This window comes from Herpailurus yagouaroundi, unplaced genomic scaffold (genome assembly GCF_014898765.1).
Source record: "Herpailurus yagouaroundi ecotype Mexico unplaced genomic scaffold, PumYag 188, whole genome shotgun sequence".
In the NCBI taxonomy this organism is placed as follows: Eukaryota; Metazoa; Chordata; class Mammalia; order Carnivora; family Felidae; genus Herpailurus; species Herpailurus yagouaroundi.
The window spans coordinates 26,449,957-26,592,358 of NW_024412419.1; the positions used below are offsets into that span (position 1 = coordinate 26,449,957).

The 142,402-nt window shown below is 38.3% G+C and overlaps 3 protein-coding genes and 2 long non-coding RNA genes across 7 annotated transcripts in view; 4 read left to right on the plus strand and 1 right to left on the minus strand.

Moving 5' to 3' along the window:
* Positions 1 to 33,522, plus strand: part of SLC30A6 (solute carrier family 30 member 6) — a 43,529-nt gene extending 10,007 nt beyond the window's left edge. Inside the window, exons 4-14 of one of the 3 annotated variants that reach the window (XM_040496455.1) lie at positions 1,029 to 1,071; positions 2,065 to 2,130; positions 14,452 to 14,532; positions 15,121 to 15,156; positions 16,306 to 16,400; positions 18,578 to 18,626; positions 18,931 to 19,050; positions 24,404 to 24,506; positions 25,373 to 25,420; positions 26,401 to 26,469; positions 32,565 to 33,522. In XM_040496455.1, the coding sequence (XP_040352389.1) occupies positions 1,029 to 1,071; positions 2,065 to 2,130; positions 14,452 to 14,532; positions 15,121 to 15,156; positions 16,306 to 16,400; positions 18,578 to 18,626; positions 18,931 to 19,050; positions 24,404 to 24,506; positions 25,373 to 25,420; positions 26,401 to 26,469; positions 32,565 to 33,068 (1,214 nt within the window). In that variant the 3' untranslated portion in view covers positions 33,069 to 33,522. Of the gene's footprint in view, positions 1 to 1,028; positions 1,072 to 2,064; positions 2,131 to 14,451; positions 14,533 to 15,120; positions 15,157 to 16,305; positions 16,401 to 18,577; positions 18,627 to 18,930; positions 19,051 to 24,403; positions 24,507 to 25,372; positions 25,421 to 26,400; positions 26,470 to 32,564 lie in introns of those variants that run through there. The other 2 variants (XM_040496456.1, XM_040496457.1) reach the window with 2 other exon arrangements.
* Positions 33,523 to 37,065: 3,543 nt separating this feature from the next.
* NLRC4 (NLR family CARD domain containing 4) lies at positions 37,066 to 64,125 on the minus strand. Its single transcript, XM_040496459.1, has 7 exons — positions 63,811 to 64,125; positions 61,102 to 63,093; positions 55,718 to 55,810; positions 53,682 to 53,852; positions 51,354 to 51,446; positions 50,048 to 50,215; positions 37,066 to 37,355 (listed from the first exon to the last, which is right to left on the minus strand). The coding sequence occupies exons 1-7, from the start codon at positions 64,097 to 64,099 to the stop codon at positions 37,066 to 37,068; spliced, it is 3,096 nt and encodes a 1,031-aa protein (XP_040352393.1). The 5' UTR covers positions 64,100 to 64,125.
* On the plus strand, positions 47,648 to 61,309 carry LOC121044322 (uncharacterized). Its single transcript, XR_005797248.1, has 3 exons — positions 47,648 to 48,757; positions 60,019 to 60,185; positions 61,230 to 61,309. It is a non-coding gene; the product is annotated as an uncharacterized LOC121044322 (long non-coding RNA).
* Positions 64,126 to 77,588: 13,463 nt separating the features above from the next.
* On the plus strand, positions 77,589 to 106,826 carry YIPF4 (Yip1 domain family member 4). Its single transcript, XM_040496458.1, has 6 exons — positions 77,589 to 77,894; positions 92,381 to 92,534; positions 94,651 to 94,822; positions 98,039 to 98,116; positions 102,319 to 102,432; positions 106,432 to 106,826. The coding sequence occupies exons 1-6, from the start codon at positions 77,816 to 77,818 to the stop codon at positions 106,567 to 106,569; spliced, it is 735 nt and encodes a 244-aa protein (XP_040352392.1). The 5' UTR covers positions 77,589 to 77,815; the 3' UTR covers positions 106,570 to 106,826.
* Positions 106,827 to 109,640: 2,814 nt separating this feature from the next.
* On the plus strand, positions 109,641 to 111,522 carry LOC121044323 (uncharacterized). Its single transcript, XR_005797249.1, has 2 exons — positions 109,641 to 111,359; positions 111,431 to 111,522. It is a non-coding gene; the product is annotated as an uncharacterized LOC121044323 (long non-coding RNA).
* The last annotated feature ends 30,880 nt before the right edge of the window (positions 111,523 to 142,402 follow it).

A 142,402-nucleotide genomic window follows, 5' to 3' on the forward strand; every position in this document is an offset into this window, starting at 1 on the left:
TTTGTTGTTGTTTATTTATTTTTGAGAGAAACAGAATATGGGTGAGGGAGGGGCAGAGAGAGAGGGAGACAGGCTCCAGGCTCCGAGCTGTCAGCACAGAGCCCAAAGCGGGGCTCGAACTAATGAACCCTGAAATCATGACTTGAGCCAAAATCAGATGCTTAACTAAGCCACCCAGGTACCCCTGTAAGTTTTAAATCTATTTGAAAAACTTAGATTCCTATTTAACGTGATAGACTATCCCTTCAGTTTATACGGTTTCTCCATAAGATTTTGACATTTATGTTTATTGGACTTTCCTTGTAAAGGGAAATCTGTAATATTTTGTTTCTTGACCTCGTATATTTTTAAAAAAATTTTTTTTAATGTTTATTTCTGAGACAGAGAGGGGCAGAGAGAGAGGAAGACACAGAATCAGAAGCAGGCTCCAGGCTCTGAGCTATCAGCACAGACCCCAACGCGGGGGTCGAACTCACGAACCACGAGATCATGACCCGAGCCGAAGTCGGACACTCAACCGACTGAGCCACCCAGGCGCCCCTTGACCTCGTATATTTTTATGTATCCTTATTTTCATCCTGCTATTTAAAGAATATATTTAAAATAGTATTCAGATGACAGAAAACGGCAAAAAACCAAAAACGATTACAGCACTTTTGGGTATATGCTGCTTCATTTTTCCTGATGGAGAAATCAGGTTCTGAAAGTAAACTATTAAATTTACCTTCTTTGTTTTTTGTTTTTTAAACTCTTTTTCTTCTTTAAATTAAGTAGTCCCATGCCCAGCATGAGACTTGAACTCATGACCCTGAGATCAAGAGTCACATCCTCTAGCCATTCAGGCGCCTCTGTACTTATCAACTTTAGCTACATATATATTAGTCTAAGTAATTGCCAACATATGAGGTTAATTAGTGACTCCATTTTTTTTTTTTTGTAATGGATACTTCTGGTGTGAACAATCCTAATGATGAGCTATATTTCCTAACAGCAACATTTTAATCATTTGTTTTGTTGTTGTTTTGCAGCTTTAACTGCCTATACTTACTTGACCATATTTGACCTTTTTAGGTAAGTTTTAGAAGATCTCTTCAGTGTTTTGAAACTAATAAGGAATTTTTGCACTGAATTTATGAAGCTTTCTCTGCTTAAAGCAATGTGTGTAACAAGTAAAATTCTCAACAATATATATACAAACAATAACAATTAGGAGATATATTGGAAGAAATTATCTCATTTATAGAGGAACAGAAAAGGTAATACTAAGGCATTAGACCAGGTGCTTGAGGTGCCTACCTGTAGTTGAGTCAGCTGTGGCCAGGGAGCAGGGTCAAGTAAGAACATACCAGTTTCTTCTGTAACCATGTAGATGGGCATTAATAACTAAAGTGAGTAATTGTGAACTAGGGATACACCTTTTTGGCTCCCTGCTTTGTAAGACCTTTCATATTACTGTGTAAGGGTTGTAAAATACTTGATGTTTTCAAGAGCGATGCCTTAGGAGTATTACAATGTCTTTTCATCAGTCATCTAACTAAATCTACTTGACTGGTCTAAAACAGATAGTTACCACCTGAATTTCACACTGTAGTAATCTCCACTGTACTTGGAAAATGAACATCCAGAACATTCAGAATGTTGTTAAGGTGTTATTAATATTTAGTTTAACTTTTAACGAAGATTAAAGTTAATCAGAGTCAAGATTTATTGTCTGTGGCTAAAATAAAATATATTATTTATTTTTTATTATTACCTTATTATTACTGTCTCATTTTTGCATGCTCAGTTATGGAAGCCATTTAGCATGGGTAACTTACTGAGTAGAGAAAGAATGGATTTAGGTTCTTTTTATTGACTTGATGTATCCTAATTTTTTTCAGTTTCTTCACATGTTAAAGCTGAGGTATTAGGATTTTTGTGATTAGATTTGGGATTATTTGAATAATTTATTTAGTCTTCAAACACTGATAACTTTCACCAAACTTAGGAATTCTGGAAACTTAATTTATTTCTGTGTGTTCTCGCTCTAGTTCTAAAGCAAAATTTATTTTCCTTTTTACTTAGTTTAATAACATGTTTGATAAGTTACTGGGTAATGATGAGGAAACCTAGCCCTGTCTATTCATTTGGGTAAGTTCACGTCCTTTTATTTTCTGGTAACTTATTGCTATTAAAATGGTAGGTGTATCAGGAAGTAAAGAGCTAGTTAGAATATTTGTAGAGAATAAATGCTGCCTGCTTAGTGGAATGGGGATCCCAAATAGTGAAATAGATTTAAAAAAGTATCTTCCAAGAGGATTTTAGATAAGAAACATGAATATTTACATTTAAATAGTATTAAAATAAAATGTTCACATTAAGTTTTTTTTTTCTATTTTATAAAACAAATATTAACATGAAATGTTCACATTAAGTTCTTGAGTATTTTGGTAATTTCTTAAATTTTAGTTAAAGGGAGTACAAAGGATCTTCCTATGTATGTGTTAGAAAAATGTGATATACTTTAACATTAATGCAGTGATAGAGATATATTTTTATCTTAAAATTGGATTTGTGATAGCTATGGGCTAATAGAATTTGAGATTCTGTTTCTGTAGTTTCAGAAATTACTCAAAGTTGAAAGTTGGAAGATAATCTTTTGAATTAGAAGTTTTTGTTAATATATTAGAAAAAATGAGTTTCTTTCAGATTTTAGGAAACAATGTGAAATTCAGTTTAGGGGGGATAGAATTAAGATGGTGGAGTGGTATGGGGACCCTGCGCTTGTCTTATCCCTGAAACCCAGCTAGTTCAGCATCAAGTCATCTTGAACACCTAGGAAATTGATCTGAGGATTAACACAATAGTCTGCATAATTTGAGCTACAGAAGTTGGCAGGTACGCAGTGTGGAGAGGTGAATTGGAGAAGAAAAAGGCTGCAGAGAGTATGGAGTCATTTTTGGGGAGAGAGGACAAAGAGAGAGAGAGAGAGTGCAGCACATCAGGATCACACAAGAAAAGCACTCCCCTTCCCTCAAAAGTAGCTGGAGGAAAAGAGAGACAGTGAGAGAAAGAGAAAGAGGAAGAGAAAAGACACTCTCAGGGGACTGGGCAAGAAGTCTGTTCCCCGAGACCATGGGCAGGGAGAAAAGAGAGGGTTTCAGTGTCCCCAGGATTCTATAAGCAGTGGAGCAGACTCTAAAGTTTCAGAGCTCACTGCCTGGCGCTGCTCCAGTGAGGAAGTAGGGATTTATTCCTGGGCTGCAGGGATTCAATATCCACACATCAGTTGTGGTTCAGTATCCACACATCAATCAACATGATACATCACATTAATAAAAGAAAGGATAAGAACCACATGATCCTTTCAGTAGATGCAGAAAAGCATTTGACAAAGTACAGCATCCTTTCTTGATGAAAACCCTCAAGAAAGTAGGGATGGAAAGAACATACCTCAACATCATAAAGGCCATATACAAAAGACCCACAATTAATATCATCCTCAATGGGGAGAAACTGAGAGCTTTCCCCATAAGATCAGGAACATGTTGTTCAGCATAGTACTGGAAGTCCTAGCCTCAGCAGTCAGACAACAGAAAGAAACAAAAGGCATCCAAATCAGAGGGGAAGAAGTCAGACTTTCACTTTTCACAGACGACATGATACTCTACCTGGAAAACCTAAAAGACTCCAGAAAAAACTACTAGAACTGGTACATAAATTCAGCAAAGTCACAGGATATAAAATCAATATACAAAAATCGGTTGCATTTCTATACACTAATAATGAAGCAGCAGAAAGAGAAATCAAAGAATCAATCCCATTTACAATTGCACCAAAAACCCATAAAATACTTAGGAATAAACCTAACCTAATAAAAGATCTGTATGCTGAAAACTAGAAAGCTTATGAAAGAAATTGAAGAAGACACAAAAAAATGTAAAAAGATTCCATGCTGCTGGATAGGAAGAACAAATATTGTTAAAATGTCGATACTACCCAAAGTAATCTACATATTCAATGCAATCCCTGTCAAAGTAACACGAGCATTCTTCACAGAGCTAGAACAAATAATCCTAAAATTTGTATGGAACCAGAAAAGACTCCAAATAGCCAAAGCAATCTTGAAAAAGAAAACCAAAGCAGGAGGCATCACAATCCCAGACTTCAAGCTATACTACAAAGCTGTAATCATCAAGACAGTATGGTACTGGCACAAGAACAGACACTCAAATCAATGGAATAGAATAGAGAACCCAGAAATGGACCCACAGACGTATGGCCAACTAATCTTTGACAAAGCAGGATAGAATATCCAATGGGAAAAAGACAGTCTCTTCATTTTTTTTTAAATATATGAAATTTATTGTCAAATTGGTTTCCATACAACACCCAGTGTTCATCCCAAAAGATGCCCTCTTCAATACCCATCACCGACCCTCCCCTCCCTCCCACCCCCCATCAGCCCTCAGTTTGTTCTCATTTTTTAAGAGCCTCTTATGCTTTGGCTCTCTCCCACTCTAACCTCTCTTTTTTTTTTTTCCTTCCCCTCCCCCATGGGTTCCTGTTAAGTTTCTTAGGATCCACCTAAGAGTGAAACCATATGGTATCTGTCTTTCTCTGTATGGCTTATTTCACTTAGCATCACACTCTCCAGTTCCGTCCATGTTGCTACAAAAGGCCATATTTCATTCTTTCTCATTGCCACATAGTACTCCATTGTGTATATAAACCACAATTTCTTTATCCATTCTTCTGTTGATGGACATTTAGGCTCTTTCCATAATTGGGCTATTGTTGAGAGTGCTGCTATAAACATTGGAGTACAAGTGCCCCTATGCATCAGTACTCCTGTATCCCTTGGGTAAATTCCTAGCAGTGCTACTGCTGGGTCATAGGGTAAGTCTATTTTTAACTTTTTGAGGAACCTCCACACTGTTTTCCAGAGTGGCTGCACCAGTTTGCATTCCCACCAACAGTGCAAGAGGGTTCCCGTTTCTCCACATCCTCCCCAGCATCCATAGTCTCCTGATTTGTTCATTTTGGCCACTCTGACTGGTGTGAGGTGATACCTGAGTGTGGTTTTGATTTGTATTTCCCTGATGAGGAGCGACATTGAGCATCTTTTCATGTGCCTCTTGGCCATCCGGATGTCTTCTTTAGAGAAGTGTCTGTTATTCATGTTTTCTGCCCATTTCCTCACTGGATTATTTGTTTTTCGGGTGTGGAGTTTGGTGAGCTCTTTATAGATTTTGGATACTAGCCCTTTGTCCGATATGTCATTTGCAAATATCTTTTCCCATTCCGTTGGTTGCCTTTTAGTTTTGTTGATTGTTTCCTTTGCTGTGCAGAAGGTTTTTATCTTGATGAGGTCCCAATAGTTCATTTTTGCTTTTAATCCCCCTGCCTTTGGGGATGTATCAAGTAAGAAATTGCTATGGCTGAGATCAGAGAGGTCTTTTCCTGTTTTCCCCTCGATGGTTTTGATGGTTTCCTGTCTCACATTCAGGTCCTTTATCCATTTTGAGTTTATTTTTGTGAATGGTGTGAGAAAGTGGTCTAGTTTCAACCTTCTGCATGTTGCTATCCAGTTCTCCCAGCACCATTTGTTAAAGAGACTAAGACAGTCTCTTCAGCAAATGGTGTTAGGAATGCAGGACAGCAACATGCAGAAGAATGAACCTGGACCAGTTTCTTATACCATACGTAAAAATAAACTCAAAATGGATAAAAGACCTAAATGTAAGACGGGAAACCATCAAACTCGTAAAGGAGAAAACAGGCAAAAGCCTCTGACCTCGGCCGCAGCAACTTCTTACTAGACATGTTTCCAGAGACAAGGGAAAACAATAGCAAAAGTGAACTATTGGAACCTCATCAAGATAGAAAGCTTCTGCACAGCGAAGGAAACAATCAACAACACTAAAAGACAACCAACAGAATGGGAGAATATATTTGCAAATGACATATTGGACATATCCAAAATCTATTAAAAAGTTAACAAATTCAACACTCAAAAAACAAATAATCCAGTGAAGAAATAGGCAGAAGACATGAATAGACACTTTTTCAAAGAAGACATCCAGGGGCACCTGTGCTGACCTCTCAGAGCCTGGAGCCTGCTTCAAATTCTGTGTTTCCCTCTCTCTCTGTTCCTCCCCTACTTGAGCTATGTCTCTCTCTCAAAAATAAATAAACATTAAAAAAAAAAAAAAGACATCCGGAGGGGAAACAGACACATGAAAAGATGCTCAACATCACTTATCGTCAGGGAAATACAAATCAAAACCATGAGATACCACCTCATTACCTGTGAAATAACTAAAATTAACAACTTGGGAAACAACAGATGTTGGCAAGGACACAGAAAAGGGGGGAACTTTTGCATGTTGGTGGGAATGCAAACTGGCGCAACCACTCTGGAAAACGATTTTTGAGGTTCCTCAAAAAAATTAAAAATAGAACTACCTTACAACCCAGCATTTGCACTACTAGCTATTTATCCAAAGGCTACAAAAATACTGATTCAAAGAGGCAAATGCATCCCAGTGTTTATAGCAGCACCATCAACAATAGCCAAATTACGGAAAGAGCCCAAATGTCTGTTGACTGATGAATGAATAAAGAAGAATAAAGAATACATATGTGTGTATATATATGAATATGTATGTGTATATATATATATATAATATGTATATCTGTATATGTATATATTACATATAATGGAATATTACTCAGCAATCAAAAAGAATGAAATCTTGCCATTTGCAGCAACATGAATGGAACTAGAGTGTATTATGCTAGGTGAAATAAGTCAGAGAAAGACAAATCTATGATTTCACTCATATGTGGAGTTTAAGAAACACAGTAGATGAACATAAAGGAAGGGAAGGAAGACTAAGACAAAAACAGAAAGGGAGGGATGCCTGGGTGGCTCAGTTGGTTAAGCATCTGACTCTTGACTTCAGCTCAGGTCATGGTCTCATGGTTTGTGAGTTTGAGCCCCATGTCAGGCTCTGCACTGACAGTGTGGAGCCTGCTTGGACTTCTCTCTCTGCCCCTACTCTGCTTGCTCTCTCTTTCAAAAAAAATAAGTAAACTTAAAAAAAACAGAAAGGGAGGTAAACCATAAGAGACTCTTAAATACAAAGAACAAGCAAGTTGCTGGAGGAGTGTTGGGTGGGGGAATGGGCTAAATGGGTGATGGGTGTTAAGGAAGACACTTGGGATGAGCACTGGGTGTTTTATGTAAGTGATGAATCACTAAATTCTAGTCCTGAAACCATTATTACACTATATGTTAACTAACTTGGATTTAAATAAAATTTTTTAAAAAAGTTTGGGTGGCGGGGTTATTGTGATAAAATGTGCATAGCATAAAAGTTACCATTTTAATCATTTTCAGGTGTACAATTCAGTGGCAGTACCTTCACGGTGTTGTATGAGCAATGCCATTATTTCCAAAAATATTTCCTCTTCCCAAACAAAAAGTCATATCCACTTAACAGTAACTCCCTATTCCCCTATCTCTCAGCCCCTGGCAACCACCATTCTACTTTCTGTGTTTATGAATTTGCCTCTTCTAGGCACCTCACATAAATGGAATCAAACAATATTTGTCCTTTTGAATATGGCTTATTTCACTTAATGTTTTCAAATTTCATCTGTGTTATAGCATAGATCAGAATTTCATGATTTCCTTAAGTTGAATAATATTCTATTGTATGTATATATCACATTTTGTTTATTCTGTTGATGGACATTTGGGCTGTATCCACCTTTGGGCCATTGTGAGTCATGCTTTTATAACAATTGGTGTACAAGTATCTGTTTGAATCCCTGCTTTCAGCTCTTTTGGGTATATACTCATTCCTGGATCATATTCTGTGATTCCATGTTTAATTTTTTGAGGAACCACCATATAATTTTCCACAGAAGCAGCACCATTTTATATTCCCACCGGCATCCTCACCAACACTTGTCATTTTTCTTTTTCTTTTTAAGTTTTTAAAATTCTAATGTAATTAGCATACAGCATTATATTAGCTTGAGGTGTACAGTATAGTGATTCATAATTCTGTATGTTACCAACTGCTCGTCACAGTAGTATACTCTGGAGTGCCTGGGGGCTCAGTTGACTCACTGTCTCAATCTTGATTTTGGCTCAGGTCATGATCTCACAGTTCATGAGATCAAGCCCTGTGTCGGGTTCTGTGCTGACAGTGCAGAGCCTGCTTGGGATTCTCTCTCTGTCTCTCTCTCTCTATTATTTGCAAATATCTTCTCCCATTGAAAGAAGAAATTAACTTTCTGGCCCTCCCCTGTGCATGCTCTCTCTCTTGGTCTCAAAATAAATAATAAACATTAAAAAAAAAAACAATAAGTATACTTTTAATTCCCTTCACCTCTTACACCCATGCCCACCCCCCCTTGCCCTCTGGTAACCATGTTTATTCTTTGTATTTAAGAGTCTATGTTTTGTTTTGTCTCTTTTTCTTTGTTTAGTTTCTTAAATTCTACATATGCTACTTATTTCATTTAGCATTATACCCTCTAAATCTATCTATGTTGTTGCAAATGGCAAGATTTTATTCTTTTTTACGGCTGAGTAATAATCCATTGTGTGTGTATACACACACATACAATACTGTTCTTTATGCATTCATCTATTAATAGATCCTTGGGGTGCTTCCATATTTTGACTCTTAAGTAATGCTGCAATAATCATAGGGGTACATGTACCTTTTTAAATTCGTTGTTTTGTAGTCTTTGGGTAAATATCATATAGTAATTTTATTTTTAATTTTTTGAGGAACCTCCGTACTGTTTTTCACAGTGGCTGCACCAGTTTGCATTCCCACCAACAGTGCACAAGGGTTCCTTTTTCTCCACATCCTCAACAATACTGGTTGTTTCTTATGTTTTTGATTTAAGCCATTCTGACAGGTGTGAGGTGATTGTGGATTTGATTTGCATTTCCCTGATGATGAGTGATGTTGAGCATCTTTTCATGTATCTGTTGGCCACCTGTGTATCTTCTTTGGAGAAATGTCTGTTCATGTCTTCTGCCCATTTTTAACAGGAAAAACATTTTTTTGATGTTGTATAAGTTCTTTATATATTTTGGATACTAATCTCTTATTGGGTGTATTATTTGCAAATATCTTCTCCCATTGAAAGAAGAATTTAACTTAGCAAAGAAACTTGGACTAAACTTACCCATCTTCTCTACCATACCATTCATTGGGAATATTCTTTTGAACAAAATCAAGTTTTGTTTACTTCAACAATGGGGCAAAGTAAACATGAAATTTTCATGCAAGATGAAGATATTCATAAGTGTCACTAAAATTTGATAGCGTTGGACTGTTGCTATGATATTTGGTTTTAAGGTACATATAGATATCTCTATATGGAAATCTGTGACTCTGAGTTAAGGCTTTTGGTTGTAAGTGACAAAAATCCAATTCAAACTAGTATCGAGGGAAAATGGGAACTTTTGTAATTTATGTAACCAGAATGTGGGAAGACTGAGGTAACTGGCATAGGGACTAGCACACTCAGGACCCTTGTCTTTCTCTTACCTCTCAGGCCCACTTTTCTCTGCATGTCAGGTTTAGTTTCTCATACCATGTTTCCCCACCATCCTAGAATAACTCCTAGCAAGACCTTAACTTGAAATTTCTTAACTACATCCTAGATAAGGAAAGATGCTTCCCCAGTGCTAGTAAAGAAAATCATGGGAAAGAACTATTGATTGGTCCAGCTTGGAACAGATATTAGTCTCTAGATCAGTTACTGTGGCCAGGAGACCAGGTTAAGCAAGGACATGATAGCTCCCACTTACTTAGACTGAACAAGAAGGGAGGGAGCAATTAAACAATAAAATTAACATCCAAGTATAATTGTCAGTCACATAGCTTGAACTATCATCTATATATATATTTTTTAATGTTTTTATCTTTGACAGAGAGAGAGAGACAGAGCATGAGTGGGGGAGGGGCAGAGAGAGAGGGAGACACAGAATCCGAAGCAGGCTCCAGGCTCTGAGCTGTCCTCACAGAGCCCGACGCAGGGCTTGAACTCACAGACCACGAGATCATGACCTGAGCCGAAGTCGGACTCTCAACCAACTGAGCCACCCAGGCGTCCCTACTATCTATATTTAATAATTCCAAACTCCAGTTCTCTAGCCCTAAGATCTGTCTTGTTTCAGACTACCTTCTTGACAGCATCACATGGATATCTATTTGGTGCCTTAAACTTTGGCTACAATTCTTGTTTTCTTCCCTAAAAACCTGTTCCTCTGCAGTTTTTCCCATCTTAGTTAATACCACCACTCATTTGCTCAAGCAAAATTTTTAGTCTTCTCCCATTCCCCACATTTATCCATTAGCAGGTTTTTACGGGGTAACCTACAGACACATCCAGAATCTGCCCTGACCCGCATTTCTATCTCAACAACTACCATCGTAACTAAGCTACCTTCATTTCTTATCTTTATCAATGTCCAGTCTCCTAATTGGTCCCCATGCCTGTCCTCTTACCCCCCTATAGACCATTATCCATATAGCAACCAGAGTGTTTTCCATTTTATTTTTTATTTTAGTTTAGCTTAGTTATGTTTATTTTATTTATTTATGTTTAAGTAAGCTTCACATCCAGCATGGAGCCCAACTCAGGGCTTGAACTCACAACCCTGAGATTAAGACCTGAGCTAAGATCAAGAGTTGGATGCTTAACCAACTGAGCCATGCAGACACTCCATAGTGTTTTCCTTTTTAAACTTAAATCATGCTATCACTTTCCTTATAACCACCCAGTTATTTGCTGTCATACTTACAATAAAATCCTGACTCTTTTCTCTAGTTTACAAAATTCTTAGATGAGCTAGTCTCTGCCTACTTCTCTTCAAGTTTCTACTTTCTTTTTTTTTTTATATATATATGAAATTTATTGTCAAATTGGTTTCCATACAACACCCAGTGCTCATCCCAAAAGGTGCCCTCCTCAATACCCATCACCCACCCTCTCCTCCCTCCCACCCCCCATCAACCCTCAGTTTGCTCTCAGTTCTCAACAGTCTCTTATGCTTTGACTCTCTCCCATTCTAACCTCTTTTTTTTTTTTTCCTTCCCCTCCCCCATGGGTTCCTGTTAAGTTTCTCAGGATCCACATAAGAGTGAAACCATATGGTATCTGTCTTTCTCTGTATGGCTTATTTCACTTAGCATCACACTCTCCAGTTCCATCCACGTTGCTACAAAAGGCCATATTTCATTTTTTCTCATTGCCACGTAGTATTCCATAGTGTATATAAACCACAATTTCTTTATCCATTCATCAGTTGATGGACATTTAGGCTCTTTCCATAATTTGGCTATTGTTGAGAGTGCTGCTATGATCAAGTTTCTACTTTCATGCCCTATATACCACACAGTCTTTCTTTCTGTAATTTGTGTACAGCGCATATATTCCTGCTTAGGTCTTTTGTACAAGCTATTGTCTCTCCTTGAAATTCTCTTCACTTCATCTTTGCAGGATGTGCTCCATCTTGTTATTCGAATCCTAATATCACTAAATGCCAATGTCATTAAGTAACTGGGCCCAATCTGAAATAGATTCTAAAATAGATCACCTAGTTAGCCTCTTTCCATGTCAGACTACTATTATTCTCTGTATAGCATTTACCAGAAGTTATAAATTGTTATTCTGTCTCCCTCCTTAAAATGTAAAATTTGGGGCACCTGGATGGCTCAGTCAGTTAAGTGTCTGATTTCGGCTCAGGTCATGATCTCACAGTTTGTGAGTTTGAGCCCCATATCAGGCTCTCTGCTGTCAGCCCTGAGCCTGCTTCAGATCCTCTGTCTCCCTCTATCTGCCCCTCTGCTCTTGTATGCTCACTCTCTCTGCACCCCCCCCAAATAAATTAAAAATACTAATAAAATGCAAATTTCATGGTAGCAGGGGCCAGATCTTGTTCTTATATCCTTGTACAGTTTGGTGAATTTTAATAAATGAATATACCTGTATAACTACTACCTAGATCATGATATAAAACTTTACAAATCCCCCCAAAAAGCCCCCCCCCCCTTTTTTTTGAGTCAGAGTCCAGCCCAACAGAAGTAATCAGTGTTCTGACCGCTGTTCTTTGCACATTATTGTTGCCTGTCTGGAGGCACATTAATGGGATTATATACTCTCCTATAATAGTGGTTCATTCTGGTCCATTGCTCTCATATCCCATTATATGAATATACCACAATTTCTTTTTATGTTCAACTATTGAAAGGCATTTAGGTGATTTTCAGCTTTTAGCTATTATAAATAAAGCTATTTGTGAATATTCTTGTACATGTCTTTTGGTATACATGTGTATCCCTTTATGTGGGATATGTATCTTTGAGTGAAGTTACTCAGTCATAGGAATTGTATATGTTCATTGTTGGAAGATAAGGTAATACCAGTTTTCTAGAGTGGTTTTACCAGTTTACTCTTTCACTGGCAGTATTTGAGAGTTCTGGTTGCTTCATGCCTATACCAACAGTTGGTATTGTCTTTTTATTTTTTAAGCCATTCTAGGGTATGTAGTTGTGTCTTTTGGTTTTAAATTATTATCCTGATGACTAAATGAACACTTTTTCATATTACTGACTTTTTCATATATTTCTTAGTCATTCAGATTACCTTTTTTGTCAGGTGCATATTAAAATGTTTTACCCATTTTTAAATTGGGTTACCTTTTTTTTCATATTGATCTGTAGAGTTCTTCATATATAAATAACTTTTCCCATGAATGAAAAGTTTTTTTATTTCAATAAGTTCAATTTATCAATTTTTCATGGGTTGTACTTTTTGTGTACTTGTCAAGAAATCTTAGCCAGCTCCGAGGTCATAAAGATACTCTACTATTAGCTAGAAATCTTGTTGTTTGACCTTTCACATTTAACACCTACAGTCAAACTGGAATTCATTTTTGTATATGGGTTGAGGTAGAGGTCAGGGCATATTTGTTTTTATATAGCTGTTCAACTGATGAAACATTTATTGGAGGAAAAGTTAATCCTTTTTCTCCTGCCTTTATGTGCTACCTTTTTCATAAACTAGGTGACTATGAATGTGTGATTCTGTTTCTGGATTTTCTTGTCTGTTCAATGTCAATATTTGTCTATTCTTGCATTAGTACTTTGCTATATTAACTACAGTAGTTTTGAATAGTTTTGAAATACATCTTGACATCTAGTGGTGTAAACCTTCCAGCTTTGTTCTTCTTCGGATTGTCTTTGCTTTCTTTCACCTTTTGCGTTTCCATATATGCACTTTAATATCAGTTTATTAGTTTCCACAAATAACATTTACATACTGCATTTACATACTGTTTTTTATACTCTTTTATAACCCACTCTTTTCATTTATATCTTTCCATGTCAATAAATACATTTGTTATATTTTTAATAATATGTTGTTGTTGATTCCAGCATTTTTCCCCTTTAAAAACAGCAATGTGATCAGGATCCTTAATTATTTTATTGTCTTTACTGAAGATATCTAATTCCTTGAGAAATTATAAGCATTTATACTTATCACAAATATTGAATGCCATTAAACTGTTGTGGGAAAAACTAAGATGAATATGATTACAGGCCTTGGCCTTGAGCTTACAATTTAGGGATTATAAGGCATACACATAATTAACTGCAATTATTTGCTTCAGTGAGAGACCATATAATAAGTGGTTAAAATCATGAACTGTGGAACTAGAGTGCCTGAGTTTGGAAACCTCACTCCTCCACTTGCTAGCTGTATGACTCTAATAAGTTACTTTTCCTTTTTGTATTTCAAGTTCCTTATCTCTTTTTCTTTTTTTTTTAAAGTGGATAGAGTAACCTTCATAAGGTGTTGGGTAGTTTAGAAGAAATTGTATGTTAAGCACTTTGAGCAGTGGTCTAACATAAGATGGGTCAATCAAGTGTTACCTGTTATTGTGATAATAATTATTTCCAGAAAAATAACAGCTATAAGTGGGTCCTAGGAATAGGTGTTGTACATATAGGCACTTTTTTTAAATCTGTGATAATCACTGTTTATCTTCATTCTAGAAAATCTGTAGTCTGTTCTAACAGTGTTTGGCTTAGGGCGCCTGGGTGGCTCAGTCGGTTGAGCGTCCGACTTCGGCTCAGATCATGATCTTGCAGTTTGTGAGTTCGAGCCCCACATCGGGCTCTGTGCTGACAGCTCAGAGCCTGGAGCCTGCTTCGGATTCTGTGTCTCCCTCTCTCTCTGCCCCTCCCCTGCTCATGCTCTGTCTCTCTCTGTCTGAAAAATAAATTTAAAAACATTAAAAAAAATTAACAGTGTTTGGCTTATAGTAGACACACACAAAAAATTTAGTATGTGAATAAATGAATGCAAATGTGTTCTGGAGATGCTGGTGTATGAATTGTGCTGATCTAATTAATTTTCTTGTTTCAGATTTGAAAGATTAGAAGTCTTGGCTGTATTTGCCTCCACAGTCTTGGCACAACTGGGAGCTCTCTTTATATTAAAAGAAAGGTACGTTTGTTTTATATGTCACTTCATTGTAAATTCCACCTTTGGCAACATGAAAGAATCCAGTGAAACACATTTGGTTTAAAGGGTATACAAATTAAGATGAGCAGTGCTGGAGTTTTGATAGGATGTCCTCTTCATTTTTCAGACTTTTCTCCCTTCTTTTCACCCTCCTTTTATTACCTAATTTGATGCTACTAAATCCTGGGTAGGTATGAAGGAAACGGGTTCAGTCAGACATGTTTTAATGCTTGGTATAAACCCATTGGAAAAAGTTTGGTGGGGAAGATTGATACTACATATGGAGGATAATTTGTAAGTCTTGCCTGATCACTGTTAATAATCAACAGTTGGTTATCATATTAAAAGATTTTGTTCAGGGCGCCTGGCTGGCTCAGTTGGAAGAGCATGTGACTCTTGATCTTGGGGTCATGAGTTTGAGCCCCATGTTAAGTGTAGAGATTACTTACACAAATAAACTAACTTAAAAAAAAAAGATTTTGTTCACTTATTAGATTAATTCTATATTTAATAAAGCTTTTTAATTTCATAATTTTAGAACTAATTTAATACATTTTTTCTTTCTTTTAGTGCAGAACGCTTTCTGGAGCAGCCCGAGATACACACGTGAGATTTTGCTTTTGACATAACATAATTTACTATTATGTTTGATCCCCAGTTATTGAGAGGTACATTAAGAATAATGGTTACTTTGGCCAGTCATAGGTCAGAGTGTGGCAATATACATTTCACTGATAATTCACAAACAAAATCCCCCAATTCCAAGACTCCTTCTCAGCTTTAACTGTTCCCAAGTCCTTATGTTTTTATATTGCACAGGAAGGCCTTTGTACTCTGGCTTTAGGTCCCTCATTATTTCCAGGCCTAAATCAACACATAAACTAGCCATGTTGGTCTTCTATGATTTAAAATTTGATGCCCAAAATCTTTTAGTAGCACCTTTAGAAAAGATAAAATTGAGCCAGGCTGGCTCAGTCAGTTAGATGTCTGACTCTTGATTTCAGCTCGGGTCATGATCTCACAGTTCTTGAGACTGAGCTCTGCGTCAGGTTCTGCAGAAAGCATTGAACCTGCTTGAGATTCTCCCTCACCCTCTCTCCCTCTGCCCCTCCCCTGCTCACTCTCTCTCTGAAAATAAAAAAATAAACATTAAAGAAATTTAAAAAAAAGGATAAAAGTGTAATTGTCTACTACAGAGTTGCCAAATACATGGACTTTTTCTGTTTTGACCAGTTAAAAAAAATTTTTTTTTCCACGTTTATTTATTTTTGGGACAGAGAGAGACAGAGCATGAACGGGGGAGGGGCAGAGAGAGAGGGAGACACAGAATCGGAAACAGGCTCCAGGCTGTGAGCCATCAGCCCAGAGCCTGACGCGGGGCTCGAACTCCCGGACCGCGAGATCGTGACCTGGCTGAAGTCGGACGCTTAACCGACTGAGCCACCCAGGCGCCCCTGTTTTGACCAGTTTAATTCAGGATACTCTGGCCTGCCTAGTATCTTGTAAACCATATACCATTGCATTTATATAAATTTATAACAGCAGTTACCTGTAGGAAGATACTGTTCATGCTGAGAGTCCGTTTTTGTCCTGTGTAAGATGGAACTCGAAAGCAAGTTCAGAGCCTGGCTCCACAAATCCCAAACCACTGCAGCAGATGACTCTCCCTTCCCATCTCCTAGTCTGTCTGCATGCTGAAATTACGTGTTGCTATTACCAAGAAAAAATAATGGTAAATGTTATTGTTCTTTTTAGGGGAAGATTATTAGTTGGTACTTTTGTGGCTCTTTCCTTCAACTTGTTCACAATGCTTTCTATTCGGAATAAGCCTTTTGCTTATGTCTCTGAAGGTATGACTTTTATTTACCATTAATAAAAAATCCAATTCATCTCTCATAAAAACAAGTCCTGTGTTTGTTTTATTAACTCACATCACCTAGAAAGCTTATCCTGAAGAGAAGAAAGAACTATCCTAGAGGTTCTCAGGTCTTTTCTGAGTAGAGAATTACAAAACAAAATCTTATTAGTTCAAGCTTTAAAAGAATGTATTACTTTAAAATGAGCAGAACTGACATATATTAAATTGTATGTGATGAAAAATTACATTTGCCAAATAACATGAGTGGGATTTTAGATGTGTCACCTACTTAGAAAAAATCTATTGCACACATTTTGGAAACATCAGTATACTTCAGATGGTTGATAGGCTCTTTGCAAATAATTGTATTCTGTTAAGTAAGTTCCCAGGAACTTCTCTGTGTCAATGGTGGATGGGCATATATTATAAAGTAGCATATATATTTTGAAATATTCTTTTATTTTCAAGTCTTTAAAAATTTAGAGTGTTATTTCTCTTCAGTAGTTAAAATTATTGTTATTTTTTGGTAATTTCCATGTTCTGGATTCCCACTAACCCACAAAGGGTTGAACACTGATTGGTGGAGAAGTGAGGTAAAAATAAAAGTGGGCTGTGTGCACAGACCCACACTTTGAAGCAAAGATAGGAGAGGATCTTTTTAGGTCCACTGACTTGAACACTAAGACAATCAAGAGAAGAAAGTTTTCTGAATTTCCCATTCAAATTTAAATACCTTCGTGAATATTATGAAGCGTCAGTTGTATTTGTATGAATTAAAGTTTTAGAATTACTGCATGAACTAGAAAATATGGTATTTGTGATGTCCATAATTATTTTGAAAAGAAAAGCATAAGTTTTTAAAATAGTATAATGTTCACTCTAGAGATTTTAAGAAGGTACAAAGATTTAGAAATTATCTCTCCATAAAGATGAGAAAGATCCAAGTTTTCCTTTTATAAATAATGCTACAATCTGCTTTCTGATATCACATTTCTTTTATGCATCTGTGAGTCTTCTTCAGGATGAATTCCCAGAGAAATTATAAATGGGTTAGAAATATAATATCTTTCAAGTCATTGATACATATTGTGCCAGACTTATTTCTGGAAAGGCTATCTAGTTTATATTTTCATTAGCTGGATATTAAAGTTCCCAGAAACATTAATATTTGTGGCATTAGTTGAAATTTGAGTGAAAGATAATACTGAGCACTTTCTGTCTACCAGACACAATGCTAAACTCTTTATGTAGATCAGCCCATTTAATTCTCCCTATAACCACATGAGGTAAATAATTTTATTATTTTTTTATTTATTTTTTTTTTCAACGTTTATTTATTTTTGGGACAGAGAGAGACAGAGCATGAACGGGGGAGGGGCAGAGAGAGAGGGAGACACAGAATCGGAAACAGGCTCCAGGCTCTGAGCCATCAGCCCAGAGCCCGACGCGGGGCTCGAACTCACGGACCGCAAGATCGTGACCTGGCTGAAGTCGGACGCTTAACCGACTGCGCCACCCAGGCGCCCCAAATAATTTTATTATTTTTATATTACACTGAGGCACTGAGAGATTAAATCACTTGCCCAAAGTCAAATATCTAGCTAAGAGCTGGGTTTTAAGTTAGATATTCTGGCAATAGAGTCTGCTCTTAACTGCTCTACAATATGGCTTTTGTAGAACCTCGCCAGTCTTTTTTACATCATGTTACACATGAAAAAGTGAGTATTTATATAATCCTGAGATAAATGTAAAAGGATGTTTGAGCCTGGGGGCTACTTGTTCAGGAACAGTAACTGGCAGGTTTCTGCATGTAGCCAGATCCCCTACCTGGCCTTTCTGAGAGCTGGGGAAATTAAGAATTGGTATACCTATAACCCATTCTCAGCACACTGGTTAGGAAGTTCTGCTTTACGTTTAAAGAGCCTTTAAAATTAATAGTACACTGACATATGTAATTCCTCCAGGTCAGTGATATAAATAGTTGAAACTGTTTTTGCTTTATTATCTTGAAGGTATAAAAGAGGGAAAAAGTCTAGATTTAAGTAGCATGTCCTTTTGTAAAATGTTATACAGTCATTACAAAACTTATCTTTTAAATTAAGGAAATCAAGTATTTCTGGTAGTGGTTTATTTTTCTATATAGGTAATTTACATGTTTTCTTCTTAAAGCTGCTAGTACGAGTTGGCTTCAAGAGCATGTTGCAGATCTTAGTCGAAGGTAAGATGTTATGTGGGGTTTCATGATACACATAATTTCAAAGGGATGTACAAGAAATGCATCTGTCATGGGAACTTACATTATTCATTGCTGAGGTTGCTACATGAATCTCACAGATCAAACTTACTCGCCTTTTACTTATTGATGACATAAGATACCTTTACGAGTGAGAGAACTTTGTTCCCACATCCTCTTTGCTTTCTATAAGACCTATGGTACTAAAATACAAGTTGTCTTTCACAAGATTTCCATCAGTGTTACATTGAGGTCTGCTAACGAATACTCTTTGTTTGTTTCTTCATAGCCTGTGTGGAATTATTCCAGGACTTAGCAGCATCTTCCTTCCCCGAATGAATCCATTTGTTTTGATTGATCTTGCTGGAGCATTTGCTCTTTGTATTACATATATGCTAATTGAAATTAAGTAAGTAGTTTTTATTGCTGTCAAGTGGTTCCATTTTGGGGGCCTGACTTTTAAAGGCATCTGTGGGGTAGGTAAGGATTATGCTTACAGCATGTTTGCTTATGGCCTGTGTAGCTTTGGTCAAGTCTTGTCCTTAAGTATCTTCATCTGAAAAATTAAGGGGTAGGATTCAATAAGTATTTTTCACCACAGTCTATAATTCAGACTGGAAAACTACTTAAAGTCCCTACTGCTGACTTGGTGAGTGAAACAGAGAAGATGACCGTGACAGAAGAGGACAGAAGGTGACAGATAAGCCATGGCTACTATTTCTGAGAGAAGGAAGGGGAAGTAGGTATGAAAAAAAATTTTTTTAAGTCAAGCCTTAAAAAAAAAAATAAGAAAAAGGAAAAAAATAAATAAAAGGCAGAACTTTTAGGAAGTATACTTTATAGCTGCTTTAACCTTCCCTAGCATCTTATGACATGTGATTCTTCAACTACCTACCCTTTAAATATTAGGGTTTACTAGAATTGGTCCTTAATTATTCTTTTTCCTATTTTGCATACTCTTCTGGAAGATTACATTCAATTACTCGTTTTTATTTACCACCTCTGTGAGTTTCCCAAACCATTATTTCTAGTCCAGATGTCTGTTGAATTCCAAAAGGCGTATCTTACATCTATTCATGTCTACATCAGCTGAACCTATTTTCCCCATCCCCAAAGTGGTTTTTTCTTATATTTTCAACCTCAGTGAATAATACCACTACCATCTATTCTGTTGCATTGTTTTTTTTCAATGTATATTAAAACTTGAACCATTTTTAATCATACAGTTCAGTTGCATGAAGTACCTCACATCATTGTGTAACTGTCACCATTGTCCATCTTCAGAACTTTTACATCTTCTCCACCTGTAACTCAGTACCCATTAAAGAGTAGCTCCCCTTCCTCTCTTCCCAAAGCCCCTGCTAACCACTATTCTATTTCCTGTCTCTACGAATTTGACAAAGTACTTCATGTGAATGAAATCATACAATATTTGTCTTTTTGCATCTGGCTTATTTCATTTAGCGTAATGTTTTCAAGATTCATCCATGTTGTAATATGTATCAGAATTTTCTCCTTTTTTAAGATTGAATAATATTCCATTGTACATACAGAACACATTTTGTTTGTTGAATTATCCACTGATAGATATTTGGATTGTTCCCACCTTTTGGCTATTGTGAATAGTGCTCTATGAACATGGGTATACAAATACCTGTTTGAGTCCCTGCTTTCCATTCTTGTGGGCATATACCCAGAAGTAGAATTGCTGGATTATAGGATAATTCAGCGTGTAATTTTTTGACGAACTCCAGTGCACTCTTTTTAAAAAAATTTTTTTAATGTTTATTTATTTTTGAGAGAGACAGATACAAAAGCTTGAGTGGGAAAGGGGCAGAGAGAGAAGGAGACACAGAATCTGAAGCAGGTTCCAGGCTCTGAGCTGTCAGCACAGAGCGCAGTGCAGGGCTCGAACTCACGAACGGTGAGATCATGACCTGAGCCGAAGTCCGACGCCCAACCGACTGAGCCACCCAGGCGCTCCCCCCGACCTTTTTTTTAAATGTTTAACTCCAGTGCACTCTTAAATATCATACTTCTCCCCTCTCACCTCTCCCAAAGCCGGTTCTAATTGGTCACCTGGTCTTGAATTTGTTTTTTTTGTATTTTAAAGTTGTAGTCATCATGCTGTACAGTACATCCCCAGAACTTCTGTGTCTCATAACTGCAACTCAATACCTTTTGACCACCTTCACCCATTTCTCCCCCACCCTCAACCCCCTGCATTTGACAGGCACCAAACTCTTCTGTGTTTCGCAGGAGTTTGGATCTTTAGATTGCACCTGTAAGGGAGATCATAACAGTATTTGTCTCTCTCTACCATGTTGTTGTAAATGGCATGATTCCCTCCCTTTTTTGGCTGAATAATTCTCAAGCCAGTGTGTGTGTCTGTGTGTGTTTATAGGTGTGTGTATCTTACATTTTTTTATCCCTTCATCTGTTGGTGGATACTTTGCTTGTTTCCATGTCTTGGCTATTGTAAATAATACTCTTATCAGCCAGTCTGATTGGACCTTCTTTTTTAATATTTATTTGTCCTCTCTTTCCCGTTTTCATTGCTGCTTCCCAAATTGAGGCCTTATTATTTCCTTGGTCTAATTACAATAGTCTTCTGGTCTTCTGTCATTGTCATACATCTCTAGTTATTTTCCATTTTGCTACTAACGTCATCATTCAAAATTGCACCTCTGGCCATAATATTTTCCTGTTTCAAAATCTTCCTCTTTGCCTGTTAAAAAAATAAAAGCTTGGGAATGCAAGCTGGTGCAGCCACTCTGGAAAACAGTATGGAGGTTCCTCAAAAAACTAAAAATAGAACTACCCTATGACCCACCAATTGCACTACTGAGCATTTATCCAAGGGATACAGGTGTGCTGTTTTGAAGGGACGCATGCACCCCAATGTTTACAGCAGCACTATCAACAATAGCCAAAGTATGGAAAGAACCCAAATGTCCATCGATGGATGAATGGATAAAGAGGATGTGGTGTATATATACAATGGAGTATTCCTCGGCAATCAAAAAAATGAAATCTTGTCATTTGCAACTACGTGGATGGAACTAGAGGGTATTATGCTAAGTGAAATTAGAGAAAGACAAAAATCATATGACTTCACTCATAAGAGGACTTTAAGAGACAAATCAGATGAATATAAGGGAAGGGAAACAAAAATCATATAAAAACAGGGAGGGGGACAAAACAGAAGAGAGTCATAAATATGGAGAACAAACTGAAGGTTACTAGAGTGGTTGTGGGAGGGGGGATGAGCTAAATGGGTAAGGGGCACTAAGGAATCTACTCCTGAAATCATTGTTGCATTATATGCTAACTAATTTCTTTTAATATGAAATTTATTGTCAAATTGGTTTCCATACAACACCCAGTGCTCATCCCAACAGGTGCCCTCCTCAATACCCATCACCCACCCTCCCCTCCTTCCCACTCCCCATCAACCCTCTTTAAGAGTCTCTTATGTTTTGGCTCCCTCCATCTCTAACCTTTTTTTTTTTCCTTCCCCTCCCCCATGGTCTTCTGTTAAGTTTCTCAGGATCCACACAAAAGTGAAAACATATGGTATCTGTCTTTCTCTGTATGACTTATTTCACTTAGCATAACAATGCAGTTCCATCCGCATTGCTACGGAAGGCCATATTTCATTCTTTCTCATTGCCACGTAGTATTCCATTGTGTATATAAGCCACAATTTCTTTATCCATTCATCAGTTGATGGCCATTTAGGCTCTTCATAATTTGGCTTTTGTTGAAAGTGCTGCTGTAACCATTGAGGTACAAATGCCCCTGTGCATCAGCACTCGTGTATCCCTTGGGTATATTTCTAACAGTGCTATTGCTGGTTCATAGGATAGGTCTATTTTTAATTTTTTGAGGAACCTCCACACTGTTTTCCAGAGCGGCTGCACCAATTTGCATTTCCACCACCAGTGCAAGAGGGTTCCTGTTTCTCCACATCCTCGCCAGCATCTATAGTCTTCTGATTTGTTCATTTTAACCACTCTGACTGGCATTAGGTGGTATCTGAGTGTGGTTTTGATTTGCATTTCCCTGATGAGGAGTGACGTTGAGCATCTTTTCATGTGCCTGTTGACCATCCGGATGTCTTCTTTAGCGAAGTGTCTATTCATGTTTTCTGCCCATTTCTTCACTGGATTATTTGTTTTTTCGGTGTGGAATTTGGTGAGTTCTTTATAGATTTTGGATACTAGCCCTTTGTCCGATATGTCATTTGCAGATATCTTTTCCCATTCCGTTGGTTGCCTTTTAGTTTTGTTGATTGTTTCCTTTGCAGTGCAGAAGGTTTTTATCTTGATGAGGTCCCAATAGTTCATTTTTGCTTTTAATCCCCCTGCCTTTGGGGATGTGTCAAGTAAGAAATTGCTGCAGCTGAGGTCAGAGAGGTTTTTTCCTGCTTTCTCCTCTAGGGTTTTGATGGTTTCCTGTTTCACATTCAGGTCCTTTATCCATTTTGAGGTTTTTTTTGTGAATGGTGTAAGAAAGTGGTCTAGTTTCATTCTTCTGCATGTTGCTGTCCAGCTCTCCCAGCACCATTTGTTAAAAAGACTGTCTTTTTTCCATTGGATATTCTTTCCTGCTTTGTCAAAGATGAGTTGGCCATACTTTTGTGGGTCTAATTCTGGGATTTCTATTCTATTCTGTTGGTCTGTGTGTCTGTTTTTGTGCCATATGCTAACTAATTTGGATGTAAATTTAAAAAATAAAAAGTAAAACTAAAAAAGAAATAAAATAAAAAATAAATAAAAGCTGTTAGCATGGTAAGGCCCCTACTGACCTCACTGGCCATCCGTCTGTCTATATTTGCCTGTTCCTACTTCTGATGCTGTGTCAGGACTTTCACACCCTTGCACATGCTGCTTCCACTGTCTGTGATACCTTCCTCCCATCATTTCACTCGTCTTTGAAGGGTCAGCTCATATGTCTCTTTTTCTATTTTATAATCCTTTCTGGATTATCCCTACTTCGGGAGGCTTGTCACTCACTCCTTTGTGCATCCCTGTTACCCTATAGGACTTCTCCTTTACTCCCAGATTGCTTTATTTTCTTTACATGGTTATCTCCTGCTATTTCAAAGGTAGGGGCTAGGTCTTACCTCATGTTTCTATTGCCAGTGGGAAAAAGTAAAAAACAACACAAATAAAACAAAAACAAAACATGATCAGCTTGTAATCATTGGCATTGGCATTGGCATTTTGGTCTGTCTTATTAACAGAACAGTCTGAACTACTGATGAGTGTTGCACTTCAGTGACAATGTTCCTCTAACAAATTCCCATAGAATCTCACCTTGTGTAATTCCTGAGGAATTTCAAAAATTCTTGGTAATAATTGGAAAATTATTATTTATAGGAAAATTGTTGGATGAGATACATTAGCCTTCTCTGTATCAGAAATTGTAAGTTGAAGGTTTTTGTTTGTCACAACAAATGAATATATATGAAATCTTTCTCGTTGACAAGTAGATTGAAAATACATAATGAGGAAATGGTCACATTTTTTTTCTTCACCATCTCTTCATGCTGCTTAACATAATTATTATTTTCCACCAAACTTGGCAAGAAAGGATTCTGAAAACTTATTTATTTATTTATTTTGAGACACTCTCTTTGCCAGTGGTGGCCACTTGTGATCAAAGTCCTGTTGTATTAGACAATGTTTTGGAAGATTGAATTGTAAGAAGCCCAGTGACGCATATATTTGAGATTTAGAATTGTTTTTTCCTTTTAGTAATTATTTTGCTGTGGACACTGCTTCTGCCATAGCCATTGCTCTGATGACATTTGGCACTATGTATCCCATGAGCGTGTACAGTGGCAAAGTATTACTGCAGGTAAGGGTCCTTTTTCAATGCACATGCTTAATATTAGCCAGTTTTTTCTACCAGAGAGTAAAATTATATGTTCTCTTCTACCAGATTATAAAATTTTTAGCTATTAGAAGGCCCTGTTAGAAATGAACTCAAACAGTGATATCTGAAATCTATACAGTAAGAAGCAGAGGAAATTCTCTTGGCCCATAAAATATGTACAGATCTTCCTGTATAATATAAGACAAAATCAGAAGCTAAAAATATTTTGCCCTTAATAATGTTTCAAGTAAAAACAGTGTTACTTAGAAATATTTTTTACCTATTTATTTTCCCGCAATAAATATGCTTTGGCTATTATATAGTTTGGTTGTGATTGTTTTCTTATTTCCTGTCATTGAATCAGTGAGACTTCTAAATTTCAAACTTAAAATCGAAAATGACAAATTACTCCTTATTTAAACAATAGAAACACCTGTAGACAAGGCTCTGAATGCAAAGGTAGTTTCCCAGGGATGGATGTGTATGTAAGCACTGCTTTCCTTGTGTCTTACCCTCATGCCCTTTCTAAAACTTAGGGGCAGTAGTTTTATCTCCAGAAACTGTAGTAACAATAAGATAATAGTTGTGTCATGCTGTGCCATACAAAAGATTTTTAGTTGGCTGGCTGATTCTTCAAGAGTTGTTTGGGTGTAGAGATAAAAAATAAGCATGGGCTGATGGTTGATGTTGTCCCACTAGTGGAGCCAACTGAAACCTCTCTTCCCTAAATCATGATAGGCTGTCAAACAAAGCAAAGGCTGGTATAAAATCCAAATTTTTATTTTCAGGACTACTGTGCAAAAATTCTTTTATCTCCGAAGTTATTCATATTTTATTTTTTTCTCCAGACAACGCCACCCCATGTTATTGGTCAGTTGGACAAACTTATCAGAGAGGTAAGGTAGAATAGAAAATAAAATCCTTTTAAATTATAATTAGAGAATGGAAAGAATGGGTATAAATGATACTTTACTCAGCCCTATCTCTATTTTATTTTAGGGGAGTTTGTGTTCTTTATACTAAATAACACAGTAGTAGATATAAAATAGTGACAAAAGTATAAAAATTTGAGGAATTGCTCAGTCTGGAAACTTGAAGTAAATGTGGAAGGGAAGGTAATGGTCTAGAGACCACACTACTAGCTGTGTTAATGCTATGGTTTTTATGCGTCTATATTCAAATCTAGAATTTTGATAGAAGTCAAAAACTACTTTTACATGTTGATTGCTTCATCACTTAACATTGATTTGTGAGTTTAGATTTTGTATTGTATAAATACCCACCAGCTTACTAATTGAAGGAATAAGATAATGTAATTATTTCGATTTTGAGAATATTTCAAACTATTGATTGTTGGTATCACAAAGGCCACTATTTATCAATATAGCTGGCTGTTTGTCTCAGCCTGTGTTATACCAATGGGACATACACTATATATCTGGTCTTGGAATTTCCTCTTGGTCCACATTCACATAACATCCTGTGTTGTGCAGAAATTTGCTAAAAGGAAGAAATGATAGAGAAGAGTCCCCAAAAGGGGGAAAAAATCTAATACCACCAGTGCTGGATATAAATATGTGACATACTCACAAAATGAAAAGAACCATCCGCTGTCGAACAAGGTGGTGGTGAGGGTAGGTGGTAAACACCTGATTCTAAAAGGATTGGGCCAGACGAGAAACGGAACACAAGGCCTTGGCTCACTACTGAACAAGTAAAATGATACATTGAGTGGTCTAGGACTTCTCTTGGCTAATGAGTGTCTTCATGCAGGATTTGGCCAGGTCATTTCTAGGCTTAGGTCAAGTCCATAGTGTGACTGAACTGTGTTGGATATGTCAAATATAAACAGCCCAGTTTCTTTGTTTTTGATTAGGTATCTACCTTGGATGGAGTTTTAGAAGTTCGAAATGAGCATTTTTGGACCCTAGGTTTTGGCTCACTGGTATGTTTTCCATATTAATATAGTTGTAATTTAAAACATAGTTTATATTAACTAACTTGGATGTTGATTAAACAATAAAAAATTAAATAAATAAGTGAAACATAGTTTATAATTTTTAAAACTAAAGAAAGTACTTCTTCAAATTAAAAAAAATGTTTTAATGTTTATTTTTTGAGAGAGAGAGAGAGACAGACAGAGCATGAGAGGGGGAGAAGCAGAGAGAGAGGGAGACACAGAATCTGAAGCAGGCTCCAGAATCCAAGCTGTCAGCACAGAGCCCGATGTGGGGCCTGAACTCCCAAACTGCGAGATCATGCCCTGAGCTGAAGTCAGATGCTTAACCAACTAAGCCACCCAAGAGCCCCAACTTCTTTAAATTTTTATAGAGCCTTTGATTACCATTTCTGTTTAATAGAGTCTAAAATGTAGATGGATTCAGTAACCTAATTGATATTAGTTGAGGGATATTTTTCTTTTATTTTTTTTTCAAACTACTGTTTTGTTTTTTTTATGTTTATTTTTGAGAGACAGGGAGAGCGTGCATGCGTGGAGGTGGGGGCACAGAGAGGGAGACACAGAAATCCAAAGCAGGCTCCAGGCTCTGAGGTGTCAGCACAGACCCCCATGTGGGACATGCACTCACAAACCATGAGATCATGACCTGAGCCAAAGTCAAGACGCTTAACCAACTGAGCCACCCAGGCTCCCCCCCCATGTTTTTGATATTAACCTTAAAAATAAGACCAGTTATTTTACTAGCAAAAATGAGTTTATTTTGGAATAGCAGAGAATTGCAATTCGCGATAAGCAAGCTACAACAAAACAATAGGCAAGTCTGAAGAACAAAGCAGAGGAACAGTCTGCTATAGAGGAAAGGGGGAAGTTGAAAGGACTGTTACAGATGAAAAATCCAGTGAAGTAAACCAGGAGTTCAAGTGCAGTGGCTTTCACTGCCTGAGTTGTATTAGTCTCTCATTGGCTGGGCTTTTGTCAGAGAAGGAGGAAGAAAACCTCTTTCCTCCTGTTGATGTTATAAAGAAGTAGCTAAAGTAGAATGGACTTCACCTCTCTTCCTGTTGAGTCTACAATTGACTCGGGGTAGTAGGGGTTGAGAGACTCTCCCTTTTGGCCTCCCATCTCCCATTTTAATAAGGTTTTCCTTTTATTAATTTTTGCGAATCCAGTCTGGACCTATTACCAGAGAGACAGTTATGGCATGGTTCCATTCCTGTGTCAGGAATGATGAGGAAAATACAGAAAAGTACTCTGGAAAAAAATTTAATCACCATAATCCCATCATATAGAGATGCCTGCCAGGATGTTTTCTTATTTATACTTACCTATTTTCTCTCCTTAGAAAACGAAACTATGTGGGGCCTCTGGGTGGCTCAATCGGTTGAGCGCCAACTTTAGCTCAGGTCATGATCCCCCAGTTTGTGGGTTCTAGCCCTGCGTTGGGCTCTGTGCTGACAGCTCGGAGCCTGGAGCCTGCTTTGGATTCTGTGTCTCTCTCTCTGCCCCTCCCCTGCTCATGCTCTATCTCTCTCTCTCTCAAAAATAAATTAACATTAAAAAAAAATGAAACCATGCCGTTTATATTTTGCTCTTTTCACTTAATATATCGTTTACAGTTTTCTATGTCACCAAATAATTACTTTTTTGGTCAAATATTTTTTTCTCTCTTTTTTAAAATTTTTGAATGCTTATTTGTTTCTGAGAGGGAGAGAGAGAGACAGAGTGCAAGCGGGGAAGGGTCAGAGAGAGAAGGAGACACAGAATCTGAAGCAGGCTCCAGGCTCTGAGCTGTCAGTACAGAGCCTAACGTGGAGCTTGAACTCACAGACTGCAAGATCGTGACCCAAGCCGAAGTCGGATGCTTAACTGACTGAGCCATCCAGGGGCCCTAATTTTTTTTCTCTTGAGTGTGACTTGATCTTTGCCTAGATACTCCAAGACTTTTTTTTTTTTTTAAGTCCAGTAAGTTCACTGGACTGTGTCTTGGTGTTGGTCATTTTGGGTCAGTTACTCCAGGTTTGCATTAGAGCCTTGCAGTAATGTTACTGCAAAAAACTTGTTTTATCTTTCAGGAAAGTTTTCTTTAATTGTAATTATTAATATTTATTTTCTCTTGCTTTTAGTATCTTCTTTGGGATCTACTATTGTAAGCACATTGGGTCTTTTATATTTATTTTCTTTCAGTTCCTTATTATATCTTCAGTTCCTTTGATTTTTAAAACTAGCCTTCTCATCGCCTTTTATTCTCTCACAGTAGACCTGTATATTTATTTCCTTTTGTATTCGTTCTAGTCTAGTCTTCATTTCTTTTTCCTTTTTTTTTTAAGTTTTTTTATTTTGAGAGAGAGCAAGTGAGTGAGGGGCAGAGAGAGAGAGGGAGAGAGAATCCCAAGCAGGCTCCACACAGTCAGTGCAGCGCCCCATGTGGGGCTCGAACTCACAAACCATGAGATCATGACCTTTGCCAAAATCAAAAGCAGGATGCTCAATGGACTGACCCACCCAGGCGCCCCTAGTCTGGTCTTCATTTCTCAAGTGATTATTTTTCTTGTTGTTGTCTCATTTTTGAGGTATTTTTTTTTAATGTTTAGTTTTGAGAGAGAGAGAGAGAGAGAGAGAGAGAGAGCGAGCAGGGGAGGGGCAGAGAGAGAAGACACAGAACCCGAAGCAGGCTTCAGGCTCTGAGCTGTCAGCACAGAGCTCAACATGGGGCTTGAACTCAGGAGCTGTGAGATCATGACCTGAGCTGAAGTTGGACGTTTAACCAACTGAGCCACCTAGGGCCCCTCATTTTTGAGGTTTTTGAATGCTGATTGATACTGTTTTATGTGTTTCATGTCTTTCAGCTTCTTTTGAAAAAGTAGGTCATAGTTCTCATGTGTTTTATAGGTGACTCTTTTGGGCAATCCTTTGTAATCTGTTTTTTTCTTACAATAGCTTTGTGTGCGATTTGGAAGCAGTCCTTTTTGTGTTTCTCCTTTTTATGCAAAATTGTTTTCCTGAATTTTAAAATAAGGAGTGGTTAGGGTAGTGTGTTTGAATTTATGGTTCTAAAGCTCCCTCTTCTGATTGAGTGTGTGAAGTGAAAGTTTTTTCTTTCTCCTGGGTCTTTACCTGCCATTTGTATCTGCTCTTTGTTATCTCTTGTTTCTGCTGTGTTGCTCAATTTGGATTCTGTTCCCGGTTGTTTTTTCTTAATGTGGGGCTTTCTACTGGCAGGGAGCTTGCTTGCTTACTTTGGAGAGCTCACAGGGCTTAGGCTGCTCCAGCTCTTCAGATCTTACGGCCAACTCAGTGTACTCACCCACTATTGAAATGTGCAAATCCCCTCCCAGTTTCCCAGCTGCCTTTCTCAAATTTGCTGCCCTAGATTTCCATTGAGTACAGGTTAGCTGCTTTGAGGTTTTTAGGTCCATCAGATATCCTGTTGCTTCCTCCTTCACAGGTGCTGATACCTTGCAGGTCTCACACCTTAGGATTAGGGTGATTAGGATTTCTTGGGAAAACCATGTTATCTAGTTTCTTTTAAATTTTTTTTTTCAACGTTTATTTATTTTTGGGACAGAGAGAGACAGAGCATGAACGGGGGAGGGGCAGAGAGAGGGAGACACAGAATTGGAAACAGGCTCCAGGCTCTGAGCCATCAGCCCAGAGCCTGACGCGGGGCTCGAACTCCCGGACCGCGAGATTGTGACCTGGCTGAAGTCGGACGCTTAACCGACTGCGCCACCCAGGCGCCCCTCTAGTTTCTTAATAGATGTTGTCCTTAGGTTTTTGGGGTTGATGTCTTAATTTCGGTTTTTCTGGGCATATTTGGGGGAATTTCCAAAAAGTGCCACCATTACTGCTGTCTTTGAAGAATCCCAACATAATTTTTAATGGCTGCAGTTTTACATTATTTTAATATGCCATCATTTACTTAATCACTCCCTTAATGGCATTCCATTTTTCCCTTATAAACAGAGCTAGGATGGACATTTTTGTGGAATCATCTTTGCACATACTTGTGATTATTCCTTAAGATTAATTTTTAGAAGTGGTTTTATGAGTCAAAGGATATTCACACTGGGGTGCCTAGCTGGCTCAGTCAGTATTGCATGTGACTCTTGAACTTGGGGTTGTGAGTTCGAGCCCCACATTGGGTGTAGAGATTAGTTAAAAATAAAATTTTTTTTAAAAAAAGGATATCCACATTTTCATGGCTTTTGATGCAGCCAATTACTTTCCAAAAATGGCTATACCAATTTACATTCCTTTAGGAACACAGTTTGTCTTTAATCATTCTTTTAATTTTACCGATCTTAATAACATAGAAGGTAAGTGTTTATTTAGGTGGGTGGCTTATCCACACAAAGAATTAGGTCACCCAGCTGTTCAGAACATGGCCATCTAACCACTACCCCCAGGTAGTACCTAATTAAGACTAAGGAAAAATAAAACAAGCTTTTGAGCTCCAAGAGTAGTTGTCACAAAAGCCATAAATTAATGCAAACACCATAGTCACAGCAGATTCTGTTCAAGCTCCTGCTCAGAAATGGTTTTCATTTATTTTAATTGCTTTAATTTCCGTAGCAGACTGGAAGAGGTTACAGTGTCTTTTATAGTTTTGTCTAGTGATAACTGTGAGATGGTAGTGGCCAAGAAAAGGAAAAAATCAAAGGTGACTGCATTTCTAAACATGCCTTGTCTTTCATAATAAACTAGAAATAAAATTCAAGCATTATAGATATTTTCTCCATCTTATGATTGACAGTCACTACTGTTAAAGTCATAGATTCAGACACATTGTAAATAAAACAACTACTTGTATTTGACTAATTTATGTGAAACTTCTTCTTCATTATAGTTTTTTATCTTGAAAATCTGAGTTTATCTAGAAATCAGCATTGAGTCTGCTGGACATTTTGTTTCATTTTACTTACTATTTATTTTTACTTAAGTTTCATTATGCAAATGGTACCTGATTCTTAGAAAAATTGTAACTAAGTCAAAGAGAAGTGAACAAAAAACCTTTTAATAATTGTACTATCTAGAGATAGGTGTTGTCACTCTTGGCTATTTTTCTCTCTGTGTATGTTTTAAACAAAATAGAATAATTTAAAAACATAACGTATGATAAATATCTTTTCAGTAAACAGACTTCTAGCCATCATTGTAAAGCCTGGGGTTCTCTATCCTCATAGTAACCCAGGCTAGAAACCTTGAGATCATCTTTGATGAGTCAGTCCATCTCCCTCATCCACTACATCCAATTGGGTATCAAGTCCCCCCACATCTAACCCAGGGAAACTCATGAATCCATCTGTCCCTTTCTGATCCCATTATATTTGTCCTGTTGTGCCCTCTTCATTTCTAACCTAGAGTGTTGCAGTCATTTTTTACCTAATTACCAATCATTCATACCTACACTTTTTCTGAACTGTATTTCTGATTGATTGCTACTATTAAACTCCATATCATGATTTTTAGAGTTCTCTGCTAGCCTTTCTTTTAACCTTACTACCCGTTTTTCTTTCTTTTTTCCATCCTTCTTTCTTTTCTTTTCTCTCTTTCATTATTTTTCTGCCCCCTGAAATATTTGTACTTCTTTATATATTAGTAATACTGCTTATTCTGTCCGAACATGCCATGCATTTTAATTGCTGTTCTCTCAGCTTAGAATATCTGTCTCCACTTTTGAAAATTACATTTCACCATCAACCCTGGATCACATGCCATCTTCTTTACAAATCTTCCTTAATTTGAATTAGCAGCTCTCTTTTCTGCTCTTCCATTGCATTTTCTATATACGTTATATTCTGCATTAGGCTATAACATGCCTGTCTTCCTCCCACATATATATTTTTTTCATATATTTTAAAAAGACACATTTTATTTAGTCACATAATTTTATCAACTCTTCACATTGACAGTCACTGCTGAGTAGTCTTCAAGGAATATCAAGACATGATACTTTCTCTTGTTTAAAAGAAAACACCAAGTACAGTTACAGCTAAATCATAAATAAAATATTTATTTCTAGGGGAATTTTCAATGGTATAATTTTAAGTATCTCTTTCTTATGATGTTTCCCCTTTTAGGCCGGATCAGTGCATGTAAGAATTCGACGGGATGCAAATGAACAAATGGTTCTTGCTCATGTGACCAACAGGCTGTACACTCTAGTGTCTACTTTGACCGTTCAAATTTTCAAGGATGATTGGATTAGACCTGCCTTACTGTCTGGGCCTGTTGCAGCCAATGTCCTAAACTTTTCAGATCATCACATAATTCCAATGCCTCCTTTAAAGGGTACTGATGATTCAAACCCTGTTACGTCGACTCCAGCTAAACCTAGTAGTCCACCTCCAGAATTTTCATTTAACACCCCTGGAAAAAACGTGAGCCCAGTCATTCTGCTTAACACCCAAACAAGACCTTCTGGTTTGGGTCTTAATCATGGACACACACCTTACAGTAGTAGCTTGCTTAATCAAGGACTTGGAGTTCCAGGAATTGGAGTAACCCAAGGATTCAGGACTGGTTTTACAAATATGCCAAGTAGATACGGAGCTAACAATAGAACTGGACAACCAAGACCATGATGTACTGCAAACTAACTTATTTTTATGAGGAACATTGACTCCTTGATTCCGTTTTATTTACTAATCCAGCTGTGCACCGACTGTTCAATCGTTTAAATGATAGAGAATAGTAGGTTTGTTCACATTACATGAAACTGATGAAAGTACCTTTTTGTAAATGTATTTGGGGCTGTGAGAACCTTCTAAATGTTACAGGGTTTGAAATTTAGGCTTCCTTTAGAAAGCGTGTTTCTCTGAATTTAAATTTTGTTATTTGCTTTTGTAGTTGATTGCAGTGTGATAGACATTATAAGAGAACCACTTGATGGAGCAAATCTGTCACATTATTAAAAGTATAATATTTTCTTCAATGAAATTTATAAACATGCTTCTTGAATAATGACATACATTTTAAGAATGGAAAAAAACATCCATTCTGAAAGTAAAAGTCTCTTTTATAGTTTTCCAAACTTAATTGCTACATTTTTTTTGAGGTCCTCTTGGTTTATGTCTTGCAAAAGAAAGAAAAAGTTTTTATCAAAAATTTTAAAGCATATTCTGTCTAGCATAATTTGAAATTTTTAATTATCAAAAATTTTTTAGTTTTTTCATTAAAATATTTCAGTACACTTATAAATAGTCTGTGGTTCTCAAAGTGTTTTATTTTGGTTAAATGAATACCAAATCCTTTGGTAACGTGCAGTGAAGGAATCCAGTTTTCTATATAACATATAATCAAATTGATATAATGAAACAAAAACAAACCCCCAAAGTACTGACATAATGATGGAATTTATCTTTTTTGTCACCTTTCCATTGGTTGACTTTACTCTCTCACTTTATTAACAAAATATATCAGATATATTACCAAAATATATAGAATTCCATGCATAATGTGGGATTTGATATCTTTTCAAAGTTGCATAAATAATTTGAGTTAACATTATATAATTTTACCAAAACATAATAGATCCTACGTTATAGAGTACAGTATTGTTATATCTGTAACAGGCAATTTCCAACTTATTTTGTTTTGCTTTGTCAAAATCATAAATTGTTAACTGTGATGAAGTGTGAGAATCGTGTGGATTATCTTGTTTTTTGATTATTTTCCAAATGCGGATGTTAAGGACTTGCCAACATGGTCAGTATTACTTATAAAAAGTATCACAAGCAGCAGTCACAAATTACCTGAGGTAATTTTTAAATTTAATCATGAGTTTTGTAATTAGAGTTTTAAAAAGGTATTTTGAGAGTGGCTTCGACTTTTCTGGAATCTAGTACTCCTGGAGATTTATGATTTTTCCAGCCATCAGCCAGCTATGTAGAGAAGATTTTTGTTTTTGTAGAATTTGCAAGTTGCTTCAATCAGCTCATCCTCTTTTAAATATGAGCAGCACTTCCAAATCTGATTTCACAGTGGAATAACATCCAAGAAGCCATCTTTGTCAAGCAGAGTTATAGTCATCCTGTAATAAGTGGCCATGTCCCAACTTTTGCTTGGTGAGGAGTTTGTCATTGTCTTTAACATCCGCAACCCTGTTCAGGCATTTGACCTGCTGAAGAAATAGAGCCCACACTACCTTGACTTCTGGGAAAAATGAAATTTTGTAAATGTAATAAGGCAATCTGTTCCTTGTCCTTTGTCTTATGTTCTCCAACTATTAGTATACCTATTATTGGTCTACTATTACAGGGTGATTTTTCCTCCATTGACCTCATCTAAGTGGGTCACGCATGAAATCTGAAGAACTGCCATGTACTGAGTGATGATTAAGAGGTATGTGCTGCCCCCCTCCCCCCCACCGCCGCATGTCTTCTCCATTCTCATGGGATTTTTAAAGTGTACAGAACACAATTCTGCATGAAGTTAAATGCCTGTTTCCTCATCACCCATTCAGAGGCAACACCTGTGTAGTTGTCCCACCAAAGGTGCTTTGATACCCACCTGCACTGTTTAAGAAGTTTGCTGTGGGTTTTGGAGGAATTGGCTCTACTTCCTGAAATTCACTGATGCCAACTGCTATAGGTGACATTGGTCCATTCATGATTATATAAAGAAGTCTTATTTGCCAAGCTCTGGCCAGATTCTGGATATGAAAACAAGAAACTTGGCCAACCTAGGACTATGGGCAATAGCCTTGCTGGTAAATCTTGCCACAGAGTCACTTGAAGCCAAACAAGGAAGTTTGAATTGAATATTTGGCCCATTGTTTGTGATTAAGAGCAAGTTCTATGGAGTGTAATTAACCCCGTCTCAGAAAACGCCATACTGTAATGGAAAAACACTGGACTAGAAGTCAGGAGATTTGGATTCTGATCCTGACGCTGCCATTATGTAAGTATTTTGTTACCGTGGGCAAGTCATTTAACCTCTCTCTGCTTTATCATCTATAAAGTTGGGATGGGAATGGATTAGTTAATCTGTAAACTGTCAGCTCTAAATTTCCTTCCAGTGACTACCTCAGCATACAGGCCAAGTGTTACCTACACCAACACCCAAGCCATTAATTTGAGGTGCCATGAGTATAGAAGGTGAACTGCAGGTTAAACACCATCTAGGTTTTTGTTTATTTCACACTGGACTTAAATCTGTTAAGATTAAACAGATTTTTCTTGGACTTCTTTCTTTGTGGGGAAGGATTATTTTGGGTGGTATTGGCGAAAAGTTTAGGACAGGGTACTTTTAGCTTCCTCGGGTACAAAAGAATGGGGTACATTTTTCTTTCTTCCTTACTCTATAAAGATAACAGTTGGAAATACATACATGTATAAGCAAATGGGGAGGTCCTGAATATCAAGCCTCTGATTAAGCTGCTTGTGAACTGCCAGTTTTTTGCTTGACTAAAGACTGCTGATCTCTTTGGGAGTCTAATCTGCTTATATGAGAAAATGCTTTTTACATCCCAAATTGTTTGAATCACACTGTTTGAATAAAGAACGTACATAGAGTTTTCTCTCTGATCTTAAATAATTTTGGCTTGTTTTTATTCAATAGCAATTTATTGGTAATTTAATTTAGTTCAGCAAATACTTGTTGCATATCCAGTATGTGCCAGGCACTGTACTAAGTAAATATGCATACAGTATATCAATTTTTGTGACCTATTCCCAAGACCAACGGGAATACAAGGATAAACGATATCACTTCAACTACATGGTAATCCTACTTGTGTTGAGACACAGAATAGCTCATGTTGTCCAGCTGCCCCCCACTTGCTCCTCTTCTTTGCCTCATTTTCTTGGCATTCTCCTTTTATCCTCTTGCTTTTTTTTTCTTTTCTTTTCTTTTTCTTTTTTTTTTTTTTTTTTTGAATAATGAAACTAAGGAAGCAAATTTCCATGGACGAGGCCAGCTACAGAGGTCATGATGTCACACATCATCCTGATACCAGGAGAGGAAGACAAAGTTTGGAAAGAGCAAGTTAGGCAGACACTGTTGAGAAGGATAATTTTTGTTTTAATGTTTATTTTGAGAGAGAGAGAAAGTGGTAGCAGGGAGGGGCAGAGAGAGAGGGAGAGAATCCCAAGCAGGCTGCACATTCAGCACAGGCCAATGCAGGGCTTGTTTTCACGAACCATGAAATCATGACCTGAGCCAAAATCAAGAGTCAGACACTTAACCGACTAAGCCACCTAGGCCCCCCAAGAAGAATAATTTTTAGGCTATATAATGGGTTGTCATATACATTCAGACTCTTGCACTGGATGAGCAAAGATTTTTAGGTCACCAGGCTGAAAGTAATGGGGTCCCCAGAGCATTCATGGGCTTAAGGTGACTCTTATTTAAGTTACTAGTTTATTTTTTTTTCAACATTTTTTTTATTTATTTTTGGGACAGAGAGAGACAGAGCATGAACGGGGGAGGGGCAGAGAGAGAGGGAGACACAGAATCGGAAACAGGCTCCAGGCTCCGAGCCATCAGCCCAGAGCCCGACGCGGGGCTCGAACTCACGAACCGCGAGATCGTGACCTGGCTGAAGTCGGACGCTTAATCGACTGCGCCACCCAGGCGCCCCTAAGTTACTAGTTTAAAAGCACCTTTAATAACACTAATATCATCATCATCAAACTGCCACCCAACAAGCCTACCTTCTTGCAAAAAAGTTAACTTAGATAACACATGGCCAAGTTTTCTGACTAATGCTGCATCAGGTAAAAATCTTGTAGTACTGAAGTCAAAAAAAACTAATTGCTTAAGATTCTGAAACACGTTCATGAAGCCAAGCCATCCATCACTGCTCACACAATTTCCTGCCAAATCCAGCTGCTGGAAGTTTTTCAGAGGTTTCTTTTCAAAGAATGCACCTGGGTGAAAAAATAGAAGTAAGTATGTTAGAAGTGAAATAATTTTTTAAGAGAAATGGCTGTTTGAACCAGTCCTTTGCTTCAGAAAGAAATTAGAATTCTCTATAGATAGGGCAGTGATTATGAATCTGTTCCATTATGTTTACAAGTTATATTTGTCCTAAAGTGTAAGGGAATCTGATAGATAGTAATTAGTAGCAATATAGCAAACCAATATAAATGAATTACATATTTTTTTACTTTTCCTGATTCTTCCAGGAAATGGAAAATTGCTTTAAAATTAAAGTGTGAGGGTCACCTGGGTGGTTCAGTCAGTTAAGCATCCGACTCTTGACTTCAGCTCAAGTCGTGATCCCAGGGTCATGGGATTAAGCCCTGCATTGGCCTCCACCCTGAGCATGGAGCCTGCTTTTAAGATTCTCTTTCCCTCCCTCTGCCCCTCTCCCACACTTGTGTTCTCTCTCTTTCTCTCAAATTAAAAAAAAAAAAAAAATGAGGTATGAGAGATGCTATTAAATATTTGTCACTGGTTTCAAAACTAGAGTCAGACTTCAATCTTAAATCATTTCCTCTTCTTGAGAAGCAAATACTAACTGTTGTTTCTTTGGGTATGGAATGTTTCTAATCGTAAGATTAAGTGAGACCCTTTCAGTATCTCAAGATTTGGATCTTTTGGATTGCCTTTTGTTTTTTTAATGCACCCTAGGCTCTTCAGGAACTTCTTCCATTCCTTACAGAATAGGGCACTCCTACAAAGAGAAGGTGGACATCCTAGCCATGAAGTCAAAGTCAAACTCTTAAGGAGTAGAGGAGTCAAAAAAAGTAGGTTTCTGGGTCTGAAAGATTGCACAAAACAACACCCACCTGCCTAGACTTCTCGCTTTGGGACTATTAACAGAAGAGGGAAATAAAATTCTGTGTTCTGTAAGCCATGGTGTAGGTGGGTCTCTTGTTATACCAGCTTAAGCCTATGCCCAGCCTAACTCATATGTAGGGCCTCACTTTCTCCTCTCTTCCTCCTTCCCCTAGGAGCCCTTCTTTATTCCTTATAAGCAGCTTTCTCCCTGCTGTCTTGAACTTCATATTCATATCCATTCAGGCTCCTCCCCTTTTTTCATGTGCTTCCCAGCATAGCATGCACTCAGCCAAAACTGGTTGCCACTTGTTGTGTCTCTGTATAAGGCTCCTTCCCTAAAGAGTAGCTTTTCTCCTTCTCTACTAGCAGGAGAACAGATCTTACCAACTCACAGGAACTTAACAGAGTAATTTAAAGCCAGAATGTTTTCCTAAGTGGATGGGAAGAAGGATTTCATCATGGCTTTGATTTGCATTTCCATGATGGCTGATGATTTTGAGCATCCTTTCTGGCTCATTGACGGTTTATATATCTTCTTTGGAGAAACGTCTATTCAGATCTTTTGCCTGTTTTAAAAATTGAGTTACTTGGGGCGCCTGGGTGGCTCAGTCAGTTAAGCATCTGACTCTTGATTTTGGCTCAGGTCATGATCTCATGGTTTGTGCATTCAGGCCCCACATCAGACTCTGCCCTGATGGCACAGAGCCTGCTTGGGATTCTCTCTCTCCCTCTTTGCCCCTCCCCTGCTTGTGCTCTGTCTCTCTAAACAAACAAACAAACAAACAAACATTTTAAAAATTGAGTTGTCTTTTTATCAATGAGTTGTAAGAATTCTTTATATATTTTACACAATAATATAGAAAATAATGATTTGCAAAGTTTTTCTGCCATTCTGTGGGTTCTTTTTTCACTTTCTAGATGATGCCCTTTAAAGCACAATAGTTTGTGATCTTGATGAAGTCCACTTTATTTATTTTTTTCTTACTTGTGTTTGGATGTCCTATCTAAAGACTTTGCCTAACCTGAAGTCATGACAATTTACTCCTAGATTTTTTTCAGAATTTTTTATAGTTTCAGCTCTTACCTTTAGATCTTTGATGCATTTTGAGTTAATTTTTTTGTATGGTATGAGGTAGGGGTCCAAAATCATTCTCTTGCCTGTGGTTATTCAGTGGATATATCTATCCTTATTCCAGTACCACACAGTCTTAATTACTGTAGCTTTGTAGTAAGTTTTAAAATTGGGAATAGTATGTATTTGAGTTTTGTTCTACTTTTCAAGATTGTTTTGGCTATTCTGGGTTCCTTGAGTATTCATATGAATTTTAAGATTAATTTGTCACTTTCTGGGAAAGAAGCCAGCCGAGATTTTGATAGGGATCACACTGAACCTGTATATCAATTTGGGGAGTATTGCCATCTTGGCAGTATAATGTCTTCTACTCCAGGACCATGGGATGTCTTTCAATCTATCTCTTGTTTAAAGTGGGGTGTGCCAGGCTTTCTATTGTAAATTTGTAATTTTCCCCTTTTTAATTGATAAATATCATAGGTGAGATACTAATAACCTTTTTCTCCTCGAAGTTTTGCCCACTGATTTTAGCTTCTGCCAGTTGATCTTTCCTGTAACAGTTACTACTTTGAGGATTCTCTAATAGTGAAACTAGCCAAAAAATGCCTCTCAGGTTAGTTTTTCTCTTTATGGAAAAAAGTTTAATTATATCTTCCATTTATATTATATCTGTGGATTATTTAGATTTTCTCCTGATTCTTGAAACAGTTTGGTAAATTATATTTTTCTAAAACATGTCTTCCTTGTCTAAGCTTTCAAATTTGTTTGTGTCATAGTTGATGGGTTTCCATATCTTTTAAATCTCTGAGTTATCTATAATTATGACTCCTTTTTTGCCTTTGTGTGTGTGTGTATGTGTATAACAGAAGCAGGGGAGGGGCAGAAAGAGGAGGACAGAGGATCTGAAGTGAGCTCTGCACTGACAGGCTGACAGCAGCCTGTCTCACAAACTCACAAACTATAAGATCATGACCTGAGGTAAAGTCAGACACTCAACCAACTGAGCCACCCAGGTGCCCCAATGCCTTTGATTTTTTAAACAAACTTTACTTTTTTAGAACAGTTTTAGATTTATAGAAAAATTGCAAGCCGTACACAGAATTCCCATACACTCCACACTCAGCTTCTCCTATTTTTTAAATTTTCTATTATCTTAGCATATCTGTTATAATCAATAAGCCAGTATTGATACTTATGTCGATAGTGTATTGAGATTTCTTTAGTTTTTACCAGTGTCTTTTTTTCTGTTCCAAGATCCCATCCAGGATTTCTCATTACCTTTAATCATCATGTCTCCTTAGGTTCTTCATAGAACTTCTTGTCTTGTGACAATTTCTCAGACCCTCGTTTTTTATTACCTTGACAGTTTTGAGGACTTTTGGTATTTTGTAGGAGTTGTCTGATGTTTTTCTCATGATTAGATTGGGGTTATGCATTTGGGGAGGAAGACCACAGAATCATAGAGTACCATTTTTATTATAGCATGTCCAGGGTGCATGCTGTCAGCATGATTTGTCACGGCTAAGATTCACCTTGATCATCTGGGGAAGGTGGTGGTCAGTTTATCCTCTGTAAAGCTACTCTTCTTCTCCCCGTTGTATACTATCACTGAGGAAGTCCCTATATGCAGTCTGCACTTAAGCAGTGGGAGTTATACTCCACTTTCTTGTGGGCAAAGTTATCTACATAATTACTTGCAGTTCTGCATGAGAGATTTATCTCCTCCCCCATTTATTTATTTATTCAGTAATTTATTTATGTCACTATGGACTCATGGATATTTTATGCTTTGGGATATCATCCAATTCTTTATTTTATTGTTTCAGTTCCAGCTTTAACTACTATGAGCACTTTTAGTTGGTTTCTGTGTCACTTTGACTTCCTCCTGTTACTGTGGGTGGTTTTTGTTGTTTGTTTTTTGTTTCTATGTTTTGAGCACTTCCATACTTTTCTTACACTGCAGGATGCTCTAGGATTATACATTTCCTGCCCTAGTCCTAGAATCAGCCATTTTGTCAAAGTGCCCTGGTTCCTTTTATTACAGAATGGTATTAGATTTCAAGATCTGGGTACAAGGAGTGCTTATGGCTTCTGAGGTATCATTGCTTCTAGGCCCTCTCAGCTGACAGAGCAAAGAATATGTGTATGTATATGTGTAACAAAAACTCAATTCATTCTACCTCCAGTTTCCTTCCTGTGTGTCTCCTTTACTGTGCATACAGAATACTTCAGACATTTCTGGTCGTCAAATGTGTGGAGGCTTTTCCCCCCACCAGGAAATTCTGTGCAACACCAGGTGGGTGTCCTACAAGTTAACTCAATTCTAGCACTGTCTACCTGGAAGGAGTATCAGGTCCCACAGGTTAAGGGCTCAGTCCCACAAGACTGCTTCCATCCCACTTCAGATGCCAATCACAAGTAGTAGGTCCCCAGGTTATCCACAGCTTCTGTCTGCTTAAGCTACAAATTGGAAGTTCCCATATGCTCCTCCTCATGTTTGGTTAATTTAGTGTTACAGGAAACACTAGAACTCCAGGAAACACTTATATTTACCAGTTTATTAAAGAATATGCAAAAGATACAGATGAACAGCCAGATGAAGAGATACATAGGGCAAGGTCTGGGAGGATCCTGAGCACAAGAACTTCTGTCCCCATGGAGTCTGAGGTGCATCACCCTCCCAGTGTGGCTTTGTTTGCCAACCTGGAAACTCCCTTAATCCTGTACTGTTGGGACTTTATGTTCAGTTTATCATCTGTAAAGCTACTCTTCTCCCTTTGCTAACTATCACTGAGAAAGTCACTATCTACAGGCATGACAAATTGTTAACTCGGTTTCTAGCCCCTCTCTATTCTTTGGAGGATGATGGGTGGACATGAAAATTGCAAGCTTCTAATCATGGCTTGGTCTTTCTGGTGACCCATCCTGGAGCCATCCAGGAGCCCACCCAGAGTGTTATCACTTAGGAAGTTACAGAGGTTTCAGGCATTGTACCAGGAACTGAGGGCAGAGACCAATATTTATTTTCTATTATTTCACAGTATGCTATATATATTTTTTCTAGATGTAACCATATATATTAATGTAAACATGAAATGAGTCCATACTGATGTCTCCAATTCTAATCCATACCCACATGGATTATACTAGCCTTCTTCTCTTGCTGTAGATTCCTACCACAGCAATGAAAACCCTGGGTCCCACCATCTGCCATCCATTTACTTAATTATTCCAGTGTAAATGTATATAGCAGTATCAAAATAATCTATACTTCAACTGAATATAACTTTATAAGTTAGAGTACAGTGCTTATGTGCAGTTTATTTTGCCTTTAGTTTTACAGACCACTCATTTCCTAAGTTATTTATGGCAGCATCTTTGTCCTTTATCCCCCAGTGAGGTTGATTCACACTTTGTAATACAGTTAGAGTGTTTTGGATTCCTCATTCCATCATCAGATTTCTCAGACTTACTAAGTGATTGTTTTTAAGTTGATTTTTGTTTTGTTTTGTTTTGTTTTGTTTTTTAGTAATCTCTATACCCAGCGTGGGGCTCGAACTCATGGCCCTGAGATCAAGAGTCACATGTTCTTCTGACTAAGCCAGCCAGGGGCCCCCTAAGTGATTTTCTGGTTCTTCTTCCCTTTCATCTGAGCTCCTAGAAACCCCTGAACTTTCTTTTAAACTTGAAGTATAGCTGACATATAATATTATGTTAGTTTCAGGTGTGCAACACAGTGATTTGACAATTACATACATTATGCAATGCTCATCATGATAAAAGTGGTTCCCATTGGTCAGTTATTATTGACTATATTCCCTGTGCTCCCTAGGTTATACTTTTCATCCCCACGACTTTGAGTTATACAATGCAAATTCTTGACAGGCAGCATGCTCTAATTTTGAAGCTTTTCTTCTCCATATTTCTTTTAAATAAATTATTAACATTCTGAATTCAGAATTTGCATTGTATAACTGGAAGTTTGTACTTCTAAGTCCCCTTCACCTATTTCACCCATCCTGCCACCCTTCTCCCTCTGGTAACCACCAGTTCTCTGTATCTATGACTGTTTCTATTGTTGTTTGTTTATTTGTTTTATTTGTTAGATTTTAGATCATAGGGTATTTGCCTTTCTCTGACTTATTTCAGTTAGCATAATACCCTCTAGGTCCATCCATATTGTTGTGAATGATAAGATTTCATTCTTTTTTATGTCTGGGTAATATTCCACTGTCTATACATACCACATCTTTACCTATTCACCTTTCAGTGGACTTTTAGGTGTCTTCCATATCTTGGCTATTATAAATAATGCTACAATAAACACAGAGGTGTATATATCTTTACAAATCAGTCTTTTCATTTTCTTTGGGTGAACACCCACAGTCACTGAACTTTTTGCTGTGCTTGTCCAAAATGTCATGCAGTTGGTTTCATATGTTATGTAGCCTCTTCAAACTCGTTTCTCTTACTTAGCCCTATGTATTTAAGTTTCTTCTGTGGCTTTTCATGGCTTCTTGCTCATATGTTCTTACCACTGAATAATACACTATTGTATGGCTGGACCACAGTTTGTTTATCTATTCACCATTGAAGGACATCTCAGTTGCTTCCAGTTTTTGGTGATAATGAATAAAGCTACTGCTACATGTGCCTGTCTCTATTTTAACTAATGAAATTATTTATGTCACTCAATCTTCTCTTTATCAGTCTTGCTTGACTTTTTTTTTTTTTAAGTAAGCTCTATATGGGGCTTGACCTCACAACCCCAAGGTCAAGAGTCTCCTGCTCTGGGGCACCTGGGTGGCTCAGTTGGTTAAGTGTCTGACTTCGGCTCAGGTTATGATCTCACGGTTCGTGGGTTTGAGCCCCACGTCGGGCTCTGTGCTGACAGCTCAGAGCCTGGAGCCTGCTTCAGATCCTGTGTCTCCCTCTCTCTCTGCCCCTCCCCCACTCACGCTCTGTCTCTCTCTCTCTCTCAAAAATAAATAAACATTGAAAACAAAAAAAAAGAGTCTCCTGCTCTACTGACTGAGCCAGCGGGTGTCCCAGTCTTGCTTGACTTTTATTTAGTTACTCTTATTAAAGAACCAACTTCAAGCTTTATTAATCTTGCTTAGTGTATTTTTATTTTGTTTCATTGACTTATATTTATGATTTTGGGTTTACTCTGATGTTTTTCTGGCTTCTTAAATTAGAAACTTACTAATTTTGGTCTTTTCTCATATAAAGAATTAAGGTTATGAGAATTTTATTCAAACCCTGCTTTTGCTGCATGCCACAAGTTTTGGTGGTGTTTTCTTGCCATTCACTTCTAAATGTTTTTGATGAAATTGTAGCATACCTATCTGCCAAATTGTGTGATATTCCCCAATATCCTGAGTATGTGTGCAGAAAAAGTTGAAATATAGGGACAACCCAGGCTTAGAATTTTTGCAGGAAAGTACATTCCAACTACTGTATCTAATTTCATACCTCACATCCACATCTCATTTTCTCCCTCCATCTCATTAGATCGTCTTTCTTCAGTTAGAGACTCTCTTTCTCATTGCACTTTCTTCATTTCACTATTGCATCTGTCACACATACCCATCATTAAATGTTAATGCCTAAATTGACTGATAATACTGGGGACTATGGCAGCTTCACAGGGGACTATGAGAGATGGAGATGGGAGCGGGCAAGGCAATTGAGTGGCACTTGGAACCTGAATTGACAGAATTGGTTAAATATCTCTGAAAGTATGGAAGCACCAATATTACATTTAACATAATCTGCTGCTAAGAACTATCACAATTACCCACAAGCGCTCAGTATATTTGCTATATCTGTAATTATCCTGGGCCCTTCTTATAGAAAATGACAAGTGACGGTTCTCCCTGTCCAAGTCTCTTGGAAAAGAGGGAAAGGAACCTCTGCAGAAGGCTAGGTGACACAGATCCAGACACACATGGGAGTAGAGACAGCCAAAGTGACATGGAAACAGAAGCCCTGTATCTAGGCTGACATCCTGGGCAGGATATGTATTAGGGCAGTGTTTTTTGTAAGCTTCAGGGTGTCCCCTCCTTTAGAGGAGTGTGAAATAAATTTAATGGGTTGCAATCAGCATCTATTTTAAGTGAAACAGAACAGAAAGAATAGAAAATAACAGCTTGTGTCACACATGGCATAAGATAATCACTTTCTGTGAAACTTTTTTTTAAATTTTTTTTTTCAATGTTTATTTATTTTTTGGGACAGAGAGAGACAGAGCATGAATGGGGGAGGGGCATAGAGAGAGGGAGACACAGAATTGGAAACAGGCTCCAGGCTCTGAGCCATCAGCCCAGAGCCTGACGCGGGGCTCGAACTCACAGACCGTGAGATCATGACCTGGCTAAAGTCGGACGCTTAACCGGCTGCGCCACCCAGGCGCCCCTCTGTGAAACTTTTTTAATGTGTATGTATGTGTATGTTAGATCATAAGATAAAATGTATTTTTTAACTGTGGGTCATAATCAAAAACAGTTTAAAAGACTCTGGACAAGAGACTTAAAGCAGACATCCAAGTTACATATGGCAGAAGAGAGAGCATAGGAAGAGTATGTGACCAAGGAGGAGATATTTCAGTTACGTCTTACAGGGACTGTTAGAGAAGGGAAAGGATGTTCTGGAGAAAGTGCGTGTACAAAGGCACTTTTGGGGAACAACAGAAGTCCGTGAGGATGGAACCTCATGTAAGTAGGGAGGCATGGCAGAAGATGAAGGTGAAGAGGAAGATAAGTTGAGGTTCCATTGTGAATGGTCTTATACATGAAGCAAACAGGGTTTATTTTGATAAATGTTATTTGTTTTTCAGGCTGAGGAAGCTTTTTTTAAAAAAGGAAGATAAGCCTAGTATCTTGAAGTCCACCGAGGAAAATGATCACGGTACCGTTTATTGAACATAGACAATGGGTCAGTGTTGAACTTCTTACTTTATATACATTAGTTTTATAACTGACTGGCACAGTAACTGCTAATATGGTTGGTATTACAGTGACTCTCGCTTGACAGATGAGCTGACCGAGGCTCAGAGACTTTTAGTTGCTACAGGCCATCCATCTATCAAGTGGAAAGGGTGGGCAGATCTGACCCCAAAAGCAGGCACTCACCATTTCACAAAGATGGAGCCTCTAGATAGCAGCCTCATCACCTGGGAGAGACCAAAGGCAGAGAATACTTGGTTTTCACTCCAGCTTATGGCTCAAGCACAAGCAGACTGCTTTTCCTACTTGTGGGAGGTGAAAGAAATGTCTGGAGGGGACTAGGGTAGGGACCAGCAGCCACACTGTCTCCCCACATCTTCAACTCTTGCTCTTCTGTCTGCAACCCTTTCTTTCCCTGCTTTAGTATGACTACCTTATGTCTCTGCCTTTTTATAAAACAGGGATAATGCTATCTGTTATTAGGGATGTAATGATAATTCCACAAGTTCTTCTTTAAAACACTTTGAGAATAAAGTAGTTACTGCTATTGAGTTGTTCATTTTATACTTTTTTTTTTACTTGCATTTGAGGGTACATTGTTACAGCTCAATTTCCAAGAGCCAGCTGCCTTTTGTTACTCTTATTTTTCTCATTTACATGTGGAGGCTATAAGGCCCTGGGCAACTAAAGTCAAGTGGCAAATTACTGCCTAGCTCAGTTCTTACTTAATTAAATGTACAGTCTCTTTCTCTGGTCTCACTGGCCAGCCTGAGAAGTGGGCAAATCAGGCAGCTAACTACTTAAATATGTGAAAGATGCTAAAAGGCCTCTACCTAAAAATGCCTCCCAAACAAATGATTCTAATTCTACACACTTTCCAGTGGCCTGAAAAAGACACATCCCTTGTGGAGAAAGGGGAACCCTCTTACACTATTGGTGGGAATGCAAACTGGTGCAGCCACTCTGGAGAACAGTAAGGAGATTCTTCAAAAAGTTAAAAATAGAACTACCCTATGACCCAGCAATTGCACTACTAGGTATTTATCCAAAGGGTACAAAAATATTGATTCAAAGGGGTATATGCACCCAATGTTTATAGCAGTGCTGTCAACAATAGCCAAATATCTATCTCTCTATCTATCTCTCTATCTATATCTATACCTATCGCGGAATATTACTTGGCATTCAGAAAGAATGAAATCTTGCCATTTGCCATGATGTGTATGGCACTAAAGTATATTATGCTAAGCAAAATAAGTTAGTCAGAGAAAGGCAAATACTATATGATTCTACTCATGTGGAATTTAAGAAACAAAATATGAACATAGAGGAAAGGAAGGAAAAATAGAGAGGGAGACAAACCATAAGAAACTCTTCATACAGAGAACAAACTGAGGGCTGCTGGAGGGGAAATGGGTGGAGGGATGAGCTAAGTGGGTGATGAGCATTAAGGACACTTGTGATGGGCACTGGGTGTTATATGTAAGCGACAAATCCCTAAATTCTACTCCTGACCCAAATGCTACACTATGTATGAGCTCATTTGAATTTCAATAACAATTTGGAAAAAAAAACACATATCCTTTCCAACTTGTTTAAGGTATGAAGTCACCTGACAGGGATAATTTATTAGCTAACTAATTAGCCTGTCACAGAAGCCACCTGCCTCCAAAATCACCCAGAATAGAGAAGGGATCTGTAAGAATGACACCCAGAATTACATGATTTGATGGGTTAAGGGAGTGAGTAAAGTTAGAGTTAAGAATTAAGGGAAGAAAAAAATCCAGCATTTGAAGCACCATTAGGGAAAGCTAAAACCCTGGAGCAGCCTAAGTACTTAGAGACATATGCATCTCTAGGAGAAAAGGTTTTAAATACAGGAGTAGGTGGGGAGTTAGTTTTGTAATGGGTACAGAGGTTTAGTCAAGGAAGATGAAAAAGTTCTAGAGATGGATGTGATGGTGGTGGCTCAAAAATGTGAATGTCCTTAATACCACAGAACTGCACACTTAAAATGGCTAAAAGCATAAGTTTCATAATTTTGTACACTACAGATATATTCTAGACAATCTGGGACAGAAATAAAGTCAAGGTTGCTTTCACCAATGTTGCCTTAGATGGTATTGTAGTCAGCAGTTAAGATGGGGCCAGTGATCCTCACATCCTAGTATATTCTCCCCTGTGTTGTCCCATCCCACAGTGGATAGAGCTGACCCAAGTAACCAACAGCATACAGCAGAAATGAACTTCCAAGGCCAGCTCATAAAAGACATTGCAGCTTCTAAATGGTTTTCTCTTACATCTCTTGCTCTGAGGGAAGTGAGCCGCCACACTGTGAAAACATTCATGCAGCCTATGGAGAGGTCCAGGGATGAGAAAGTGAGGCCTCTGGGCAACCTGCCAACCCACTGGGGAGCCACCCAGAAAGCAGATCCTCCGGCAGCCCCATCCAACATCTGGACTGCAACCTCGTGACAGAGCCTAAGCCAGAACCACGCGGTTACCACTTTCCTCACCCACAGAAATTGTGAGATACCATTTATAGTTATTTTAAGACACTGTTTTGGGAGATAATCTGTTACATAGAAATTAATAACACACAGGTAGAATGAAGACCTTTCATCAAGTGCTTCAGTCATTTCTGTATCTCTATTTGTTCCTGGATTATATCACAATTGCTTAAAGATATTCAGTGATCCCATTTAGATAAAGTTGCACTTACCTTTATATTTTTTTAAGCTTATTTACTTTGAAAGAGAGACAGCACGAGCACATGGGTGCATGGGAGAGGGTCAGAGCGAGAGGCAGAGAGAGAATCTCAAGCACGGGTTTGATCTGACGAACTGATAGATGGCGACCTGAGCAGAAATCCAGAGTGAGACGCCCAACCACTGAGCCATGCATGTGCCTCTACCTTTATATGTTTTAAATACCCAACAGGTAACTTAAAAATATTTCCCCAAACTGGAGGAGCATTGCTGAATTTCAGACAGTTAAGGGTAGGAAAAGCAATTCCTAAACATAATATACCTTCTCAGGTAATGGGAATGTTTTTCCTTTAATACTTTTTAATGCTTAAAAACCTGAAGGCAGGCCAGTGTTTTAAACCATTTTACTCCTTGGGGCTCCTGGGTGGCTCATTCGGTTAAGCACCTGACTCTTGATGTCAGCTCAGGTCATGATCTCATGGTTCTCTGACAGCACAGAGCCTGCTTGGATTCTCGCTGTCTCCCTCACTCTCTGCCTCTCTCTGTCTCTCTCTCTCTCTCTCATAATAAATGTTTAAAAATGTTTAAATCATTTTACTCCTTAATCTCTTGATTGATTAATACTCCTTGAATGCTCTTTAAATATACTTGTACAAAAAGAGGAGGTGGGGCCCCCGGATGGCTCTGTTGGTAGAGAATGTGACTCTTGATCTAAGGGTTGTGAGTTCAAGCCCCACACTGGGTGTAGACATTACTTAAAAATAAAATCTTGGAGCACCTGGGTGGCTCAGTCGGTTACACATCTGACACTTGATTTCAGCTCAGATTCTGAGCTCATGGTTCATGGGATCAAGCCTTGCGTCTGGCTCTGCACTCACAGCATGGAGCCTAGGATTCTCTCTCTCTTCCCTCTCTCTCTGCCCCTGCCCCGACTTACGCACACACACTCTCTCTCTCTCTCTCAAAATAAATACATAAACATTAAAAAATACAATCTTAACAAAAAGAGAAGGTAAATAAATAAATACAATTAATTAATTTTTAAAACCAACTTAAGAGCTTTGTTAGAGCTCACTTCTTTTCTCTTGGCTCTGTATGCATGTACCTACCTAGAATTCTAATCTCTGCATCTGTGAGTCTCCAGTTTTTCAGCCCAAGCTTGATGAGCCGCAGGGCCCCCTCCAGTTGCTCCAAAAGTCTGGTCAGACTAACTCGTACATCACTCCACCAGGGCAACATGAGCACAGTCAGCTGTTCCAGGATGTACAGCCTGTCAACTTCAAGAACCAGAGAGCAATGCAGGAATTGAATCCATCTCAATGGATTCTTCTTGATGAAGAATGAAGGGATGTGGGAGAAGGAATAGTCTTTATCTCTGCAGCCTACTCATTGTGTGATGACGCAATGAGAATCTACTTGAATTTTGGTTAATATTTTTGTGGAAAGTACTCAAGAGTATACAAATATTATGCAGAATAGTATAATGAAACTATATGTACTAATAAACCAACCTTCAACAAACATCAGTTTATGGACAAGCTTCCTTCATCCTCACCTAATTCTTTTTCTCCTGAATTATTTTAAAGCAAATCTCAGACAGTAAATACAGTTCTTTTTTTAATTTAATTTAATTAATTTATTTTTGATTTTTTTAATGTTTATTGTTGAGAGACAGAGTGTGAGCAGGGGAGGGGCAGAGAGAAAGGGAGACAGAATCTGAAGCAGGCTCCAGGCTCTGCAGAGCCCAATGCAGGGCTCAGACTCACGAACCTTGAGATCATGACCTGAGCTGAAGTGGATGCTTAACTGACTGAGCCACTCAGGTGCCCCATATAGTTCTTGAAAAAAAATGTAATCACAATATCACTATCACACTTTAAAAATCTTGTCATTGGGGTGCCTGGGTGACTCAGTCAGTTAGGTGTTTGACTTTGGCTCAGGTCAGGATCTTTCAAACTCAGGTTTGTGAGTTTGAGCCCCACATCAGGCTCTGTGCTGACAGCTCAGAGCCTGGAGCCTGCTTCAGATTCTGTGACTCCCTCTCTTTCTGCTCCTCCCCTGCTTCCACTCTGTCTCTTTCTCCAAAATAAATAAACATTAAGAAAAGAAAAGAAAAGAAAAGAAAAGAAAAGAAAAGAAAAGAAAAGAAAAATCTTATCATTAACTCCTTAAACAAATTCGTTTTGAGTATCAATTAGTCTCAGACACTGGCCCCCTAGAATGAAGCAAGCAGTTGGGAGCCTCAGGTGTGATGAGCGTGTGAAAACTGGTAGCTCAAAGTCATTGGTCTGTGTCCCTTGAGGGATGACTAGTAAGGCACACATGGACCAAAAAACATCAGGGCCCAGATACGTGTTTCTGACTATCTAGTACATATACTCAACTATGTGATTTTGGCTAAATTGTTATTCTTACTCAGTTCATGTAGAGCTTCATTTCCATCCTTTTCCAGGTGATTTTCAGATAAATCAAGAATGCTCAGTTTGGCCAAATTGTGAAGATTCTGAGCTGGGAAAAAATTTCAATCCAAAATTAAAAGGCTTTTACAGAACTATATATGCATTTAAAAAATATCCTTAAGAGAATCCTAAGTCCTTGTCTTCTTTGTTGATAGCATACACATCATTATTTGACCTGATTAGTTAAATTATTTAATTATTCCTAAAGGTATCTGGCTAGATTTAACCCTGAACTTTCATGGCTATGACTAAATGGACAGATAGATATTTCCAGTCCTAAGCTCTGACTAATAAACTTCATGTAAAGCCTAATGCAGCATAAAATATACTTGTTACATAACTATAGGAAGGTCACTCCATTTCTCCAAGCTTCCACTGAAGCTTCATCTTTAGAATGAGGAAGTTGAGGGGCGCCTGGGTGGCTCAGTCAGTTGAGTGTCTGACTCACAGTTCCTGAGTTTGAGCCCTGCATCAGGCTCTGTGCTGGTGGGGTGGAGCCTCCTCAGGATTCTCCCTCTCCCTCTTTCTCTGCCCCTTCCCTGTACACACTCTTTCTCTCCCTCTCAAAAATAAACTTAAAAAAAAACACACAAAAACTTAAAAACAAAGAACAAGGAAGTTGAACTAGATAAAATGCAAGATTGTTTCCAATTCTAAAATGTCCTTATGCAGGAGAAACAAAGGAACAACAACAAAAACAGATGAAATGAGCAGTTCTTTGTTTATCTTAATTTAAATGATTTTGGTAATGTCATAGTTGTGATGTTAATAATAAAAACTTAGGAAGTAAAAAAAAAAAAAAAGAGAGGTGAGAAAAATAGAAAACAAATAGCAAAATGGCAGATGAAAATCTATCCACATCAATAATTACATTAAATGTAAATGGACTAAGCACTAATTAAAAGGCAGAAATAAGACTGGACTTTTTTTTTTTTTTCCCAAAAAGCAAGACTCAATTCCATGCTATCTGCAAAAGATATAATTATGTTGAGGTAAAAAATATGGAAAATTATTTTACACGCAAACATTAATCGTAGAATACCATCACTCTAGCTAAAAACTGCTTAGTTCTTTTCTTTACATTAGGTATTTATCATGGTTGTTTAATCTAATTGAAGTTTCTCCTATCAAGATTAATAAGAAATATCTCTAATTAAAAGAGGTTTTTCATGATATATACTCTTATTAAACTATTAGCTATTATTATTATTATTATTATTATTATTATTATTATTAGCTGTTTTTAAAATTATTTTTTTACGTAAGCTCTACACCCAACCTGGGGCTTGAACTCATGACCCCAAGATGAAGAATCACATGCTGTACTGACTGAGCCAGCCAGTTGCCCCAGCTATTATCACTTTTACTCAATTGTAGAGTAAAATAACTTCTGGGGTTTGGTGCTTTAACATAAAAAACCCATGGAACTTCTCTCAAAAAGAGTACAGCTGCTATTTATAGTTCTAAGTCTGTCTGTTTCCAGGATCAGGTAGAGAAGTAAGGATCTACTTATCCTTGTTTTCCTAGTGTTTATCTAGCCTCTTCTAATCATGGGTTTCTCTAGCTTTTGGTTTATAGTAGCATACAAATGATTTCATTTTACAGATTCCAAGAAGTTTTTTTAAGTTTATTTTTTTAAGTTAAAAAAATTTTTTTTAGTTTATTTGTTTTGAGATAGAGCACAAGTGGAGGAGAGGCAGAAAGAGAATCTCAAGCAGGCTCTGTACTGTCAGTGTGGAGCTCAACATGGGGCTTGATCTCACAAACCATGAGATCATGACCTGAGCCAAAATCAAGAGTCGGACGCTAACTGACGGAGCCACCCAGGCACCCCAAGACTCAACTCTTATATTAATGTACGTTAGCTGCATTTTAAAAGGGCAGTGGGTAAGAATTGGATGGCCTGAGAACATTTAAGAAAATCCTTCTCTCTCTGCTTCTCAATCATTTATTTATCCATCATCTAAATATTTATTAGGCAGTTATTATATAACAGAGCATGTGCCAAGTTTCAAGCACCTATTTCTTCTTTTCTTTTTGTTCACCATATCTTAAAATTATAATATCTTCCATTATTCTGAAATGTTCTCCTAATTCTCCATTTTCATTCCAGTCATGGAGAAGATCATTAAAAACAGGCTAGATATTACCTGGAAGTCTTTATTATCTTTTCCAGTTTCTCTAAAAATTAAATTTCCTTTTGAGAGACTTAACATGCATTAGTATGAAAGTATCACATGTTCTCTTACACTGTTCTCATTCACTTAATGCAGGCAACAGTTACCTAGGGTTTTCATAGCATTGGCAGACAGGCAGCAGGAGACTAATTGGATTTCTTCAAGGTCACAGGGTTCAGCTGACAGAGACTTTACTATGTAATCCATTCCCTTCCCAATATCAGACAAGTGGGTCATATGAAGTAAACACAACTTCTTCAGGTTTGTCAGACCTTCAGCTGCAAAAAGTAGGAAAGGAAATACATTAGGACACCAAGTTAATTTGATTTAAACATAGACTGATGGACTGAAAAGAAAGCAAAGAACAATTGCACACAGATCTTGCCACACTCTATCTCTAGAGACCTTGAGTTATAAAAGCTGAAGAGAGTTGTTCTTCTTTCAACCATTACTCTCCAATCTCCTGGACCATACCAAGGTCACCTATGTGGAGGTCATTCTCTCAGTAACATGAGAAAAACTATAGTAAATGGGCAGTATTTTAATGCATATCAATGTGTGCCTTTTACCATATTTTTGGTAGGATGAGGATGAAATATTTTGAATGAGCACTTTCTCTTAATCTCCCCCCAAATTTTAGGAGGGGTGGAGTCTGAATTCAGAGGGGTAGCATGGGACTTCAGTTCCTTGGTGTGCTTCTAATGTAACTGTTTATAGTCAACTATATAGTTTAGGGGTTGTGAACATGAGCTTTGCAGTCAGTTTGATTCCTGGATCCCATACTTTAATTGTGTAACCTTGGACAGGTTATTCAACATTTTGGCTGTGGATTTAGGGATAATTATACCTATGTCCTGGGACTATTGTGAGGATCCAATGAGAGGAAGTATGTAAAAGTACCTAGTGTAGTGTCTAACCTATGCATAGTAACCCTTTAATAAACAATAAATTTAGATTTGTCTATTTAAGCTCAGACTGGTTCCTTTTTTTGTTTTTAAAGTAGGCTTCATACCCAGAACAGAACCCAATGTGGGGCTTGAACTCGGAACCCTGAAATCAAGACCTGAGCTGAGATCAAGAGTCAGATGTTTAACTAACTGAGCCACCCAGGCGCCCCCTACCCCAGACTGGTTCCTGGGGACCAGATCATCTGAGATAGGTATTTTTGAACCCTTTGTACCAATTAGTGAGACCTTGCGCAAGTCAATAAACTGTTCTAGGTTTCAGTGGCAGTAAAATGAGAGAGTTGAACTAGATGCTCTGAGGCTCCTTCCAGCTCTAATACTCTGAGTAATTTATAGGCATGCAACAGATGTTTATTGAACACTGAATTAATCTGATTATTCTTATATAGGCCATGTAATGAAAAAAAGGGCAGCCATTTTTCAATTATAGGATAAGGTTGTCTTTAGGCAGGAAGCAGAATAAAAAAGAATAAGGCTGAGGAACATTTAACTGAGGGCTCAAACAGTGGGGAAAAAAAGAGCCATGGGGGAAGGGGCAGAAAGCTTCAATGGGAATTCTCCCTGTCCTGGAGAGGCTGGCTCCCTGTGACAAACCACACATTCTGCTCATACTGTTTAGGTTTTCTTGGTCTACATTCCTTCTTGTGTTCCATTCCATTTACAAAGCTTTATTTAATTATGAAACCACAGTATAAACTTTTTTATACTGTTTCTATGCTTCAAATATAAACATAGTCAATCAGCCAGGAAGATAAAAACATATCATGGCTTCTGTCCCCCAAAGCGTTACAGTCTAGGTGTGTGCAATTTACATAAAATGGTGCTGAAGGATTGGAATGGCCATGGAGAAAAACGTCTAGAAAATCAATGTATATAAATAAACAAAACAAAACAAAACAAACAAACAAAAAAAGTGCACTTGTTGTAATGAACCCTGGATATTGTATGGAAGTGTTGAATTACTATATTGTACACCTGAAACTAATATTACACTGTATGTTAACTAACTGGAATTTAAATAAATAACTTAAAAAAAAAAAAAGAAAATCAATGTAACACAAGTAGATTAAGGCATCCTTGCCTTATACAGACACAACCAGTGTCTAGGAGTCTTAAGTTAACTGTTCTTATTATCAAACTTACATTAATAAAAATAACAAAGAAAATAAAAATCTGACCTAATTTTATAGCATCTTCCTCATTCATCTTAATGTTGTACAGTATGAGCTTCATAAGATTCTTCAAATTACCCAAGCTGTCAGTCAGACCACCTGGAAAAAGAAAAAAGAATTGACTATGTTCATTTGTCATTTACTAGATTTTTGTTACCAATCAAAAAATTTTAGCTACTCCATGGGCAAGAAATGCTCGTGAAATTGACACAAGAGTGTTTTGCTTTTGTTTTTTTGGTCAGAGATGGGCATCTTCCTTAGCTAAAAGCATGTTCTCCGAATATAATGGAGTTAGACTAGAAAATAATAACAGAAAGATAACAAGGAAATTTCCAAATACTTGGAAATTTAATAATAAGACTTGTAAGGTTTTCATGATGCTATCATTAAATAATATATATCCCAGACCAAGAGAATAAAGCAAAAGAAAACTTAAGACGAGTATCATTCATGAACATAGAAGCAAAATCCTCAATAAAATATTACTAAAGAACTCAACCATATATAAAAAGAATATTATACAACCACCAAGTGGGCTTTATACAGAGAATGCAGAGCTGTTTCGATATTTGGATATCAATGTATGTAATTCAATGTATTAATCTAAAGAAGAAAAACTACATGATCAAGTATGTTGATGCAGAAAAAAAATTTGACTTTATCTGACATACATCCATAATAATTCTCAGCAACCTAGGAATAGAAGGAAATTTCTTCAACCTGATAAAAGTCATCTACAAAAAAACTACAGTTGATATTATACTTACTGGTGAAAGTCTGAATGCTTTGTTGCTAACATCAGGAACAAGGGAGGATGTTCACTCTCACCCCTCTTATTCAACATTGCACTGCAAGTCATAATCAGTGCAATAAGGCAAGAGAATAAAATAAAAACAAATTGGAAAGGAAGAAATAAACCTGTTCTTTTTGGAAGTGACATGAAGTGAGTGTAGCAAATGTGCAGATTATAAGATTGATACACAAAAATCTATTGCATTTCTATATAGTAGCAATAAATATTTGGCAACCAATTTTTTAAAATTCCATTAACAGTAACTCCAAAAGAATCAAAAAGTTAAGTGTAAATCTGATAAAACATATGCAGGATGAACATGATGAAAACTATAAATTATGATAAAGGAAATAAAAGAAAATCTAAATAAATGGAAAGAGAAACCATGCTCATGGATTGAAAGATTCAACAAAATAAAGTTATCAATTCTCCCTAAAATGGCTTATAGATTTAATATAATTCCAACCAATATCCAGGAAGTTTTTGATTATATAAACATTGTGAAAGCCAAACGAACCAGAATATAAAAAACAATTCTGAAAAAGAATAAAGTTGTAGAAACAACACTATTCAATTTTATGACTTCCTATAAAGCTAGTTACTAAGACAAGATGAAATTATCAAGGAATAGACAAGGATACTGGCAATTGATGGATCAATAGGCGAATAGAGTCCAGAAACACAGCCAACATAATCACAGCCAAATGGTTTCGGACAAAAGTACAAAGGCAATTCAAACATGAAAGAATAGTCATTTCAATGAATAGAACAACTGGATATCCGTATGCAAGAAAAATGAACCTTGATCTAAGCATCATATTTTATATAAACATTAACTCAAATGGATCATAAATTTCAACGTAAACTTTAAGAAAAAAAGATAGGAGAAAATCTTCATGACCTGGGGTTAGGCAAAAAGTTTTTAGACATGACACCAAAAGCTTGATTTGTACAAGAAAAAATGACCGCAACTAAATCTAAAATTTTTGTTCTATGAAAGATGCTATTAAGAGAATGAAAAGACTAGGGGCACCTGGGTGGCTCAGTCGGTTAAGCGTCCGGCTTCAGCTCAGGTCATGATCCCATGGTCCATGGGTTCGAGCCCTGCATCTGTCTCTGTGCTGACAGCTCAAGAGCCTGGAGCCTGCTTCAGATCCAGTGTCTCCCTCTCTCTCTCTGCCCCTCCCTGACTCATGCTCTGTCTCTGTCTCTCTCAAAAATAAATAAATATTAAAAATTTTTTAAAAAATGAAAAGACTAGCTACAGATTGGGAGAAGATGTTTTCAAATCACTTATCTGACAAAGGACTGGTATTCTTCATACACATTTGAGCATATAAAGAACACTCAAAACTCAACATTAAGAAGATAAATTACCTAATCAACAGATGGATGAAAACTTAAGATACTTGGCCAAAGAGGTATATAGTTGGCAAACAAACCTATAAAGAGTTTTCTATTTTATCAGATAAGTATGATGAAAGAACACTACACCCAGAGTTCCAGTTGCTCTACATCCTCGTCTCCACTTGGTGTTGTCAATTTTTTTTTCTTATTTTAAGGCAATTGTAGAATGACAAAAATAAAACACACACACACACAGACAGGATGGTAAGTGCTAGTGAGAATGCAGAGCAGCTAACCCCCTCATATATTGCTATTGGAAATGTCAAATGGTACAAACTGGAAAATAGCGTGGAAGTTTCTTAAAAAGTTAAACAAGCATGAGGGGCACGTGGGTGGTTCAGTCAGCTGAGCATCTGACTCCAGCTCAGGTAGTGACCATGAGTTTGAGCCTCACATCAGGCTCGCTGCTGTCAGCACAGAGCCCGCTTCAGATCTTCTGTCCCCACCCGCCTCTCCCCTGCTTGTGTTCTCTCAAAAATAAATTAACATTAAAAAAAAAGTTGGGAGTGTCTGGGTGGCTCAGTGGGTTAAGAATCTGACTCTTGATTTCTGCTCAGGTCAAGATTTCTTGGTTGTGAGTTCAAGATCCACATCAGATCCACATCAAGATCCACATCATGTGGATCCACATCCACATCTGTGCTGACACAGCCTGCTTGGGATTCTCTCTCCCTACTCTCTCTGCCCCTCCCCAACTTGTGCTTGCCCTCTTTCTCTCTGAAAATAAATAAACTTAAAAAAAAAGTTAAAGACTTGTCATATGGCTTAGCAATCCCACTCCTAGGTATTTACCTGAGTGATTTGAAAACTTGTGTTTCACACAAAAACCTGCATACAAACATTTATAGTATCTCTGTTTATAATCGCCCAAACTGGAAATAACCTACGTGTCTTTCAGAGGTGATGAGATAAACTGTGGCATGTCCATATAATGTAATACTATTCAGCAAAGAAACAGATTAACTAGGAATATTCTGAAGAGATGTGGAGGGTAAAAATAGAAATCAACCTTGGGTAGAAATGTCAGGGAACTGAATTTTTAGCTATAAGAAAGAGTGAGCACTGATTACAAACTCAAATGTCAACAAGGTCCAGGGAGATAATGTCATTCCAAGAAGTAGAACAGGTGGGCACTGTGCCCACGTGGATATTATGTATCTTGTCCAAAGGGCACAGGAGAAGTTCATGAAGCTCTACCAATTGTTACCAAGCGAAGATGCAGGCCCACAGTTGCTGGACCTACAATTGTCAAGAGAAATGAGTAACCTGTGTTTTCACACTGCAATCTCCCAATGTCAAAATGCTGACAACTCCGGCAGAAGGGTCATGGCTGGGGGATGTGAAAGGGAAGGAGGTTTCACTGTAGATTGTTTTATAATTTGAATCATGTGAATATATTACTTAAAAAATAAATTTTAAAAATTAAGAACAAAATATTGGCAAACATTCAAAAGAAAACTCTACATAATATGTAGGCTAAATTCAGCATAGAGGTGACAGTTTGCAAGATCAGCAGAAAGGAATAACCATCAAGAGGAGATAGTGAACTTCCTGACACAGAAGGTAATCTAAATGAAGTCTTGGTGACTATGCCGAACCTTATGGAAGGGATTCCTGCATTAAGTAGAAGGTTGCAAAGATTATCTGTGCAAGAGATTCTAGATTTTTCAAAATATTTACTTATCAAGGCGGGGGAGGGGCAGAGAGAGAAGGAGAGAGAGAATCCCAAGCAGACTTCATACTGTTAGCTCAGAGCCCCACCAAGGGCTCAATTCCATGAACCAGTAGTGGAAATCAAGAGTCACTTAACCAACTGAGCTACCCAGGCGCCCCAGATTCTAGATTTTTAAAAAAAATTTTTTTAACATATATTTATTTTTGAGACAGAGAGAGACAGAGCATGAACGGGGAGGGGCAGAGAGAGAGGGAGACACAGAACCGGAAGCAGGTTCCAGGCTCTGAGCCATCAGCCCAGAGCCCGACACGGGGCTCAAACTCACAGACCGCAAGATCGTGACCTGAGCTGAAGTCGGACGCTTAACCGACTGAGCCACCCAGGCGCCCCCAGATTCTAGATTTTTAAAGTGATATGAAATTTCCTTTACAGGGTGACAGATGAGGCAGAGCTTGATGAGAAATCTATTGCAAATGAAAAGTAATCTTGGATTACAGTCAAGTAGAGCAAGGCTCCTGCCAGCCTGTAGGTTCACACCACAAAGTAGCCCCTGTTCGAGTCAACAGGCTGGTCTACACAGGTAAATCTGGTCTGTACAGGTAAGGCAGACATTCACCTTTAATAGTATTTTGCATTTGGGGAAAATTTGCCTTTATTCAGAAAGATTGGCTCAACATGTATGTGTCTGAGATCTGAAATTTCTTCATGTTAGACAAAATCTGTCCCCACAATCTTTTTTCAAAATGAAATATAGTTGGTGTTGGGGGTGGGGGGGGGTGGTTATGCTCTGCAGTCTCCTGGATGAGAATCCAGCAACACAATTAGCTACCAGCTCCTGCAAGTGATGAGTTTACAGGCTGGATTTCCTCCCAGAATTGAAGTGGGGAGGGGTGCCATTTGGCAGGGAAGCAGTGGGTAATGGATGGAGTTGGAGAAGGGGGACAGGTCAGTGAAGATGAGCTTAACCTACCTCACATGGACGCATGCACGCGCGCGCGCACACACACACACTACCATATAAACTATATTGCCATTCAGTCAGACCGTATAGCTTCAGCTCTGGGAATTCTCCCTAGGGCCTCCCCGTATGACAGTCTACCCCCTTATGGACCTCTCTTGCTCAGTCCTCCTACCTCTCTTCCAAGTCCTGACATCGGGTTGGAATTCAGGTAGAAAATTCAGGGACCCGTGGGTGGCTCAGTCGGCTAAACATCTGACTTTGGCTCAGGTCACGATCTCGTGCTTCATGAGTTCGAGCCCCAGGTTGGGCTCTGCGCTGACAACTCAGAGCCTGGAGCCTGCTTTGGATTCTGTCTCTCTCTTTCTCTCTCTCTGTGCCCCTCCCTTGTTCATGCTCTGTCTCTCTCTTTCTCTCTCTCAAAAATAAACATTAAAATTTTTTAAAAATAAAAAAGAAACTATTAGAAAATTTAAAGCAAAACTGTATGATATCTAATATTTCCATGGCACCCAAACAGGCTTGATTATAGCTTAAACTGCTGATGTTTGTAATACCTGGCAGCCGTGGAGTCTGTAGGTCCTGAATACTCAAGGTTTTTAGGTTTGTCACGGATGTGATATGCTGCTCATCTTCTATGGTGAGTGGACTGGCTTCCAGGATGAGAGAATAAATGTTCTTACAGGTGCGGAGGACCAAACTAAAGCTTCCGGCCACACCAGCACATCTCTTAATGCACAATCTGAGGTTTTTAGCAGAACTGAATATCTTTCCCAGATATTTGATATCTTGTTTATTCAACTTGCTGAAGTCCCGGAGTGTGACCTCCAGAGTCTTGAATTCCTGCTTCCAGTTGAAGAACAAAGACACAGCCCTGCTGGGAATGTAGGTTTCTGAGGACCCTTCCTGAGTCCTGCTTGTGTCTTCTGTGGTCGTGTCCCTCAAAGCCATAGCTTCTCCGTAGAAGTCCAGTTTAATGAAGTCCAGAGCACTTGCACAATTAGGCAAGTGTTCAAAGAAGTCAAATAAGTAATCGGGGATGTTCTCTGAGTTGATATATAAGCTTTTGCCACAAAAGAAAGCTTCAAATTCTTTACTCAGGTCTGATTTGGATATACTCTCATGGAATAGATTAATGCCACACTCTGTAAAGGAACTGATGTTTATGGCTTTCAGAGTTTCTTGCACGGTGGTGTTTTTCACATTTTGTATAGACTCCTGCCTCCAGAGAGGCTTCTGGGTGATGGAGAGCCCAAGGAGGCTGCCATGTTGATACACTGCTGCAAGGTGTTCCAGAACAGTCCTGGTGGCTTCAGGAGATGATCCACATGTGTACAGGAGCAGGTTGCTATACTTGGATGTAATGTCTGAAATGAAAACCATTTTCTGCAAATAACCTTTCCCCTTGGTCACTTCCTCTGGCTCTTGAGACTTCAGCAAACTGCTGAGTCTGCGTCCTGCTATGTACTCCTGGAAGGAGTTATGAAAGAATTTATACTTTGGCTTGAACTGTTGAGCTGTGTATTTACAGAGGAGTCCAGTTGTCAGTAGGACATCCTCGTTCACACTGGACATGTCCTCCGGTTGGAAATCAAACCTGTGGGAGAACACACCCTCCAGAGCTAGGTCTCCACAGTGGTTCAGGCTCTGAGCGAAGTCACCTGCAGCCAGCCCCTTAAGTTTGTACTTGTTCTTCTGTATCAGCAGGTCATAGAAGGTGCGGAACAGTGTTGTTTGTGTGTAGGAGTGGAACTCACTTTCCCCCATCTGGATTACACAAGTGATGACCACGAAGAGAGGGGTCTTCATCAGGTTCCTCAAGCATCTGGATTTCCTAATTTGGAGCAACAAGCCTTCAGCATGCTCCTTCATCAGCACTTCTCGGATGAGAGTCTGGGCACTGTCCTCTGTCATGTCCCCTACCTCGGCAATCAGGGCACCAAACTGCCTGATGTGTCTCAGGCACTCAGTGGTGGTGGTGACAATGACCGTATTCTTGAAGCGGTGGTTCTCCTTTATGAGGGCTTCAATCTCTGGGCAGTTCTGGGCCTTGAATTCATTGTAGCCATCAAGGAGAAACAGAACTCTCTGCCGTAGCTTCAGCAGCATGGCCATGAAAGTCTGCTTCCTGATGGTGTCAGGTATATCCAGGAGTTGATCACACAGAGTTTCAAGGAGCCCACCCTGGGCCCTGCTCAGACGGACAAAGAAGACTAATTTGAACTTGGTGAGAGCCCCACACGTTCCGGAAGCCCAGAGCATGGCGATTTGCTGCAGCAGAGTGGACTTCCCTTTGCCTGATTCCCCCTCAATGATGCAGGGACTCTGAAGAGTGTCTAGCAGCCCATCCAGGGTCAGCTGCTCCAATCGGTGATGGTGATGGTCCTTCTTCCATAGAACAGGTTCTGTGAAGGTGCTTTTCAAATTAAAAATAATGTCAAAGTCTTCACCCAGAGGATAGAAGTTCAGGAAAGATGGAGTATTGTATAAATACTTTAGACTCTGAGCCAAATCATCTAAGACTTCTTCTGACATCTGCTTAGAAAGACCTGTTAGAGAAGAGGTAAGGTTAGAGGACCCAATTCTGTGTTTCCCCAGAACTTAAGTTTTCAGGAGGATGAAGAGGGATTTATGTTGGGAATGCTCCATTGGTGACTTTACTTTCCTTCTCCAGTTCTGAGCTGGCACAAAGGATTCCAAATATTTACTCTTCCCCTTTTGTCTTCTGTTTCCTTCTTTCCACCACATGGTCTTTGCAGCAGTCAATTGGAAATAGGAGTCTGTGTTTGGGTTAAGTTCTAAAGTGTGTGAGAATAGTGGGGTGGTGTGGGGTGGTGTGGGCCGTGAGGGGTGGTTAGGGGTAACTTTCCCCAGATCAAGCCTTAACCTTGATTAAAATCTATCATAAAACAAAATACAAGTTATTATTTAATGATAATATTATTAAAAACGATTCCGCATTGGCCTAAGGAATGTCAAGAACCAGGACTGCATTAATTTAAGTGCCTTCATTATCCAGTTTGATTTTGAAATGAGTCTTTACTAAATCATTAATCCCTGACCCTGGCATTACTTATTTGGCTTCACCAACAAGGGATATAATGGGAGTTTTTTCTGAGAGTGTCTGACTTTTTCCTTCGCAGAACCAAAACCCACTCCCCAGTGATGTAAGGAGGGAGGAGGGCAGAGGCTCTCTCGTGGGGATTATGAATCTTCTTCATGGTTTATTCTGTTTGTAGAACAGATACAAGAAAACTGATACTTACTTTGTCCATTCAAGTCCTGAAACAGGGGATAGTTCCATTTTTCAAGGGATTTGAGAAAGAGGTTACAGGATTCCGAACCCTTCTTCAGAATCATGTGAATGATCCCTCTTGCAGCATCCTGCTCAACCTTCTCACAGCAAATGACACTTACTTCTTCGTAATTCAGAACATTCCACACAAATAGCTCGTCCACAATTTGCTTTATAACAGTCATTCCCATCCTTTGAATGAGCACTTGACTATTCTCCTTTATGAAATTCACTGAGGAGATGGGGGAAAACACGCACATCGATTTATTTACGTAAAATGTACATCTCAGCAAGTTAAGACATTGATACTTTCTCTGTTTGGAAGACTGATGAGAAAGATTGAATAAAATCGCATAAGTCACATACATAAAAATGTTTTAAAATTTGAAGAGTGCACTGCTGTGTAACTGTAAGGTATTCTTATTGTTAACCGTGGTGTACCTCCTCCTGTCTGGACTACCATACTCCTCTCTTATCAAGTAATTAGGTGAAAACACTGCTGCTTATTCATTCATTCATTCATTCATTCATTCATTTGTTCAGTATTCATTCTTATCAGATTCTATCTAGGCCAGTGCTAATACAGTACAATATTCTGAGATGATGGGCATGTCCTCAGTTTGCACTGTCCAGTAGAGTAACCACTAGCCACGGTGGCTCTTGAGCACTTGAAATGTGGCTCGCCCAACTGTGCAACTGAATTTTAAATTTTACTTAATTTTTATTTATTTAAATTCACGTTTAAATAGATACATGTGGCTAGTGGTTACCATATTGGATAGCACGGGTCTCACTCCAGTCATCAAAGTGGAAAGCATTACATTTTGGTTGCCACTTGGATCCACACCATGTTTCTTCATAATGATCTTGACAGGTGTAGCTCTTTGCTGTCTGGATGGGAGGATGCGGCTGAATAGGGAATGGCAGGGGACCAACATTTTAAAACATACACCTGGTTACTCTTTGTGCATAAATCCTGTTCTATATGGGGTTGTGCCGGTTATCATGGATTGCCATGTTTGTAACTGAATTCTCAAAACCACACAATATTTATGGGGAATTCCACAAATAACTGTTGGGGAGAAGACACAGATTGATTTCCCATTCAATATCATCCATATTTGGTGGCACATTATACAACCAAGCAGATTTAATTTCTAGTATACTTACTTGTTCTGAAAAAAAGATTTTCACTTTTCTATATCTCAGTAGATGATATTTCCAAATGCACAGGTCAAAGATGATTCTAATAGTGTTCCCTTCTTTTTGTACAACTGCTCCTCATTCTGTAAAACTAACAAAACAGAACCAAAAGCTATCAGGCAGCAACCATTGTCACTTTTGTACTTATTTTTTTCCACACCAAATAGGGGCACACTGTATATACTGTTTGACATTCGTTTGTTTGTTTTTTTAATTTACTATATGTTTTCAGACCTTTCTATAGCACTTAAGTTCTAAACTAATTCATTTTATTTAGTTATGTTTGTTTGTTTTAGTCATCTCTACACCCAATGTGGGGCTTGAACTCACAACCCTGAGATCAAGCGTCACATACTCTTCTTACTGAGCTAGCCAGGTGCCCCTTAAACTGCTTCATTTAAAAAATCAACCTCATTGGGGAGCCTGGGTGGCTCAGTTGGTTTGGCATCTGACTTTGTCCCAGGTCATGATCTCTTGGTTGACAAATTTGAGCCCCACGTTGGGCTCTGACAGGTCAGAGCCCGGAGACTGCTTAGGGTTCTGCGTCTCTCCCTCTCTCTGCCCCTCCCCTGCTCGCACTCTGTCTCCCTCTCAAAAATAAATAAACATTTAAAAATAATTTTTTAATAAAAAAAAATCAACCTCATTAGGGCTCCTGGGTGATTCAGTTGGCTGAGTGTCCAACTCTTGATTTGGGCTCAGGTCATGATCCCAGGCTTAATTCTCTCTCTCTCTCCCTGTGCCTCTCTCCCCTGCTTTCACACACTCTTTCTCTCTCTCAAAACAAAACAAAACAAAACAACAACAACAACACACAAACAAAAATATCAACCTCATTAAGGTATAATTATATACAAGACATACATATATATGGTATATTTGTATGCAGGTATTATATTATGTATTTGATGTATATATGTTTATTATATATAATAAATGTTAATGATTATAATAATTATATATTATATAACACATTTGTATGTATATATTAATTATATTATATTAAAATATAATTATAGGGGCGCCTGGGTGGCGCAGTCGGTTAAGCGTCCGACTTCAGCCAGGTCACGATCTTGCAGTCTGTGAGTTCGAGCCCCGCGTCGGGCTCTGGGCTGATGGCTCAGGGCCTGGAGCCTGTTTCCAATTCTGTGTCTCCCTCTCTCTCTGCCCCTCCCCCGTTCATGCTCTGTCTCTCTCTGTCCCAAAAATAAATAAACGTTGAAAAAAAAATTTAAAATATAATTATATATGATACAAAAACTACAGACAATAAAATGCAAGGAGCTTTGACAAATGTACACACCAAAGTCAATAATACCCCAGTCTATATTTAGACTATTTCTATCACTGCAGAAAGTTTCCTTGTATAATCCATCCCTCCTATTCCTCACCAAAGCAACCACTGATCAATTTCTTTAACTGTAAATTAGTTTCACCTGTTCTAGAGAGTCATATAAATGGAAAAATGTAGTATGTTCTCTTGTGTCTGGCTCCTTTCACTTACCATCATGTTTTTGAGATTTGCCTTGTTTGCATTTATTGGTAGTTAAGTCCTTTTTTGATTGAGCAGTATTCCATTGTATAAACAGATCAGTTTATTTATCAATTTGATTGATTGACATTTGATTTGTTTCCAGTTTGTGGCTATAATGAGTGAAACTGCTATGAACATTCATATATTACTATCTTTTTTCTTTTTTTTTTTTTAATTTTTTTTTTCAACGTTTATTTATTTTTGGGACAGAGAGAGACAGAGCATGAACGGGGGAGGGGCAGAGAGAGAGGGAGACACAGAATCGGAAACAGGCTCCAGGCTCTGAGCCATCAGCCCAGAGCCCGACGCGGGGCTCGAACTCACGGACCACGAGATCGTGAACTGGCTGAAGTCGGACGCTTAACCGACTGCGCCACCCAGGCGCCCCGATATATTACTATCTTTATGGACATATATTTTCATTTCTCTTGGATAAATACCTAGAAGTAGAATTTCTGAGTCATACGGTAAGTGTATGTTAATTTTTTTAATGTTTATTTTTTGAGAGAGAGAAAGAGTGCGTGAGAGAGTGGGGAGAGGGGCAGGGAGAGGGAGACAGAGGATCTGAAGCAGGCTCTGGTATGACAGCAGAGAGCCTGATATGCGGCTCAAATTCACAAACCGTAAGATCATGACCTTAGCCAAAGTCCGGTGTTTAACTGAGCCACCCACGTGCCCCAAGTGTATGTTAATTTTGTAGAAGGTGCCAAACCATTTTTCAAAGTGGTTATTACCATTTTACATGCCTACCACCATGTAAAACTAACAGTTCCAACTGTTCCAAATTCTCACCAACACTTGGCATTATCTATCTTTTTTATTTTAGTGGTATCTCATTATGTATTTTTAATTTTCATTTAATGATGTTGAACATCTTTTCATGTACTTTGTCATTCTTTCATAAATCTTCTGTGAAGTATCTGTACAGATCTTTTGCCCATTTTACAAATTAAGTTGTCTTCTAATTACTGACTTTCAAGAGTTCTTCATAGATTCTGGATATAAATTGTTTGTTGGTTATATGTACTGTGAGTGTTTTCTCCTAATCTGTGGTTGCTTTGATTGTATCCAGGAATTAATTTATAGAGATAATGGAGTGACCAAATGGAGAGATCAATACCAATAAAAGAAGTTTTATTACTTACAACTCCCAGTAGAAGGAGGGGACGCCACATCACACAGGGCTGCCCGAGCAGCACCGGAATTGATCAGGAGACAGGAGAAAAGGAGAAAGCTTAGCCCACAGCCTGCATTATAGTTTTCACAGGAAGAAATGGGTAAGGCAGGGCAGGCAAGTTTGAACAAGTTTAGGATTAGACAGTTTGAATAATTTTGGCAAACTCTGGGATATAATGGTGACTCTGGAGTGATTTAAGGCAAGGGAATAATGGCTTGGTGCCTGTTAGTAAAGTTGGTGGTTAGGGATGTCTTTGGATTAGTTGTTTTGCGTAAGAAAGGCACACATACAGACAAGTGTTTCGCTGTTCCTAGGAATTAGTTAGCCCTGGTAGGCACAGGCTCTCCCAGCTAGCAAAACCCCCAAGGAAGCCAAGCATCATAAAATATAAAATATTAAAAACATGGTTAATACAAAGGTTTTATTAATACAACAGCCTTGTATCTTTTGGAAAACAAAACATTTTCCTTTTTATAAATTCTACCTTGGTGTGTTTTTTTTTTTGTTTTTTGGGGGGGGCTTTGTTTGTTTTTTGAGAGAGAGATAGTGGGACTGAGAGAGAGAGAGAGAAAGAGAGAGAGAGAGAGAGAGAGCTAGAGTGAGCATGTGCACACACTCCTGAGCTCGCACCCAGCAGAGGGGCAGAGGGAGAGGGAGAGAGAGAATCCCAAGCAGCCTCCACACCCAGCCCAGTGTGGAGCTGAACAAGGGGCTCAATTGCACAACCATGAGATCATGACCTGAGCTGAAATCAAGAGTCGGACGTTTAACAGCCTGAGTGACCCAGGAGCCCCTGAATTCCACCTCATTAATTTTTTCTTCTTTGGTTCAGCTATTTGTGTCCTATCTACAAAATCATTGTTATCCCAAGCCACAAAGATTTTCACCTAAGTTTTCTTGTAGAGGTTTTATAATTTTAGCTTTTACATTTAGGTCATTGATCCATTTGGGGATAGTTTTTGTTTATGAAGATGATGAGTTGAAGTTTGTTTTTCTCCCCATAGAGATGTCCAATTTTTCCAGCATGATTGGTTGAAAAAAATATCCTTTACCCATTGAATTTGTGAATCTGCTTCTGGATTCTATTCTGTTCCATTGATTTATATGTCTGTTCTTATGCCATTATCACACTGTCTTGATTATTGCATCCTTATAATAAGTCTTGAAATCAGGTAGTGTAAACTCTTCAATTTTTTTTTTTAAGAACTGTTTGCATTTCCATATAAATTTAAAGTTTTACTGATTTCTCTTGGGGTGCCTGAGTGGCTCAGTCGGTTAAGTGTCTGACCTCAGCTCAGGTCATGATCTGAAGGTTCATGAGTTTGAGACCCGCATTGGGCTCTGTGCTGACAGCTCAGAGCCTGGAGCCTGCTTCGGATTCTGTGTCTCTTTCTCTCTCTGCCCCTACCCTGCTCACACTCTGTTTCTCTGTGTCTCTCAAAAATAAATAGATGTTAAAAAAATTATTGATTTCTATTTTTTTAATGTTTTATTTATTTTGAGAGAGAGAGTGTGTGTGAGCAAGGGAGAGGCAGAGAGAGAGAGGGAGAGGGAGAGGGAGAGTCCCAAGAAGGCCCCATGCTCAGCGCGGAGCCTGATGCAAGGCTCAACCTCACAAACCATGAGATCATGACCTGAGCCGAAAGCAAGAGTTGGACGCTTAACTAAGACACCCAGGCACCCTTATCGCTTTCTATTTTTAAAGGAAGCCTTTTTGACTTCTGTTTTCTGGTCTGGCGTATAGAGAAGTCATTACTCCATCCGCATACCAAGTAAAAAGTAACTGCCTAAACTGAAAATCAACACCTCTTTTTAGATCTGTCAGAGAATTGGGGCAAACAGGTGCCCCCCCAGGCTGGAGAGAAAGACAGGAAGATACAGAAAGTCCTACTTCCTGGAGTAGAAACCCAGAAGGAGTAGAAACTGATAATCAGAAACCTCTCAGGAACCAGTATCAGAAAAGAACTGGACCCCAGCACATTTATATGTAGAGCTGGAGGATCTGAGGCTTTCAGAGATGAGAGAAACAAGAAAAGTTGTCAAAATGAGAAAGAGTATCTTCGTGAGCAGTTTTTCAAATCGGCCAACTCATTAGCAGGTCATGATAGTAACTTAAGTGGGTTACAATTAGTATATATATTTTTAGTTTTTTAATTTTTTTTAAGTTTATTTCTGTTTTTATTTTAAGTAATGTCTACACCCAATGTGGGGTTCGAATACACAACCCCAAGATTAAGAGTCGCATGCTCCTCTGATTGAGCCAGGCAGGTGCCTTAGGATATATATTTTTAATGAAATAGAATTAAAACTATCAGAACACATGAACGTTTTATTTCAATTATTTATGTACCCTGGCACTGGGTAGTGATAGAAGATGTATTTCTTTAAAAAAATTTTTTTTTAATGTTTATTTTTGACAGAGAGAGAGAGACAGAACATGAGCAGGGGAGGGGCAGAGAGAGAGGGAGACACAGAATCCAAACCAGGCTCCAGGCTCTGAGCTGTCAGCACAGAGCCTGACCTGGGGCTCAAACTCACAGACCACGAGATCATGACCTGAGCCGAAGAAGGACGCTCAACCGACTGAGCCACCCAGGCGCCCTTAGAAGATGTATGTCTTATTGCGAGTGGCAGTCAATGCAGTTTTGAAGGTCAGTATTCTAGAGCAACCCCTGTGGAGGGATATTTAATTCTGCCTGGAAGAGGTGACTTTTGAGTTGTTTTGAAGGAAACCAAAGTTCACAAGGCAGTAAAGGCAGAAGGGTATTTCTAGGCAGAGGGGCAGCATAGAGAAGGAGCCATGGGGGGTTACAGCCTGGAAGCAAGGATGAGGATAGCACATGAGCGTGAGCAAGGGCCTATTTTGGTGTCAGGACTGAGTGCAAATTCCAGCTCTACCACTGTTAAGCTGGGAGGCCTTAGTACACAGAAAAGACTCAGTAAACAGGAGCTACTATAGTTTCTTCCCTCCCTTTCTACCCCCACAAAAAAGGTATGGGTCTTGGAGGTATCAGACCTCCACTGACTAAGCAGAGTTCAGTGAGAACAGACAAGAGGAAGAAGATAGAGGAAGGAGCCAAGAAGATCCTTATATTCACATGTAAACACAATAAGCTAGTCCCTGAGTTGGCCATCAGTCACTTTGTCTGCTAAAATAATGAATTAAAATTGCTACGTGGATCATCAGGCAGGCATCTCAGCTGATTCTGAAGTTGCCAAAAAATTCATATTCAGTTTGGATACTAGAAAATATTATTCTTAGTATTAGTGTTGTAGCTGAATTATGTGCCCCAAAATCCATATGTTGAAGCTCTAACCCCCAGTAGTCACTCTATGGCTATTTGGAAATAAGGCCTGTAAAGAGGTAATTAAGTTAAAATGAGGGTGGGCCCTAATCCAATCTGACTGGGGTCCTATAAGAAGGTAAGATTTGTACACGCGAAGAGAGACCCCAGGGATTCTTGCCCAGTGGAGACCATGTGAGGACACAGTGAGAAGGCAGCCGTCTGAAAACCAAGGTTTCAGGTGACACCTGGGTGGCTCAGTTGGTTAAGCATCTGACTTTGGCTCAGGTTATGATCTTGCAGTCTGTGGGTTCGAGCCCCGCGAGGAGCTCCGAGCTGACAGCTCAGAGCCTGGGGCCTGCTTTGGATTCTGTGTCTCCCTTTCTCTCTCTGCCCCTCTCCCACTCATGCTCTGTCTCTCTCTCAAAAATAAATATTAAAAAAAAATTTTTTTTTGAAAACGAAGGTTTCAGGAGAAACCAAAACTTCTGACACTTTGATCTTGAACTGTAGCCTCAAGAACTGTGAGAAAAATGCATTCTGTTTCTGTGGTATTCTGTGATGGTGGCCTGAGCAGACTATAAGACAGCGGAGAAGTTTTCCCAACTCTTAAGAGAGTGACAGGAGATGTGGTTCTGTCTTTTTTTTTAAAGTTTATTTATTTTAAGAGAGAGAGAGAATTCCAAGCAGCCTGATGCAGGGCTCAAACCCATGAACAGTGAGATCATGACCTGAGCCAAAATCAAGAGTAGGTCACTTAACCAACTGAGCCAACCAGGCACCCCAAAGCAGTCATTTAAACTCTCTGCCAGTTTCCACCTCTCTAAACTAGGGTTGTAAGGATTAACTGAGAGAAAGTATGTAGAGACCCTGTCAGTACTGTCAATAATAGATGTCCTGTGAACAGCAGTTTCCTTCACTTCTCTCTCCAGATATCAGCTTTCTTGTCAGGAATTCAGAGGCTGAAGGGACTACATAGCTCCCCCACCCCCAGGCCTTTTCAGTTCTGACCTATGACTCTAACAACACTTTTAGGAAAAAGAGTAGGTTTCCTTTCTATAAGTCCAACAAGTATTTTTCAAAGTCCTTTCCTTCACTTTGTCTCATAGAAAAACACACCTCTCTGACTTAATGTGCATTTAACATCAATTCCAAGTAATCTCATGACACCCCAGCAGACCAGGCTAACACCCCTAAAAGTTTCCCAGCAGTCAAATCCAGCCAGCCATGCAAAAGCACATTCTTCAGTGGTAAGCCTTTTATATCCCCACACCCAAGCTTTAATTGAATGTAAACCCACAGTTTAGTATTTGATTCTGAAACCCACCTAAAACCCCCTTCTCTCTCCCCACGTTACCTGGCTGAGCAATCCAGTTGCCCTCTTCTTGGTGGATCAAAAGAGGCTTTCAAAATAAAGTTTCTTCTTATTAGCTTCCTGTTTCACGTAAAGTGTTGTGTGGGTTGAATGTCTCCCTGCCCCTGTGGTAGGGGATTGTAAGAGAAGGGCCAACATAAGTTCCTTTTTTTTTTTTTTCCAAAGTGTAGTAAGAATGGTTTGGATACCAAAACTACCAGTTCAGAAAGGGAAGATGAGAGGAAGTAGAAGTAGCAAGGGAAAGAAGCTGACCGTGAACCTTAAAGGCACAATAGCTAGAAATTTGCATCAGGAAAGGAATTACTCATGAGACACTATACTCATTATTCACAACACATCAGTCTTATTTCTGTTGGTTTATTTATTCTATACCTAAAATGAAGCAAAGTGTTTTTGAACATTTAATACATACTAATTTTTATGATTAAATGAGTGAGAGAGAAATTAAATGAGCCAGTTGGGTTGGCTAAAGCATATTGCTATTGCAGTCACAGCCACCCGTGCCATGGATCCCAACAGACTTCTAGCACATGTATATTCTCAGTCATCAGGGTCCTGGGCAACATTAGCACAGAGCAAATGGATGCATGGGACATTCTCCTGAATGTGAAGAGCCATAGGGTCCACTGACACACACACGTTCAAACCTTGTGATCACAGACTCCAGGAAGCCAGTTGACATTCAGCTCTGGAAATGGAGAAATCTCCCGGAAGTTCTCTTGAAAATGACACTCTTGTGTAATCTTTCCTCTATCTTTGCACAAACTACCATGAACTTTTTATGTTCCTTAACTGCCTAGTTCAAAAAGAGCACTCTGACGTTCACCTGACAGAGGGGGATATCTAAGTTGTCCCCTAAATCATTTTCTGCATATCGGGTTTTCTATGGGAGTAACAGCAGTCTTTTCCAGCTTGTGAGCTGGGTTTCTCTGATGTGAGATCAAGGGCTGTGCTACTGGCTGGGTTTTAAATTTTTTGTGTGTGTTTATTTTTGAGAGAGAGAGAGAGGGAGAGAGTGCAGGCTAGGGGCAGAGAAAGGGGGACAGAGGATCTGAAGCAGGCTGTATGCTGACAGCAGAGACTTGGGTGCAGAGCTTGAACTCAAGAACCGCGAGATCATGACCTGAGCCAAAGTCGGATGCTTAACCAACTGAGCCACCCAGGCACCCCCTAAATTTTAATGTAAATGTATGTTCATGGAGAAAGAACTATATAAATAGTCTGGGGGGAGGTAGGATTATGGTAATTAAAAATTTTCTTCTTTGCTTGCTTATCTGTATATTCTAATTTTCTGTAATAAACTCATATTGCTTTTTAATAACAAATTATATAATACAGGATAAAAAGGGGAAACGTAGAAATGTGGTCATAGTGGGCCACCCAAATGTTTCAGGTCTTAACCCCTGGAGATTGTAAATGTTGTATTTTTGTAGATGTGGATCTTGAGATGGGGACCTAATCCTGCATTATCTGGATGGGTTCTAAATGTGATCACAAATGTCCTTATAAAGGGGAGGCAGGGGAACCTGGGTGGCTCAGTCGGTTAAGTCTCCGATTTTAGTTTGGGTCTTGATCTCACGGTTTGTGAGTTCATGCCCCATGTTGGACTGTGTGCTGACAGCTCAGAGCCTGGAGCCTGCTTGGGATTCTGTGTCTCCCTTTCTCTCTGCCCCTCCCCAGCTCTCTCTCTCTCTCTCTCTCTCTGTTTGTCTGTCTCAAAAATAAATGAACATTAAAAAAAATTTTTTTAAACTGCCAAACAGTTGTCCTTATGTGTTAGAGTTCCAGTTGGTCCACAACCTCTCCAATGCTTAGTATTATCAGTCCTGTTAAATGTAGCTATTCTAATGAGTCTGCAGTGGTATCTCATTGTGGTGATAATTTCCATTTCCATTGTGACTAATGATGTTGGGTGCCCTTAATGTGCTTATTGGCCAAATGAATATCTTCTTTCATGAAATATATCTGTGAATTTTTCTTCCATGTTTTAATGACAATGATTTATAAAAATTATCTAAGTATTCTAAAGACAAATCATTTGTCAGATATATGGATAGTGAATATTTCCTCCCAGTCTGTGGTTTGTCTTTTCATTGACTTAATGTCTTCAGCAGTTTTTAAATTTTGTGAAGTTCAAGTCACCATTTCTTTTATGATTTGTGCTTTTCATATCACATTAAAGACCTTTGTTAACACTAGTAGCAAAGATTCCATCTGCAGTCTTAATTATCCTTTGCCATGTAACAAAGCATAGTCAGAGGTTCTGGGCATTAGGATTGGACATCTTTGGGGGTCATTATTCTGTCTACCACATATGTCCATCATCAGAATGAGGAACTGCTCTTCTGTTGCAATTGTTGAGTGGTTTTTTTTTCCTTCCTTGTAGACATTTTTATTTATTTATTTTTTAACTTTTTTAACATGTATTTATTTTTGAGAGACAGAGAATGAGCAGGGGAGGAACAGAGAGAGAGGGAGACACAGAATCCGAAGCAGGCTCCAGACTCTTAGCTGTCAGCACAGAGCCCGACCCGGGGCTTGAACCTGTAAACCACGAGATCATGACCTGAGCGAAATTTGGAGGCTTAACCTACTGAGTGCAATGGCTAATGCTTCATTTCTACCTTACAAATCTTGTGCAAACTCTTCTTTTGAGAAACTCTAGCCTAAAGGCATATGGGAAAATGGATTATAGGAATCATAGATCCAACTTAACTGAGTGGACCCAGTACAAATGATCACATCCTTCAAATCTTTGCTCAAATGTGATTTTCCCAATTTTGCCTATCCTGACCATCCTATTTTAAATTGCATCTCATCTCACCTCCTTTGTAACCCAACGCCCTCCTAGATTGCCTTTAAATATTGGTGTTCCGGAGAGTATCACTCTTGGCACTCTTCTCTCACTCACTACACTCTTACTGGGAAATCTCTTCTGTATTCATAGATGCAATTACCAACCATACATTGATAATTACAATGCTACACTGTGCACGGGGTCCTTATTACCAAAGAATAACTAGACAGCTCAACCTGCATGTTCTAGTGCAGATTGTTCAAAACTTTCCCTTCTCCCCAAACCAGGTCCTCTTTTATTTACTCACTTAATAAATAACACTTCCAACCACCTAAGCAAGAAACATGAAGTCACGCTAGGCTCTTTCCTTTTCTTCATTCCAAATCTCTTCTCCTTGATCACTAAGTCCTGTGGATTCCTAAACTTAATATGTCTCATATGGGCTTCCTCTTTTCCATCCCCAATGTTGCAACCCTCATCCACAATTTACTTATATTTCTGCAAAAGTCTCATAGAAGTCTCTGATCTCCAGGTGTGCCTAGATGGCTTAGTTAAGTGTCTGACTCTTGGTTTAGTTCAGGTCATGATCTCATGGTTTGTAGGTTTGAGCCCTGCATTGGGCTCTGAGCTGACAGTGCAGAGCCTGCCTGGGATTCTCTCTCTCCCTCTCTCTCTGCCCCTCCCCCACTCTCTCTCACTTGCAGAAATGAATAAACTAAAAAAAAAAAAAAAAACAAGTCTCTGCTCTTCAAGTCAAAATACCTACTACTGTGGATATTTTAAGTAATAATTCTAACAAGGATATCTGATATGTTATTCCTTTGCTCTAACTCCTTTAATGGTTCCTCCAATACTTCCATGAAGAAAAGCTAATCCTTTGAATAGCAGGTAAGATTATTCATGATTTCTTCTTTACCTATTCATGCAATCTCATCTGTACCCATTCTCTCCTATGAAATGTAAGCTCCTGGGGCGCCTGGGTGGCGCAGTCGGTTAAGCGTCCGACTTCAGCCAGGTCACGATCTCGCGGTCGGGGAGTTCGAGCCCCGCGTCAGGCTCTGGGCTGATGGCTCAGAGCCTGGAGCCTGTTTCCGATTCTGTGTCTCCCTCTCTCTCTGCCCCTCCCCTGTTCATGCTCTGTCTTTCTCTGTCCCAAAAATAAACGTTGAAAAAAAAAAAAAAAGAAATGTAAGCTCCAAGTAAACTAAATGACTTCCAGTTTCCCAAGTCCATTAAATGGTCTCTGGAATGTTCTGACCCAAGCTGACAGCACACTCCACCCCCCCCCCCCCGCCCCACAACCCATCCTCTTTGCCAGCAAGTTTTTGCTCATCCTTTAAGTACCAACTTGTTACCTCCTATGCAAAAAATATCAATATTCCTTTTTACACATTAATGGCCATGCCTTCCCATTGCTCTACTGCTTATGCATCATGCATCTCTGCAAGTCTGTCTCATGATATATCCTAAAACCCTCTCCTTCCAAACTGGAAGCCATGGTTATGTAGCTTGGACATTAAATTTAAGTATATGTATTTAAAGATTTAAGAACCTCAGTGGGTGGGGCACCTGGGTGGCTCAGTCCCTTGAGTGTGGGACTCTTGATTTTCACTCAGGTCATGATCTCACAATTCCTGAAATCGAGCCCCACATCACCCTCTGTGCATAGAGTCTGCTTGGGATTTTCTCTCTCTCTCTCTCTCTCTAACCCCCTCGCCCCTGTCCCTCCTACCCTCCCACTCTCTCTAAAATAAAACAAACCAAACAAAAAACCTAGATGAGTTTGTAAACTTTGATAAGTGTGTCAACAGACAGGGCCTTGTAGCAAATAGAGCCCTGAACTAGAAGTCAGGAGATTTGAGTACCCTCCATTAGGGTACTTATCTTTTCTGGCCTCAGTTGTCTCTCTCATAAATACATGTGTGTCTAGATGACAGCCCTAGTTTCTAGGTAGCAATTTACAACTTATCTTCTTTTTTATTATCCAGTCCAGCCCCCTTCCTTTCACACATGACTCTCAGGGATGATATATAATTCAGTCAAAACGTTATTACAATTACTTAATGACTAAAAGACAACGCAGTCTGGGGATCCTAGACCTCCAGAAATGTTCCTAGCTCTAAAATTTTTTTAGAATTTGTCCAGTTAACAAAAACGGACGAACGAAATAAAGAAAAGCCACAAGAGAAGACACGTCAAGTAAAAAATAGCAGCCAAGAAGGCTGGGGAAACCTAGAGGTCCCACCAATTAGAAGTGAACTTCCTGTCCTTGGGTCAACTTCCGGAATCAACAATGGGGAGACCCAATCGGAACCTTCCTCCAGGAGCCAATGGGAGAGCACATTACAAAGAGCCAATCCAAGGGGCGCTGTCACTGTTATGGTCCTGTCAGGGCGCCGGCGTCGTGGTGTTTGGGCGGCCGCCACCTAAGAGACTTTGGTGGGGCAGACTCGGGGGCAGCTCGTCCCCGGCCTCGCTCCCAGCTTGCACCTCCCGGCTCGCGGGCCTCACCGTAGGGCGCGCGTGCGGGCCGGTGTCGCGGCCGCCTTGGGGCCTGGGCCCAGCCGCAGCCTCCTCCACCGCCGCTGGCTCGGAGGGGCCGCGAGATGCAGCCGCCGGGCCCACCCCCGGCGTATTCCCCCTCGAACGGGGACTTCACCTTTGTCTCTTCGGCAGACGCGGAAGGTGAGCATGAGCCCCAGTTGGACGCGGGGTGCGACGCGGTGGGCTCTTTGTGGTGCCGAGGCGGTTGCGGCCGGGTGGGGACCGGCAGGGAGCCGCCTGGGGACTCGAGCCCTCTGCGCCTGCCCGGCCTTCCGAGGGGGCCTGAGTGGACGGAGGGCTTTGGGAAGGCGTCCCAAATTACTCACTTGGCTTCTGGCTCTCCCACACCTCAGCGGGGCCCACGGAACCGTAAGATTTTGTTTCTGCAATGACTTGCTGTTAATCAAAAAAGGAGTGGTCCAGTTGGCGAGGGTGGGTGTCAAAGAATGAAAACTAGGTAGGAGAGCTGTGTTCCTCTCTTATTTACCGAGAGAGAACTTTATGCCGATGTTAGATTCGGCACTGCGAATACAAACTTCTTAGAGGAGTTCGTGTTTTGTATGGACTCCGATATCCTGCCTACGTCCCAGTTTTCCTCCTGTTGTGTAGTGTTTGACCTCAATATTCAGAGAAGCGGGCCCAAGTGTGTTTGGAAGTTCTTGTAATACAGTTAGGTGTCCCCAAGGGCATCTACGTATTTCCTTGTGCTGTTGTGAGGAAGCCGTTGTGCCGGAGAGATTTTTCTTTTTCTACATCGTAGGAAAGTTTTTCCTCCTTTTCTCTGTTCCTTACCAGACTCTTTCTGACCTGACTCTTTCTCTGCTAGTCGGTTTCGAATTTTAATTTTATTAGACTGTATACACCAATCATTTGCCAACGACTAGACTTAACTGCCCTATATGAAAAAAAAAAGTATGCATAAAGCTGTAGAAATTTCAATCTAGAGAGCCTAACGTTTGCTCAGAAATCTGATTTCAGAGTGCATCAGTTAGTATAGCTTATTTTCCTTTGTTTTGTTTTCCTTGTTTTGATTTCTCAGTGGCGTTGTTTAAAAAATAATATTGTAGTTTTGGTCGTAACTTAAAATGGAAAATAAAATTTTTATTTATCGTGGAGAACATAGCTGATACATTTATTTTAAAGCTAATATGAATAGGGGCACCTGGGTGGCTCAGTCGGTTGAGCATCTGACTTCAGCTCAAGTCATGATCTCACAGCTTGTGAGTTGGAGCCCCACATCGGGCTCTGTGCTGACAGCTCAGAGCCTGGAGCCTGCTTCAGCTTCTGTGTCTCCCTCTCTCTCTCTCTGCCCCTAACCCACTTGCATTCTGTCTCTGTCTCTCTCAAAAATAAATAAACATTAAAAAAATTTTTCTAAATCAATCAATAAATAAATAAAGCTAATATGAATATTTGGTGAAATACAGCAACCCAAAAGATTTCAATTTGTTTAATCTATACTTGGTAGCATAGTGCTTCGGGAGGAATATCAAATTTAATTTTCCAGACCTTAAAAACATGGCCTTTTGAATTGTTCAAAAATTTTGAATTATTGTTCAAACTCGTGTATTTATGTATATATGTTTCCTATCCTCCCCTGCCCCCAGGAATAACCTCTCTCTCTTTTTTTTTTTTTAACATTTATTTATTTTTGAGACTGAGAGAGAGAGAGAGAGAGAGAGAGAGAGAGCGCGCGCGCATGAACAGGGGAGGGTCAGAGGAAGAGGGAGACATAGAATCCGAAACAGGCTCCAGGCTCTGAGCTGTCAGCACAGAGCCCGACGCGGGGCTCGAACCCACAGACTGCGAGATCATGACTGGAGTGGAATGCTCAACCGACTGAGCCACCCGGGCGCCCCTGGAATAACCTCTCTTAAATACACCTAAGAAATCTAACAATGATATAACAAGCAAACCCTCTGACTCTGTACACGAAACCAAGAAGCCTGGAATAAGTAAACCTAACGGATATAAGGTTTATTCGAACTTCTCCATTTAGCCTTTTAAGGATACCTATGCTTCCTGTATACCGAGGATGTATAGACAAGGATAGATATATGTCTAATAATACCCTCAGGCGTATAACATTGTACAGTTTAAATTTATAGAGTATTTTCGGGGCGCCTGGGTGGCGCAGTCGGTTAAGCGTCTGACTTCAGCCAGGTCACGATCTCGCGGTCCGTGAGTTCGAGCCCCGCGTCGGGCTCTGGGCTGATGGCTCAGAACCTGGAGCCTGTTTCCGATTCTGTGTCTCCCTCTCTCTCTGCCCCTCCCCCGTTCATGCTCTGTCTCTCTCTGTCCCCAAAATAAATAAACGTTGAAAAAAAAATTTTTTTTTTAAAAATAAAAAAAATAAATTTATAGAGTATTTTAAGCAAATAACCTGTTTGATCTTTATAAGAATTCTGCTGAGCTTCATTATTCTTGTATTTTGTCATGAAAATGAGGCTTAGAGAAGTTCAGTAACCTCTGCATGAAGGATCTGAATTAAGAGCTAGTGAAATTGTGATGCTGCTTTCTTAAATATTTTTATAAATTGAATAGTGTATCTGAAGAATAGTGTTTGCATCCTGGGTTTGCATCCTGGTTTTGCCAGTTACTGTCTATATAATATTGCCCAAGTCATTTAGCCTCTCTTAGTTTCAACTTTCTCATATACAAAATGGGAATTAATACACAGTGCTCAAATATTTTGCAAATGCACAGCACTTAGTACCATATCTGGTGGAGTTAAGAGCTTGGTACATGTTAGCAATGCTGCTGCTGCTTATTTTTCACTATTAACTGGCCCCACACTTAGTTTTTATTGTTCTCTAACATGAAAATTTGACTCTGTAACTCCAGGTCTTTCCCTGGTTCTAAAGCATATCATGTAATTTCTTTCTTCTCCCTTTTCCTGCCTTTTCTCTAACCATGAGTGTTTTCAGTGTACCTTCCTTCTAGATTCTGTCCAGGTCTTTCTTAATGATACCTATCTATACTATTTATGCACACATATCCTTTGTTCTAAAATGTGCCTCACTCAGTGTTTGTCTCCACACCTATACATATCCTAGTCCCCAGGCTTCGAATGCCTTTCTGCTCCTTACCTGAAGTTGAGAATTAACACTGAACTGGCATGCTCATTCCTTGGGGAAACCTTGCTTAACTGTCCATCAGAAACAGACTTCCCTGATTGTTTCTGTGTCCCAGCACCTGCCACAGAATCCATACTATAAACATCAGAAAATAATTGTTGAAGGGATAAATGATTCTTCCTTTCTTTTATCTCCTATGACATTGATACTTGGGACTATAAAACTTAGCACATTTTGTATAGTGTAACTAAAAAACTGCTGGATTTAGAGCCAGCAGACTTCAGTTAAAGTCCTGAGCCTTATAGTAGTGATATCGGGCGAGTTACAGAGTTTCTATAAACTTCCATATTGTCTTCTATAAAATGAAAAGCAGGGACGCTGGCTGGCTGAATCATAGAGCATGCTACTCTAGACCTCGGGGTTGTGAGTTTGAGCCCCATGTTGGGTGCAGAGATTACTTATTTAAAAAAATTTTTTTTAATGAAAAGTTTTTAATGAATAGCATACATAATGTGAGTTATTTAAAATAATGTGTATAAAAGCAAGTTCCATAAGTACAAGTTAAAAACACATGAGCTATGTGTGAATCAGCCAATAAATGAGTAGTGAAACCCAGGCTGAATCATTCAAGTCTATGGTATAAAACTATATCCAAAAGCAGTACTGAAATGCATGTGTATAAATGCAACAGTGTAATGATACCATTATGTATATGTAAAGTGTAGTATAGAAGTTTTTAGGGATCCTTTGACTTTATTTCGTATCAGATAAATAAGTAATTCTTTGCCTGGTTTATGTCCTGAGCACTTAGTAATACAGAGTCTGCCTTAATCATAATTTGCATTTTAATAAGATCCTGCTGTGATTCATATGCACATTAAAGCTTGAGAAGCACTGATTTAGAATGTTATGAACGATTATGTCTCAAAAATAAATAAATGTTTTAAAAAATTTTTTTTAAAAGAATGTTATGAATGATTAGAAGAGGAGGAAATTTTTTCTAGCTGTAAGATCACGGACAGTTTAATGGAGATGATAATTTGCCTAACTTTGAAGGATAATGTTTTATATATATAGGATGGAATAAGTGCCTCCATGTGTAAGGGTCTGCATATGAGGAAGTCCCTGGCACCAAGAAATGGTCTAATAAGAGATAAATTTCATTGTACATAATAAATGCTATAGAAAGTATTGTTCAAAGGAGGAAGTGGTTAACTGCAAGAAAGGATCAAGGAAGTATTCGGGGACAGATCAGGTATATTTTGGAGGATAAGTAGGCGTTCTTCCAGTTGAAAGGGGAAAGAGCATTCACTTAAGAACTGTGCCAGTACAATACATGCTGGAGGCTGTCCATGTCTTATAGTTATTAATCTTCACAGACCTAAAACAATGCTGATTTAGACCATGAGCTTCTCAGGGTTAGAAGCTGTGCTTTTCTCATACCCACTGCCTAGCACTGAGTCCAGCATATAGCAGGAATTCAGTCAATGATGAATGAATGACCATGTGATACTTTTTGATTAAGATAAAGGTGTTGTGCTTCTAAAACTGAAGCCAGTACTAATTCAACAGAATTAAACAAGTAGTTGGAAAGTCATGAACACAGACAACTAAGCAAGAAAGATGATGTAAGCCACCGGATAGACATTTTCTCATCTTCATATTTTTGTACCTCTAAGTATCTTTGTATCTATATGGAAACATTCATCTTCCCTGCAAATCTTAAAGAAAAGGTTTCTTTCCTCTTTTCTAAAAGGATAACCCTCTACTAGTGCTTTTATGCCCATATCTTCTTGCCTTTTGTGGAACTTTTCTTTCTCTTCACTTTTTCTCTCTAGCATTTTCTCTTTCTTCTCTGTTTGTTACATCTCTACCATCACAGGTCCCCTCCTAAATTACAGGATTTTAAATTAAATTTTTAAGGAAAATTTTCACAGCCATACTATCTCTGTTATTTCCTGTTTCCTCAGCATCCAGAATCCCTACTCTTTGGCATTTTGCTTGCTTCCTTCCATCTTCAGCAGTGTTGCCCAGGGGGGAAGGTTCCATGACAACATAAATTTGACACATGACAAATGATGTGTTAACCTAAGGTGAACGAGTTTCCTTAATGTAGAACTCCCAGAGCCTTTGGGGCACCTGAGTAGCTCAGTCAGTTAAGCATTCAACTCGTGATTTTGGCTTAGATCATGATCTCACGGTTTGTGAGATCGACCATGTGATGGCCTCTGCACTGACAGTGTGGCGCCTGCTTTGGATTTTCTCTCTCCTTCTCTCTCTGTCCGTCCCTGCTTGCTCTCTCTCTCTCTCGAAAAATAAATTTAAAAAAATTTTTTAAACTCAAGTGGGGGTTGTAGTATACAGGATTTTCCAAACTCCGTGAACACCAAAAGCCTTTTGTGAAGAGCATGTCACAGGATCCAGATTCTGCAGAATATGCATAAAGAAACACTTAACTTCTAAAGGCAAGTTTGACTTTTACTTGATATTTTATACTCTTAACAATTTGTCCCCACTCTATCTTCTGCAGCTTTTGGAGATAAACTCTGCCTAACAGAAGCCTGCAGCTTCTATGCCTTTCTCCCTGCCATTTCTTTTCGTTGGAATGATTTCTTTTCTCATTCCTTCACTGCTGATCCCATTATCCCTCATAGCCAAATTCAGGTTCTACCTCTACATAGTCTTCCTGACCACCTTTCTAGTAACTTAGGCCTATTTATTCCTTTGGCACCTGTGATCACTTGGCAATTTGCATTGTCATTTACCTACAGAAGAGTGTGTTTTACAGTACTAATAGGGTTTTATGTTACATGCTATCTAAATTAGATTTTTTAATTGAGATATAATTTATATACCATAAACTTCACCCTTTGAAAGCATACAATTCAGTGGTTTTTAGTTTATTTATAAAGTTGTGCATCCACCACCACTGTCTAACCCTAGAACATTTCATCACTTCAAAAAAGCAAACCTATACCTATTTTTAGTTATTCTCTATTGTCTCCCAGCCTCTGGCAACCACTAATTTACTTTCTGTCCCTATAGGTTTGCCTATTGTGGACATTCATGTAAGTGGGATAATATGTGACTTTTTTTGTCTGGTGTCTTTTACTCAGTACTCAAAGTAATGTTTTTAAGTTTCATCCATGTTGCAGCTTGTATTAGTAACTGTTCCCTTTTCTGGATGAATAATGTTCCATTGTTTGGATATATAGTACTATCAATTAGATTGTAAACTCCTCAAAGTAAAAACAAACAAACAAACAAACAAAAACTCCTCAAAGTATCTCACTTTTTTTATATCACTGTCAGGGCATTAAAGAAATAAGCTAAGTAATTCATAAATATTTATTGATAGATTAATTGATTAATATTGAAAACAGGGAAGGTACTAAAGTGAAAGTGACTTAATGTTTGTGATATAGTTCCTCTTGCCAAAGGGCAGAAACTTGTCTCTAGTCTCTCTTTCACTTTTTCAATATTGAGTTGGTCATCAACTATTTCAGACTAGCTCCAGAATAACTGTATAATGAATCTATTCTTCCTCCTCTACTGACACTGCCTTAGTTTGAGCTCTTACCATTTCTCATCTATACCATAGCCTCCTGACCATACTCCCCTGTGCAAATCTCTCCCCTGTTAAATCAGTCTTCCATTGTGCGACCAAGATTATGTTTCCAAAATACAAGTCCAATTTTGTATGTTTGCTTTATTAAAAGCTTTTAATGTCATTTATTGATTTAAACTCTATGGAGCTAGTTTCCCTTCCATTCATTAATTAACTCAACATTTGTTGAACTACATATTTGTTAGTTGCCTACCATATAGGTCAGGCATTGTTATAAGTATTGGGGAGATATGTTCAAAACAAAACTACAACAAAAACACTTAGTCCTTGCCATCATGGAACTTACAGACATTAATCAAATAATCACACAAATATATTATTATAAACGCTGTGAAGGAAAAGTCCAGAGGACTATGAAAGGAATCTAGTCTGGGAGATGAAGGAAAATTTCCTGAAGCAAATATATGAGAACTGAAGAATGGGTGGCATTTAATTATGTGATGTTGGAGAAAACAGCTTGGTACAAAGTTTCTGAGATAAAGGGGATCCTGGTTCATTCAAAGAACTGAGAGGCTTAGTGTGGCCAGAGCACAGATGGGGAAGGGCAGAAAATTGTTCTGGGGAAGTAGGCAGGGTGCATAGAGATTTTTGGACATGAGCTAAAAAAAGCCATGGAAGGCCACTGAAGGATTTTAACCAGGAGAGTGAAGGAATTGCATTTTACAAAGAATCTTCTGGCAGGGCGCCTGGGTGGCTCAGTCAGTTAAGCGTCCGACTTCAGCTTAGGTCATGATCTTGCAGTTTGTGAGTTTGAGCCCTGCATCTGGCTCCATGCTGACAGCTCAGAGCCTGGAGCCTGCTTTGGATTCTGTGTCTCCCTCTCTCTCTGCCCCTCCCCCACTTGCTCTCTGTCTCTCTCGCAAAAATAAATAAACATTAAAAATTATTTTTTAAAAAAATCTTCTGGCTACAATTCAGAGAATGGATTGGAAGAAGACAAAGACACGAGTGACTAGGGAGAAAGCAGTTAGTAGACCATTATAGTCATGCAGGCAGGAGTCACAGTTTTCTATAGCTTGTGCTGGGAGTAGAAATGGAGAACAGTGGGCAGGTTCAAAAATATTTAGAGGTGAAAGTAACAATTTAATGGTGGATTGGATGGAGCAGGGAGCATGTGAATGAAGGAAATTGTCGAGGATAATTGAACTTCCAGTTTATCCAGCTGGATGGATAATGGTATCATTCACTGAAAGAAGAAACTAGAGGAAGACCTTAGATATCAAGAATGTAGTTTTGGAATATTGAATTTTAGGTGCTTTTGACATAGTTAAAAAGAAACATTAAGTTGATAGTTGATTATATAAGTTGATATAAGAAGACTGGGTTCAATTTTTGCTCTTTGAGCTCAGCCTTCTTCAGTCTTCTTACCCCCAGTTATGGTCTGAATGTTTGGGTCTCCCTAAAATTCATTATATTGAAATGCCCATATAATTCATTATATTAGGAAATGCCCAATGTAATAGTATTAGGTGGGGATTTGGGGAAGGTACTTAGGTTATAAGGGTGGAACCCTGATAAATGGGAATAGTGCTTTTAATAAAAGATTCCACAGAGCTCCCTATTACTCCCTACTCCTGTATGTGGGTACAAGGAAAAGTCTGTAAGGCAGAAGAGAGCCCTTACTTGATTCTGTTGGCACCCTGATCTTAGACTTCCAGCCTCTAGAATTGTGAGAAATCCATTTCTATTGTTTATAAGGCACCCAGACTATGGTCTTTTTGTTATGGCAGCCTGAACAGGCTAAGACACTCCTATATAGGAATCATAGTATCTACAACTTATAGTACGTTATTGTAATCACTAAGTTGTAGACATAATAATCCAATAATTATTATCAGTGTTCTTTTGAGTAAATGATAATTCTTTTAGTTTATTTATATATTTATTTGAGAGAGACAGAGGCAGCGTGAGCAGGGGAGGGGCAGAGAGAGGTGGGGAGAGAGAATCCCAAGCAGGCTCCTCGCTGTCAGCATAGACCTTGACATGGGGCTTAAGCTCACATACTGTGAGATCATGACCCGAGTTGAAACCAAGAGTTGGACACTTAACCAACTAGCCACCCAGGAGCCCATGAGTAAATGATAATTTTTTGTCAAGGTGGCCAAACGTTTAGCCTGCTTTTTGTGTGAAGATCCCCCTCCCCAGAAAGGATATTACATTTGATACAAGTTAGTAGTGTAGACAAAGGAATTGTTAGTTTCTTTTTTCTAAAAACTTTCTACTTTAACAAAAAAATCATATCCATGTAGATATTATCACAAATATACAATAGGCTAATGAAGTGTAATACATGGCATATAATGGGTGTGCAAGAATAGCTTCTCTTCCCTGTTTGAAAGTTGAGGGTCACCTGGGTGGCTCAGTTGGTTAAGCGGCCGACTTTGGCTCAGGTCATTATCTCACAGTTTGTGACTTCGAGCCCTGTGTTGGACTCTGTGCTGACAGCTCAGAGCCTGGAGCCTGCTTTGGATTCTGTGTCTCCTTCTCTCTGCCCCTCCACTGCTCATGTTCTGTCTCTCTTTCTCTCTCTTTATCAGAAATAAGGTAAACATTAAAATATTAAGAAAGTTGAAACTGACTTTTTAAAAAATTTTTTAATTTATTTTATTGAAAACATTTTTAAACATTTATTTATTTTTGAGACCTAGAGAATGAGTCGGGGAGGGGCAGAGATGGAGAGAGGGAGACACAGAATCCGAAACAGGCTTCAGACTCTGAGCTGTTAGCACAGAGCCCAACGCGGGGCTTGAACCCACAAACTGTGAGATCATGACTTAAGCTGAAGTCAGATGCTTAAATGAATGAGCCACCCAGGTGCTCTGAAAATGACTTTTTAGCCAGCCATTCATGGGGAGAAAAAAGGTGGTCAAGCAAAGTTTACCATTTAAAATAATTAAACTATTTATTTTCATATATTTTAAATTCATAAGGTATTATATACATCTATAAAGGTGATAAAATTGCACAGAACTATATACAATACACGAATATGTGCATATAAAACTGGTAAAACCCGAATAAGGTCTGCAGACTATACCAATGTCAGTGTCCTGGTTTTGATAGTTCTATGACATGGTACCATTAGAGGAAGCTTGATGAAGGGTACATGTAACCTTTCTGTACTATTTTTGCAACTTCCTGTGAATCTACAATTATTTCAGAATAAAAGGTTCAGTTAAAAGACTCATAAGGCAAACAAAAGAAATTTCTGTTAAATGATGTTTATGCCAAAATGAGATTTAATTTTTCCAAAGGTAGGTTCAGGAGATTTAATTGATTTTTTTTTAGTTTATTTTTTTGAGTAATCCCTGCACCCATTGTGGGGTTCAAACTCATGACCCTGAGGTCAAGAATTACATGCTTTTCTTGGGGCGCCTGGGTGGCGCAGTCGGTTAAGCGTCCGACTTCAGCCAGGTCACGATCTCGTGGTCCGGGAGTTCGAGCCCCGCGTCAGGCTCTGGGCTGATGGCTCAGAGCCTGGAGCCTGTTTCCGATTCTGTGTCTCCCTCTCTCTCTGCCCCTCCCCCGTTCATGCTCTGTCTCTCTCTGTCTCAAAAATAAATAAACGTTGAAAAAAAAAATTAAAAAAAAAAAAAAAAAGAATTACATGCTTTTCCAACTGAGGCAGTCAGTAGCCCTGATTTAATTGATTTTGATTAATATGTACGATATAAAAAATTTACAATATTGAATAGTAAGGCTATTAAAACCATAAATCAAAATACTATGAATAAGAATATAACCTAAGATACAGTTTTATAAGAGGCTTTAAATTTTTTTCTTATGGAATAACATCAAACTGTAATGTAAATCTAGCAATCATTATGTACTTGCATTGGTTTCTTGATCTCTTTCTTTGATCTATGCAAGCATTAAAATGTTTTCTTAAGTAAATTTTAAAAGTTTTTAAATTTATATTTATTGAGAGAGAGAGAGAGCATGAGCAGGGGACAGGCAGAGATGGGGGGAGAGAGAGAGAATCCCAAGAAGGCTCTGCACCATCAGCTCAGAGCCCATTGTGGGGCTGGAACCCATGAAGTGTGAGATCATGACCTGAGTGGAAACTAAGAGCCAGATGCTAACTGACTGAGCCACCAAAGCACCCAAAATGTTTTTATAACTAAGATGGAAGAATGGACTTTATCCTTTCAGTGTGAAATGTGCTTGTTTTTTTAATTTATTTTTATTTGTTTTAATGTTTGTTTATTTTTGAGAGAGAGACAGAGTGTGAGTGGGGAAGGGGTAGAGAGAGAGAGAGGGACACAGAATCTGAAGCAGAGCTGGATATGGGGCTCAAACTCAGAAACCACGAGACCATGACCTAAGCCAAAGTCTGACGCTTAACCCACTGATCCACCCAGGCACCCCAAACATGTGATTGTTTTGTTGTGCTGCACAAATCTACAATTCTGTTTTAGATTTAAGCACACATGGATTTCATTTTCCAATGAAATGCGGTGGTTTTTATCCTCATTCTTGTTGCTTGTTAAATAAGAAAAAGCTTCTTCACACATATAAGAAGTTAAAAAGTATCAACAAAATGTATATTGTTCATTGCAGGATATTCTTCTTTCTCAGAAATCTAGAGCTCATCTAGCAACAGAACAGTAAATCTCATCCTGAGTATACTATCTTACAGCACTGAGTTCTTACTCATCTTTCCAAGTGAAGTTGTTAGACTGAGAAGATTCAGAGAAAAGATCCTTCACCTAGTGATACACTTGAGTTTATTATTTTTTTTCTAAGTTTGTTTATTTTGAGAGAGAAAGCACAAGCAGGGGAAGGGCAGAGAGAGGGGAGGATAGAGGATCCTAAGCGGGCTCTGTGCTGACAGCAGAGGGCCCGATGTGGGGCTCAAACTCACGAACTGTGAGATCATGACTTGAGTCAAAGTTGAATGCTTAACCGACTGAGCCACCCTGGTGCCCCTACACTTGGCGTTTAAAGGAAGGGAGAATTACTAGTAAATCTTGTCCTGTAGTTTTTCCAGGTGGCTTTCTGTTAAACTTGAAATTTACTGATTCCTCACTCTCAGGCAAATAGAAGTGGAAACATTTTTAAGATTTTCTTTTGCAGTAGATTTTATTCAAAGATTATTTTCTTTTAAATCCACTTATTCTCTTTACATGTTTTTATTTAGCAAATGACAAGAATATTATAAAATATATAGTAAGAAATAATTTAAAATTAATATTTTATAATACCTATCCTAGAGTTGACAACCAAGCTAGCTGGTTCTCACTCTGGTTTAACTTAAGATACCGGTGCTCCTGGAGTAGTTGGGAATCTTGTTATTTTCTGACATTCTTGTTAACTTGCTAACATGTTAGGCTAACTACCAGTTTTTTGGACTTTTCTTGTTGCCTTTTGTACCTACACCTAATTATATTTTGGGGGCACTAAGGGACGTGTGAAACTGCTATTGCTGGCATTCTTGCATATGTTCGTCATCTTTTCTTGCTTTATGAAAATGGAATGAAAAATACTACAAAATCTTAAGCTAAAGGTGTCTTTTTGAGGTTCAGGCATCCATGCTATGACAGACTGCTAACCATATGACTCTTTATCAGAGTATTTCTTTGCACCATAATTTATATATCTTTTGTTTGTTTAGATTAAGAATTTTAAGTGCAGTCCTTTCTGGAGGCCAGGAAACAGTTGTCAAGGTCCTTTCCTGCCTCATACTCTAAAACCTTTAATGACGCTGCCATACTAATGACTTCCTGATCAAAATCTTCCTCTTGTTAAATCAAGAAAAGCATTCTTTATACCTAGTGAAATGTAATTATAGTTAAATTATACCTCTTTTGAGGTTTGTTTTTTTTTTACTTAGATTAAAACAAGCAGAAAGTAATTTCAGAGAATATTTTAATCACAAGAATCTATGATAGCATTTACAGGGACTATTTGTAAACTAAGTAGGGAAGGACAGTGAATACAAAAGGCCTTGCATTTTATTTATAGCTGAGTAAACTCCCTTATAAAAACTTTAGAATCATATACTGTTAAACCTGGAAAGAATTTATTGATTGATTGATTGATTGATATTAGAGAAAGGGCGAACAAGCAGGAGAGAGGGGCAGAGGGAGAGAGAGAATCTTAAGATCTTTTTTTATTTTTTTATTTTTTAAATGTTTTTTTAATTTATTTTTGAGACAGAGAGAGACAGAGCATGAGCAGGGGAGAGGCAGACACAGAATCCAAAGCAGGCTCCAGGCTCTGAGCTGTCAGCACAGAGCCTGATGTGGGGTTTGAACTCACAGACTGTGAGATCATGACCTGAGCTGAAGTCAGATGCTCAACCGACTGAGCCACCCAGGTGCCCCAAGATTATTTTCTAAAGTACCACTCCAGTCATGTGGCTTCTGGTTAACAGCATTGATGGTTGTTTAATAGTGCATATTGTCTGTGCCTACAGATTTTTTTTTCTTAATTCCTGTATGACCTCAAGTCCTTTACTATTCTCATTTTTTCCCAACCAGAAAATGGGGCGTTTGTACAAGTGTGACTATCTGTAATCTCTAAGGCACAGTTGAAACTATGAATGGAATTTATTTTGTAAGGTCCATAACTGAATCTCTTCACTTCTTTTATTTTTTTAAAAATGATTTTTAAAATTTGTATTTATTTACTTAGAGTAGGCACGTACAGGTAGGGAAGAGAGAGAATCTCAAGCAGACTCCATGCTGTCATTGCAAAGCCTGATGTAGGGTTCAAACTTGTGAACTGTGAAATCATGGCCTGAGCTGAAATTAAGAGTTGGACTTAGGGGCGCCTGGGTGGCGCAGCCGGTTAAGTGTCTGACTTCAGCCAGGTCACGATCTCGCGGTCCGTGAGTTCGAGCCCCGCGTCAGGCTCTGGGCTGATGGCTCAGAGCCTGGAGCCTGTTTCCGATTCTGTGTCTCCCTCTCTCTCTGCCCCTCCCCCATTCATGCTCTGTCTCTCTCTGTCCCCCCAAAAATAAATAAATAAAAGTTGAAAAAAAAAAAAAAAAAAAAGAGTTGGACTTACAACCGACTAAGCCACCCAGGCACCCCTCTTCACTCCTTTTTAGAGCTGACCTAAAAACAAAACAAAACCAAAAAAAACCCAAAACACATTTATTGTTGCCCAAACTAAAGATGAATAACGTGAATATATAAAGAAAAGAATTAGTTGAAATAGTGGGGATCTCTTACTAGTCAGATTTATCCAGAACCAAGCACTTAACATAGCTATTTGGTGATTTAAATGAGAGGATGTATGAATAATACATAAAAATGTAGAGAAAAATCTGTAGTTTTCTTTAGCAAATTTTGTGTAAGGTTTTCTGTATATGTGTAATGCCTTTAGAAAGAATTTATATAATCACTTTGTTCTGAAGAACATAGTATATGTAATAATGAATGGAATCAGAAATGATATCATATATTTTGTATATATCTTCCATATAAAGTTGTTACAATCCTAGATTTTTTTTAACCGGTCTAGCTAATTATTTAAAATCTTTTATGTTTTCACTTCTCTCATGTTTCATGTCCTTGCTGTAAAATAAAAGATGGTTTTTAGATTTTTATCAGCTATAAAATATGAGGATCGTATGTAATAGCAGATGTTCATAGTTAGAGATCTTCATATGATAGTTATTTTAGGGGTGACTGGGTGGTTCAGTGGGTTAGGCATCCAACTCTTGGTTTCAACTCAGCTCATGATCTCACCGTTTAGGAGTTTAAGCCCTGCATTGGGCTCTGCACTGACAGTGTGGAGCCTGTTTGGGATTCTCTCTCCCAATCTCTCTGCCTTTCTCTCTCTCTCAAAAATAAAACAAATTTAAAACACTTTTTTAAAAAATGATAAGTATTTTACTTGAATATGATGCTCATGTTGGTTAAGATTCACACATTTTTACCTTGATTTATAATTTTGTCCTCTCTTCTCCTAAGATCTTAGTGGTTCAATAGCATCCCCAGATGTCAAATTAAACCTTGGTGGAGATTTTATTAAAGAATCTACAGCTACTGCATTTCTGAGACAAAGAGGATATGGCTGGCTTTTGGAAGTGGAAGATGATGATCCTGAAGATAACAAGCCACTCTTGTATGTAGAAATAGTAATATGTATTTTTTGACTTTTAGAACTAGTCTGTGGGATTATTGTATTCTTTCATGTTATTTAAAGACAAATATGGAAAATCTTAACCTTTTTGATGTAAGGTTCTAGCTGTTTTTCAATTTTACTAATAATTGGAAATATTGAAATAATGGGAGGATATTTTTAACCTAATGAATGGCTAAAATTGAATGAATTATAGTTCTGTCTCTCTCACACACACACAAACACACACATGTATACTCCAAATGTTAGGGCTTACTTGGGCCTATAACTATCTCAAGTAAACATGCAGTTTAAGTAAAAAAGCAGGGTGCTTGCTGTGGAAATTCAGTTTAAGGCAAATTAAAACTTCCAAAAAGGTTATCACTCTAAAATCTTTCCCATATAGAAATTCTAGAGCTACCACTAGAAGGACTACAGAGAGTCTTTCACTTTCTTCATGGTACTTGAAATTTTTTAAGTGATTATCATTTGCAAAAAAAGTAAAGAATTTAACAACTTGAGAAGGAACCTGTAGCTCTGTAAAATTGAGGCATTATCAAGTTAATCTCTGTAATTACTGGTAGATTAAGTGCTGAAACATTCTGTTTCTTAATATACCACATTTCATCAAATTTAAGACAATAGATTTTAAGATGCAGTTATTTTATGCTTATCAATAAGAAGGAAAAATTATGTAAGACAGTATAAAGCTAAGATATCCAAGGGCTGTCTTCTTAGTGTAAGAATAGATGAGAAAAAACCCACCACACATAAAGAGGCAGCAAGGATGTTTGCTTATCTCAAGTTGGCAATGGGTGGGGTGTTGGAAGAAAAATTTTCCCTGAGAATGGAAACCCCACACCACATCATACAGGATTGCAGTCTGAATTATTAATATAGTCAAGAAGGGCTCAAGCAGAAGATTTTAAAGTTGTCCCAAAGTGGTAGTTCCTCCAGTAGACTGGCAAATGGAAAGGAGGATCTTGGAAGCTCTTCGCTTCCCTCCAGGCTAAGGGAAGACACCAGCAATTGTGATAAGCATCCCAATTTTAGAGATGTTGAAATGTTGAAAATGTACTATCTTGGGAATGCAAGCTGGTGCAGCCACTCTGGAAAACAGTATGGAGGTTCCTCAAAAAACTAAAAATAGAACTACCTTGTGACCCAGCAATTGCACTACTTAGCATTTATCCAAGGGATACAGTTGTGTTGTCTCGAAGGGACACATGCATCCCCATGTTTATAGCAGCACCATCAACAATAGCCAAAGTATGGAAAGAGCCCAAATGTCCATCGATGGATGAATGGATAAAGAAGATGTGGTATATATATGTACAATGGAGTATTACTCAGCCATCAAAAAGAATGAAATCTTGCCATTTGCAACTATGTGGATGGAACTGGAGGGTGTTATGCTAAATGAAATTAGTCAGAGAAAGACAAAAATCATATGACTTCACTCATATGAAGACTTTAAGAGACAAAACAGGGGCGCCTGGGTGGCTCAGTCGGTTAAGCGGCCGACATCGGCTCAGGTCATGATCTCGCAGTCCGTGAGTTTGAGCCCTGCGTCAGGCTCTGTGCTGACAGCTCAGAGCCTGGAGCCTGTTTCAGATTCTGTGTCTTCCTCTTTCTGACCCTCCCCTGTTGATGCTCTGTCTCTCCCTGTCTCAAAAATAAATAAAATGTTAAAAAAAAAATTAAAAAAAAAAAAGAGACAAAACAGATGAACATAAGGGAAGGGAAACAAAAATAATATAAAAATAGGGAGGGGGACAAAACAGAAGAGACTCATAAATATGGAGAATAAACTGAGGGTTCCTGGAGAGGTGGGGGGGGATGGGCTAAATGGGTAAGAGGCAGTAAGGAATCTACTCCTGAAATCATTGTTGCACTATATGCTAACTAATTTGGATGTAAAATTTAAAAAAGAAAAAATAAAATTAAATTAAAAAAAGAAAATGTAATATCTGTGGAATCTGTGAAATACAGTACTTCAGATGTAATGCTTTGTTGACCTATGGAGACAACACCATCATATTTAAACTTTTCTTAAATTATGTTGCAGCTGAGTATTTAGAAGTGTGTGTCTTTTAAGAACTTTTATTTTATATTATAGGGAGGAATTGGATATTGATCTAAAGGATATTTACTACAAAATCCGGTGTGTTCTGATGCCAATGCCATCACTTGGTTTTAATAGACAAGTGGTGAGAGACAATCCTGACTTTTGGGGCCCTCTGGCTGTTGTTCTTTTCTTTTCCATGATATCATTATATGGACAGTTTAGGGTAAGTATATCTTACTTTATACAAAATGAAATATTTTAAGAGGTTTGAAAGTAAAAATAGCCAAATATTAAGGGTAATGCTATGTTATGTTTGAGAAATGCTTTACTTATACCCATTATTTCTGTATTGTTTATCTCTAGAACTCTTCTTAATTAAATAAGCAGGGAGTACCTTAGATTAATGCTTTCCATACTTTTACATCATCATTCACATAGAAAGTATTAGTATTTGGCAACCGGGGTTAATAGATGGGACTACTCTCAGCTGAGCAGAAGTGAATAGTGACTAGAAGTGACCAAAGATCTGCCCTTGCCTTTTATGATTTTCCCCGCGGGATGAAGGGTTTAAAACACAATACTCATAATGTGTTCTTACCTTTTATTCATTTTTTTAAATAAATATTTTAGGGGTCCCTTGCTGGCTTTGTTGGTGGAACTTGTGACTCTTGATCTTGGGGTCATAAGTTTGAGCCCCACATTGCCTAGAGTTTACTTGAAAAATTATTTTAATAAATAATGACAAGGATTCCAACAGTATTTGTTTTTATATAATACTTTGTTCTACTCTCGGGGGCTTTATCTTTATTATCAAAATACAACATATATCACTCCTTAATTCCTAGTTTAAGGCGTTAGAGGAATAAAAAATAACTTCATCACAAAATGATTCGGAAATGAATTTACTTCTTGTTGCTTCTATAACAAATTTCCACAAGTTTTGTGGTTTAAAACAGTGAAAATTTATGCTTTTATAGTTCTGGAAGTCAGAAATCCAAAATAAGTTCGAAGGAGCTAAGATTAAAATGTCAGCAGGGCTGGTCCTGTCTAGACTCCAGGGCACATTCTTTTGATTGCCTCTTCCCACTCCAGAGGCTGTCACTGTTCCTTGATTTCTGACAGCATTACTACAATCTCTGTTATCATGGTCACATTAACAACTTCTCTACAGTAGTCAAAACTCCCTCTGCCTCCTTTTATAAGGACAGTTGTGATTACATTTAGTTCTCATCTGGATAATCCAGAATAATCTCCCAATAGCAAGATCCTTACTAATATTTACCTTAGATCAGTAGTTTATATCATGTATTCTGTTGGAAGTGTAAGGTGAATTGAAGAAGTTGAATGGGGATGCTGGTCTACTACCTACCACTAATCATTCATCTAGAGCATCTCTAATTTTATCTATTTTGTATAATCTTTGATTTGAACAAAGAGTTTTATTTATTTATTTTTTTAAACGTTTATTTTATTTTTGAGACAGAGAGAGACAGCATGAACGGGGGAGGGTCAGAGAGAGAGGGAGACACAGAATCGGAAGCAGGCTCCAGGCTCTGAGCTGTCAGCACAGAGCCCAACGCAGGGCTCGAACTCACGGACTGCGAGATCATGACCTGAGCCGAAGTCAGCCACTTCACCAACTGAGCCACCCAGGCGCCCCTGAACAAAGGGTTTTAAAGCTTAAAACAGATTACTACCTCCATATAATGTTGGTCAATTTGGTTTTGCTTGATGTTTTCTCATGACTAGATTGGGGTCATAAATTTTTAGCAAGAATACTACTTTGTGCCCACCTCAGTATACTATCAAGGAGTATGTGATATGACTATCTTTTTTTTTCAAGTTTATGTATTTGGAGAGAGAGCATGTGAACAGGGGAGGAGCAGAGAGAGAGAGGGGAAGAGAGAATCTCAAGCAGACTTCATGCTTTCAGTGCAGAGCCTGACATGGGGTTCAATCCCATGAACCATGAAGTCATGACTTGAGCTGAGATCAAAAGTCAGATGCTGAAACAGCTGAACCACTCAGGCACCCCTTGATAAATCTTATTACTGGTGCTGTTAACATTGGTCGCTTGGTTAGGTGATGAGGTGGTGTGTGCCTAAATCCTCCACTGTAAAGTTGCTGTTTTCCCTTTTTTAAAAAAATAATTTTTTAAATGTTTTATTCATTTTTGAGAGAGAGAGCCCAGAGCATGAGCGGGGGAGGGGCAGAGACAGAGGGAGACATAGAATCCGAAGCATGCTCCAGGCTCCGAGCTGTCAGCACAGAGCCCAACATGGGGCCTGAACTCACGAACTGTGAGATTATAATCTCAGCCGAAGTCAGATGCTCAGTTGACTGAGCCACCCAGGCATCCCTACTTTTTTTAATTAATAAATATCTTGTAGACATACTTGATGACTATGCAGACATCGTGTTTCTCATCAAACGTTAGCCCACTAATTTTAGTATCTACAGATGGATCTTGCATGCAGCAATTATTACTATTGTTTACTGAATGGTAGTTTTCTGTTTTCCTCATTCCTTCCACATGTGTTAATTGGTATTCTGTATGGAGCAGCTATCCCTTCTTTACCATTGCTTAATCATTGATTGATTGGTTTATGTCAGTATGGAACCATGAATATTTATTTTATTTTCTGGATTATCATCCAGTGCTATTGTCACTTATTTTATTGCTAAGGTTATCCCTGCTTTAGCCAATGAGAGCTTCTTTAGGTTAGCTTCTGTGTCCTTTAGACATATTCCCATCCTTTTTTTGAACATTTCCTTTCCTTCTAATTCTACAGAGTGTTCTGGGCTCATCTTTTATCTTCCGTGCTCCATCCCTAGAATCAATTACTTATCAAAGGAATCCTCGTCCTTTTATCAGGGAATGATATTTAGAAACCAGGATCTGGGCAATAATTGTGCTTATTTTGCTTTTGGGGCTTCATTATCTCTAGAACCTCGAAGCAGATGAAACTTAGAAGTGGAGGCATGTATCATTATTATATTGTCTCAGGAGTTAAAATTGTCTGAAAGTCTTCCACATTCTATCACTTAGATACATATGTAATTAATGTAAATTTTAAAGACCTCCCAATAAGATCTATAACTTCTTTTGGTGATGAATCTTCCTTGCAAGATGCTGTAAACCAGAGGTTTACAAAGTAAACACTTTGTTCTTTTTTTGCATTAATATTTTATAATAGATCTTGAAATACTGAGATTTCCTTAGGCAATTGAACATTGCTAAATTTTCAGTTTGGATGTAAAATTGTATTAACACATTGCATTCTTACTAGGTTTTGGAAAGATAACTGGGAATTCAGACTCTATAACCTGAAATTGGAAACACCAAGCTGTCTTATATTAGAAGAGAATTGACTTCCTGGGAAATTAATCAATTTTTTGGTACAAAGTTATTAATTGCATGAATTTTTTTTCCCTTAAGGTGGTCTCATGGATTATAACTATTTGGATATTTGGTTCCCTAACAATTTTCTTACTGGCCAGAGTTCTTGGTGGAGAAGTAAGTGGTTAATTTTGAAAATAGCCTTTGTTTTTTATCATAAGCTTTATTTTTGGTATTGTAGATATCATCAGTAGCTATATATTCATCATAACTATTTCTTGTCGTGGAATTGGTTTTAAGTTATGCTACTTCCTTTAAGATGATCAGCATGTTAGTATTGTGCATGCTCAATAAATGTTACAAGAAAGGTAGATGAAAGAAAAGATCCCATACCACTCATAAGTAATTTACAGCTTTTCAGGGAAGCATATAATTTATTCTCTAGTACAGCAGTTCTCAAACTTTTTGGTCTCAGGTCCCAAAGAGATGTCTTTATGTGGGTTATATTTATAAATACTTTCCATGTTAGAAATTAAAATAAAAATTTTAAATATATATTTTTGTTCATTTAAAAGTAAAGCCAAATACATTTTAGCATAAATAATATGTTTTGTAGCAAAAAATCTTTTTCAAAACAAAAAAGTGATGAGTGGCATTATTTTACATTTGTGTAAGTAGCTTTAATATCTGGCTTAGTGGAGGCTGGATTCTCCTATCTGCTTTCTGCATTCAGTCTGTTCTGATAACATTGTTTTGGTTAAAGTATATGAAAAAAATAAGGCCTTAAACAGATATTTAATTGGAAACGGAAGACTTTTATGTATTTATTTTTAATAAATGTTTATTTTTTTATTTTTATTTTTTTCAACGTTTATTTATTTTTGGGACAGAGAGAAACAGAGCATGAACGGGGGAGGGGCAGAGAGAGAGGGAGACACAGAATCGGAAACAGGCTCCAGGCTCTGAGCCATCAGCCCAGAGCCTGATGCGGGGCTTGAACTCACAGACTGAGAGATCGTGACCTGGTTGAAGTCGGACGCTTAACCGACTGCGCCACCCAGGCGCCCCAATAAATGTTTATTTTTGAGAGAGAGGGAAAGATGGTGAGTGGGGGAGATGCAGAGAAAGAGGGAGACATGGAATCCCAAGCAGGATCCACCCTGTCAGTGCAGAGCCTGATGTGGGGCTCGAACTCACAAACCGTGCGATCATGACCTGAGTCAAGATCCAGAGTCAGACGCTGGCGCCCAGAAAAGGAAGAGTATTTTAGTAGCTTTTTCAGATGATTGTGGCTATTCTTCTCTGATCCTACACCTATGTTCAACAAGTAGTAGTTTCTTAAAGGTTTGTTGCAATAAGGAATCTCAAACCCTTTTAATGAACTTTTCATATTCTGTCTCATTAAAAGTCACTTTGGGTGAATCTTTTTACCCATGCATGATCATTTGGAAAATACTGGTTCACTGGGTTTTGCTGATCTTCTAAATGTTGACACATCTTACTGTACACTAACAGAAAATCACATTCTTTAATATCACCTATCTCATCAGAAATGTGTGTTAGAAAACTGTTAACCTTACAGTGGTAGACACAACTTTTCCAAAATTCTAATTTTTGCTTAAGGATAGAATTTTATCGGGGCGCCTGCGTGGCTCAGTCAGTTAGGCATCTGACTCAGTTTTGGCTCAAGTCATGATCTCATAGTTCATGGGATCAAGCCCCGCATCAGGTTCTGCACTAACAGTGCAGAGCCTGCTTAGGATTCTCTTTCTCCCTCTCTTTGCCCCTCTCCTGTTCACGCTGTCTCTCTCTCTCAAAATAAATAAATAAACATTAACAGGGAGGGAAAGAAGGGAAGGGAAGAAGGAAAGGAAAGAAGGGAAGGGAAGAAAAGAATAGAAAAGAAAAGAAATGAAATTGTTTTGACCTTCCATTCTTCTGGAAGAGTTGCTGGGACCCTCAGGAGCCCATTAGCCACACCTTTAGAATTGCTACCCCATTAAATAAGACTTTGTGAATTACTTTAAACCTAGGAATTCTGACAGTTTATTCTTTTTTTTTTTTTCCTAGTAGTTTATTCTGTGGAGAGAGTAAAGCAGAGGGGATGCCAGGCAGAGAAGTGATTCATTGTCCTAAATGAGAATTGATTGCTAAATGTAGAGATCTTGAGCTCTTTTGTCACATTTGGTAGAAAGATCTGCTGTGTTACTTAGCTCTTGTTTATCTGCTTTCCAGCTTCCAAAATTATGTTGCTGTTGTCCCATCTTCTGTTCTTCTGTTTAAGCCTCTTTTTTGAAGAAAATTCTATTATTAATGAAATAAAACATTGTATTTTATGATATAGAATATATAGTTATCTATACACCATGCGGGCCACAAAGAATGGTATGAAAATACCATCATTCATAAAGTGTCACAACTGACAGTTACTATAAAGATGAGGAAATAACTTTCATCAAACTTTATTTTCTCCAAAACTATACAGTTATCTTATACAAAATAATACTTTGATTCTTATAAATGGCTTTTTTGTCATTACACTTATTCTCTTTATTTCATGTGTCTGATCTAAACTTCCAGAGTTTAGGATCAGACTTTTGTTGCTGGTTCTTGTGATAGTGTTATTTTTTTTTCCTGTTTTATTCATCATTTCATATATACATTGGGGCTTACATTACTGACAATAGTGTAAGGTATGTGAGTAATGAGAATGAACTTGATCTGCATTATCTGTATTCTGAGAATGCGCAGGGGTTTCATCCAGAGCTCACTGAGCCTTTAGTTATCACTTCTTGTGGTGAGTGCTGAGGTGTGCCTTCATATTTATACATTTTTAATGTGTCACTTAGGGATCAGTTCTCCTCTCCCTAGTGAGCAACCTATATGGCCTCTATGTATTTTTCTGCTACTTAGTTTCTCCCAGGCATGTGCAGTGTTCTCAAAATGCATGATCATTTTGTGGTTTAGTTTCCATTTTTTATGCCTCTTTTAAAAAAAAGTTTTTCCCCTTTTAGTATAGTTTCAAGAGGGAATGATACTAGATATATGTGCTCAATCCATTATCTTAACCTAAAACCCTTAAATAAATTTAGAATAACATTTATCTGTGAAACTTTTTCACTCTGCATATGGAAATATAAAATAATTCTAATGGAGATTTAAAATTATATTTGTTCACATATTATTATGTTTTAACACAATGCCATGTAATATTTATATGAAAAAAGATATCACTAAATGCCTTGGTAATTTGGAACTGTTGATGTAGGAGTTAAGAGACCTGGATCTTAATTTGAACTCTTTTCTCATACCAACTTTGCTTTCCTGAACAAAGCACTTTGTCTCTCTAAAAATCAGTTTCTTCGTAATGGAGGCAGTAATACCTCCATTGTAGGATTGCAGGATTGTTGCTGCATTTGATCTGTCTTGATCTATCACAGAGCTTGACACACAGTAGCCACTAAAAAATATTTTTTCCTTCAGTCTCTTCTTCCTGCCCTCCCTTCCCTTTTAGTCTGCAATTACCACATGTAGCTTTCGAGACCTTGATTTTTTTGCTTGAATTAAGATGGTTGTGATCCCTTTAAGTAATCCTTCTGGGGTGCCTGGGTGAGTTAAACCTCCAACTCTTGATTTTGGCTTAGGTCATGATCTCATGGTTTGTGGGTCCCAGCCCCACATTGGGCTGCTGTACAGACAGCAGAACCTGCTTGGGATTCTCTGTCTCCCTCTCTCTATGCCTTTCCCTGCTTGTGCTCTCTCTCTCTCTCAAAATAAATGAATAAAAAAATTTAAAATAAAAGTAATCCTTCTACAACTTTAAGGAAAGTAGTGACAAAGTATACTGTAGTTGTAGTGAAGGTAATTGGATATATAAGTCTCAAAAGAGAGAAGGCTGGAAATGTAGATTTGGGTATCAGAAAATTGATGATAATTGAAACAGTAGTAGATTGATAAGACTGTAGGAACATAGCGGGTTATATGATAATTTGAAATATAAGGCATATGATACTTCATGATTTCTTTTTTTTTTTAAGATTTATCTTTTTAGAGAGAGAGCACGAGCTGGGGAGGAAAGGGTTGGGGGCAGGGAGAGAGAGAGAAGAGAGAGAGAGAGAGAGAGATTCCTAAGCAGCCTCCACATTCAGCGCAGAGCCCAGTGTAGGGCGTGATCCCGTGACTCTGGGATTATGACCTGAGCGGAAATCAAGAGTCAGGTGCTCAACCAACTGAACCACCCAGATGCCCTAATACTTGTTGATTTCTTCTTAAATCTCACATTTATGAAAGTACAACAATAAATATGTGATGTTCAGTAGTAATTAAAATAATTTACCTTGATTTCTATGATATTTATTTAAAATTTTGAAAATTCACAGGTTGCATATGGCCAAGTTCTTGGAGTTATAGGATATTCACTACTTCCTCTCATTGTTATAGCCCCTATACTTCTGGTGGTTGGATCATTTGAAGTGGTATCTACACTTATAAAAGTAAGTAGTGTATATCATAAAAATTAACTATTTTCCAATAACAAAAGTATACTAGTTCTCTGCTCAGAATATTGTAGTCTGTACCTATCAAACATTTGTAAGTATTTGGAACAGTGATCTTAGTCATTGATTGTGTTTCTTTTATTTTCTCATTTTATTTTTTATTTTTATTTTTATTTTTTTAAATTTTTTTTTCAACATTTATTTATTTTTGGGACAGAGAGAGACAGAGCATGAACGGGCGAGGGGCAGAGAGAGAGGGAGACACAGAATCGGAAACAGGCTCCAGGCTCCGAGCCATCAGCCCAGAGCCCGACGCGGGGCTCGAACTCACGGACCGTGAGATCGTGACCTGGTTGAAGTCGGACGCTTAACCGACTGTGCCACCCAGGCGCCCCTATTTTCTCATTTTAATCACCAGAAATTATAATGTATGTCTAGAGAGGAGTAAAGAACAAAGAGCAAATCAGGGTACAGGATATTACACTCAGATAAATTTTTTATTTAAAAAAAAATTTTTTTAACGTTTATTTATTTTTGAGACAGAGAGAGACAGAGCATGAACAGGGGAGGGGCAGAGAGAGAGGGAGACACAGAATCTGAAACAGGCTCCAGGCTCTGAGCTGTCAGCACAGAGCCCGACGCGGGGCTCGAACTCACGGATCGTGAGATCATAACCTGAGCTGAAGTCAGACGCTTAACCGACCAAGCCACCCAGGCACCCCTCAGATAAATTTTTTAATGTTGAATTTTTCTTCTCTGTGTTTGTGTGTTTGTTTGTTTGTTTGTTTGTTTGTTTATTTATTTATTTTTGGTCTTTTCCATAACCTTTATTTATTTTTATTTATTTTTAATTTATTTATTGTTTAATTTACATCCAAGTTAGTTAGCATATGGTGCAACAATGATTTCAGGAGTAGATTCCTTAATGCCCCTTACCAATTTAGACCATCCTCTCTCCTGCAATCCCTCCAGCAACCCTCTGTTCTCTGTATTTGAGTCTTTTATGTTTTGTGTCCCTCCTTGTTTTTATATTATTTTTGCTTCCCTTCCCTTATGCTCATCTGTTTTGTATCTTAAATTCCTCATATGAGTCAGGTCATACGATATTTGTGTTTCTCTGACTAATTTTACTTCGCATAATGCCCTCTAGTTCCATCCCTGTAGCTGCAAATGGCTCTTCTCTGTGTTTATAATACAACTTCATAGGACTTAGATTTTGTAGGTGACTTATATTTAAGATTTTACCAGACATTTATTTAATAACTGGTACTCCTATTTGAATAATAACTCCCTTATCAAATATGAAAGACATGGTTGTAATAAATTGGCTTTTCTATGTTGCAGAGATCAGCACTTCTTTATGCTGTGTTAAATTTACATTAACATAAATGCATATTAAACATTTACTGATAATATTAAGTATTAATAAGTAGTAAGATAACCTAAATTTTGAATAACTTTGGGAAATAAATGCTTAGCACATGTATTTATATTACACAATGAATGTAATTTTTTTCTTTATGAGAAAATATAGAACTTTTTTCTTTTTTTTAATGTTTTTTTTTGAGAGAATGTGAGCAGGGGCGGAGGAGGGGCAGAGAGCCACTTGAAGTGGGCTCCAGTCTCCGTGCTGTCAGCACAGAGCCTGTTGCGGGGCTTGAATTCAATGAACCTTGAGATCGTGACCTGAGCCGAAGTCAGACGCTTAACTGACCTAGCCACCCAGGTGCCCCAAAAATACAGAACTTCTTAAGACTACCACTTTCAGAACTGCCATTATGTAGCCTTCACATTAAAGTATTTGTTTTTAAGTACAGCCAATTAATTTTTCTGACATTTGGTTTTATTTAAAGTCCCTTACTAATTCTAATATATGGGAGAAAAGATTCCTTTTAGAATTGGTTAACTACAGGGTAATAATGAGATATAAGTATTAGGTATTGAGAAGAGTAGAGATTTTGGAACCAATTAGTTCTAAATTCGAAATCTGGTTCTTCCATTTATTTGCTACCCGCTTGGGGCGATACCTTTTCTTATCCTCCTCTGCAAATTGGGAATCTTGACATCTGTTTTTTAGGGTTCATTATCAAAATGGTAAAGTATTTATGCTTGGCACAGAGAAGACACTCAATTAGTAGTTGTTATTACCTATATTATAAAAGAATATTTTGAGAACATCTTTGTATATTAGAACTACTTGATCACTTTAGAGACCAAGTACCAGATCATTCTTCTCTCTGCCTTCTAATCCTGAAATCTTTTTTTTTTAATTGGCATTATCAGCACTTAATTTAAAAGTCTTACAGTACAGAAGCTAGCCCCATTGCTGACATGTAATTATCTAGCTTTAGTGAACGTACCACTTTACTGAATCATTCAGGATCTTTCTTGTTTGTGTGTTGTTTTAACTTGGGTTAAAGCCTGTTTGAATACTTCTAAGACTACTCCCAAAATTGCTAAAACTGTGTGTCTTCTGGTCACTTTTAGTAATCAAGTTCAATTGAAAGTTGGTGTTTAACATTCTTTATGCAATTTATGAATGTATTATTATGAACCAGAAAGTCTTTTGTCATTAAAATTTTAGGATACAATTGTTTTAAACTTCAGATTTTTCTTTCCCCAGTTCTTTTTCCTAATTGTTTAATCTTCTGTTTGTAGTGAGCCATTGTATGTTTGTTTCCAAGTCCAAGATTTATGGAGAAATATGTTGCAAAACTCTTATCATTTAAATCTCATTAGAATACAGTTTAATCTACAAGCATTATTTTTTAACATTAAATCTCTGTAATTCTTACCAATCTTTAACTATTTACTTATAACAAAAAAAAATGTATGACATACAAATGCAATTTGATCATAATCTTATTTCATATATTTCCCTATACTTTTCTGAAAGTCTAAAATATTTTGTAGCTTTTTGTTTTAGTTTAAAAAGAACAGTAGAAAACCGGACCATCTCAAATACATTTTCAGGCTGTCGGTATTTATTTTTGACCTTTCTACCAGTGGTTCTTAAGGACGATTTTGCCTCCCAAGGACATTTGGCAATGTCTGGAGACATATGGGGTGTCACAAACGATGTTGGGAGTGGAATCTTTCTAGTATGTCATGGGTCAAGGGCAGGGATTCTGCTAAAAATCCTGTCATGCACAGGACAGCTTCCCATAACAATTATCCAGCTCCAAAATGTCAGTAGTACAAGGTTGAGATATCCTGCCCTGTGCCAAGTCCTTTTCTGTCATAGTTTCTCTGATTTCTACCCTTGAAGTTCTTCCTTTAATTTTATTCTATAAAATGCCGTTTGCAACTACATCAGTAAGTGTTCTATAAGTTTCCAGTGGAAATAGCTTAAAATTTGGTACACGTATAATCTGAAAACCACAGTACATTGTATTTAATTAAACTCTTGACCAAACTGTTATTTTTTTTCTCCTTTTTATTTAACCCCATACTTTTACCAATTTCTGGGAAAATGCTGTTCTATTTCATAAACATTGTGTAAAATTTTCGCTTAGTCTGTTTTCCTACTTCTTAGAAGAAAAAACAGGAAAAAGTTTACTTTGTAATGAAATTAATTTTCTTTCAGCACATTTCTTTCAGTTGGCCAAATTTCTTTCAGTTAGCCAAAACTTGCCTTATCTTAAATCACCAGGGACACTGTTAAAAAGACTAATTAACAAAACCCTTCCCTGACGAGATTTTGATTTAGCAAGCTAGAGTGAATCCCCGGATTCTCTTTTTAATAGGCACTCCGAGTCATTCCTAGGATTAGACAAGTGTGATAACAAAAGACTTCATTTGCATACGTCAAGGAACAAAGCAAGGATAAACATTCTTAATAATAATCTTAAACATTAAGTTTTACTGTTTACCACAATTGGTTGTCAGGGTTGTTTTAAGAAACTATTGTGAATGTTATTTTACTGTCTGATACCCAGAATGTTAATTGACTTGCTAATATGCTGCCTTTTGTCTTTTTTGTTTGTTTTTTTAAAGCTGTTTGGTGTGTTTTGGGCTGCCTACAGTGCTGCTTCATTGTTAGTGGGTGAAGAATTCAAGACCAAAAAGCCTCTCCTGATTTATCCAATCTTTTTACTATACATTTATTTTTTGTCCTTATATACTGGGGTGTGATCTAAGTCATATATGAGTAGAAAAAGACATGTTACATTTGTGTGTGTAGGCTGGGAACTCTTGCTAAGGGGATTGAAGAAATCCTGTTGCTGGTAAAATTTTACATGTTCCACATGTAAAGGCAGGTTGAAAGTCTTTTTAAAACAACATTTTTTTGTATTATTTGCAGTTATCTGGATTTTTTTTGGTCAGAATTCCGAATTCTGTTTGATTCTTCATATTCCAGTGAATAAAATTTAAAAGCATTGTGTTTTTAAGATTGTGTCAATATTCACCTAAAAACTTGTGCCAAAAGCACCTGGAATGGTAATTATATTTCATTCAAAGGGTAAATATGGCAGCATCCTAATAATCTAAAAGCGCAATTTTTTCTTTAAAGGGTTTTCTCCTGCATTGCAGATCCTGTAGATATATATTTATATTTATACGTATATATTTATGAAATTATTCTTTTTATTCACAAAATATATTTCTGAATAGCCTAAAAGTTGAGATATTTTCAATCTGATGCTTAACCTTTCTTTAATTTGGCCATTAATCTTTTATTTATAAATTCAGAGTTGTTTTTTAAATTGTGTATAATTTTAAAAATCTCATACATGCTTCAGTATGTCCTTGTTAAGAGTCCTAATAACAACTAAAACTAATTTTTTAACAGTTGCTGCTGTAGATTTGGTTTGCTTGGGTATGCTTTGAAAAACTATTTTTGAATGCCTAAATATCTGATTTCAATTTATGTTTATCTTTCTGACCAAAGGAGCAGGAGGTATAATGGATATGGCATTATTAAAATTGTCAATATGTAGAGAAATAGTAATATTTATAGCATCAGAAATATTTTTAAGTGGTACTCCTAAGTCATAAAAGTTGCTGGAAAGAGACCTTTAAAATCTTGTGGTCTTGAATAATGTTATATGAAGTAGAAAAAAATAAAATGCTTCCCAGCTGTGTGTTTTGTTTTATAACACCTTGTCCTGTATTACTAAACAAGTATCAGGTACTCTAACAAATGTACAGTATTTGCTAAGGGAAATATTAAGAAATTTTAGTGAAATTTTGTTGCAAATTATTTCATATACCCTGGTGTATACTTTAGTTAATATAACTTTGTGAAGTAGATTAAATATTTTATTTATGTCCATAAAACAGCAAATGCCTGTTAACTATCAGCAAATTATATTATCCTTTCTGGTCTCAGCTGGAAGAGTTAACTGCTGTCCTCAATATGATACCATTCCTTTAACAACTTTATGCATCAGGAAATATCTAGCAACTCTGAAGCAAGTCTTCAAAGTACCAAACCCATCTCTCCTCCTTTCCCTAAAAAAGAAAGGGGGAAAAAAAAAAAGGAAAAATTTATTTTAAGCTACAGGAAAAGGGTGGAGCTATCTTTGAGCCAGAATAATGTGAAAATTACATATGCTAATTTTTAAAAACAAGCTTAGGACAATAGATTGAAGCACCAGAGGGACAGAATTTCTGGAACCTAAAATAATATGAAGTTGTGAGGAAGGATCAATAGCTACAGAAGTAGCAACTGTAAACATTTGTCACACATAAGAAATTCCTGAGGTCACTACTTTGTTACAGTCAATTATTATATTTGATATTCATAGTGTTGACCCTGAATCTTCCCCCAAGAAGTTTGGGGGTTGGTTCCAGGGGGTAGAATTTTACTAAGCAGTACATTAAACCATTTTGGGACCCATTCTATCAAAAACTGGTTTAATTTTTTTAACCTATCAGTTCTTTAAGATGTGAATGAAAAGTTTATGTATTGTATTGTGTTTATTCCCTAATGATGAAGATAAAATGAGGTATTGATGTTCTAAAAAGGAGTTTAAAAATAACAACATTTAATCATGAGAACTTCTGCTCTTTAGGGTATATGTAGGTACTATTTATCATGTTTCAAGGTCAACCAACATACTCATGGGCTAATGAGCAAAGTAGTTAAAACAGATTGTCAGTTTGGAAATGTAATTTGTAAATTTGTACCAGAGACATTACTGCTAACAATGATAAGCTGACCGTGATAATGTCCTTTCCTTGAATTTTTATATAATAATATTTTCTAAGTCATACTGATTTTAAATCATGATTCCAACTTAATTATTAGTTCATTAGTATTTTTAAAACAGAACTCGCCAGATAGTCTCTTCTAGTTGTGTGTGTGCGCGTGTGTGTGTTTTCAGTTGTAGCAATTGTGATGAATGTTAATCCTCAAAAGGAGAATTATGAGTAAATTATATTTACTTATATTTCAAATTGATTGTAAAATAATTGAAATTTGGATTAAAAATCAAAATCTCTTTATAATTTTCATTGTATTAGAAAACAGTTTAGGAAGATTTGTAAAGTTTTATGAACCATTATTAAACTTGCTTATTTCCAAGGTCTATAAGACAGTTTTATATAATGGTGTGTGTTTCCAAAAAATTCCCCAAATATTAAAATGCTAATATAGAGTTCTAAATTAGTGAAAATTCGCATTGACTGAAAATAATGAGGTAGATATTTTTGTTTATTTTTTAAAATTACATTGTACTTAAACATTGAATAAAATAATGCTTCTACAACCTAATAAAAACAGAATATTTTTCATATTGAGCAAAACTAATTGAATATTTTAAGATGATTGTTACTTATTTATCTTTTACATTTTTATGCATATTTTAGCCAGTTTTAGGCTTTAGGAAATTGTGGCACATTTTTAAGTTTTGTTATAATGTCTTCCATGCAATTCTTTTTTTTTTTTTCTTCTTTTTTTATAGTGAACAAGTTGGGTTTGTTGTTTTGTTCTTTGCAGCAAAGGATGACAACACACGTCATAGGCTTGTATTAATATAATTCTTTCTGGTTGCATGGCATGGCAGTCTGAAATAAGTCTTGATAGAACTAAAAATCACCCTCAGCGATTCTCTGCTCTGATAACATAAAATAATAGTGTTATTTTATTTTATTTATTTATTTATTTTTTTGAGACAGAGCATGAGCAGGGGAGGGGCAGAGAGAGAGGGAGACACAGAATCTGAAGCAGGCTCCGGGCTCTGAGCCTTCAGCACAGAGACTGACACGGGGCTCGAACTCACGGACTGTGAGATCATGACCTGAGCTGAAGTCAGACGCTTAACTGACTGAGCTACCCAGGCGCCCCAAAATAATAGTGTTTTGTCACCACCTTTCATAAATGGTTCTTGAAGGGAACCCTTGTGTTAACATCTTCCCTTTCACTACATTTTAATTTCCCTTAGAAACTGAATTACAGATGCTTTATTTCTCATTTGTGTACTTTCCTAACAGTAGTCTGTATGTTTGAGAATCTGTTGCCACTTTGTAAATAAATCCCAAAATAAGATTTTGACCTTCATAATGCTAGACAGTCTTCTGTCTCTGAACTTCAAATCATGATATCTTCTGAAGAAAGTTCCACTTGTGATTATATTTTCTTTGTAACAAACTGGTATACATTTTAGACCCTACCTTTTCTCTATGGAGTATAGTGGTCTGAAATTCAGAAATGAGAATATTCCCTGTTGAAGGCATATTATTAAGCATGAAGCTTAAGGTTAGATTTCTCATTGAAATTCTTTTGATATGCTGAGGTTGCATCTTGGAGGTTAATTAAAGGAAAGAATGTCGGGATGATTAAGATGGCATCAGTAAATTAATACCCAATTTTTCATTTTTGTGTTGGTAGTAACCGTAGTTTCAGCTTTTCTTATTTTATGCAAAATATCCATGCGTTTTTACTTTGAAGATATGTGTAGTTTGCAAGTGCTTGAAAAAAATTCCTTAAACATCCCTTGTAGCTAGTTCAGTGGTATATTTGTGCTATCACTGAGATTTTTTAAAAGTTAGATATTGGTATGAAAAAATATTTTTATAAGGTATTTTGAACTTGTAATTAGAGCATGTGAAGGTTATTAGTATAGTAGAGAAGTAAACTTTGCTATTTGTAATAATTTTCTTAACACTCGGAATATAAGTAAATTAGGTTTATCGAGAACAGATACCTTGGTTTTTCTATAATAGTTGCCACTGAGCAATTTTTATCAAATACAAGTGGATTGCTGCTATTCACATAATAAGTCCTCGTTGTTGAAGGTAAATGATTGAAATTATGTATTTTTGCTTGATTTTATAATGACCCTACTCACTTTTGTGGTATTAATCAGTTGCTATGTGAAGTATTACTTAAATAGGACGCACCATTTGATAAGGAAACACTCCATATGTTTTGTAATCCTTATACAGAATTATTTTCTCTTAACTCTTATTCATGATGATGGGCCTAGGTGCTAAGTCCCTCATATTCAATCTTCTTTGCCCCATGGGACTTAGGAAAATCTTTTGCCTAATAAAAATTTATTTTCAAAGGATGGTACTGGTGGTGGTCCCAAGAATGAAACATTCAAAAGAAATGGCATTTGAATTGGGTACCCTGAATATGAAGAGATAATAGTTATCAATCAGGTATTTATTGCCCACTCTGTATGTGCTGGGTACTGTGTTAGGTACAAGGATACAGTGGTATGCAAAAACCACACATGTACACACTAACTTTAATGAGCCAGTATTTTTGGAGAGAGAGTTTCACAAATTGTAAAACAATTGCAACAAGTAGAGAAATAAGAACTGTAGGTCTGTGGTAGCAAGAGAATGTATAATAGAAGAATTAGATGAGAAAAGCCTTCCCTTAGGCAGTGATGCTTAAGGTATAATCTTAGGAGTAAGTAAAAGTTAACTAGGCAGAGGTGGGAGGGAAGACTATCCAGACAGAGGAAATAGTGGGTGTGTAGAAGGATATGAAAACCCATTTGGCTGAAGTTTAGTAGGTTATGAAATTGAACAGGTTAAGTTGGCATTAGTCTGTACCTGACGTTCCAAGCCATGTTTTCTTTGTCAGGGCTCTTGTTTAGAAGTACAGTACCAGAAACATGCTTTTAATACAAAAAGCCAAGATATGCAATTCTATTTTTGATTTTCCCCAGCAGAAATGCATGTTCATATGCCACAAGAGACATGTGCATGGTACACAATAGCCAAAAATTGGAATCAGCATGTCCATCAACACAGAATGGGTAAATAGGTATAACACAGTGGAGTGTTATCCAATGAAAATGAATGACTGGAGCCACGTGTAAGAACATGGAGAATTACACAAGTATTATGAATGAACAAAGCAGACACCAAAGAACTTATACTGTGTTGCTCCCTTTGTGTGAAGTTCAAACACAGGCAAAATTAAGTGATGGTGTTTAGAGATACATATTGAGGTGCAAAGTTTTTTTTTAAACAGCTTTAATGATGTATATTACATGCCACAGAGTTCATCCATCATTGGTATACAGTTTGATAATTTTTATTAAGTTTGTCTAGTTGTACAACCACTACCACAATCCAATTGACAAAGTCATGTTTATAAAAAACAAGAAAGTGACCACCATTAAAGGTTAGTGGTTGGGGCACCTGGGTGGCTCAGTCAGTTAAGAGTCCGACTTCGGCTCAGGTCATGACCTCACAGTGTGAGAGTTTGAGCCCCACATCAGGCTCTATGCTGACAGCTCAGAGCCTGGAACCTGCTTCAGATTCTGTGTCTCCCTGTCTCTCTGACCCTCTCCCACTCACACTCTGTCTCTGTCTATCTCTCTCAAGAATATATAAACATTAAAAAAAAGGTTAGTGGTTACCCTTAATGGGAAGGGAGAAGGGTTGTATTTGGAAAGAGTCATAAGAAGGACTTTCATGGGTGTTTGGTTTTTATTAAGTCATTAAGCTGTATGTTTTATGTTTTTTTCTATATGTGTGTTATAATGTAGTCTTAATTTTTTTTTTTAAGTAGACTCCACACCCAGGCTGGAGCCCATTGCAGAGCTTGAACTCATGACCCTGAGATCAAGACCTGAGCTGAGATCAAGAGTTGGATGCTTAACTGAGCCAGTCAGGCTCCCCTTAAAATCTTTTTTTAACGGTTCTAAACAGGTTATGTATCTAACATAGGTAAATTATCATTTTTCATCTTTTTTATTACTGTTATTCCTCCACTATAATGCAAGCTCCCTTGGGACAAGGACATTTTCTGACATGTTCATCAGTGTATCCCAGTTTTTTTGAATGAATACATGAACCTGGTCATTGAGTCCTGAATTCAAATCCAAAGCCAGTGCATTTCAAAACCAGCAGCCTTAGCATTAGTCTTTCAGAGTGTTGAAGTTTAGTTGAAGTTAGGCAAGACCTTAGAGATGATCTAATGAGTATAATCATTTCTCATACAGATGAGGAAATTAGGCCTAAGAAAGGATTGTCTAAAATAACCCTGTTGTGGGTGCTTGGGCGGCTCAGTCAATTAAACATCCACCTCTTGATTTTGGCTCAGGGCATGATCTCACAGTTCATAGGTTTGAACCCCGCAAACCTATGGGGCTCTATGCTGACATTGTAGAGCCTGCTCAAGATTCTCTCTCTCTCTCTCTCTCTCTCTCTCTCTCTCTCTCTCTCCCTCTCTCTCCCTCTCCTTCTCTCTCTGCCCTTCCCTCACTCGAGCTTGCGCCCTCTCAAAATATAAATAAATAAACTTAAAAAGATTTAATAATAAAATAACACTGTTCACCCACACAGTTAAGAGTTTAAGTCTCCAGGGGCACCTGGTGGCTCAGTCAGTTGAGTGTCCAACTCTGGCTCAGGTCATGATCTCCCAGTTCCTGATTTCGAGCCCTGCATCAGGCTCGCTGCTGTCGCCTGTTAGCACAGAGCCAGCTTCAGATCCTCTGTTCCCCTCTCTCTGCCCCTCCCCTGCTTGCACTCTCCAAAAAAATAAATAAATATTAAAAGAAAAGAAAAGTGGGGCACCTGGGTGGCTCAGTCGGTTAAGCATTCGACTTCGGCTCAGGTCATGATCTCATGGTCCGTGAGTTCGAGCCTCGCGTCGGGCTCTGTGCTGACAGCTCAGAGCCTGGAGCCTGCTTCGGATTCTGTGTCTCCCTCTCTCCAACCCTCCCCCGTTCATGCTCTATCTCAGAAATAAATAAACATTAAAAATAAATTTTTTTTTAAGTCTCCAAACTTCAAATCTAGTGTTCTTTTCATTATGATCTGGAATATCAGTGTTGCCACTCAACAACCTAGGTATAGTTGTCTTTTTTTTTATCACAGTCCATTGTATAAATAATGGAAACATCTTTCCTTTGCTTTCCCTTTTAATTCTTCCTATTCCACTTTTTTTTTTTTAATTTTTTTTATATTTATTTATTTCTGAGACAGAGACAGAACATGAGCAGGGGAGGGACAGAGAGAGAGGGAGACACAGAATCAGAAGCAGGCTCCAGGCTCCGAGCTGTCAGCACCGAGCCCGACGTGGGGCTTGAACCCACAAACCATGAGATCATGACCTGAGCCAAAGTCGGTCACTCAACCGACTGAACCACCCAGGCGCCCCTCCGCTTTTTAAAGTCAATGTTAGTTTTAGGCTTTCAAGTATTGCACATTAATATTAAATAATAAAAGCTCAAAGGGCTGTTGTCCTTTGGATTGTCCTAGTACTTGGTACACATTAGCTAATATATTAGCTATTGATAATACTGAAGTCATTTAGATCAATGAAAAAGGAGAGTTTCCAGAAATATACCCAATTATATATGAGATTAGTACATGATAAAGGTGGCATGTTAAATTGATAAAAAAAAAGATGAATTATTGGGGCACCTGGTTGACTCATTTGGAAGAGCATATGACTCAATCTTGGAGTTGTGAGTTCAAGCCCCATGTTGGGTGTATAGATAACTAACAAAAATCAAAACAACAACAACAATAAAGAAACACTTAAAGATGAATTACTAAATAAGAGGTGATACTGCATCAGATAAAAAACATTTGGTTACAAGAAGCAACCCTATGATCAATGACTTCACTAAATATGAGTTTATATTTCTCACATGGTAAGAAATCCAAGGGTATATAATCCAGGACAAATATGGCAACTTAATGTCATTGAGGACTCAGAGACTCCTTTTATCTTTTTACTCTGCCCTTTTGAGTGTGTGGCTTTCATTTCATTGCTAGATTCCTAGCAGAAAGAAAGGTGAAAGTCAAGAGGCCAAAAGGAACATGTCAAGTCAAAGTTGCCTTTTTTTTAAAATTGCATTCTGTGACTTCACCACCTTGTATCTTGGGACAGAACTGAATCACTTGGTCATCCCTTGCTGCAAGAGTTTAGGAAAGTGTATTAACCTGGATATGTCTCTGCCTTAAACAAAGTCACAGTTCTGTTAGTAAGGGAGAATGGATACCAGGTGGGTAACGAGCAGTGTCTTACAAAGACATGTCAGGCCACTTGGAAAAATATAAAGCTGAATCTGCATCTCACTTTTTATACCAAAGTAAATTACAGATATATCAAATATTTTAAAAACAAATGCCAGAAAAAAAGCAGGAATTAATTTTTCATATATTCCTTGAGAAGTTGGGGCTTTCAAAGTATGGCATAAGACACAAGCCAAAAAGGAAGAAATTAAGAATGTTGACTACTTACCATTTAAAACGATTCTATAGGAAAAGATAAACTATGAATTAAGAAATATATGTAAGACTTATATAGGCAGAGGACTAATTTCCTTAATATAAAAAGAACATTTATAAATTAGTAATTGTAATTTAAAATGGGCAAAGGATATACATGGTCAATCGTGTTATGTAATATATAATAGTAAAAGAATATAAATTGATATTTAAAATGGGCAAGGGATATAAGGGAGAGATGATTTTTTTTAAAAGGCCAATGAATATATGTATAAATGCACAAATTCATTTGTGATTAAATGCAGTTTAAACAACAACATTGGCCCCTCAGATTGCCAAGCCTTAAAAAGGTTGGTAATACCTGGTGTTGATTGAGACTATGAGCAGATCTGATTTAACTGATAGACAGGAACATGGCTGTCTGAATTGTTAAAATATTGAAATGCAACTGGTAAATAGTAATACTGTAACTGCATTAGCAATGAAGTTAATTATGTAAATTCTGATAAGATTTTTTCTGTTGTGACATTCATTGGTAATGAACCTTTTGTTGTAATTACATATGAGAAACATTTCCAACATCTGTTAGCTTAGCCTGTGACATGGTAAATAATGTGGCTGCATTGTGCATTACCTATGAAGCATTCCATGTCCTAACAGTTGCTACTTCTAAATAGTTTTTTTGTTGTTGTTGTTTTATTTTTAGTACATTGCAATTCTTGGGTGAAAAGTAATAATAGTGTTTTAGTATTTTAAAATAGAATTTATAACAAAATATTAAAAATGGATATACCCCAAAGCTGTTTGACCCTATCTGTTATCTGTCAATGCAGAACATGTGCATGCCCTACGACCCAGCAATTCTATATGCTCACACACACATAAATTCAGTACTGTGCAATGAAACTTTCTGCAGTGATGGAAGGAGTCTAATATTCTGTGTTGTCGCTACAGTAGCTACTAGCTATGTGGCTTTTGAGTAGTTGGAATGTGATTATGCAACTGAGAAAGTGATTGTTTTTTTTAGTAAGCTCTATGCCCAACATAGGACTTGAACTCAAAACCCCTAGATTAAGTGTTGCATGCTCTACCAACTGAACCAGCCAGGCTCCCCTGATTTTCAACTTAATTTTATTTAAACTTAAAGAGTCACCTGTGGTTATTAGCTACTGTATTGGTCAGAACAGTGAATATTCATAGCAGCACCATTAATAGTGTTCCAAACTGTAAACGACCCAAACAGACCAATTAAGGCAGTCTCACACAGTTGAATATAATTAGATTGAAAGATCTGTAACTACATGTAAAAGTATGGATGATCTCAAAAACTGAATGAGCAAAAGAAGCAGACACAAAGTAATACATACTTCATGGTTCTATTTATGTAAAGTACAAAAACGGGATGTTTGTTACTCTTGAGTGAGAAGGAAGTAACTGAAAGAGGGTTTGGGATTGGGGCATCTAGGATGCTGTTACCTTCTCTTTCTTAATGTGGGTGCTAATTTTATGGGCGTGTTCAGTTTGTGAAAATGTATCAAGCTGTATACTTGATACACCTTGCTATAAGGATATTGTATTTGAATTAAATCTTGTAAATTGGAGAGAAAAAAACCCCACCCAGAATGAAGTGTCAGCAAAATGTTGGTAAGCTTCTTAACATTCCTTTTAAATGTCATAAATGTTCATGTTCTAAAACTGTGGAAGAATATGATAATGAACTCTAGCTTGGAACATTTCTTGAAACATCCTGAAATGTATTTTGATACTGTGCAAAAATTAATATAAAATAAAACATGTGATTTTCACTTCTGAAATGAAAACATGACTTATTACAGCAGATGTGAATTTTGAATGCAAACAGGGATCAAAAATGTAGTGTTGAAAGTGCTAAACTCCTATTTCATCCAGGAAGCAGTCATATTCACTTAAAGCTCATAACTCAAAGCTTTGCAATCATCATTGAGGAGGTTAAAAGATCTATCATTTTCACCCAAAAAAAACCTCTAAAAATTTCACCTGAGAGGTTTTTTTTTTTAATGTTTATTTTTGAGAGAGAGAGAGATGAAGTATGAGTGGGGGAGGAGCAGAGAGAGTGGGAGACACAGAATCCGATGCAGGCTCTAGGCTCTGAGCTGTCAGCACAGAGCCCGACGTGGGGCTCGAACCCACGAACCTTAAGATCATGACCTGAGCTGACGTTGGACACTTAGCCGACTGAGCCACCCAAGTGCCCCTCACCTGAGAGTTTCAATTGATCAAAGAAAAGTTATTTTTTTATGTTTGTTTATTTTTGAGAGAGAGAGTGAGTGGGGGAGGGTCAAAAAGAGTGGGAGACAGAGGATCTGGTCTGTGCTGGCAGCACAAAGCCAAATGTGGGGCTCGAGCTCACAAACTGCAAGATCGTGACCAGAGCCGAAGTCAGATGCTTATCCAACTGAGCCACCTAGGAACCCCAAGAAAAACTGTTTTGAAAAACCATTCATATTGTTAACACCAAATACTCTGGTGTTAAATACAAAGAAGGATTTTTAGGCATGAAATATTTAGTAAACCTTTTATACAGAGTTTGCAATTTAGATTTATGGTCTCACTTGTGACACATCTGAAAAAAGAATGTAAGTTTTCAGTCATTACCACAGAGCTTGAATTGGTACATTTGAGTGTCTTAGTAATTTACTTAAAAGGTAAAATATCACAATTTTAAAAATAGTTTAATGGCTTGCATTGATGCTGTGGAGCTGAAGGTAACATCCAGGGGAAAATACCAAACATCATTATAGGCGTTCCAAGGAAAATGATCCCAGTAAGAGCTATATGGAAAAACTTCATTGCATTTTTAACAGACAATACTATGAAATGCTAGGGAAGAAATCTGGAATTTTAGCCAAAGTTCAGAAAGATGTCCAGATGTTTTAATTTGGCACAAAGTCACTACACTTGAATATCTCCAAATGGTGCAATAAAGACATAAATACATGAATCACTTTAACGTATTTTCCCAATAAACTTTATATTTATTATCATAAATTTATGATAGCAAACAAAGGTAAAATTTTCTGAGAAAGTTAAATAGTATCTGAAGAGCTCAGAATTGTGATAATGATACTTGGATTTTTGTTTTGGCTTCGATGGAAGGCTATAGTTTTAGAACTGCAAAGGTAATTTGAGAATCATACCAACCAACCCTTGTATATTTTCTTCATTAGAAATTTTGAAGTCAGAGCAAACATTCAGAATATGAAAATATTTTTAGAAATTTGGCCTTACTCAAAGATATTTGGTCAAACATTATTTGGGTTTTTTTTTCTATGAGAATGTTTTTGGATGAGATTAATATTTAAATAAGTAGACCAAGTAAAACAGATTGCCCTTCCTAAGGTGGGTGGACAGCATCCTGAAGGCCTGAACAAAACAAAAAGGCTGACCCTCCTTCCTCCCATCCCACTCCAACCCTCTCACCTTCACCCTCCACCCTCCCAAGAGAGAATTCCTCCTGGTTGACCACCTTCTAGCTGGGAGAGCTGGGGCATCTGTTGTTTCCTGCCTTTGGACTCTTCCTGGGTTTCAACTCTTCTGGGTTTCAAGCCTGCCAGCCTTTGGACTGGGACTATGCCATTGGCCCTCCTGGGTCTCCAGCTTGCCTACTTACCCTGCATATCTTTGGACTTGTCAGCCTCTATAATCATGTGTGCTAATTTCTTATAATAAATTTCTTAGCGTATATATTTATACATTTATATATTTCTTATTGGTTCTGTTTCTCTGGAGAGCCCAATACACTTTTTTTTTTCCTATAGTCTTAAAATATGGACATTTTATATAACTATTGTATGTTCTTATTCTTAAATTTTTTTTTAATATTTATTATTTTTGAGATACAGACTGCGAAGGGGGCAGGGGCAGAGAGAGAGGGAGACACAGAATCTGAAGCAAGCTCCAGGCTCTGAGCCGTCAGCACAAAGCCTGATGCAGGGCTCGAACTCATGAGCTGTGAGATCGTCACCTGAGCCGAAGTCGGACGCCCAACCGACTGAGCCACCCAGGCGCCCCTTGTACAATCTTATTCTAAGTATGCTTTAGTGCTCGTTGATTTTTAGAAACCTACATGAGAGAAAATAGAGTTATATAATATTTACCTTTTTAAAACACAGGGAATGCAAGGTTTTCTGTAAGTGTGTCGTCATACTTGTGAACAGCTCGTCACAGAATATGTTTACCTGAAAGCTCAACTTTGCTCACTTCTGAGTACTTTTTGGCTCATCACTGTACCTCAAACCTGGATGTGATCTAACTGGCACCCAGTGGGATTTCTCTCACTCTGGTCATCTGACTCTATGAGTTTGCCATTGCATTTGGCTATAGGGTTTATTTTCTTGGAAGCTGAATCATAGTGATGGCCTAGCTTATGTGTTCGTCTAGCACTCCTGTTATACAAGGTTTCTTATTTAGGAACTTAAGTTTTCTTGTTTTACTATTGGTCCAGCTCAATGGTTTGGAGGTTATTTTCCTCCCTTGAGAAGATAGGAAAAAGAGACTTCTAGCTCTCTTTCCTTCCCATTATGTACTAACTGCACTGTCTTCTCTGGATTTGGATCCATTCCTAAGAGTCTCTAGCCTTTGCTTTTTCTGCGTTGTTGCTTTCTGAAGTTAATTTAATGTGTAGAAGCACCTGGGTGGCTCAGTTGTTAAGCATCCGACTCTTAGATTTTGACTCAGGTCATGATCACACTGCCTGTGAGACCAAACCCCGAGTTGAGCTCTGCGCTGGGTATGGAGCCTGCTTAAGATGCTCTGTCTCCCTCTCCCTCTGCCCCTCCCCCATTTGCACATTCTCTCTGTATCTCTCTGTCAACAAAATTAATGTGTATCATTCAGGCACAAGAGACATCATATTTCTGTTTTGCTAAATTAAATCTGTTATATAAACCATATTTAATCCTCCTGTTAATTATTTTTGTTTATGGTGTGAAATAGGACCGAATTTTATTATTTTCCATATAGATAACCAATTGTCCAAGCAACATTTAGTAAATAATTCAACATATCCATACTGACCTACAGGATATGAAGTTTCCAGGTATGTATGAGTTTACACAGAGATAATTCATAGCCTGGCTGCCCTACCACACTATCTTTAGAGTTTGTCTTTTATTTTTTAAAAATTGTTTAATGTTTACTTATTTCTGAGAGAGAGAGCACAAGCAGGGGAGGGGCAGAAAGAGAGGGAGACACAGAATCTGAAACAGGCTCTGCGCTGTCAGCACGGGGCCCGATGTGGGGCTTGAACCCACGAACTGCGAGATCATGACCTGAACTGATGTCAGATGCTTAACCGACTGAGGCACCCAAGCGCCTCTAGTCGTCTTACATTTTTTAAAATTCATTCTTGATCTTTTGGGTTTGTCTGAGCTTATCTGACAGCTCCATTCATGGTACATTGGCTGCTTTGAACACCTCCCCTTCTTACTCAGTTGAATTGCTTGCACTTCTCTTGTTAGAATATAATTTTTAAAGCTTCCCTATCCCTTTGTATTTCCTTTAAAAATCCTTGGCCTTGGTATCACATGAATTAAAAAAAAAAATTCCTGTTATCACTCTCAAAACTAAGAGTATATGTCTAATGTATGTTCAACATTATTCTTTTTGCTATTACAATATCTTCCAAGGATAAATTCAAGCTAGTGTCATGACATAAGTCTAGCTTTCTGGTCAGAATTAAATTTATAAGTCATTTATTTATAAGTCATTCCTAATATTTTTGCTCCCCTTAGAGCAACATAATCATGAGCAAGGCAAATGTTCTCTGGATAGGTATTAAAAACTTTCCCATGGGGCGCCTGGGTGGCTCAGTTGATTGAACGTCCAACTTCGGTTCAGGTCATGATCTCACAGTTTGTGAGTTTGAGCCCCGCGTCAGGCTCTGTGCTGACAGCTTGGAGCCTGGAGCCTGCTTCGATTCTGTGTCCCCCTCTCTCTCTGCCCCTCCCCAACTCATGCTCTGTCTCTCTCTGTCTCTCAAAACTAAATAAACATTAAAAAAAAATTAAAGAGGGGCGCCTGGGTGGCTCAGTCAGTTAAGCATCCGACTTCGGCTCGGGTCATGATCTCGTGGTCCGTGAGTTCGAGCCCCGCATCTGGTTCTGTGAGCAAATACAGCTCAGAGCCTGGAGCCTGTTTCAGATTCTGTGTCTTCCTCTCTCTCTGACCCTCCCCCATTCATGCTCTGTCTCTCTCTGTCTCAAAAATAAATAAACGTTAAAAAAAAATTAAAAAAAAAATTAAAGAAAACTTTCCCATATCCCACCCTGAAACATTTCCTAATTAATTTTAAAGTGATAAATTTCCTTTCACCTTATCTAAAAATCCACAATCCTCTTCATCCTCCACTTTAAAAAAGACACTAATTTTCCTGGTTTTCCTGAATACTTTGAAGAGTGAATAAGCAGCAGGAGATGGAGCCTCAACTTAGCCGGAGATGAAGTCTGAGCACGTCTACAGGATTGGTGAGCAGGCTGACCAGAAGCCTATTTCCATGAGGGCCTGAAAAATCCTTGAAGGACTGAACTCTTCCTTGGGGAAGAGAGAACCAAGCATAGTGAGTTTGGTACAGTTGCAAGCCTTTACTTTTCTGAGGGAGGAAGAAATTCTGTGTCAGGTCTGATACTTGGATTTAATTGCTTGGTCAGCAGTATATTCCCTACTCCCTTCTTCCCCATATAGAAACCATATATGACATTAAAGCTGAAGAACTCAATAGGAATTTTAGATCATACAGGATAACCTTTCTTCTCAATTCTGGGAATACTTTTATCTTTATTTATGCTAAAAGGGTAAGCCTGCAGCCAGACCACCCAGGTTCCAATCTCAGCCTTATCACTTAACTGGGAAACCTTTGGCAAGTTATTTAATTTCTGTGCCTCAGTTTCTTGAACTATAAAATGAAAATAATAAAAGTAGTAACTATATCATAGGGTTATAATGATTAAATGTTAATACGTGTATATGTATGCTTATGTATATATAAATATGTTTGTTTCCCATTTGTCTGTTCTTAGAGCCCAGTAGCTTTGCACACACATAGCATCTGGATTTTGGCTCCTAAATCCCATTCCCTATTAAAAAGAAACCAAGAGTCCTGGAAGAAATGGTTGATTCCAGGTCTGAGTCAGGGAAAGTACAAGATGAACCTGGAGCATCTTTTTGTGCTATGTCAAAAGTCACAGGAACCTGTTTGAAGGAGCTCTCATGGACCAAATGTGTAACAATTTGAACAACAAAATAAAATAAAAAGCAAAGGGATATAACCTGTTGAGTAAAGAACAGGGCTGCAATGATAGAGATGATAGATAGATAGATAGATAGATAAAAAGAAAGTTCATTTTTAAAGTAGAAAGCCATATAGAAGAAATGAGGGAATTGGAAAACCACAGTAATAATTACGGATGCTAAAACTAGTGGATGAAAGTTTGAGAAATATTTATATTTATATATAACAATAGTTACATAGTCTCAGTATCTTTCCACAAGATACCTATTAAGTGCCGAGTACACTAATAACTTGGCAGTGGAGAAATCTGGTTGATCCCATCTTAACCAATGTTAAAGATAATATCACTAATAATGGGACAAATATCATATGCCTTCTGAAGCACTGACAAGAACTCAGTATCACAAAAACAAAAACGAAAACAAACAACTGAGCATCATTTCTGTGGTATTCTTGCCAAATTGCATAGTCTGAATCTAAAATGATTCAGACTAAACAAATCCAAACTGAGAGACTCTACAACACAACTGGCCTGTGCTCTTTAAAAATGTCAATGTCATTTACTACAAGGAAAGACTGAGAAACTGTGCCAGATTAAAGGATGCTAAAGGGGCATGACAATTGAATGTACACATAGTCTTGGATTTTCTTTGGATTTAGATGGAGACATTTTTAGGACAAATGGTGAAATCTGAATGCAGATTAGGTAATGGTATTACATTAATTACAATTTCCATGATTTTAGGAAAAACTAATGAGGTAGAGATAAAATAATAATGTAACTTACTCTTAAATGGTTCACGAAAAAAATTACACATTATAGACACACTTATGGAGGGCGTAAGGAGGAGCAAATACAGTAAAATATTAACAATTGGTGAATCTGGGTGAATGGTTTCAAGGAGCTCTTTGTATATTTTTGCAACTTTTCTGTCTAAAATTCTGATTTGTTTATTACCTTGATTATGGTAATGGTTTCATGGGCATATGTGTATGTGCAAACTCATCAAATTGTGTACATTAAATATGTGCAGTTTCTTGTGTATCAATTATACATCAATAAAGTGGAAAAATGTTTAGCTTTAACATAGGTAAAAGAGCTTATAATGGTGTCTGGCACGTAATAAGTATATTTGTGTTTGCTGTCATTATAAGGCTAGTTTAGAAACCTAGGTGAGGCTAGAGAACATGAACATTCTTTTCCTTAGAGTGTCACAAGTCCCAGGAATCCCAGGACTTGTGATAGTTTATTTTAGTGTCTAACATAGCCTATATATTTTTTTCATTTGGAAAGAATTGAAAACCATATGATACTAAAGTGGAAAGTAAAAAATAGCTTTTTATTTGAAAAGAATGGAAAGATTTTGTAGGCAGATCATAAACACACCATCTGGTTAACTCAAGAGAAATCCTAAGAGCTTAGATTCCGCATTTTTATGAGCCACGTATGGTTTAAGATAGACCCCCATAAGCTAAAAATATCTAATCATATTTGTTCTGCTATTCATAAGTTAGTTGAAAATGCCATCAATTGCAGTGCTAACGATTTTGTTTATCCTACCTAAGAATCAGAGTCCATTGTGGTTTGTATGTTTCAAGTTTGGATGTTCAACTGTGTGCAAGACAAATTTCATCATGTAAGTAGTAGCCAAGGTTGGCACAGTGATCTCTAAAATTAAATAAATTTTTGGTTTTTTAAAAATACAGTCACACTCAGTGATCCTCAATCAGGTATAATTTTGCCTTCACAGGATACACTGCAAAGTCTATACACATTTTTGGTTGTCACTACCAGGTGGGAGGAGGGTGAGGAGAGGAGACAATGTTACTGGCATCTAGTATTAGAAATCAGGGATGCGGGGCGCCTGGGTGGCGCAGTCGGTTAAGCGTCCGACTTCAGCCAGGTCACGATCTCGCGGTCCGTGAGTTCGAGCCCCGCGCCAGGCTCTGGGCTGATGGCTCGGAGCCTGGAGCCTGCTTCCGATTCTGTGTCTCCCTCTCTCTATGCCCCTCCCCCGTTCATGCTCTGTCTCTCTCTGTCCCAAAAATAAATGAAAAAAAACGTTGAAAAAAAATTAAAAAAAAAAAAAAAGAAATCAGGGATGCTACTAAATAATCTACAATGTATAGGACAGCCTCCTACAACAAAGACTTACCTCATCCAAAATGTCAATAGTGCCATAAGTGAGAAATCCTGCACAAAATGAATACATTTTCTAAAATGTCAAGCAGTTAAAGTGCTACTAGGGATAGAATAATGCTTCCAGTCCTATCTTGATATAGAATTTTATCAGCTAGCTTTCTGCTTAGTACATAATAAGTATTCAATATGTATTTGTTTTAATCAATCAAGAATGTGTGCTACTCTTATTCTGTGAGTATTTTTTATGGTTTTCCCTTCATTTATCTGTGCACTAAAACTGAACCACATTACCAGCTACCTTGTAAGTATCCCTCCCTTGTCTCAAAATATAGCAAGGGAGAGATCTTTATACAAGATTATAGATAAACTATAATCTTTTTCCACAGGAAAGTGGAGAAAAGCCAATATCCATAGGAGATTGAATATAAAAGAACATTTGTGTCGCTTCTATTATAACAAAAGGATTTTCAAAGACATTTTAAAGACATTTATTAGGAAATCTCATTAAGAACAATGCAAGGAGGGGCGCCTGGCTGGCTCAGTCGGTTAAGCCTCCGACTTCAGCTCAGGTCACAATCTCAGGTCTGTGAGTTCGAGCCCCGCGTTGGGCTCTGTGCTGACAGCTCAGAGCCTGGAGCCTGTTTCTGATTCTGTGTCTCCCTCTCTCTCTGCCCCTCCCCTGTTCATGCTCTGTCTCTCTCTGTCTCAAAAATAAATAAACGTTAAAAAAAAATTAAAAACAAAAACAAAAAAACAATGCAAGGATAAGAATCCTACCCTGTAAAGGTTCACATACTGTGCAAATTTTTAAAGATGCTCAGGCCACAACTGCTTGTCCCAACAAATGGGGGAGGGTAAATCTCTCCCCATCCACCTTTGCTTATTTTGTGCTTGAGGAAAATGATGTAGTAGGAAGTTACTTATCACTGCTGTGCTCCTAAGGAGCATAAGCTTGAAGGTGCCTCCATTAAAATGGAGAAACTACAAAGTGCTGAGAGTTCCTTTATACCACATTTGGTTTTATTTCTCATGAGGAAAGGAATTGTCCACAAAACTTTATCAATCTGTGGCAAAACCTCAGGTCATCTGACTGTTTTGGGAATGATGTTTAATGTCTTGTATTCAATGACTACTTCACATGTCTAGAAATCTTTGAAGTAAATAAGTGATAATTACTTAAGGAATACAGTGGTTACAAAGGAAAAATAAATGATAATTACTTAAGGAATACAGTGGTTACAAAGGAAAAACAAGTATTAATGTTCTTTAGAAACTGTTATCAAATTTCTTATTTGACTGCATTTATTTATGATTTTTAATTGTTTACTATTTTCTAAAATATTCTAGATCTATTACCAGTTCTCCCCATATTTGATATGTTGAGAACAAAATTATTATGCCTGTTTTCAATCCACTGCACTTTTATTTTTATTAACTGTTTTTAAGGAATTAACATTTAGTGAAACAAAACCAAAACCAAAAAACAAAACACCTCTGGACTGCCAGAGGATTTACAATTAAATGCCACAGCCCCTAATCCTCTTTCCCTGCTCATTTCCTGTGCTGCTGCTCTGGGACAACTCCTTTGTTTTTGTTTTTCATGTTGTCATCTTTATAGCTAAATAGTATTCCTATGTTGATATTTCTTGTATCGGTTGTAGACATTTACTGCTACTTTTGAAAGGTAAAGATTTGGGGCGCCTGGGTGGCTCAGTCGGTTGTGTCTTACTCTTGGTTTCCACTCAGGGCATGATCTTGCAGTTTGTGGGTTGGAGCCCCGCATAGGGCTCTGCATTAATAGTGTGGAGCCAGTTTGGAATTATCACTCTCTGCCCCTCCCCTGCTCTTTCTTTCTCAAAAAGAAGTAAACAAACAAACAAAAGGTAAAGATTTAACTACTTAATCTATTCTCTCTCCTCTCAGTGTTAGTATGTTTATTATATTGATTGAAAGTCTTTAACTTTAACTTTAACTTTTAACTTAAGCTGCTGTTTCTTGTTCATCAACTTTTTTTTGTTTACAGTAGCTCTTGTCTCTCTTGCATGTAATATGAAGCCATTATCACAGCTTCCTTTCCTTTTCTCCTTCCAACCAACTTCTGTCAGCTTCACTTTTGCTTTCTCTTTTAATTTTATGACATCGAGGTTAATGACAACTACATTCTGTACTGTAGCTGTAAACAAATATTCAATGTTTTGTCCATACTGATTCTAAACTTTGAATGTCAGTAAGCAACATTTGCTCTATTATCACAAGGTAAACATTACTCAGTGGAGAAACATGTGATATGCCAGGACAGCCTTTCCTCTTTCATGGGTCCACTATTTGACCCCACCCTCTGCTACTTAAGAGAGAATGTCCCTCTCAAATTCCGTCAGTTCTTCAAAATCAAGCCACTTTTTAGTTTGCTTTGTATCTGGATGGTGGCTTTCTTGATATTTTGTTTTATTTGTTTTTCCTGGAAATCCCAATTGCCTTTCTTTTTCCCTATGGAACAGAAGACATATGTGGCCTCTTTTATTCGTCCACAGCAGGAAATGCTTCTGTTGGAATACATGCTCCTTGGAGCCCACTGAGTTATGTCCTCTGGAGACAGATTGCTTCCAGATCCACCACATCACTGGACTTTTGGTTAGTTGTTGTGTTTGAGAGAGAGAGAGAGCGAGAGCGAGAGAGAGAGAGCATAAGCAGGGGAGAGGGACAGAGGGAGAAAACGAGAATCTTAAGCAGGCTCCATGCTCAGCACAGAGTCTAACTCAGGGCTCGATCTCATGACCCTGGGATCATGACCTGAGCCAAAATCAAGAGTCGGATGCTCAACCAACTGAACCACCCAGGAGTTCCAGTTGCTGTGTTCTTGTATCCCATATCTTCTTTCTTTGATTTTTCTCTTGTTTTGCTGGCATAGATCAATACATCTCACACGGATTTCTTTTTCTAATTTAGAACATGTTCTTGATTTTCATTTCTGCAAAAAATTTAAGTGATATGCACCCTATCTTCTACTTTAAATGCTCTTACCCTTGTGAACTTAACTTACAACCTCCTTCTTAGATTCCTTACTCAATAAGCACCAATATTCTTTAAAAGGTAGGTGTACTATGAATTCTGTAATTTCGAGCCACCATTGGTTCTCTGTGTGGTCAAATAATGATCCAGATAATATGGAAAAACCTAGTACATGTTTTGCATCATAAAAGTTGCCAGATTTATACAAATTGATTGTGAATTTGACCAATTTTGTCAAATTGTCTTGATTTTAACAGTGTTTTCCAATGACAGATTAATGCAATTTAAGGTATACAATTTAATCTTTGTAGCTTTGTAAAGAGAAGACCTAAATTATAGCCAGAAATTTTATTTTATTTTTTTCAAGTTTATTTATTTATTTAGAGAGAGCACGACGGAGGGAGGGGAGTGACAGAGGGAGAGAGAGAATGCCTGTCAGTGCAGAGCCCAATGTGGGGCTCGAACTCCTGAACCATGAGATCATGACATGAGCCGAAGTTGGATGCTTAACTGATGGAGTTAGCCAGGCGCCCCCAGAAATTTTATTTTTTAGTAATGGACACGAGATAACTTTTATTTAGCCTCAGGAAATTAAGCATATTTTAATGTTTAAAATGTTTTTAAAATACTCTTTTTTCATATTAATTATTTCTTATAAATATAGCTTAGAATAGGGTTGATTCAGAAGCCTGGGACTAAAGGCAGGTAAAAATTGAGACTTTTAAAAGGTGTCCATAATCCCAGGAATCTTTTCTGCAATAATGAGTTAGTAAGGTTGATCAAACCTAAGAGATTTGTCAGAAAGATATAAATAATATAGAAATCCTGGACATCAGTAGAAACTGGAATCTAAAACCAAGAATTGGATAATAGCAGTCCCTAGAGCTGAACAGTCAGGATTCATTGAATAAATAGAAAGTAAGTATCCCAGTTGCCAAGAAATAACAGAGGTAAAGAGGATTACCCACTCAGCAAAGATACTACAGGCTTGTATACAGAGATGCTCTTCAAAATATTTGACAACCAATTGGGAACAGTCCAAGACTAATCAAAGTTGAGACTGACCATGGCTCTGGAACCAGCACCTAGAGGACCCTGCTGGACAGAGCATTAAGTCTTTAGTGGATGCATTGGAGGGAGGGTCCAGGTGGGAGGGGAAGTGTGAGGGAACACTGAGGTGTCCCAGATAGTAGCTGTTTCAGTATTTTAACCACATGTATAGCCATGCTGGTAGTCCTAGCCCCCTGAGTTGGTTTCCAGCCTGGACCACTTGTAGTGGTCAGAGATCCAGATACTTTTCTAATCATCTCTGTAGGAACTCCGTTTCCAAGGTATTAAGTAAATATCCAGTTCTTCAGAAACTGAGTCACAAGTGTAGAGACTCAGCTGCAGAGGGAAGGTTATGCCACATGCTGGAAAACTTGGAACAAAGGTTAGGTCAGAATAAGCAGCAAAGCCAGACGACTATACTGAATTTGGGCTCTGCATATCTTATTAGTCTGGGGTCAGGGTGGAATCACAGTGAAGGGCAGGCCAGGACCATGGTGGTGGTGGTGGGGAGGCAGTAATAAGAATAACCTGGATTAGAACATGAAGGTCCAGGCACAATATTTCCATGTATTGTTCTCTGAGATCTTACTTATTGTACCAGCTGGGATTTAGTGCAGGAAACAGAAACAAATGGAGGTATTTCAAGCATGAAGGGATGTATTATACAGACTTATGTGCTTAGAAAATCTTTGAAAGGACTCAAGGAGCAGGTTCTAGGCTGGGACGTCAGGAATGACTTCTAGAGCAATACAGAACTGACTCACCAGGAACTGCCCTCTGAGGCCACTACTTGGAAAGACTGAGTTCAAGACACAATACCATGGATACAAATTCCTGGATTCAGCGTTCAGGAATCCAACATGGCTCCTGTTGCCATAGTAACTCCATCCACCCCCTGAAAGTGGTAGAAAGAACACTGAAGGTGCTGCTGTAAAATAATAAAATCTCACATTTCCATGACATCACCTGCAGCAGAAAAGTAAACAAGAGGAACAGAAAAATAGCTTTCACCTCATTTCTGCCTTCCAAATCTCACTTGAATGTGTCTAATGGACAGAAGTTAAGTCACATCCAGAGTTGTACCTGCAAAGGAGCCAAGACTGCAGGTTTTAGTGTTCTAGCCTCGCCTGTCATATAGGCAAGCACCCTAGAGAATGGTAGAATGCACAGTGAGCCAGCCAATCCACATTTATCCACTAAAATGACACACCCATTTTACACTGAGTGGGAACAGAAAAGACCACTCTAGGTGAGGGCCAGATGCTGTGCAGGGGCACCAATTCAAGATCAAACATTTTTCTGTGGTGTTTACAATCACTATAGCCTTGATTTGCTTTTAACAGTTAGTACTTAATTGGTCAATCTTTCCCCTTTCAGGAAACTTAATTGGCAATTTTATTTTATTTTGCAAATGGGTAATGTATCCATTTGTGCAAAATTTGAATGTTTCGCAAAGCTTTGTAGAACTGCCCCTCAGTTACTCAGTTATTCTCCTTAGAAATAAACAATCATATTTAAAATATTATCCTTGGGGCGCCTGGTTGGCTCAGTCGGTTAAGCGTCCGACTTCAGCTCAGGACATGATCCCGTGGTCCGTGGGTTCGAGCCCCGCGTCGGGCTCTGTGCTGACAGCTCAGAGCCTGGAGCCTGTTTCAGATTCTGTGTCTCCCTCTTTCTCTGACCCTCTCCTGTTCATGCTCTTTCTCTGTCTCAAAAATAAATAAATGTTAAAAAAAATTTTTTTTAATAAAAATAAAAAAATATCCTTGTACAATCTTCTCTGGATTTTTAAATTTTATTTTTTATATTTTTATTTTAATTTTTTTCATGTTGGCTCCATGCCCAACATGGGGCTTGAACTCATGACCCTGAGATCAAGAGTCTCATGCTGTACTGACTGAATCAGCCAAGCACCCCAACAATTGTATCTTTTTTGTGTGTATTTTTCCAGAGCTATTTTATTCATTCATATGCAGGTATATATGTGTATCATAGTCTCCCTCCCCTTTTACACAATGATGACCTTTATGTGCATTACTGTGCACTGTATTTTTTTAAATCATTTCCAGTAGATCTTGGAGATTATGCTATATCACCACAAAAAGAACCTATACATTCTTTTTTTTTTTTTAATTTTTTTTCCCACGTTTTTATTTATTTTTGGGACAGAGAGAGACAGAGCATGAACGGGGGAGGGGCAGAGAGAGAGGGAGACACAGAATCGGAAACAGGCTCCAGGCTCCGAGCCATCAGCCCAGAGCCTGACGCGGGGCTCAAACTCACGGACCACGAGATCGTGACCTGGCTGAAGTCGGACGCTTAACCGACTGCGCCACCCAGGCGCCCCAAGAACCTATACATTCTTATTTATAGATGCCTAGTCTTCCATTGTATGATTATATACCATAATTTATTTAACCAGCCCCCTATTGGTGGATGTTTAGATTGCTTTTTTCACTACTACAAATCGTGCTTGGAGAAATAATCTTGTACCCCTGCCATTTCACAAGTCTGCAGGCACAGTCATGAGATATTTCTAGATGTGGAAGGTCATCCTAATGTGCTTAGGTTGGGGTCACCATGTGGTGAATCCACTAGGACTTTCTTTAGGACCTGTGATTTCACTTGACTGCTTTCCCCTTAATCCTCCAATGTATCATGATCAACTTGTTCTTAAGTAAATAAAATTCTCCTTTGTATGACAATTTACCATTATCTGTAAAAACAAATTATACATGTACACTTCACCCAGCAATTCCACTAGAATCACCATAATATCTAGCTATAGTGTCTGTTTTAAAAAAAACATTATGGGGGGCACCTGGGTAGCTCAGTCAGTTAAGTGTCTGACTTTGGCTCAAGTCATGATTTCATGGTTCTTCAGTTCAAGCCTCATATTGGGCTCTCTGCCATCAGCATGGAGCCCACTTAGGATCCTCTGTACCCCTCTCTGCCCCTCCCCTGCTTGTGTGCTCTCTCTCTCTCTAAAATAAAATAAAACATTTAAAAAAATTATGGTACAGAGTCAATTGGTGTACTGTTAATCATATAAAAGAATGATGAAACTGTTCATAATCTCATGTGAAAAGATCTACTAGAAACATCATTAAGCAAAAGAAGCAAGGTGGAGATAACTATGTAGAGTATGCTAGTTGTGTAATAATAAACAGAGGGACAATATGTAGTCACATTTGATTGTAAATGAATGTTTAAAATTTCTAGAATGGTGCTTACAAAACCAACAACAGTGATTAACATTTGTGGGAGGGAAGGGAGTGCCATGCAAATAGAAGACAGAAGGAGTGAGGGGAGAGGAGGGAAGAAGGAGAAAGAACAATTTTTTTTAAGGACAAAGTATAAAATAAACTTTGAGTAAAATAGTCTAGAAGCATGATATACTGGGAAAACTCATATTCCTTTGAAAATTCTGGCAATTCCTATGGTACCCACATACTTCCTAGTTCCTTCTGTCTTCCAGTTCTGCTGACCTTTTTTCTGTGCTGTTTTACTTCCCATGCAATGTTGTCCCTCTGCCATCCTGTGTCACAGCTGTACATCATCCTGATTCATTTGGTCCCCAAAGCACCCGCACAAGGATACTTGTAGAACATTATAGTCCAACAAACAAATCCAACTTGGATCCTGTTCTTTTTTTTTTTTTTTAATTTTTTTTTAAATTTTTTTTTCAACGTTTATTTATTTTTGGGACAGAGAGAGACAGAGCATGAACGGGGGAGGGGCAGAGAGAGAGGGAGACACAGAATCGGAAACAGGCTCCAAGCTCCGAGCCATCAGTCCAGAGCCTGACGCAGGGCTCGAACTCACGGACCGCGAGATCGTGACCTGGCTGAAGTCGGACACTTAACCAACTGCGCCACCCAGGTGCCCCATTTTTTTTTTTAATTTTTTAATGTTTATTTATTTTTTTTGAGAGAGAGAGAGACAGAGAACAAGCAGAGGAGGGGCAGAGAGAGAGGGAGACACAGAATCCAAAGCAGGATCCAGGCTCTGAGCTGTCAGCACAGAGCCCGATGTGGGGCTCGAACTCACGAGCTATGAGAGCACGACCCGAGCCAAAGTCAGCCGCTCAACCGACTGGGCCACCCAGTCTTAAAATTCCCTCAGTCACTCCCTTTTCATGACTATTTCTCCACAGAGCCTTGGACCTGGATACTTGTCTCCTTTTTGGTCTTCTCTCCTGTCCTCTAGTTGTTCCTCCCAAAATTTCCATGAGTTTCTTGGGCAAAGCAATTTGGCTCTGTCTTTGCCTCTCAGTCCAATCTAGAAGGATTCCACCAGCCAAACGAAAGCAGCCTTTAAGATATGTGTAGTGTGTGGTGTGTGTATGTGTTAAATTTTTATTTTGAAATAATTTTAGATTTAACATAGAAGTTGCAAAAGTAATACAGAAAGTTTCTGAATATCTGTCACCCTCATGTCCTTAGTGTTAACATCTTGCATAACTGTACATTTATCAAAGCTGGGAATTAACATGAGTGCAATATTTTTAAATTAATGATAGCCTTTATTTGGATTTCATCAGATTTTCCATTAATGTCCTCTTTCTGTCCCAGGATCCAATTCCAGATCCCACATTGCATTTAGTTATCACGTCTCCTTAAGTCTTCTCTGGCACTTTCTCAGTCTTTCCTTGTCCTCAAAATGTTGAAACTTTTGAAGAGTACTGAAACTCAGAAGAGTGCAGTCCTTTTGTAGCATGTCCTTTAGTTCATACCTGATGATATTTTACTGATTATTGAGGCTATGCATTTTTAGCTAAAAAACTTCCCTTGGAGGCTATATAATGTCAATGTGTAAAGTAGTTTCGGAATTGCTAACCCATAAACTTATGAGAAACAAGTTTACTAACCAGGGTACAGTACCTGGTGCAATTTTTTCTTTAACCTTACAGTAGACAGTCAAAATACTGGTTTCCAAAGTTACTCTTAGGTTAGTTCTTTTCTGCTCCATGCCCTGCAGTGTTCTTGTATTATTGACTCATAATACACTTAGGTTCACTTTTTTAAGTTTATTTATTTATTTTGAGAGGTGGGGGTAGGGACAGAGAGAGAGAATTTGTGCTGTCAGCGCAGACCCTGATGTGGGTCTTGAACTCACAACCTGAGATCATGACCTGAGATGAAATTAAGAGTCGGTCGCTTAATCAACTGAGCCACCAAGGTACTCCCCTCTTTTTTTAAGTTTATTTTACTTAGGTTCATTTTTTAATAATATCTATTCCATTTTGGGTTTCCTTCATAGTCTGGTTGAATTTTTTTTTTTTTTAATTTACACTAAGGTGTGTTTTTAAACAAAGTATATTCTGTTCAGGAGAAAGATTCTATAGGTAGCTCGCTTACAGCAGAGAGCAAACTAGGTTAGGTCCAAGGATGTAATTTGCCCACACAGAGGTTTTTGTTGTTGTTGTTGTTGTTGTTGTTGTTGTTTTAACAATTGTAAATTCCTTGCCAACATTGAAAAATTGGAAATTTCATACAGAAAGTCCAAACTGACAGCTTTGTTTAAAAAAATCGTATCTATCTACACTGATCCTGCCTTCCTATACATCAACATTGCCAACTCATAGGTCTGTTGTGGGACAAGGAGGCTCCCCTAGAGGACTTTAGGGGCTCCTGCAATTGAGAAAAGGTGCTCAGGAAGATGGAGTGAGGGACACCAGGAAAAGGCAAGATTACAACCCAAGTCCACTGACCTGAGCATTCCTCTCAGTACACCACATTCCCTTTGAGCACTGATATCAAATTAATAAAGTTATACCCTTTCGGGGGGAAGTTTAGTAGGTATAGTGGCTGAAAATAGAGGCTGTGAAGTTTGATGGTAGTTCAAAGTTCAAACCCTGACCTTCTACTTAACTAATGTATGATTTTCCTGGTCTCTCTAGCTCCTTAGGACTTCAGTGGCATTATCCATAAGACAGTAATAACAACACTTTGCACCTTAGGATTGTTGTAAGGTATATCTAAGCTAATATCCCTCCTTTAGTCTTCTCAAACTGTATAACTGCCCAAATGTTGACTTATGTGTTGAAGAGTTCACTGCAGTTGCTACCTTACAGAAAAGACTGCTCTTCAGAAGGACAGTTTGTTATCAAGATCAGGAAACAACCAGAACATTGACAACTCTGACACAGTGGAGCAGGTTCGAAATGAGGAAAAAGATACTCAAAGGGCTAAGTAGTGAGTGCGATGTGATGGGTTATTCTCCATTTAGACAGGAGAGATATACCCACAGAAAAATGTTAGGCATCCAAGACAGAGCATGCTAGCCTAGAGAAAGATCCTGAGAGGAACAGCACATCTCTTCCTTACATATCAGATGGCCAGACTCTCCTCATCTTATTTTTTATTCAGGAAAACTGGAGTGGATCTCTTAGAGATATTGATCCCCTTTAATTCAGTGAGGCTATGGGCATTTGAGCTGGGAGTTGTGCAGTGTCAAAGTATTGATTCTGGGGCAAGTGGTCAGTAGCTATTTTGATGTAATTATTCCTCTGATTCATAAATTCTGCTGGACTAAAGCATCATGACAGTCAAAGCATTTATTGTCACACTTTGCCTTCATTCAACCAACTGTGAGTTAGGAAATGGGGAGTCTTTTGACATGTCTCTCTCACTCTAGGATTGTTGAACCAATTACTAATTCTACTTTTAAAACCTCTCACATCAGCCACTGCTGTGAATTTCTTTGCCACCATGCCAGTTTAGGTTACTATTCACTCTTCTGAATCCTGTTTCAGCCTGCGTTAACATTTCCTCTTCCTGGGACCCTTTTCCTTTTCCATTCAGATTTTAGTCCTACTGGCCTCCCCTGGCCACATTATTGTAAGTAGCCTCCTCCTGGTCACCAGATCAGATTTTCTCTTTTACGTCCTTAATTGCACTCGAAAATACCCCAAATCATCTTGTTTTTTCATTGTTTATATTACACTAGAATATACCCTCCATGAGAGTATAGAGACTGTAATTGTCTTTTCCACCCTGTACCCCCACAATGTAGAAGTGTCTGGTATTGTTGAATGAATGAATAGATGAATGACCTCCTAATTGGTCTTCATATTCTGCCCTTGTAGAGTGAGGCAAGTGAGGCAGTAGTCTTCGGTACAAAATTTTAAGGGATGCCCAAAACCTCAGTAATCAAGATAAATCATATTTTAATGAACTAATTTTTAAAAATCAGAATAAGGGTCGCCTGGGTGGCTCAGTCTGTTAAGTGCCCGACTTTCTTTTTTTTTTTTTTTTTTTTTTTTTTTTTTTATTTTTATGTATGTGTGAGACAGAGCAAGAACGGGGGGGGTGGGGGGGGGCGGTCAGAGAGAGAGGGAGACACAGAATCGGAAGCAGGCTCCAGGCTCTGAGCCATCAGCCCATAGCCCGACGCGGGGCTCGAACTCACGGACCACGAGATCGTGACCTGAGCTGAAGTCGGACACTCAACCGACTGAGCCACCCAGGCTCCCCAAGCGCCCGACTTTCGATTTTGGCTCAGGTCATGATCTCACAGTTTGTGAGTTTGAGCCCCATATCAGGCTCTGCACTGACAGCGTGGAGCCTGCTTGGGATTCTCTGTATGTCTGTCTCTCTTTCTCTCAAAATAAACATTAAAACATTTTTTTTTAATTTTTTTTTCAACGTTTATTTATTTTTGGGACAGAGAGAGACAGAGCATGAACGGGGGAGGGGCAGAGAGAGAGGGAGACACAGAATCGGAAACAGGCTCCATGCTCTGAGCCATCAGCCCAGAGCCCGACACGGGGCTCGAACTCACGGACCGCGAGATCGTGATCTGGCTGAAGTCGGACGCTTAACCGACTGCGCCACCCAGGCGCCCCAAAACATTTTTTTAAAAAATCAGAATAAATGCAAAATCCGTGTAAAAAACATCAAAATTTTAACTAAGGGCAGCATCTGCACTCCCACAATCCTGTTGTACTTTTCTCAAGCTCATCCCAGTCCTGGTTCCAGTAAAACTTTGTTCACAAAAACAGGCAGCTGGACTGTAGGCCACTATTTGTAGATTTGATTTTTCCAAGTCTTGCTTTAAAATATGACTTATCTTGGGGTGCCTGGGTGGCTCAGTTGGTTAAGTGACCGACTTCGGCTTGGGTCATGATCTTGCAGTTTGTGAGTTCGAGCCCCGTGTCGGGCTCTGTGCTGACAGCTCAGAGCCTGGAGCCTACTTCAGATTCTGTGTCTCCCTCTCTTTCTGCCCCTCCCCTGTTCATGCTCTGTCTCTCTCTGTCTCAAAAATAAATAAACTGTGTTTCCCCTTCTCTCTACCCCTTCCCTGCTTACACTCTGTGTCTCTCTGTCTCTCAATAATAAAAAAAATTAAAAAAAAATTTTTAAATAAAAAATAAAATATGACTTATCTGAAAAAAAGTGAAATATTATTTATCTGGCTTACTGAGTGTTTTGGCAGGTCTTTAAATTTTGCATCCTAGGGACGCCTGGGTGGCTCAGTTGATTGAGGGTCCGACTTTGACTCAGGTCATGATCTCACGGTTGGTGAGTTCAAGCCCCGCGTCAGGCTCTGTGCTCACAGCTCAGAGCCTGGAGTCTGGTTTGGATTCTGTGTCTCCCTCGGTTCCTGCCCCTTCCCCACTCATTCTCTCTGTCTCTCAAAAATAAATAAATGTAGGGGCGCCTGGGTGGCGCAGTCGGTTAAGCGTCCGACTTCAGCCAGGTCACGATCTCGCGGTCCGTGAGTTCGAGCCCCGCGTCGGGCTCTGGGCTGATGGCTCGGAGCCTGGAGCCTGCTTCCGATTCTGTGTCTCCCTCTCTCTCTGCCCCTCCCCCATTCATGCTCTGTCTCTCTCTGTCCCAAAAATAAATAAACGTTGAAAAAAAAAAAAACAAGAGAGAGAGAGAGAGAGAGAGAGCGCGCGCACGCGCACAAGCGGGGGAGGGGCGGGGGGGGGGGGGGGGAGAGAGAGAGAGAGAGAGAGAGACAGAGAGAGAGAGAGAATCCCAAGCAGGCTCAGCACGGTCAGTCCTCGAACCTACGAACTGGGAGATCATGACCTGAGCCGTGATCAAGAGTCTAACACTCAACTGAGCCACCCAGGCACCCCCCTTTGCACTTATCATAAAGTCCAAAATTCTTCGTGTGGCCTACACTTACAGTTCCTACAAATGCTGGCCCCTGCCTTGCTCTTGAACCTCATTCTCATTGCCTACTGAACTGCAGGGGCACCGGTTAGAACAAGCCAAATGCCCCACAGCCTTCCTATAGAATATTCTCTGCCTAAAATATTCTCTTTTCCAAGATACACCTAAATACTGATACTTCCCTTTCCGGTTTCACATGTCAACTGGACTTTAACATCTGTGGAAAGCCTGGCCTGACTGTCCAGCTTCCCCTGTCACTTTTTCATAGCGCCACTGTTTTTCCTTCATACACTTATCACATTTGCAATCGTGTTTAGTGTGATGATGATGTGGTTAATGTCTGTCTGCTTACTTGATTGTAAACTGCAAGGAGCAGAGATTATGACAGTCTCTTTATTCAGTTGTTTCTGTCATCTGTACTCTATCACATGCCTTGTACATACGTAGTAAGTGCTTAATAAACACCCAACTCAGTGACCCGGGGCATAATAAATTTTCAACAAATGTTTGCAAAAGTATTATTAGAAAGGTAACTCAGCGTGTGAAAGCAAGAAGAAAAGCAAATGAACTTTCCAAGCACTTTAATGAACTTCCAATTAGTTCCCACTGTTTTGTTTGCTTTTTAGGCTGTGACTTCTTTGATCTCAGGCTGCAATCCTATGCTTACCTTTATCATATCTGTAGTTTCCAAAGTGTCTATCCTTACTGCACAGCACCCTGATGATTTTATTTATTTATTTATTTTTTAAATGTTTATTTATTTTTGAGACAGAGAGAGACAGAGCATGAACAGGGGAGGGTCAGAGCGAGGGAGACACAGAATCTGAAACAGGCTCCAGGCTCTGAGCTGTCAGCCCAGAGCCCGACGCGGGGCTCAAACTCACCGACCGCGAGATCATGACCTGAGCCGAAGTCGGCCGCTTAACCGACTGAGCCACCCACGCACCCCTCACCCTGATGATTTTATGGTGTTCAACAAGTGTCAAAGATAAGTGGATCAAGTACCCTTTCAATTAATGCCATACTGAGCTTTTCTCCATAAATAATGGCTGCTCACACTGAAAAGGCAGTTTGATTTTCTATAACTATTTCCCTATGATTATTCTATATCAAATTCAGAAAATGGAAGATGTTCAACATATTTCATTTCCCGTGAATGTGGTTTGCCCAAGAAGGAAGAACTGAACCCGTGAAAGGGTAGTGGGTTTTCGATTCCATGAGATTCTTTTTTTTTTAATTTTTTTAAATGTTTATTTATTTTTGAGACAGAGAGAGACAGAGCATGAACTGGGGAGGGTCAGAGAGAGAGGGAGACGCAGAATCTGAAGCAGGCTCCAGGTTCTGAGCTGTCAGCACAGAGCCCGACGCCGGGCTCAAACTCACAGACTGTGAGATCATGACCTGGGCCAAAGTCGGAAGCTCAACCGACTGAGCCACCCAGGAGCCCCTAGATTCCATGAGATTCTAATTGTATGGTCTAGCCCTCTGTAGATGGGGCTCCATAAATGACTCTGATGCTAACCACACATAAAACGACATTTGGAAACTGCTGATTTTGATCAGTTTTATTTATAAAAAATTTTAAATGTTTATTTGGAGAGAGAGAGGGGAGAGAGAGAGAGAGAACAAGTGGGAGAGGGGCAGAGAGAGAGGGAGAGACAGAATCGCAAGCAGGCTTTTTTCTGCCAGCACAGAGCCCAACATGGGAATCAGTTTCACGAACTGTGAGGTCTTGACCTGAGCCGCTATCAGGAGTCACCAAGGTGCCCTGCTGATTTTGTTCAGTTTTATAATTTAACACAGGACTGAGCTGGGAAGCTTTAGCAGCTTACATATGGTTACTAGATAGTGACAAATTTGCACTGGAAAAGAATTACTTTGGAGGGGGGAAGAAGGAGATTATCAGTGTTTTATTTTTTCATTGTGGTATGTATTTTTTAAACATTTTACTACGAAAAATTTCAAACACACAAAAATTGAGAGACTTTTCATAGTAAACATCTGTACACTGACCACTTAGATTTTACCATTAGCATTTTACTATATTTGGTTTATTACTCATCTATTTTGATCCATCCATCCATCCATCCATGTATCTTTTTTGATGCATTTCAGAGTAAACTGCACACATCAGTACATTCTCCCAAACACTGCATCATTCATATGAAATAATTTGTTTGACTTGTTTTTACACTGTATCACTCCCTTTCCTTAGGAAAGGAAGTGGCAAGAAAACCATGAGGGTAGCAGAAGTAAGAAAAACGGTAAAAACATGTAAAAGAGGAAAGCAAGAAACACTGACACATTTAGATATGATCAACTCCAATTTCCGAAGTGAAAAAAAAAAAACAACTAGTAAATTTATGCAGGTTACTCTAGAGATTAATTTTTTAAAAACAGTACCTCCTAGTGGCGTCTGGGTGGCTCCGTTGGTTGAGTGTCCAACTTCTGCTCAGGTCATGTCCTCCAGTTAGTGGGTTCCAGCCCTGCATCCGGCTCTGTGCTGACAGCTCAGAGCCTGGAGCCTGCTTTGGATTTTGTGTCTCCCTCTCTCTCTGCCCCTCCCCTGCTTATGCTCTCTCTCTGTCTCTCAAAAAATAAAATAATAAATGCTAAAACAAAGCAAAACAAAAAGACAGTACTTCCTAGGTAGGTGTTCACTTCACGGGGTCTGATCTCTGGCACTGGAAGCAATATTTAGACAGTGTTTCCCCCCATAAGTCATCATATTCACATCTCATATATACACATCTCTAACAGTCCTACCTCTGGCCTTTTTCCAGGACACTAGGGTACCAATGATGTGAAACAAAACTATCTGGAAAAATTGGGGGGACTCTACTCTCTTCTCAGTAATGAGAAACAAATGTGGACTATGCTGTTTTCTCCTTACAGTGAATATTTTTTATCTTTAAAAAGTTGTAATAAAATGCACATAAAACTCACCATTTTAATAATTTAAAACACTTTCATTTTTACAGCAGTTTTAGATTTACATAAAAATTGAGCAGATGGTACAGAGAATCCTCATACACCTTCTCCCCTGCATTGTTTCTCCTCAGGTTACCATTTTGCATTAGTATGGCATATTTGTTATAGTAAATGAACCAATACTGATAGATTGTTATTAACTGAAGTCCATGGTGTACATCAATGTTCCCTCCTTGTGTTGTACAGTTCTACTATAGATTTTGACAAATGCATAATGTCATTTATCCATCATTACAGTATCACACAAAATAGTTTCATAACCTGAAAAATCCCATCCTCTACCTATTCATCATTCCTTCCTCTCCACCAATCACTGGCAACCACTGATCTTTGTACTCGCTCCATGGTTTTACTTTTCTAGAATGTCATACAGTTGGATCAGACAGTATGTAGTCTTTTCATTTTGGCTTCTTCCACGTAGCAATATTCATTTAAGTTTCCTCCGCATCTCTCATAGCTTGGTAGTATACTTCCTTTTAGCACTGAATAATAATCCATTGTATGGATGTACCACAGTTTGTTTATCCAGTCACTTATTGAAGGACATGTTAGTTGCTTCTAGGTTTGGGTGATTATGAATAAAGCTGCAGTAAATATTCTTGTATAAGCTTTGTGTAGACAAAAGTTTTCAACTCAATTGGTTAAATACCTAGGGTGTGATTGCTTCATCATAGGGTAAAACTATATTTAGCTTTGTGAGAAACTGCCAAACTTCTTCCAAAGGGGTTTTGCCATTTTGAATTCTTCCCAGCAATGAATGAGCGTTCCTGTTGTTTCGCATCCTTACCAGCATTTGGTATTGTCAGCTTTTTGGAGTTTAGCCATTCTAATAGGTATGTAGTGGTATCATCTTAACCACTTTTTAATAAAATTTTGAATATTGATTTCTATTAAAAATTTTTTTTTGAGAGAGCAAGTACATATGTACATACATGCAAGTGGTGGAGGGGCAGAAGGGGAGGGAGGGAGAGACTCTTAATTAAATCTCTCAGCTTAGAGCCTGACACAGGGCTTGATCTCATGACTGTGACATCATGACCTCAGATGAAGTCAAGAGCTGGTCGCTTAATGGACTGAGCTACCCAGGCACCCCCATCTTAACCCTTTTTAAGTGCATAATTCAGTGGCATTAAGTACATTCATAGTGTTGTAGAATCATCACCACCGTCCATTCTCAGAACTCTTGTCATCTAGCAAAAGTGAAACTTTTATACCTATTAAGATAATTCCCCATTCTTCCCTGTCCCCAGCCTCTGGTTTTCTCTCCCTATGAATTCTACTTTCTGTTTTTACAAGTTTGTCCACTCTAAATACCTCATGTAAATGGAATCATATACAGTATTTGTCTTTTTGTGACTGGCTTATTTCACTTAGCATAATGTCCTCAAGGTTCATCCATATTTTACCATAAGTCATTCCTTTCTTTTTAAGGCTGAATAATATTCCATTATTATTTATCCATTCATCCACCACTGATGGATACTTGGGTTCCCACCATACTTTAACTATTGAATAACACTGCTATGAACATGGGTGTACAAATACATAAGAATTGCTGGATTATATGATTATTCTATTTTAACTTTTTGAGGATCCTCCATATTGTTTTGCACAGTGGCTGTACCATTTCACATTTCTACAAGAGTGTACAATGGTTCCAATTTTCTTTTTCCCTTCTTTTCCTTCCTTCCTTCCTTCCTTCCTTCCTTCCTTCCTTCCTTCCTTCCT

Excerpts from the sequence above, each read along its gene's own strand:
- YIPF4 (XM_040496458.1), top strand. The coding sequence starts at position 77,816 with ATGCAGCCGCCGGGCCCACCCCCGGCGTATTCCCCCTCGAACGGGGAC. Across the intron at positions 98,117-102,318 it reads CCAGAGTTCTTGGTGGAGAA|GTTGCATATGGCCAAGTTCT; the intron begins GTAAGTGGTTAA and ends GAAAATTCACAG. Across the intron at positions 102,433-106,431 it reads TGGTATCTACACTTATAAAA|CTGTTTGGTGTGTTTTGGGC; the intron begins GTAAGTAGTGTA and ends GTTTTTTTAAAG.
- NLRC4 (XM_040496459.1), bottom strand. The coding sequence starts at position 64,099 with ATGTGCGTGTTTTCCCCCATCTCCTCAGTGAATTTCATAAAGGAGAAT. Across the intron at positions 55,811-61,101 it reads ACAGACTCCACGGCTGCCAG|GTGGTCTGACTGACAGCTTG; the intron begins GTATTACAAACA and ends TTCTTTTTCCAG. Across the intron at positions 37,356-50,047 it reads TGCAGAGATTAGAATTCTAG|GTGCATTCTTTGAAAAGAAA; the intron begins GTAGGTACATGC and ends TTTTTCACCCAG.